Genomic DNA, 144,179 nt, shown 5'->3' on the forward strand with positions numbered 1-144,179 from the left:
AAATACATCTACATGTGGAACAACTCCTACAGAACACCTACTGAATGCTGGCAGAAGACCCCAGACTTCCCAAAAGCCGTGTGGCTGACAGGGTCTAAGTGCTCAAGCCAGGTGTCAGGCCTGTGCCTCTGAGGTGGGAGAGCCGAGCTTAGGACATTGGTCCATCAGAGACCTCCCAGCTCCAGGTAATATCAAATGGTGAAAGCTCTCCCAGAGATCTCCATCTCAACATTAACACCCAGCTCCACTCAACAGACAGCAAGCTACATTGCTGGACACCCTATGCCAAACAACTAGCAAGACAGGAACACAACCCCATCCATTAGCAGAGAGGCTGCCTAAAATCATAGAAAGGTCACAGACACCCCAAAACATACAACCGGACACAGCCCTGCCCACCAGAAAGACAATATACAGCCTCATTGACCACAACACAGGCACTAGTCCCCTCTACCAGGAAGCCTACACAACTCACTGAACCAACCTTAGCCACTGGGGGCAGACACCAAAAACAATGGGAACTACAAACCTGCAGCCTGCGATAAGGAGGCCCCAAACACAGTAAGTTAAGTAAAATGAGAAGACAGAGAAACACACAGCAGATGAAGGAGCAAGGTAAAAACCCACCAGACCAAACAAATGAAGAGGAAATAGGCAGTCTACCTAAAAAAGAGTTCAGAGTAATGATAGTAAAGATGATCCAAAATCTTGGAAATAGAATAGAGAAAATACAAGAAACATTTAACAAGGACGTAGAAGAACTAAAGAGCAAACAAACAATGATGAACAACACAATAAATAAAATTTAAAATTCTCTAGAAGGAATCAATAACAGAATAATTGAGGCAGAAGAATGGATAAGTGACCTGGAAGATAAAATAGTAGAAATACTACCACAGACCGGAATAAGGAAAAAAGAATGAAAAGAATTGAGGACAGTCTTAGAGACCTCTGGGACAATATTAAACACACCAACATTCGAATTATAGGGGTCCCAGAAGAAGAAGTCTAAAAGAAAGGGACTGAGAAAATATTTGAAGAAATTATAGTTGAAAACTTCCCTAATATGGGAAAAGAAATAGTCAAGTCCAGGAAGTGCAGAGAGTCCCATACAGGATAAATCCAAGGAGAAAATGCCAAGACACATATTAATCAAACTATCAAAAATTAAATACAAAGAAAAAATATTAAAAGCAGCAAGGGAAAAACAAAAAATAACATACAAGGGAATCCCCATAAGGTTAACAGCTGACCTTTCAGCAGAAACTCTGCAAGTCAGAAGGGAGTGGCAGGGCATATTTAAAGTGACAAAAGGGAAAAACCTACAACCAACATTACTCTACCCAGCAAGGATCTCATTCAGATTCAACGGAGAAATTAAAACCTTTACAGACAAGCAAAAACTAAGAGAATTCAGCACCACTAAACCAGCTATACAACAAAAGCTAAAGGAACTTCTCTAGGCAGGAAATACAAGAGAAGGAAAAGACCTACAATAACAAACCTCCCAAAATTAAGAAAATGGTAATAGGAACATATATATCGATAAGTACCTTAAATGTAAATGGATTAAATGCTCCAACCAAAAGACATCGACTGGCTGAATGGATATAAAAACAATACCCGTGTATATGCTGTCTACAAGAGACCCATTTCAGACCTAGGGACACATACAGACTGAAAATGAGGGGATGGAAAAAGATATTCCATGCAAGTGTAAATCAAAAGAAAGCTGGAGTAGCAATACTCATATCAGACAAAATAGACTTTTAAAAAAGGACTATTACAAGAGACAAAGAAGGACACTACATAATGATCAAGGGATCAATCCAAGAAGAATATATACCAATTGTAAATATTTATGCACCCAACATAGGAGCACCACAATACATAAGGTAAATGCTAACAGCCATAAAAAGGGAAATTGACAGTAACACAATCATAGTAGGGGACTTTAACACTGCACTTTCACCAATGGGCAGATCATCCAAAATGAAAACAAATAAGGAAACACAAGCTTTAAATGATACATTAAACAATATGTACTTAATTGATATATATAGGACATTCCATCCAAAAAAAATAGAATACACTTTCTTCTCAAGTGCTCATGGAATATTCTCCAGGATAGATCATATCTTGGGTCACAAATCAAGCCTTGGTAAATTTAAGAAAATTGAAATCATATCAAGTATCTTTTCCAACCACAATGCTATGAGACTAGATATCGATTACAGGGTAAAAACTGTAAAAAATACAAACACATGGAGGCTAAACAATACGTTACTAAATAACCAAGAGACCACTGAATAAATCAAAAAATATCTAGAAGCAAATGACAGTGAAAACACAATGACCCGAATGTGTTTGGGTGAGATGGAGAGATATACTATGTTCTTGTATTGGAAGAATCAACATTGTGAAAATGACTACATTACCCAAAGCAATCTACAGATTCAATGCAATCCCTATCAAATCACCAATGGCATTTTTCACAGAACTAGAACAAAAACCTATGGGATGCAGCAAAAGCAGTTCTAAGAGGGAAGTTTACAGCAATGGAATCCTACCTCAAGAAACAAGAAACATCAAATCAACAACCTAACCTTACACCTAAAGCAGTTAGGGAGAGAAGAACCAAAAAACCTCAAAGTTAGCAGAAGGAAAGAAATCATAATGATCAGATTGGAAATAAATGTAAAAGAAATGAAGGAAATGATAGCAAAGATCAATAAAACTAAAAGTTGGTTCTTTGAGAAGATAAAAAATATTGATAAACCGTGAGCCAGACTCATCAAGGAAAAAAGAGAGAAGACTCAAATCAACAGAAATAGAAATGAAAAAGGAGAAGTAACAACTGACACTGAAGAAATACAAAGGATCATGAGAGATTATTACAAATAACTATATGCCAATACAATGGAAAACCTGGAAGAAATGGACAAATTCTTAGAAAAGCACAACCTTTGGCGACTGAACCAGGAAGAAACAGAAAATATAAACAGACCAATCACAAGTACTGAAATTGAAACTGTGATTTAAAATTTTCCAACAAACAAAAGCCCAGGACCAGATGGCTTCACAGGCAAATTCTATCAAACATGTAGAGAACAGCTAAGACCTATCCTTCTCAAACTCTTCCAAAATATAGCAGAGGGAGGAACACTCCCCAAACTTATTCGACGAGGCCACCATCACCCTGATACCAAAACCAGACAAAGATGTCACAAAAAAAGAAAACTACAGGCCAATATCACTGATGAACATAGATGCAAAAATCCTCAACAAAATACTAGCAAACAGAATCCAGCAGCACATTAAAAGGAGCATACACCATGATCAAGTGGCTTTTATCCCAGGAATGAAAGGATTCTTCAATATACGCAAATCAAACAAGGTGAAACACCATATTAACAAATTAAACGAGAGAAACCATATGATCGTTGCAATAGATGCAGAAAAAGCTTTTGACAAAATTCAACACCCATTTCTGATAAAAACTCTCCAGAAAGTAGGTATAGAGGGAACCTACCTCAACATAATAAAGGCCATATATGACAAACACACAGCCAACATTGTTCTCAGGAACAAGAAAATGTTCCCCACTCTGACCACTATTATTCAACATAGTTTTGGACCTCTTAGCCACAGCAATCAGAGAAGGAAAAGAAATAAAAGGAATCCAAATCAGAAAAGAGGAAGTAAAACTGTCACTGTTTGCAGATGACATGATACTATTCATAGAGAATCCTAAAGATGCTACCAGAAAACTACTAGAGCTAATCAAATAATTTGGTAGAGTAGAAGGATACAAAATTAATTCACAGAAATCTCTTGCATTTCTATACACTAATGATAAAAAATCTGAAAGAGAAATTAAGGAAACACTCCCATTTGCCATTGCAACAAAAAGCATAAAATACCTAGGAATAAACTACCTAAGGAGACAAAAGACCTGTATGCAGAAAACTGTAAGATACTAATGAAAGAAATTAAAGATGATACAAACAGATGGAGAGATATACTATGTTCTTGTATTGGAAGAATCAACATTGTGAAAATGACTATATTACCCAAAGCAATCTACAGATTCAATGCAATCCCTATCAAATCACCAATGGCATTTTTCACAGAACTAGAACAAAAAATTTCACAATTTGTATGGAAACACAAAAGACCCCAAATAGCTAAAGCAATCTTGAAAAAGAAATACGGAGCTGGAGGAATCAGGCTCCCTGACTTCAGACTATACTACAAAGCTATAGTAATCAAGACAGTATGGTACTGGCACCAAAACAGAAATATAGATCAGTGGAAGAGGATAGAAAGCCCAGAGATAAACCCACGGACTTATGGTTACCTTATCTTTGATAAAGGAGGCAAGAATATACAATGGAGAAAAGACAGTCTCTTCAATAAGTAGTACTGGGAAAACTGGACAGCTACATGTAAAAGAATAAAATTAGAACACTCCCTAACACCATACACAAAAATAAACTCAAAATGGATTAAAGACCTAAATATAAGGCCAGACACTATAAAACTCTTAGAGGAAAACATAGGCAGAACACTGTTTGACATAAATGACAGCAAGATCTTTTTTGATCCACCTCCTAGAGTAATGGAAATAAAAACAAAAATAAACAAATGGGACCTAATGAAACTTAAAAGCTTTTGCACAGCAAAGGAAACCATAAACAAGATGAAAAGACAACCCTCAGAATGGGAGAAAATATTTGCAAATGAAGCAACTGACAAAGGATTAATCTCCAAATATACAAGCAGCTCATGCAGCTCAATAACAAAAAAACAAACAACCGAATCCAAAAATAGGCAGAAGACCTAAATAGACATTTCTCCAAAGAAGATATACAGATTGCCAGCAGACACATGAAAGAATGCTCAACATCACTAATCATTAGAGAAATGCAAATCAAAACTACAATGAGGTATCACCTCACACTGGTGAGAATGGCCATCATCAAAAATCTACAAACAATAAATGCTGGAGAGGGTGTGGAGAAAAGGGAACCCTCTTGCATTGTTGGTGGAATGTAAATTGATATAGCCACTATAGAGAACAGTATGGATGTTCCTTAAAAAACTCAAAGTAGAACTACCATATGACCCAGCAATCCCACTACTGCGTGTATACCCTGAGAAAACCATAATTCAAAAAGAGACATGGACCACAGTGTTCATTGCAGCACTATTTACAATAGCCAGGACATGGAAGCAATCTCAGTGTCCATCGACAGATGAATGGATAAAGAAGATGTGGCACATATATACAATGGAATATTACTCAGCAATAAAAAGAAACGAAATTGAGTTATTTGGAGTGAGGTGGATGAACCCAGTGTCTGTCATACAGTGTAAAGTAAGTCAGAAAGAGAAAAACAAATACCATATGCTAACACATATATATGGAATCTAAAAAAAAAAAAAAGTTTTGATGAACCTAGGGGCAGGTTAGGAATAAAGGCACAGAGAATGGATTTGAGGACACGGAGAGAGGGAAGGGTAAGCTGGGACGAAGTGAGAGAGTAGCATTGACATATATACACTACCAAATGTAAAACACATAGCTGGTGGGAAGTAGCTGCATGGCACAGGGAGATCAGCTCAGTGCTTTGTGACCACCTAGAGGGGTGGGATAAGGAGGGTGGGAGGGAGACACAAGATGGAGAGGATATGGGGACATACGTATGCATATAGCTGATTCACTTTGTTATACAGTAGAACTAACACAACACTGTACAGCAAGTATACTCCAATAAAGATGTTTAAAAATAAATAAATACATACATACATACATGTCAGTGCCCCTAATTTTTTAAATGATACTCGTCCATAAAATCCAAAAATCTGGAAATCACTGTAGCAGGCTACAAAGACAGGGAAGGTTTTCAGTAAGGAACTCACTGATGAGCTTTGTTTTCTAGATGTCAACTAAAATGTCAGCCTTATGAATTATGAAATCTCCTATCTATAACCCTGTCAAAAAAGGGCAGGAGATCAGTACTAGTTGGCAAGACTGTAAAAAATATTTACCATGGTAGGAACAGCAAAGTACAATTTAAAAAAATATTCCTAGGTCAAATGTGATTTTCTTCATCAAGATTATTTAGAAGTCTATTAATTTTTAACACATTTTAAAAGAGGTAATTAACATTCATCTATTTCATCAACAATGAATCCCTGTATTTACCAGATAGTTATAACTTATTCTAAAAACTACACAGAAACCATGATTTGACCATTATTCTCAGTTAACCATTCAAAAAATACTCATTGAGTCAGGAACTTGGGGGTCAAAGAAGTATACAAAGGTGAAAAATACATAAAACCTGCCTTCAAAAATCTCAGTCAGTCTAATTAATAAAGCATTTACTCAAGAAATACTTATAATACAACATTTTAAGTGTCATAATAGAGCATTTTACAATGTGTGAGGGAAAAAGTCCTAATAGTGAGATTCCAGGAGTTATTTTAATGAATTTCTGAGCTACATTCAACAAATTCTAGCATACCACAGATAATATGCAAGACCAAAACTCCAGTTTGATCATAAAGTATTCCAGATAAGTAGGACTTCTCAAATAGGCCTGGGACTTCCCACCAGCCTGATCAAAACTCTTTTAGAACTGTGATGTATCCTAAGACTTCACAGATACCAGACCTGCATCATGGTCTGAAGGCTCTCCCTACCTACTCCACTCCCTCCCCCTTTATTCTTCCTAACTCTAGGAAGGATACCTAAGAATAAATCTCTTGCATGTGTAATCTAAAAAAAAACCAAACTCACAGAAAAAGAGATCAGATTTGTGGTTGCCAGAGGCAGTGAGTAGGGAGTGTGGGAATTGGGTGAAGGTGGTCAAAAGGTACAAACTCCCAATTATAAGATAAATAAGTGCTGGGGATGTAATGTACAACATGATGACTATAGTTAACAATGCTGTATGGTATAGTTGAAAGTTGCTAACAGAGTAGATCCTAAAGTTCTCATCACAAAGAAAAAAATTTTTCATAACTAAATGAGGCGATGGACGTCAACTTATTGTGGTAATCATTTCACAATATATACGTATGTCAAGTGATTATGCTGTACATCTTAAATTTATACAATGTTGTATGTCAATCATATAATACTGAAATCATATAATACTTTCAATAATACTGAAAGAAAATAAATCTCTGGCATGTCTAATCCTCTCTTAGCATCTGCTCTTTGGAGGACCCAAAGTAACACAAGCGGTGTTCTGTTTATCTATCATTGCATTTAAAACTGCCCTAAACCGTCACTTAAAACAACAATTATTTTATTAAATCTCATGATTTTGTGGGTCAGGAATGCGGGCAAGGCTCCACGGGGTAATTCTTTTGTTTCATCAGGCAGATGGGCTGGTTTGGAGGGTCCAAAATGGGTGCACTCATATGTCTGCCACTTTGGTATAAATAGCTAGAAATCTGGGCTCAGCTGGGACTGTCAACCATATGGCCCACATGTGCCCTCTCCAGCATGGAGATCTTAAGGTGGTCAGACTTCACACATGTGGCTCAGGGCTCCGAGAGCAAGTGTTCCCACAAACAAAGAGAAGCTGTAGAGCCTTTTAGACACATAGCATCACTTCTGCTATACCCTACTAGTCAAAGTAATCACAGGCCACCCAGAGTAAAGATGAGGGGGAACACCTCCCACTTTGATACAAGTGCCAAAGAATTTGCAGTCATGTTTTAAAACTGCCACATGGGGTCACCCTTCCTCTTACAAAACCATCTATCATTTAAACCAGGGGAGATTAATTCTAACTGAAAGTATACTTGCTACAATAAAAATGCTGTATGTATCAGCAGAATTAAGTTTTAGTTTGCACCCTCGTTTGCCATCACAGCCCAGATGTCAATACCTCGATGAACAAAAAGGGAATTCAGAGTGCTTTACTGTTCAGGTGTAGACCTGTAGACCATGACCCTGGTGACCACAACTGTTTCTTTGGGGGTAATTTTTTTACTTTCTGCATGTATTGAAGGCTGTCATGCAACATGACCCCTACCCACTTATTCAGTGATCATGCTAAGTGTGTGAAAGAGTTATTCCCATTACAACGAGCATAAGGAGGATGGTGAATTGCCCTTTGGCTTGACTCCAGCTAAACGACAGCTGTGAGCTACTACTGCAACTTTAATTGGTGAGAAAGCAGCATGGTGGTGTGATTACCAAAGGATAATGGGTTAAATTTTAAGGAACAACAGTCTTTCATCCCTGCTTTTTTTTTTTTTTTTTTTGCGGTACGCGGGCCTCTTCCTGTTGTGGCCTCTCCCGCTGCTGAGCACAGGATCCGGACACGCAGGCTCAGCGGCCATGGCTCACGGGCCCAGCTGCTCCGCGGCATGTGGGATCCTCCCGGACCGGGGCACGAACCCGTTTCCGCTGCATCAGCAGGCGGACTCTCAACCACTGCGCCACCAGGGAAGCCCAATCCCTGATTTCTTTTGCTGAAGCATTTTCCTGAGGATTATAGACTTTAGGGCCAAGAACCAATGATTCTCCTTGGATATAAAGTACCCAAGTAAGGCTGGACTTGCTTTCCTAGACTTTAATAGTAATGATTGTCGTTTGTTTTATGTGCATGTGTATGGACTAAACATTCACATGGAAGAAGCCTTGAGAACTACCTCAGCATCAGAGCAAATACATTCGACAGGCTTCTTTTTCTTGCCTCTCAAATTAGCAAATACACCTAGCCCTGAATAAAAACAAACAACTATGTAGAAAATTTTGGGAAACTTAAATAACGAATTGGACTTCTATTCAAACTTAATACCTAATATACTTTTTTGGTTATCTGTAATTAGATCATATTCAGGGATGAATCTACCTCAAAGTAAGTAGATTACAACCTCTATCTAAGGAATCATTCTGGTATAAAAACATGATTAATCTAATATATTTTAAAACTTCTTCTCCCCATGACATTGATAAGAAAAGTGTAGTTTTGACAGAAAAGGCAGAGTCTATGAGTTAATTGTTCTGAATTAGAAGCCTAAGGATTAGCACCATCACTGGCACATAAAGGTTGTCTGATAAATTTATTTGTTGAATGGTTGAATGATTGAATGAATACAGTATTTGAATTAACTTGCTCAATTAAAATTTTCATTTTAGACATCTTCTAAAAGATGATGGTATAAATCAAGAATGGTGAGGTGGAGGCTAATTTAAATTTGAAATACTTTAATGGTTTCTATTCAGCTTATTAAGGATTAATACTTAGAAGATGTTAATTATAACTTACCTAGGACAAATTTCCTTTGAACCTCATTTCTTATATGTTCATATCAGATAATTAGTCCTTTCTAGCTAAACCCTAATATTCTGGTTATATCAATATCACAAACAAAGACTAGAGGATATCATCTTAATTACTTTCAGGCAGGGAATTTAGCTGCTTTGTTAGTACCCAGAAGAGTATGTGACAAAGAGTAGGGCACCCATTTAATATTTTCTGAATGAAGGAATTAATTAATGTATATATTAGTGGCCTGGAAAAGCATTGGCTAGAAATTGACTTTTTCCTGAATGATTCCTCCATGTGCTGGGCTTACCGGAATAATAATTGCTAACATGTAAATGCTTAGAAGAATTACTTGGAATACTGTTCCAAGCATTCTGGTGGTTGTTGAATATATTCTTTGGGTTGTCTATTGCTACATAGCAAATAAACCCCAAACTTAGTGTCTTGAAACTACTACAGCCATTTTCTAATACACAATTCTGTGGCTTGACTAGGTAGTTCTGCTAGTTTTGTTTGGGGTCTCTCATAAGTCTTCAGGCAGATGGTGGTGGGGCTAGAATATCCAAGATGGCTTCATTCACATGTCTGATGCCTTAGCAGGATGGCTGGAGAGCTGGGACCTCTCTCCCCACAAATGGTCTCTTCTGTATGCAGTGACTGAATCCCCGGACCTACTGCTTCCAAGGAGGAAGAAGTAGAAGTATCACTTCTTCCAAGTGCTACTGGTTAAAGCAGCCACAGTGACAGTCAGCCCAGATTCAAAGAGAAGGAAAATAAACTCCATTTCTCAATGGGAGAACACAACAAAAAATTTGTAACCATCTTCAATCCACCCTACATACTTACATTCTAATCATTAGAGCAACCCTGAAAAGTAGGTATTATTTTCTGCATTTCATAAAAGAGGAAATTCTCACAGCCAATAATGGCACTTGGATTTGAAGCTATGTTTGTATATTTCCAGCCTTTTTTTACTGCCTCTCCAAGAAGATAACACTAAGGATACATACAAAATAAAAACAAACAAAATTACTGTATATCTAATTCTGTGTCTGGACTTGGTCACTTGTTTTATTCTTGTCCCGGCAATTGAATCATCAATCAGAGCCTCATATTGCTTTTTGCCTCCAAAGTCTGCCCCTTCAGGTTTTCCCACCATTGTTGCCGACCAAAAAAAAACAATCATTCTTTATTCAGCCTGGCATTCCTTTCTTTTCACAACACAGACAATTGTTCAGCCACCAGCGCATCACCAGTCCTGGTTCTTTGATTGAGCCTATGCTCACCTGAGTTTACCATGAAGATTTCAGCTCCAGGGTAACTTGTCCTAATAACACAATCAATTTCTCTGGTGACGTGTCCTCCGAGAATGCAAAGTAGTTTAATACTGGCCTAACAATCATAATTCTTCCCTACCCCAAAGTCCTAAAGATAGTTGATATTTTCTTCTAGCAATTTTAATCTTTCATATTTAGCACCTTACTTTTATATTCTGGAGTTTATTTTTATATTTTGCCTGAGGTAGGAATCGTTTAATTTTTTTCACATAGCGAACCAAATTTTCCTACAAAATATTTAAATAACCCAAACTCCCATGTGCATCTTTCTGAGTTCTATTCTGTTCCACAGTGCATTTGTATGTTTCTATACCAGTACCACATTGTTTACCTAGGATGGCTGGGTAATATGTCTAAATATCTAGTAGAATGAATCTGTCTTTTCTTTGCTTTTCTTTTTCATGATTGTCTTAATCAGGGATCAGGGAACTGCAGCCCATGAGCAAAACCTTGCCCGCTATTTTAGTAAATAAAGCATTATTAGGACACAACTACATGCATTTGCTTACATACCATCTATGTCTGCTTTTGAGCACTACAACAGCAGAGTGGAGTAGCTGCATCCTGCCACCAAAGCCTAAGATATTTAGTATCTAGCTTTTTTACAGAAAAAGTTTGCTAACCCCTGGTCTAGGCTACTCACTGACTTGAATTCTTCTACATAAATTACAGAATCATTTTGGCAAGTTTCCCAGTTCCAAGTTCTTGATTGCAAGCAACAGAAACTCATTCTGTCTAGTTTAATGCAAAATAAATTTATTGGAGAAGATATCAGTGAGTTCACAGAAGTTCTCAGGAAGGAGGCTACAGAAGAAGCCTCAAAAATGGGCAAGAACTAAGGGAGGCCTGGCAGTAGCATGACAGACAAGGCTACAATGCAAGGGACACCTGGTTAAGATGCCACCATGCCACCACAATGAAAAGCCTTCTGAACTCTCCCTGCACTACTGTAACACTCACTCAAGATTCAGAGTCCTGGGAAGGAGAATTTTATGTCCAAGCTGGGATCACATACTCATGTGCTAGCTTCCAAAGAGTGAGAAGGAGTGTCTGACCCTTCTACTTCCATAGACGGAGGTAGAGTCCTGCCTTCCATCACGAGTCATTTGATGGTTCATTCAAAATATGAAAGGAGCAGCATCTCCCCAAAGGCAGCTATGACTTTGCTTGGAACTGCATTACATTTGGGGAAACTTGTTATGTCTAAATACTGCATTCTCATTCATGAAGATAATTCACCTCACTATTAATTCAACTCTTTCTTTAGGCCTTTTTGTAGAGTTTTTAAATGTTCTTCTGTAATGGTCTTGTGAGTTTTTATCCAGTAAGTCCTTGAAATTTTCCAGTTTTGATGTTGTTGTTTTGGATGATATCTTACTATCTACTATCTTCTTGATATTAATATTGCTGGTATTGAGGAAAGCTACTGATTTTGGTATACTGATCTTATAATCAGCAAACTTACTGAACTCTCTTATTACTTCTAAGAGTCTGTTGATTTTCTTTAGTCTTTTATGTAAATGATCATGACACTTGAAAATGACAATTTTCTCTCTTCCCATCCAATCTTGTATTTCTTAGTGTTATTTCCTATCTTATAACATTGGCTGGAACCTCCAGCATTATGCAGAACATTGTGATAGCATATATCCTTGCATTGTTCCTAATCTTAAGGCAAATGCTTTTCAAGTTTCTCCAGGTAAAAGGATAAATACCTTTCTATCACATTAAGGAAGTTCCTTTCTACATCTATTTTAAATCATAAATAAGTATAAAACTTTAAACAATACTTTTTCTGCATCTGCTGAAATGTATTTCCTTCTTTAATTTGTTAGTATGGGAAATTATATTAATAGATTCTTTTCACATACAATTTTCTCCTTGCATTCCTAAAAATTAACCATAATTGGTCACAATATATTACATACTTTTTTAATTTTATTTTTAATACAGCAGGTTCTTATTAGTCATCAATTTTATACACATCAGTGTATACATGTCAATTTCAATCGCCCAATTCAGCACACGACCATCCCCACCCACCCACAGTTTTCCCCCCTTGGTATCCATACGTTTGTTCTCTACATCTGTGTCTCAACTTCTGCCCTGCAAACCGGTTCATCTGTACCATTCTTCTAGGTTCCACATACATGCGTTAATATATGATATCTGTTTTTCTCTTTCTCATTTACTTCACTCTGTATGACAGTTTCTAGATCCATCCATGTCTCAACAAAGGACTCAATTTCGTTCCTTTTTCTGGCTGAGTAATATTCCATTGTATATATGTGCCACATCTTCTTTACCCATTCGTCTGTCGATGGGCATTTAGGTTGCTTCCATGACCTGGCTATTGTAAACAGTGCTGCAATGAACATTGGGGTTGCATGTGTCTTTTTGAATTATGCTTTTCTCTTGGTATATGCCCAGTAGTGGGATTGCTGGATCATATGGTAATTCAATTTTAGATTTTTAAGGAACATCCATACCGTCCTCCATAGTGGCTGTATCAATTTATATTCCCACCAACAGTGCAAGAGGGTTCCCTTTTCTCCACACCCTCTCCAGCATTTGCTGTTTGGAGATTTTCTGATGATACCCATTCTAACTGGTGTGAGGTAATACCTCATTGTAGTTCTGACTTGCATTTCTCTAATGATCAGTGATGTTGAGCATATTTTCAGGTGCTTCTTGGCCATCTGTATGTCTTCTTTGGAGAAATGTTTATTTAGATCTTCTGCCCATTTTTGGATTGGGTTGTTTGTTTCTTTAATATTGAGCTGCATGAGCTGTTTATATATTGTGGAGATTAATCCTCTGTCTGTTTGTTCGTTTACAAATCTTTTCTCCCATTCTGAGGGATGTCTTTTTGTCGTGCTTATGGTTTCCTTTGCTGTGCAAGAGCACTGAAGTTTCATTGGGTGCCATTTGTTTATTTTTGTTTTTATTTCCATTACTCTAGGAGGTGGATCAAAAAAGATCTTCTTGTCATTTATGTCAAAGAGTGTTCTTCCTATGATTTCCTCTAAGAGTTTTATAGTGTCCAGTCTCACATTTAGGTCACGAATCAATTTTGAGTTTACTTTTGTGCATGGTGTCACCGAGTGTTCTAATTTCATTCTTTTACATGTAGCTGTCCAGTTTTCCCAGCACCACTGATTGAAGAGACTGTCTTTTCTCCATTGTATATCCTTGCCTCCTTTTTCATAGATTAGTTGACCATAGGTGCGTGGGTTTATCTCTGGGCCTTCTATCTTGTTCCATTGATCTATGTTTCTGTTTTTGTGCCAGTACCATATTGTCCTGATTACTGTAGCTTTGTAGTATAGTCTGAAGTCAGGGATTCTGATTCCTCCAGCTCCGTTTTTTTCCCTCAAGACTGCTTTGGCTATTAGGGGTCTTCTGTGTCTCCATACAAATTTAAAACCTTTTTGTTCTAGTTCTGTAAAAAATGCCATTGGTGGGCTTCCCTAGTGGCGCAGTGGTTGAGAGTCCGCCTGTCGATGCAGGGGACACGGGTTCATACCCCGGTCCGGGAAGATCCCACATGCCATGGAGCAGCTGGGCCCGTAAGCCATGGCCGCTGGGCCTGCGCGTCCGGAGCCTGTGCTCCACAACGGGAGAGGCCACAACAGTGAGAGGCCCGCGTACCGCAAAAAAAAAAAAAAAAAAAATGCCATTGGTAATTTGATAGGGATTGCATTGAATCTGTAGATTGCTTTGGGTAGTATAGTCATTTTCACAATATAGATTCTTCCATTCCAAGAACATAGTATATCTCTCCATCTCTTGGTATCATCCTTAATTTCTTTCATCAGTGTCTTATAGTTTTCTGCATACAGGTCTTTTGTCTCCCTAGGTAGGTTTATTCCTAGGTATTTTATTCTTTTTGTTGCAATGGTAAATGGGAGAGTTTCCTTAATTTCTCTTCTGTATTTTTCATCATTAGTGTATAGGAAGGCAAGAGATTTGTGTACATTAATTTTGTATCCTGCAACTTTACCAAATTCATTGATTAGCTCTAGTAGTTTTCTGGTGGCATTTTTAGGATTCTCTATGTATATTATCATGTCATCTGCAAAGAGTGACAGTTTAACTTCTTCTTTTCCAATTTGTATTTTCTTTTTTCTTTTTTTTTACGGTACGCGGGCCTCTCACTGTTGTGGCCTCTCCCATTGCGGAGCACAGGCTCTGGACGCACAGGTTCAGCGGCCATATCTCACGGGCCCAGCCGCTCCGCGGCATGTGGGATCTTCCCGGACCAGGGCATGAACCCGTGTTCCCTGCATTGGCAGGCGGACTCTCAGCCACTGCGCCACCAGGGAAGCCCTGTATTCTTTTATTCCTTTTTCTTCTCTGCTTGCCATGGCTAGAACTTCCAAAACTATGTTGAATAATAGTGGTGAGAGTGGACATCCTTGTCTTGTTCCTGACCTTAGAGGAAATGCTTTCAGTTTTTCACCATTGAGAATGATGTTTGCTGTGGGTTTGTCGTATATGGCCTTTATTATGTTGAGGTAGGTACACTCTATGCCCACTTTCTGGAGAGTTTTTATGATAAATGTGTGTTGAATTTTGTCAAAACCTTTTTCTGCACCTATTGAGATGATCGTATGGTTTTTATTCTTCAGTTTGTTAATATGGTATATCACACTGATTGATTTGCATACATTGAAGAATCCTTGCATCCCTGGGATAAATCCCACTTGATCGTGGTGTATGATACTTTTAATGTGTTGTTGGATTCTGTTTGCTAGTATTTTGCTGAGAATTTTTGCATCTATATTCATCAGTGATATTGGTCTGTAATTTTCTTCTTTTGTAGTATCTTTGTGTGGTTTGGTATCAGGGTGATGGTGCCCTTGTAGAAAGAGTTTGGGAGTGTTCCTTCCTCTGCAATTTTTTGGAAGAGTTTGAGAAGGATAGGTGTTACCTCTTCTCTAAATGTTTGATAGAATTCACCTGTGAAGCCATCGGTCCTGGGCTTTTGTTTGTTGAAAGATTTTGAATCACAGTTTCAATTTCATTACTTGTGATTGGTCTGTTCATATTTTCTATTTCTTTGTGGTTCAGTCTTGGAAGATTATACTTTTTTAAGAATTTTCTGTTTCTTCCAGGTTGTCCATTATATTGGCACAGAGTTGCTTGTAGTAGTCTCTTAGGATGCTTTGTATTTCTGTGGTGTCTGTTGTAACTTCTCCTTATTCATTTCTAATTTTATTTATTTATCTAATTTCTAATTTTATTTTATTTATTTTATTTATTCTCTCTCTTTTTCTTTATGAGTCCGGCTAATGGTTTATCAATTTTGTTTATCTTCTCAAAGAACCAGCTTTTAGTTTTATTGATCTTTGCTGTTGTTTCCTTTGTCTCTATTTCATTTATTTCTGCTCTTTATGATTTCATTCCTTCTGTTAACTTTGGGTTTTGTTTGTTCTTCTTTCTCTAGCTGCTTTAGGTGTAAGGTTAGATTTTTTATTTGAAATTTTTCTTGTTTCTTGAGATAGGCTTGTATGGCTATAAACTTCCCTCTTAGAACTACTTTTGCTACATCCCATAGGTCTTGGATCATTGTGTTTTCATTGTCATTTGTCTCTAGGTATTTTTTGATTTCCTCTTTGATTTCTTCAGTGATCTCTTGGTTATTTAGTAATGTATTGTTTAGCCTCGATGTGTTTGTTTTTTATGTTTTTTTCCCTGTAATTCATTTTTAATCTCATAGCATTGTGGTCAGAAAAGATGCTTGATATGGTTTCAATTTTCTAAAATTTACTGAGGGTTGATTTGTGACCCAAGATGTGATCTAACCTGGAGAATGTTTCATGAGCACTTGAGAAGAAAGTGTAATCTGCTGTTTTGGGATGGAATGTCCTATAAATATCAATTAAATCTATCGGGTCTATTGTGTCATTTAAAGCTTGTTTCCTTATTTATTTTTATTTTGGATGATCTTTCCATTGGTGTAAGTGAGGTGTTAAAGTCCCCCACTATTATTGTGTTACCGTCAATTTCTTCTTTTATAGCTGTTAGCAGTTGCCGTATGTATTGAGGTGCTCCTGTGTTGGGTGCGTATATATTTATAATTGTTATATCTTCTTCTTGGGTTGATCCCTTGATCATTATGTAGTGTCCTTCCTTGTCTCTTGTAACATTCTTTATTTTAAAATCTATTTTATCTGACATGAGTATAACTACTCCAGTTTTCTTTTGATTTCCATTTGCATAGAATATCTTTTCCCATCCCCTCAGTTTCAGTCTGTATGTGTCCCTAGGTCTGAAGTGGGTCTCTTTTAGACAGCATATATATGGGTCTTGTTTTTGTATCCATTCAGCGAGCCTGTGTCTTTTGGTTGGAGCATTTAATCCATTCACATTTAAGGTAATTATCAATATGTATGTTCCTATGAGCATTTTCTTAATTGTTTTGGGTTTGTTTTTGTAGGTCCTTTTCTTCTCCTGTGTTTCCCACTTAGAGAAGTTCCTTTAGCATTTGTTGTAGAGCTGGTTTGGTGGTGCTGAATTCCCTTAGCTTTTGCTTGTAGTAAAGCTTTTGATTTCTCCTTCAAATCTGAATGAGATCCTTGCTGGGTAGAGTAATCTTGGTTGTAGGTTCTTCCCTTTCATCACTTTAAGTATATCATGACACTCCCTTCTGGCTTGTAGGGTTTCTGCTGAGAAATCAGCTGTTAACCTTATGGTAGTTCTCCTGTATGTTGTTATTTTTCCCTTGCTGCTTTCAGTAATTTTTCTTTGTCTTTAATATTTGCAAATTTGATTACTACGTGTCTCGGTGTGTTTCTCCTTGGGTTTATCCTGTATGGGACTCGCTGCGCTTCCTGGACTTGGGTGGCTATTTCCTTTCCCATATTAGGGAAGTTTTCTACTATAATCTCTTCAAATATTTTCACTGGTCCTTTCTCTTTCTCTTCTCCTTCTGGGACCCCTATAATGGGAATGTTGTTGCGTTTAATGCTGTCCCAGAGGTCTCTTAGGCTGTCTTCATTTCTTTTCATTCTTTTTTCTTTATTCTGCTCCACAGAAGTGAATTCCATCTTTCTGTCTTCCAGGTCACTTATCCGTCCTTCTGCCTCAGTTATTCTGCTACTGATTCCTTCTAGTGTAGTTTTCATTTCAGTATTGTATTGTTCATCTCTGTTTGTTTGTTCTTTAATTTGTCTAGGTCTTTGTTAAACATTTCTTGCATCTTCTCGATCTTTGCCTCCATTCTTTTTCCGAGGTCCTGGATCATCTTCACTATCATTATTCTAAATTCTTTTCCTGGAAGGTTGCCTATCTCCACTTCATTTAGTTGTTTTTCTGGGGTTTTATCTTGTTCCTTCATCTGGTACATAGCCCTCTGCCTTTTCATCTTGTCTATCTTTCTGTGAATGTGGTTTTTGTTCCACAGGCTGCATGAATGTAGTTCTTCTTGCTTCTGCTGTCTGCCCTCTGGTGGATGAGGCTATCTAAGAGGCTTGTTTATGTTTCTATATTTCATTGTTTAATCATTACTGAATTTAGTTAGCCAGTACATATTAGGATTCTTGCACCTTTGTTCACAAGTGAGACTGGACTGTAATCTATGTTTATTGTACAGCTTTTATTAAGTTTTGAGGTTAGGGTTAAACTGGCTTCATAAAAGGTGGTGGCAATCATATCTTTCTTAAAGGAAGGAAATAATAAAACTGTTACAAATCTGTAAGGTAGGGAATTTTTTAAAGTAGAAATGCTTACCAAAATTACAATTCGTTCTTTAAAAAAGTTAATAAAAATAGAAAAATAACCAGTTGCCCACACATCTCAATCTGCTAAAGAGAACTCCATTGTACACCTAGTGTGCTGGCATAATTATTAAGAGCAGCCCCTTTCATTCTGAAAATATTGCTGTTGGGCAATAAATCATCCATAGGTTGAACCTACAACTGACAAGTGTGTAGGCCACACATTAGCTGTGTTACTGTGATAAATTCACCTGGCCTCTCTGAGCTTCAGGTTTCCCATCAGCAGAATGGAAATTGTAAAATTTACCACCTTGGGTGGTTTAAAGAGATAACTGAATAAAGCAAGTAAATGCTTAACTTCTAAACAAAAGTTAGCTGATTCCAGCACCAGCCATTCCCAGCAATCCACAGATTAGAGCAATGATCCCGGCACCCAGATACAACCCAACAGAATTCCAAAGCCATCTTGACTAGAGGTAGGAAAGTATGTATGAGGCTATACCACTGTTAAATAATAGACAAAATATATATTGGTCTCTGCCCCCACTTCATGCCACAGAGATCCCAAAACTCTTGTGATTTCCGAAGTGATAACAGAACCAAGAACATATTTTTTTCTCATATTTGGTCTTTGACCCCAGTTCCTTACACAGGATTCCTGAACCCTTTGTAATTTCCTGAGTGATATAAACTTTTGTTCTCCTAAGGCAAGTCTGGGTGGGCTCCTGGATGAGGGCTGGTCACCAGAAAAACCAAACCATGATTAGAAGCTTGGAATTTTCAGCCCCTTTCCCAACCACACCCCATTCTCTTGAGGAGGGAGAAGGAATGAGTTAATCATCAATCATGCCTACGTGATGAAGTCTCCATAAAAAACCCCAAAGTAAGGGGTTTGGAGAGCTTTCAGGTTGGTGAACACATCCATGTTAGTGTACCCCAACTCCATGGGGACAGAAGCTCAGGACCCTCCAGACTTCTTGCCCCATGTATCTCTTTTTCGGGCTATTCATCTGTATCCTTTATCACATCCTTTAATAAAGTGGTAAACAAACATACGTATTTCCTTGAGCTCTGTGAGCCATTCTAGCAAATAACTGACTTTAGAAGGGATTTCTTTGGAACCTCCGATTTGTAGCCACGTTGGAAAGAAGTTGTGGGTAACCTAGGACCTATTACTCATGATTGGCATCTGAAGTGTGTGTGTGGGTTGGGGGAGGGGGAATCTCCTGGGATCTGAGGCTATCTCCAGGTAGACAGTGTCAGAATTGAATTAAATTATAGGACATCCACCTGGTGTTGCTCGTTGTTGGGGAAAATCTCCACACATCTGGTGTCAGAAGTGTTGTTAGTGTGGCAATGTAGAAGTCAAGGAGAAACACAGGAGGAAGACTGGGTATTTTTCCTATACAGGCAACAGTGCCCAGTGCTCCCCCCTCCCCACCCCACCACCACCTGCAACCCTGTTTACTAGATAACTGGGGATATTCAAGGCTTGATCTATGACCCCTGAGTGCAGGCTCCCTGCAATGCTCCATTCTAAAAATCAGGGAAGCCTAAGTCCAAAGATGTGACCTTCAGCTACTCTTCGTCCCCATCTCTTGTCCCACCTCATTCATAAAGCCCTTTAGAGGCCTGGGTTCTTCCTTGCACTTGCCAATCTCCTCTCTACCAATATGTGCCAGGATACAAATACTCACACTGTTCCAATGCATAATCTTATCTGGTTTTGTTTTTCTTCTTTTTCTTTGATGCACTGGAAAGTGAAATGCAAATATTTTTCCTCATCTTTGGTGAAGAAAGCCCTCCCTTCCCTGGAGCAAAGAAGAACATGTTTCTCAAGTTACAGATTTAATGAACTTAAAGTGTTTGGTGACGGAGCAAGAGGGAGGAACTTCCACCCATACTAGAGATTACTTGGCAATGGTGGGGAGAAGAGGTCCATAGGTCTAGAAGCAGTAGGAAGCCAGGCTCTGCTCCAAGTCATTACCCCAGGAAGCAGCAAGACTCCAGAAGGAGGTACGTGGTTTACCTAGGGAAGCAGAGGCCTAGGCACTGGGTTTCAGAGCTTTGACAAATATTCTAGTATGCTAAATGTGTCAGGGAAACTGCCAAAAGCTGCCCGACCTGACAGGATTGTGCAGACAGAGACAACGGGCAGACCAGCAGTAACTTGGGTGGGAGACATGACTCATGAGTAAGAAAGGCCTCCGGAAGCTTGGTGAAACGAGGGAGCACAGTTGAGGCGGCAATGCAAGGCTGCTGGAATAAGTTGTGTACACCTTCCTACCAGCCCAGTGGAGTGGCACCTTGGAGTCAAAACTAGGTTGATTCAGGGATCACAAAGAAATGTGATATTTCTTGCACACCAGAAGGTCTTAGATTCAGACCTGTTACAATATAGTAGATTCCTACTTGGGGTGTAAATCCAGTAGCTGAGGGACTAACCCCAGGAGGAGAGATCTCTGTTGACCATTCCTTGGTCACCCTTCCAGACTCATTTTTGCCACACCAACCATGCCTCAGCCTCTGGCATGACACTGCTCACCAGCCTCAGCATTCATCCTCAGTCCTGCCAGGTGTCCAGGGCAAGCCTTCTGTATCTTCTCTCCCACCTTGTCTTGATGTGGTTTATCTCAAGAAAGAGATATTTGTAGGATGGAGAAGTTTCTCTTCCTCAATTTTACTTTCCAAATGTTCACCATCTATCCCCTGGTGACTCTCAAGTCTGTATCTCCAGCCCTGTCCTGACTATAGAATAACAGTTCATATATGTGACATCCCCTTGGTACCCTACCTAGAACTCAAGTTCCAGATGCTAAAACTAGAACTCATTAGCTTGTGCCACCCTGCCCTTAGATGTCCCTATCTCAGTAATTAGAACCACCAACCAGTTGCCTTAATCAGAAACCCAAAGTCACCAACTCTTTTTAAATGTTCTTTATTCTCCATCTTCTCAGGTCCCATTACTTCTGATTTCATTCAGGACTTCATCATCTCCTTCCTGGATTGTTACAACAGCCTCCTAACCCATCAAACTCCAGTATACTTTCCACAAAGCCAGATCAATGTTTCCAAAACACAAAGTGACTGTCACTCCCCTTTTTAGCATCCTTCAGTGGTACCTCACTATTCTGCTGTCCCATGTCATACAAACTGCGGACCCTGGCCAAATCCAGCCTGTACCCTCTTTTGGTATAGCCCTCAAGATAAGAATGGATTTCACATTTTTAAGTGTTTTAACCAAAAAAAAAAAAAAGAAGAATACCAAACAATTGCCATATATGACCTACAAAGCCTAACATATTACGATCTAGCCTTTACAGAAAAAGTTTACTGCCCCTCTTAAGTTTAAAGGACTCCATTCTGGCCCTCCTCCAACCACTCCCCTCCCCACTCAGGGCCAGGAGTCCCCATCTATCCAAAGGGTGGTCCCACTGAGAGCCTGTGTCCTCCTCCCTTCCAGACAACAGTCCTGGAATTCCCAACCCAAACAGCCTGATCCCACTGCTAGGGCTCACTCTTAGGCCTTAGAAGTGGCCAAAGGCAGATATTTTCAGGGAGATGGGACAGAGCCTGGACATGCAAGCTGGGTTGTTCACACATGTGTGTGAGGTGAATTACAGGAGAGAGGGTAAGATGAGAAGGGGACCAGCCAGGAAACTGTACTTGTGTTTTTGGCCTGGGCCCCACAAGTATAAGGATATTTTAGAATTCCCTAGGTCTGCTCAGGATACTTTTAGAATTCCCTAGCGTGATAAGGAAAACTTTTCATGATGTGGTACCCTGCATTCCACACTCAAGACAAGCACTAACAAGACTGACTCTTAGTGCACCCTGCTGTTTTACCAAGTTCCCATGGACTTGCCTCCCTTTTGCTGTCCATTCTCCTGGTAGAATCCTCTCAATTTCAAGACTCAACTCCAAGGTCAGCTCCTCAATGAAGCTTTTCCTGGTCTCTCTTCTCTCATGTCTCATCATTTCTCATTTAGTTTTTAGGGCCTCAAATGCCCTACACAAATGTCTACCACAGTACTTCTGACACTTTATTCTACCTCATTTCTATGTCTGTTTCCTTCCTGTAGACTGGACCCTCCTTGAGGACAAAGACTTGGTCTAATTTTTTTCTGTAACCCAATCAGTGTAATGGAGTATCTAATGCATAATACGTACTCAATGATTTTTGAAAGAATGCATGAATAAGTCAATATATATGATCAGTTTACCTTACCAAATCTTGGGATCCACCCTCAAAGGGCATAGATACTTGTATAATCCTAAGTCACTATGGTCTCCATCCCATTTTTATCCATGGGGAATTAAAATAAAAACTAGGATCCTATAACTATCTGCAGTTTTCTACATGCACCATATGTTTATGGCCTCTATGACCTTGTTTTGAGGTCTGGTGAAGTCCTCAACACTTAACACTTACCTCAGGTGTCCCCTCTTTCAGAACACCTTCAAGCTGAGTTTGTCTTCCCCATTGGCATACTCTTGTTCCATTGCCTATTTCTCATACCAAACTTTTACATTGTTTATGTCTTTCTCCCCAACAAGATTGAGAGCTCCTTGAAGGCAAGATCTGTCTATGCATTTTTGCATTTCCAGCGCCCAGGGCTACACCTGACACTTAGAAGTTGTTTAATAAATGTGTGTTGACTGATTAATGTTCACACACACAGAGACTTTAGAGACTGTGGAAGTTATCCAGTCCAAAGAAGGAATCCCAGCCACTGTATTCTCTCTGATCAGCCCATCTTTGTTTGAAAACCTCCAGTGACTGTCACATAAGACTACCCTAACAGAACGTACGCCTCACTGGGACAAGAGTTTTTGTGTGTTTTTCACTGGCAAATCCCCAGAACCTAGACCAGTGCCTGGCACATAGTAGACGTTCAACAAATATTTAGTAATGTTTGAATGAATAGTTGAAAAGTTTTTCCTGACACTGAACCCAAATTTGTTTCCTTGTAATTTCTACCCTTTGACCTTGGAATATATGTTTTTCTTCTTCACATGACAAGTTCCACATATTTTTCAGGGAGATCTCATATCTCCCCCACCATGAACCTCTTCTTCTCCAAGCTCAACAACCTCAGTTCCTTCAACTCTTCCTAATCTGTTCCCAGTCTCTTTGCCATCTCCATGCATGCCCTTACCATCAACATCCTTTTGATACTGAAAAAATAATTAAGAGGAGCTGTGAAAGAGAGGGGTATAATGTAATTAAAACCCACAGCCCTAGGCCTAGTATAACAACTTGAACATTAAAGAGTTCAGAGAATTCCTAGGGGTTAACTAGTTTAAGCTCCTCATTTCACAAATGAAGAAATTGAAGTTAAATTACTCATCAGAGCAAGACCTGCTCCTGGTCCAGTAGCTAATCAGGCGTAGACCCATCTCAACCCCAAGATTAATCATCTTATTCTACTTGAATTCTTAGTTGGATGTTAAACTGAAAAAGCTTAGATTTGCAGAATCTAGCTCTCTGCCAAAGACTATTCTCTCTAGAGATGTGATGAAATTATTTTAAAAAGAAGGCCAAGTTTCCTAATTCTATAAGCAATAATTTACACTTGTTGAAGCTGTTTTTCATGAATCACCAGATTCTTGGTAGCCTTTTAAAGAGAGAGTTAATAAAATGGTTTATAACTTGTTATAAGAGCTATAAAAATCATTTTATTAAGTTCTTATACAGATTCTTTGCATGATACTTAATTTTTTTTAGTTCAAGAACTAACTGAATCTCAATGTACATTATATGACAGAGGCAACCCAGCTGAACCACAAGAGGTCCATGCCACTTTTTTCTTTTACCCCATATCAGGCAAATATAGAGGAAATTAAATTAAAACCAATTTTTTGGAACAAGAAGGGATCACCCATTCCCACCCCGATTTACCATTCCTCTTTTCTATTTACCACTTTTTCTTATCCCAGAAAAGAATGAACAAAATTAAGTAAACAAAGTCAAATTTTTCGGAAAGACATTTAAATATTTCAAAGGCATGGGCAGTTACATACCTTTTAAGGAATTCTGTCTTAAAATTGATGGAGTAGAATAATTAACAGAGGGTTGCTTTTAGTAGGTACAACGTCTATTTGCAAATAAGCCAATTTGCAGATAATCCAGTTGAAGAGCTCGTTTTCTAACCCATTTTTCTAAAATGGATCTGCCTATTTGTAATTGGAAACTTCCTGGAAAATGGATAATAAACACATAAATTTTACTTTCACGTTAAGTACAAACTTTAGTAGTCAACAATTTGCACAAATTATTTTTGGAGAGAATTTTCCTCTGTGAACTTCCCCCTCAAAGATTTGTAATTTAAAACAGGAAAATGCACAGTGCAGTCCAGTGTCAGAATTGCATCAGAGTATTACCAGGACAAAGTGGTAGATTTTTATCTTGGGAATTGCAGCTAACTACAATAGGTCTTTTCTTTCCCTGTAATCATCCTCACCTTTGATACTTCCATCTTCTTCAGTGGTTTTCAAAGTGTGGTCTGGCTGCATCAGCAACACCTGGGAACTGATTAGAAATGCAAATTATCAAGTCCTACCCCAGACCTACTGAATCAGAAACTCTGGGGGGTGAGGCCCAACATTTTGTGTCTTAACTAGTCTGCCAGGTGACTCTGATGCACGTTAAAGTTTGAGGATTGACACTGTATTGTAATAGCAGTTCACCACATCCTTTCCTTTACATTTCAAATGCAATGTTCTTACCCTTAGACAGGCCCTTGTCACCTTACAGAGGTGAGAAACAGAAAAGTAGTCACTGACATCTGGGAGCTGATCTGGCACTCACGGCTTAGGTCTTGGTGTAGAACATATTCAATTTCACAGAACATCATCAGATCAGGCCACTCTGTGATCAAGACAAAAACAAACCCAGTCCAAAATCACATCTGAACACACACAAAAACAGGAACATGTCCAAACCACAAAAATAACCAAAATATTTTCCATCCTAGCTAATATAAGCGGCCACTGCCTCTTTGCCAATTAAAGTTTAGGCTCTTTTTATTCCTGCCCCTTTCCAATAAGACTTATAAGATACCCAATCATAGAATTGCCCCCACTTCCTGACAGCATCCAATCCCAGACAAAGCCCCATCTCTCAATATTACCTGACACAAGCCCAAATCCTAAAATAAGTCCTTTCTAATTACATAAGCCCCCACTTATCTGCAGTTTCACTTTAGTGGTTTCAGTTACCTGTGGTCGACCTCAGTCTAAAAATATCAAATGGAAAATTTCAAAAATAAACAATTCATAAGTTTTAAATTGTGTGTGGTTCTGAGTAGCATAATGAAATCTCACACTGTCTGCTCCATCCCACCCACGACATGAATCCTTCCTTTGTCCAGCTATCCTGCCCCTTAGTCACTTAGTACCCAACTTAGTTACCAGATCGACTGGTCACGGTATCAGTGTTTGTATTCAAGTTACCCTTACTTAACAGTGGTCCCCAAGTTCAAGAGTAATGATGCTGGCAATTCAGATCTGCCCAAGAGTAGAGGCAAAGTGCTTCCTTTAAGTGAAAAGGTGAAAGTTTTCGACATAAGAAATAGTATGCTGAGGTTGCTAAGATCTACAGTAAGAACAAGTCTTCTATCCATGAAATTGTGAAAAAGGAAAAAGAAATTCATGCCAGTTTTGCTGCTGCACCTCAAACTGAAGAAGTTATAAACACAGTGCATGATAAGTGCTTAGTTAAGATGGAAAAGGCATCTTAAATTTGTACAATAAGATATTTTGAGACAGAGACCACATTCACATAACTTTTATTATAGTATATTGTTATAAGTATTCTATTTTATTATTAGTTACTGTTGTTAATCTCTTACTAGGCCTAACTTATAAATTAAACTTTATCATAGGTATGTATGTATTTTTTTAAAAATGCAGTATGTATATGGTTTAGTACTATCCACAGTTTCAGGCATCCACTGGGAGTCTTGGATCGTATCCCCCGAGGATGGGGGGGATATTACTGTTCTTACTAAGATGTTGCAGGGTGTGTAACTCATCTTGCTACAACAAGTAATAACCACCTTTCTCAGGAACAGATGTGTTCCTGTGGTCTTTGACTGGACGGCATTGACATAAGACTTATTGCACAACCTCCTAGTCAGTGGGGACCAGTACCCTTCCATGAACAGTTTGTTCCCAGACCAATGCAAGGTAAAAATTAGGATTTGTTGTTTAGAAACATTGACAACCATTTGAGACAGTAATTTTATGTCTGTTGAATCTAAAAATAGAAGATTGCTTGTATTTTGTATACCAGTTGTTTAAATTTTATTTTTCTAGTAATTTGTAATTATATCTTACAAATGATCTGCAATAGATTTAAAAAAGAAAAAAAGAAACTGATACTCCATTACAAATTGTTTGAGACGCATCGTCCTCCAGGACTTTTCTAATACTTTTCTTTTTCAATGCTGCTATCACATTAATCTTTAGAAAAGTCTGCTTTCAATATATTGTGCTCTTTCTCAAGCATCTCCAACATTACAATCTCCTCTGTTTTCCAGTTGAAGAGAGAGGAAACTAACATATTTTGAGTGTCTACCATATGTTATTAATTGTGCACATTTAAATACACCCAATTCCCAGGAAACAATTCTAAATAAATATTAGCATCTATTTCAAAACCTATTCCACAAAAAGTACAAGGACTTTTATGCGTGATTTTTTTTTAATTCAAGGAACATATATATCGAATGTTATTTAGACAAGAATAAAACAGGACAGGCTTTCCAATTAATTTTTTAGAAGCCATCATAGTAGAACAAACCTGATCAATATAGCATTTGAAAACTCTAGTGCAATGTCATTAGTAAATATTGATGCAAAGGTGCTGTACTACGCACTTGTGAGAATTTGTTCTTCACTTAACATTTATCAGGTACTTACTAAATGTTGGCACCATTCATGGTCCCTTTGGCAGCCACATTTGTGCCATTTCCCCTCCTTTTGATAATAGGCTTTGTCATCCTTGGCTACAGAAGCTGGTAAGCGACATAAGAGCCAATCAAAATACCTCACCCTTCTGGCCTCAGTGATGGATCCAGTGGTGTGTTCATTACCCATGTAGAATAAATCAGTTTTCCCCAGAATTGTTCTAACTATAGGTAGCAGGGAAGTTGCTCTTTTTCCTTTGTTGTGAGTCATTAGGACATGGTATAGATTACCAGTAGCGTATTCCCCAGTACATGGAGAAAAAAAATTTTTCCCCAGTACATGGGGAAAAAAATAAATTCAAAATTCAGAGAGACATAGAGATAGAACAAGAATGAGAACAAGAGTGCAAAGGAGAGACTCCCAAAACTGTGGGATTCCCTGGGCGAGGTCATCCCTGAAGCCAGCACGTTCTCTTCCCTGTCTCGGGCTTGGTTTCATAAAACAAAAAAATTCCTTTTTGGTTTAAGGTAGTTTGAGTTCCTTTTCTGTCACTTGCAACCCAAAAGCCTTCATTAACACAAACCTTCAATAAGTAGCCTGTGTGGTAGAAAGAGAAAGGGCTAAAGATTGAGACAAATATAGTTTTTCCACTCAATAATTATGTGACTATTAGCCTCTCTGAGCTTCATTTGCCTTGTTTGCTATCTGGGAATAAAAAGAGCCCACTCCTAGAGTCAGACTGTAAGCTTTGGAAGGACAGAAAATATGTCTACCTTTCTTGTTATGTCTCTCTCACATGAGGGTCTCATGACCTGCTTAATGCGGGAAGGGCCAGGGGAAGGTCAGAGAGACCCTCCTGCTTCTGCCATTTTCTCAGACTCCTTCAACTTAAAATATTCAATATACCAAGATGTCATGTTTTAGGATAGCATGTCCTAAACCCTATCACTTGAAAACCAGAGCTTGGTTTGGCAAATGTTCCCACAGTTAAAGCCAATTTATTGACCTTTTTGTGTTTCTGCTTTCACTTACTTTTTAGCCTCTAAAATTCCTAACTTCCTCATCCATTTATTGTTTTCTAAATGTCCTTTTATCCTTTATCCAGCATTTTTATTGTGAGAGTCAACCAAGATATCTAGACTGCCATTTTGCCAGAAACACAAGTCTCTGACTGGTAGTTTTATTTACTATTCTTACGGACTTCCACTGTTTTCATTCAAAAATCTTTCCTTTATTTAGCGTCTTCTATCTTTATTATTGTAGAATATTTTAATGTCTTAGTCTATATGATTTTCCTTCTCATATTTCATGATTAATTTGTCTAAGTTTTCCCAGGTGTCTTACAATTTTCTAACCTTTGACTAAAGCAAGTAAGTGGTCAGGAGTATGAGCAATTTTCATAAAATAATCAGTAGAGCAGAGTAGTTAAGAGCATGAGTTCTGGACCCAAACTTCCTGTGCTCAAACACTCATTGCCACTGAGCTGGGAGACCTGTATCTTGAACTTCCTCATGTGTAAAATGCAGGTGATAATAATAGTACCCTCCTGTTAGTATTAAAGAGAAAACCACAGGCCCAAAATGGCATCACTTCTGCTAAAGACCATGATGCCAAACACAGATTTAATACCTAACGGAACTGCAGTTTCAACCTTCCCCAGAAATGTAATCTTATTCATCCAGTCTGGAATTTCCTGGTCAGTATCAAGGAGGTAATCTGCCACAGTGGGCCCTCTCCATTCTCCCCCATCCCCAGAGGAATAAGAGGCAATTTACATGATAAAACCCTTGCCCTTCTCTCTCCTCCCCCCAAAAAGATATCCTTCTTTTCTTTTGCTAATAGCTTCCTCATCCCACACTTCTTCCTATAAAAACCTACCATTTAGTACAACCCCTCAGAGTGCCTTTCTGTTTTCTAGACAGGATGCTGCCTGATTCATGAATCATTCATTAAGGCCAATTAGATCTTCAAACTTACTGGGCTGAATTTTTTAACATTAGGGACTGAATTAGTTAATATATGTAATGCTCTTAGAACATAGCTTGCCACATAGTGTTATATTTTTTATACCATTAAAACTGTAATATGATTAAATTATTAAAATTAGTGTAACTACCTGGCACCTGTCAGTGACAACATTTATAAATTAGTAACTTTTTTTCACATAATCCTAGAGGCCTGTGCTTCATTGGCTCAAAAGCCATATAAAAGCCATACCCATACGAACCTTAGAGAAACCAGACCTAAGTGTTTTATATAAAAGAATTAACACTGAACACTTACTGTGCCAGGCATAACAGTAAGGACTTTCTATGAATTATCTTTTTTTTCTAACGTCACTGTAACACAGGTAGTATTATTATTCTCATATTACAGTTTAAGGAATGGAAGTTCTGAGAAGCTAAGTATATGATTGGGCCACCCAACATGGCTGTATCTTGCTTTCTGTACACCCCCTGGTCAACCAGTTCCTGCTTCACCTACACCCTACTCATCTAACTGACTTTCCCTCTTAATTATAGATCCTAATCAGTAAATGCCTACATACTTGCACCTGGTCCCAGCTAGTGATAGTTCAAAACTTTAGATCAAAACATCTCCACTATGATAGCTTATCAAAGGAGCAATGAGGAGAGTGCTCCTCTGCTGGTTTCCCTGGTAACCAGTGAGCCCACCTGACATCAATTCCCCCTTTGACCGGTAACCTTCTTCTCTCCCCTGAAGCGAAGACTGCTGCCATGTCCTGCCGGCCATCGGCTGCACACGGTAGGGTGTCACTCCAGGACCTTATTTCAGACATGTAAGATCCCCCATCCATTAAACCACTGATGTCTCTGTTGCTGACTCTGGTCTCTTCCTTCGGTCTTGAGGCTGGGCAAGTACAGTGCTTGCAGGCCTGCGGGGTGCAGCCCAGCGTAAGGGGACTTACTTAGGCTTGTGATGGAGGAAGGCCCAGATTCAAAGTCAGGCTGTCAGACCTCACAGTGAGTATGTTTAACCAAGAAGATGGGCAGCACATCTCTGGGGCCAGCTCACGCTTTCATCCCTTGAATTCATGGGTTTGGTTCCATGTTGCTGTTGTTTTGGCCGCTGGATAGGACATTAAAGACTCCTTTGTCAAATGAATCCTCTCCCTTTTACCTAGGAGGAAATTGGGGCTGTAAGTTTGTGACTTGGGCTCCACAATTAGAAGTGGCAGAAGTGAGGCCTTCTAACACAACACTCTAACACTTATTCATTTACTTCCTTAATCCTGAAGCCAAAGTTTTATTTATTCACACCATCTGAATTCACACCACCTGAGTTATTTGATATGTAAATTATAAATGTAACAATAATAAACTTAGGTGAAAACGTTTTGAACTTGCTGGATTTCTATATTAATAAAACAAACAATAAAACAAATAATACAAAACCAAGCAATTTGAGCAAAAGTATCTTCAAAGGAGAAATAGGTTTAACTAGATTGGATTATAATGCCGCCATCATTAGTGCCACACCATCTTTCTAATATGCTAGAGGGTCATGTGAACCACCTGGTTAGCAAGAAAAAAAATGTTTCAAGCCTCAGTAAAACTTCCTCCTTCCACTGAAGCATACTCATCTTCTGTGAACAGATATAGCAAAATACAATAGAAATAAAACTAAGGCTGTCCTGAATGAGAATGGGAATTACCACCTCCCAGACTCAGCTCATCTCACTAGTCCCTTGAGTCTCAGGTACCAGCAGGCCACTTGGCAGCCCCTCTCAGCGAAGTTAGTCCTCATTAACAAGAGTGAAGATCAGGAGATCCTCAAATTGATTCAGGTCTGGACATGCTATCTCTGAGACTGGGATGCTCATGGTGTTCTAGCTAGCTAAGTGTTTAAGGGCTTCACTTATTCCAGCCTGAAACTTCCACAGGGAAGGGAATTTGCCATGTTCATCTTTGTCTCCCCAGCACCTAGCATGGTCCTAATGCTTAGCGGGTGGGCCATACCTGTCTTTGGAATGTTGTAAAGGTTAGACAAATGAAGGAGTCAATGAGTTAACGGATGTGAGTGAGACTGAAGGTCAGGGACAGGATGGTTCAGTTATGGCATCTTCCTTCTGTGGTCACAGACAAGGTCTGTGTGAAAACAGCAGATGATTTAAGTTTCTCTCAAACTCTTCTCTCAAGAGTATGATACTCAAAGAAAAGTTAGTAAGGGATTCTTCACTCCTACGGTCACTTCCCAAGCATTCCAAATGCCATGCTCAAATCCAAAGGAAACTGATCTTTCTTTCCAAGATAGACTCTCACCCTTTTGTCCTGTTTCTTCACATGGTTTTCTTCCACCCATAAAAATCCTTTCCATCTCATCTTTCATTTCTCCGTCATCCTTCTTGGAATACTCTGCTGTTCCACAATCCCAAGCCCCATGCTCCCAACTTATCTCTATATCCCCCAAACTGCTATTACAGTGTTATGGTACTTACCTTTTTTAATCTAATATTTTCACTACTTATGTTCTTGTCTTCTTTATCAGAAGAATCTAAACTGTAAAGCACTGATCAAAGGCAAGGAATTTTCATTTTTATTGTTGTACTTGCCTCCATGTACATTTCACATCCATTAGATTATGATCTTCTAAAGGCCAGTAAGAGACTCATTTATTTTTTTTAATTTCTCTTTAAGTTACACACTGTACCTAGCTAGTTGTTCTGGGCAAAAAACAAATGTTGTTTGTCTGATGGTTGACTGAGGTATAACTACAAGCCACAACAAGAGGAAGCTAACACACTAGCAAGGAACAAGAGCACACATACACTGCAAGCCAGGAGCCAGGTTTTGAAACCTTTCTTAGTATGCAGACATACAGATCTATTTCCCGATTACATACTTTCATGTACATAGATCAAACAAGAGTTAAGCAACTAAGGACAAAAACAGATAGTTCACAGAAAAGGAAATACAAATGGCTAATGAAATAGACAATGATGTGCCATCTTAGTTAATAAAGAGGGAAATGCAAATGGAACAAAATGAGACACCATCATCTGCCTACCACACTGGCAAAAGGCAGAGACAGATAATATTCAGTGTCAGCAATGGTGGGAATGTAAATTTTAAAAGGTACTTTACAATACTGATCAAAATTTTTAAAACACACATTCCTTACTAAATAAGCCCACTTCTAAGAATCTACTCTTCAGAATAACTTTTTCCATATTGCCAGGATATTGGCTGAAGAATGTTCACAGTGCCATTAAATTTATATTAGTAGAAATCAGAGATAACCTAAATATGTCAAAAGTGAGATGTTTAAATAAATTATATTCATACTCTGATGCTACATAGCCATCACAAAGAATGAACCATATCTATATGTGTAGGTATGGGAAAATGATCACAATATATTGTCAAAAAAAAGCAAGTTGCAAAGCAGTAAATGTAGTATAATTTCTTTTTTGTGGGGAAAAAAGACGTGTTCCATGTTTCTGTGTTCATATAAATACACAAATTTCTACATAAGTCTAGGTGCAAAAACAAAAATAAAAACAAACATACGGGCTTCCCTGGTGGTGCAGTGGTTGAGAGTCCGCCTGCCGATGCAGGGGACACCGGTTCGTGCCCCGGTCCGGGAAGATCCCACATGCCGCGGAGCGGCTGGGCCCGTGAGCCATGGCCGCTGAGCCTGCGCGTCCGGAGCTCCGCAATGGGAGAGGCCACAACAGTGAGAGGCCCGCGTACCGCAAAAAAAAAAAAAAAAAACAAAAACCGAACATACAAACAAAAACAAAGGTCTGGAAAGAAAAACACCCAACTGCTAAATGCGGTTTCCCCTAGGGAGGTAAAGCAGGAAGGGCTTTTCCTGTTGTGTATTTCTATGCATTGTTTAAATTTTCTTGCAACATCAACGTAATACTTTTGACTTTTCTGAAATAAAAAATAAACCTAATTAAAGTAGTTATAAAATGTTTGAAGATTCACAAAAGCAGTGATCAAACTTTCAGGAACTGCATGCATGAATTATCTCTTTAAGTATTCTTTAGAACTCTATGCTCACAAAATTATTCACACGTATTTGTGTCAGTTACCAAAACCTGAAACCTTATGTGGTAGCATAATACAGTCATGCCATGTTTTAGAAGAAGTAAGAAAGGAAAAAAGAAATTCCTTTAACACTGTGTACGAAGAATGTCACCTGTTATCAGTAAACAAAGGATGCTGAAGCCATCAACTGCAGACACCTCCAAGTGTACACCCTGAGGGAACTCAAGATGGGAAAGAACAGGATACTGGCCCTAAACAGTTAAGGTGCATATCAAAGGAATGATTTGAATGAGCCCAGGCTCTTGCACCTTCCCATACTGTAAAGCGGGGCTAAATTCATTAACTTGAGATGTCTGGTTTTCTTTAATTAACAGTAATCTTTTGATGTTCCAACTACCTGTATATTGCAAAAACTCATATATCCTGGCTACTCCTGTACCTCTTTGGAACAGCTAGCTCCTCAGAGCTATCTAAGAGTGTGTTTCCCAGGCTTAAGTCCTCAGTAAGTCCACCGAATAAAACATAATTTTCAACTTTTAGGTTGTGTATTTTTTTTTTTTTTTAGTTGACAACACTTTTTTTTAAAGAAATTGACAAACCAAGCAGAGGGCTCTCAGAAATAATTCACCTGATCATTGATTTATGCTAGGGGCCACAAATACAAATGCCAGAGGAGACTGGAAAGTAACAGATTAATGAGGCCAGCTGGGAATAAGACAGCAAGGACCAGAGGGACTATTTGGAGAGTGTGTACTGCTTAAAGGGAGCAGCTACTTCAAAACTCCAGCTAAGTGAGAAGATGGATCTGGTGTTATCAGATCTTTTAATATTTCAAAGGAAATCAGAAACCAGAATTTTTTTTTTTTAAAGATGTTGGGGGTAGGAGTTTATTAATTAATTAATTTTTGCTGTGTTGCGTCTTCGTTTCTGTGCGAGGGCTTTCTCTAGTTGTGGCAAGCAGGGACCACTCTTCATCGTGGTGCGCGGGCCTCTCACTATCACAGCCTCTCTTGTTGCAGAGCACAGGCTCCAGACGCGCAGGCTCAGTAGTTGTGGCTCACGGGCCTAGTTGCTCTGTGGCATGTGGGATCCTCCAAGACCAGGGCTCGAACCTGTGTCCCCTGCATTAGCAGGCAGATTCTCAACCACTGCACCACCAGGGAAGCCCATAAACCAGAATTTTTAATAGCAATACACCTAGGTTTTACATTTTAACAACCGATTTCTTAAAATCTTAAATTTCATGTTGGAGGACTTCCCTGGTGGCACAGTGGATAAGACCCTGCACTCCCAATGCAGGGGGCCTGGTTTCGATCCCTGGTCAGGGAACTAGATCCCATATGCATGCTGCAACTAAGAGTTCACATGCTACAACTAAGGAGCCCAAGTGCCACAACTAAGACCTGGTGCAACAAAATAAATAAATAAATAAATATTAAAAAAATAAATAAATAACTGCTACGTTGGTAAACATTGCACAAGCCAAACAAAACACATCTCCTAGCTGGATGTGGCCTGCAGCCTCCCATTTGCCATTTTTGGGTTTCACTGTCTCCACAGAGTTCTAGTGGACTAATTCTGACAGACACGTCCTTCATCACCCAGATCAGTTCCCTCTTCTTCCATTAGCACTTTGGCCATGGTATTATAGAACATTAGAGTTCAAACATATTTTTTTAAATCTCATTAAAATATCAATTTTTTATGGTAACAAAATACATATAACATAAAATTTGCCATTTTAGCCATTTTTATGTGTACAGTTTGGTGACCTTAATTATATTCACAATGCTATGCAAATGAAGCAGGAGGGAAGGGGGCAGGGCACAAGCTTTAAAAAAAATGACATAGCCATAGGACATGACAAGGACTGGTTAGAATCAACTCGGTCCAAGATGGCAGAAGATTCGACTTCCAGTAGACCTTGAGCCTCACTATATGCTCATTGTAATACATTAATAAGATAAATGACACACCCACCAGTGCCATGACAATTCTGAGGCCAACCATAAACGGTCAAAAAGTGAGCGGTGGGAGATTGGGATTGACATATATACACTAATATGTATAAAATAGATAGCTAATAAGAACCTGCTATATAAAAAATAAAATAAAATAAAATCCAAAATTTCAAAAAAATATAAGAAAAGTGAGTGGTGGCCCAATTCCTGGAAATTACTGCCCCTTCCCTGAAATAACTGGAATAATCCTCCCATTCATTAGCCTATGAAATTACCCAGTCCATAAAAACTAACCATGCCATATTTTGGGGCCTGTTGCCTTCTGAGATGTCCACTTTGTCTGTGGAGTATTTTACTCTCTAAATAAATCCACTTCTTATCTAACACTTTGTCTCTCACTGAATTCTTTTTGCAATGAGACATCAAGAACCTGAGCTTCATTAAGTCCTGAGACCAGGTGTGTGATCTCAATTAAAGGACGTGGGTTCAAGTCTCAATCTGGGTTTTGGCTGGGTTCGAGTCCTGGGACATGGGTTCAAGTCCCAGTCTGAGTTGCACAGTTTCATTACCATCACCACCAGCTCTTTCCAAAATTTTTTCATCACCCCAAACAGAAACTCTGTACCCATTAAACAATAACTCCCCACCCCACCCTCCCCCAGTCCCTGGTAACCTCTTATCTATTTTCTGTCTATGAATTTACCTATTCAGGGTACCTCACATAAATGGAATCATATAATATTTGTCCTTTTGTGTCTGCCTTATTTCACTTAGCTAAATATTTTTAAGGTTCATCCACAGCACAGCATGTATCAGAACTTCATTCCTTTTTACAACTGTGTAATATTTCATTGTATATTGTGATTCATATTAGGAAACATGTATTTGGTCTTTGTTCCCATTACTAGCACAAAAGCTTCTAAAACACTTGGAATTTTCTAAGTGGTGTGAGAAATAAAGGCTTCTTTTGTTATGTTAATGAGGTGATTTTTGGAATGCCCCTAGGTCACCTAAGAATGGATGCTGGTTGCCAGGGGAACCAACCCTGTGACTGGAGGTTTGGAACTTTCAGCTCCATCCCCCTGACCTCCAGAGAGGGGAGAGGGGCTAGATGTTGAATCATCACCAATGTCTATTGATTTAATCAACTGTGAGTATTTAAGGAAGCCTCTGTAAAAACCCAAAAGGACATCGTTTGAAGAGTTTCCACCTTGGTGAACATGTGATTTGAGAGAGAGTGATGCACCTGGAGAGGGCATGAAAGCTCAGTATGTTTTCCCCATACCTTGCCCTATGCAGCTCTTCTGTCTAGTTGTTCCTGGGTTATATCCTTTTATAATAAACCCATAATCTAGTAAATAAATTGGTTTCCTGAGTTCTGGGAGCCACTCTAGCAAATTGAACCCAAAGAGGGGGTCATGGGAACCTCTGATTTACAGCCAGTTGGTCAGAAGCACAGGTAACAACCTGGACTTCCGATTGGCATGTGAAGTACAGGGTAGCCTTGTAGAACTGAGCCCCTGACCTGTGGAATCTGATGCTATCTCCTGGTAGGAAGTATCAAAATTGAGTTAAATTGCAGGATACCTAACTGGTGTGAAAGCATTGTTTGTTGGGAAAACCCCCTCTGCTGCCACTATGGAACTGTCTTCAGAACCATTTGTATGTTTGAGTCCATTTTTTTATTCTTTTGGGTATATACCTAAGAGTAGAACTTCTGGGTAATATGGTAATTCTGTATTTAACTTTTTGAGGAACTGACAACCTGTTTTCTACATCAGCCACACCATTTTACATTCCTACCGACAATGCATGTAAATCCCTCATTTTTAAGATGAAGAAAGCAAGGGTAAAACTTGTTAGATAGCTTGACCATATACACAGAAAGTCAACTGCAGAGCTGACATCAGAAACCAAGTATCTTGACTCCCAATACAGTCCTCTTTCAAAGGTTAACTCCACGAGGATTTAACTCAGATGACTAGGCAAATTGCAGTATTGTCTACACAAAGAGTGGGTCATTGGAAATAGATAAATTGATATATTGGAAGAAAGAATTTGAATTAAGTTCTGGATTTTGCTCTCCAAAATGGAGAGAATTTTGTTTTTCTTCTTCAGGTCTAAGCTCTAAGAGAAGATTAAGTCATACTTGTCTAAGCCTAGTACCTAATTGTAGAATAATCATAGAAACATTTTTGTATCATTATTAGTCTTAACATTCTGAACTAAGGGCTTTTTTAAAAAAAATTCCTTGAAATACAATAAAGACTTATTTTAGAGGAGTTGGAAAATTCAGAAAAGTGGAAAGGAAAAAGAAAGGGTCACCTAGAGAACTGTCAACCTGAAAAATATTCACTTTTTAGTACTTTTTTCCAAGCTAGTTGTCCTAAACATGGTGTTTTTGTTTGGTATACATGGTCGAAATGATAGAATCTTAAAGCTTAAGAAAATTATTACAATTTGGGGAGTAAGCTTAAAAAACAGAATAAGGAAAAGTAGATATCAAAGTCTAGGAAAGCACCCAACATAGAGTTAGCACTCCTTCCTACCAAGTCTCAGCCCTCGCAGTCTTATGACATCCCTTTCGGTGGTATGTTCTTACTTACCTGTCCATATGGACATGGCCACACGATGCACTATTTTGTTTCTCCCTCTGTCCCTCGTACAGTGCTACAAATACAGTTGGTATTCAGTAAAGAACTTCTGAATGATTATTACTGATTTCATACCATCTTCAAGGTTAACACCCCTCAGAGTCTCCATAAGGGGTAACCCAATTCAGGCACTGCAGGACCCAGTCTCGGCAGGGCTTCACACTCCACAGAATTTGGTTCCATAATCAAAGATAATTTAAAAGTCATTTGAATCTTTACTTCCATTACTTGAATACTATAGGTAATTCAACTTGTAACCCACAGTAGCACTTTTTTTTTTTTCTTTTTTGCGGTACGCGGGCCTCTCACTGTTGTGGCCTCTCCCGTTGCGGAGCACAGGCTCCGGACGCGCAGGCTCAGCGGCCATGGCTCACGGGCCTAGCCGCTCCGCGGCATGTGGGATCTTCTCGGACCGGGGCACGAACCTGTGTCCCCTGCATCGGCAGGCGGACTCTCAACCACTGCGCCACCAGGGAAGCCCAGTAGCACTTCTTAAAACCTCCTTGGCCCCATTCTTTTCACTTCAGTACATTTCAAGTCCACAGCTGACTTAAAGGCCCAGTCTCAAAATCTTCACCAAAAATTCTCTCTCAGCTTCATCCCTGTGGTTCTTGGTTTTGCTTTTCATCCCCTTTATCTTCTATTTCTTCTTCCTTTCAGCCAAAAAATTACAGCCATTTGTATCATCTTGGCATTCATTCTTACTTCTTCAGCTCAGCCCCTCTCTCCTCAGTCTCTGATTCTCTTTCAGGAAAGTTCAGGAATAGAGCAGGCACACTCAGCCCCTCTCTTGGAAGGAGACCCAGGAGTTAGAACTGGGGGAGAAGAAGGCGGAGGAAGTGGGAGAAATCACAGATGCTTATAATGTACTGTCCTTTCTTTTATTCTCATCACGCAATGAAATTCTCATATATTATTTATTTGGGGTGGGCTACATGAAAGTTCTTTGGAAAAAAATGTGACAAGTTGTAAAGGTAAAATGATGAAATTTTCTTTGAGGATGGAGGTCACGGCCTACCCACCCTCTCCTCTTTGGGGTGTCACCTTGAGGGCATATAATAGGCTGATAAAAATGGTCTGATCTTTTGATCTTACAAAGCAGAGTCACAGGCCTTCTGACCCTTGAAACTGTAAACATTTACTCTGGAATTAGCTCAGAGGTCTCTCATGGGTATAATGAGACAATTACAAGGTACATCATCTTGTCTCTCACAGAGATAAGTTTTCATTTTTCTCTCTTCTACTTTCTGCATAAATCTGTGTGGAAATTTCTCCAAATTTTGTATTCACTTTTGTGATACCTTATATGCATGTTATCACTGATAATGCTTACCTAATAGTAAAATTACATTCTCTCTCTCTTCTATATTGGTACAGAGGGGTCTTTTGTTGGAGTCTTTGTTTTCTTTCCCCAACACTATGATATGGTCCTCCAAACGACAGTTACATCTGTTTAACTATATTTCTTATTTCATCTCTTCCCCCAGTCCAGTAATATCCAAAGTGCACTACTCCTAGGTGACAGCAGACTTAAGTAACACTTACTACTACTTGACATGGGTCGAGTAAGTACCAACAGATAATCACTGAAACTTTTTGTTCTCCCTGGCTATCTCTGTATGCAGAGACTCAGAAGGACAGAAGGACAGTGGGACGGAGCTCAGAAAGTGTGACTGAATATTCCAGGATAAGGGATGTAGAGCTACCACTCATCCAGTTCTCAAGCCACAAACTTAGGATTTTGCCTTAATTTCTCTTTCCCTGAAACACCACATCCAATTGACTCCACACTCAATCCACATCCCAAATCCATTCAGTTCTTCCATTTTCACTACTTCTACCCTAGTTCAAGCCCACGATGCATCACCCTCTAACTGCACTTCCTGTTTCTACTCTTGTTCCTCTCTATAGTAGCTAGTGTAATCTTTTATAAAAATATAAATCATAAAATGTCACTGCCTACTCTTTAATGGCTTTTCATCATACTTAAATTAACACCCAACTAACCTGAAAAGGCCCAAACCTCATTTTATACTTCCTGCTTCAGCCACACTTGCTTTCTTTCTGTTTCCCCGACACATCAAGTTTGGTTAAAATGTACTTTCCCCTGGTTTTCACATGGCTCCTTTTAAGGACTCAGTTTAACTTTTACCTACTTAGAGAGGACTTACCTATTTATTCTAAAGTAACCACCTAGTTGTTCTCCATCACATTGCTGTGTTTTATCAGCATGACATATTTCTAGTTGTTCTCCATCACATTGCTGTGTTTTATCAGCATGACACATTTCTAGTTGTTTCTTGTGTGTATGTATGTTTTCAATTGCTCAAACTTTTGTTGAATGGATGGTAAGCCTTACTCTTCCATCTCCTATATGCGAGATAGGAAATACTGAGCAGGGATCAAAAGTCTAAGAACTTGGGGCTTCCCTGGTGGCGCAGTGGTTGAGAGTCTGCGTACCAATGCAGGGGACACGGGTTCGAGCCCTGGTCTGGGAGGATCCCACATGCCGTGGAGCAACTAGGCCTGTGAGCCACAGCTACTGAGCCTGCGCGTCTGGAGCCTGTGCTCCGCAACGAGAGGCCGCGACAATGAGAGGCCCGCACACCGCGATGAAGAGTGGCCCCCGCTTGCCGCAACTGGAGAAAGCCCTCGCACAGAAACAAAGACCTAAAACACAGCCAAAAATAAATAAATTAATTAATTAAAAGGTAATGTGAAGTTCTTTAAAAATCAAAATGTCTAAGAACTTTATTTCAGATTTTTCTTTAACTTCCTCACAATAGCTATTTTATCTATTGTCAGTTTTCTCCATCGTGATTAGTTCTTACTATAGAATGGCATGGGGACTTGCAACTAACTCCATATGAAGGCTTGAAGAAATAAGAACACCAAAGAATGGGGTAGGTGGCAGTGACTTCAAACAGGAAAGGAAAGTATGCTGAATCCCTATAGCCTCCTATAGAGAAGAAACAAAAAGAGTCAAAGTAGGAGCTGATAAATAACCTGGGACTAACAACGGAAAGGCCCATGGGACTTCCTAGTGCCTGCCACTGAAATCTCTGAACTCAGATCTCACCTTCCTACTGTACTCATAGCACAACATAATCCTGCCAGATCCGTACTGAAAACTCACCGTCACCACCTCTCTCTCAACAAGACCTCTCAGATTCAGACACAACTCTCCAATTCCTTTTTGAGAAGTCATTCCTTAAAACTTTAGTCCACCCAGAACTCTCTTCTCTGACCTCCTTGTTTCAAAAGTAAAATCCAATTGTGGAGCTCATTGGTCTTTCTTTGTTTGTTTATCTTTACCATTACTTGTTTTTTTTTTTTTTTTTGCTTGTTTTATTTTTATTTTTGCTCTTGTCTTAAACTTAGAATCCTATGTAGCACTGAACACAAGATACCCAGTAAAGTTTTCGGGGGGGTTTTTTTTGGATTAATTGAACAGATTCACACTCTGGCTGAAGTTTGTACCCTCAGGGACAAAAAAAAAGAAGGAAAAACTAAAAGGAGAGGGAAGAAGAAGGTGTGAGAAAAACAGGGACTCTAATACACAGGGAAAGGAAGCAGGGGTGCAGAAGAGGGAAAGGACCCAAAAAATCAGCTTTCATTGTGAAGACTTAATCACAGTTTATAACATGTTGTCAATCTGCTAAAATGGAAGTTGACAGAAAATTGGCAGAGACAGGGAGATGGCCACAGGCCAAGTTATACTCTTGTGTTAAATCTTTCCACTGCCTTGCCTTATTTGCAGCTACCTCACGGTCTCAAAGCTAGGTAGATTCTGATTTGTTCCTCATGCAAGTATGGATTTATCAACAGACTGATTTATACATAGCTAGAAAGTAATAATCATCTGTGGACATCAAACCGGATGAGCCTTCCTCTATCACCTCTTTCTTTTTACAACTAAAAACTTACTGTGGGATATAAGTAAGTTTCAGTGGAATAACATGAAATCTCAATATCTCTTGTACAGTCATAACAGAAGCGGTTTCTGCCATTCCTATCCAGAAACTAACTCACTTTGAAACCACTCACTTGGTCTATCAGGTAGATCAGTGTTATTCACTGCTATTTCCTAGCACCTAGAATAGCGCCTGGTACATGTCATGTGTGCAATAAATTTTTGGATACTGACTGATTGGATTAATGAATAAATGATGGTTCCAATCTCTGGCGCACCCTTAGGTGACCTTAAGCCAAAGATACAGACATATGGGAAATACAGGATGGATTTTTAAAAAGGACATAATTGAGGGAGAAGATTACCAGAGTTTTGCTGCTTTGTTTATCTCCACCTAAAATTCATTCCACGAATAGAAACTGAATGCCTTCTATGCCTTCTATGTGACAGGAAGTGTGTTATACCCTCAAGTACAAATATAAAGATACAGACCCTGGATCCAATGTGTGCTTTTCCATGACTACATCATAGCCTCTAATCACACTCTGTTCCCGTTACTAGACTGTAACTGTCAATGTATCTGTCTTGCCACTATATTGTAAGCTCTATTAGGACACTGCCCATCACACAGTAAGCACTCAGTAAATAGCTGGTAAAGCATCTGCTTAAAGATGCCTTACCAGCTATTACCAATTTACCAATGGAAATTGTAGCCTACTAGGGGGAAAAGACATAATGAACCGTATAAAGTCAGGATTCTTAGTTTTGAGAAAGAAGAGCTAACTCTTGCTGATATAGCAGAAAAGGAGCATGTTGAAGATATTGGGTGGCTCTCAGAATTCCTGGAGGGTAAAGAGAATCATGGCAGACGCTAGGCCTCCAGGAATAATGCACAAAATCACTGCAGAACTAGTCCAGTGAGGAAACTGTCTCTATTGCAGTTCCCCACCCATGCACTTCTGCATCGGAAACTCAATCTTGCAACCACTGAGAAACTGCTGTTGCTGCCAGTGCTGCCAACAAAGTCAGCCACCTCTGCTGCTACTCCTGTCAAATGCCAAAGAACCAGAGAGCACCCTTGTTCATTGGTAGCTGAACCAAGGTTGGAAAGACAGGTTGAGCCTGGATTGTGAAATGCCTGAACAAAGGTATAGGCAGTCACCAGAACAATTTATTCCTAAACCAGATTCCCCAATCAAATGGAGTAACCAAAAGCTAAATGTGCAGTGCTTGCTTTTTGCCCATGGTGGATGCCAACGAGTATTTGCAAGTTTGGTTGAAACAACAGATGGGGGTCTGCAAATTTAGGACAGACTGCCCCACTTAATCCCTATGATTAATCATGTCTATACTGATAGCCTTACCTGAGATCAGAAAGTACTATCTCTCATAACATATTTTTGGGAATACAACTATGATATCGTGGTCCTTATGTCATGAATCTGGGTCAGGTACCAAGAGAATCAACAACATTTAGATCTGCAACATTTAGAGTGTTGGGAAGGGGGGTGGATTCACCAGGATTTTAAGTGCTCTGGATCATTTTCAACTGAAGGTTTCCCACCCAAATGAGGACTCAATCTTTGTCGTTCTCTTGCATCAGCCACGGGTTGCTACAGGTCACTTCGGAGTTTCTTAGCAAAAACAAAATGCAGTCTGTAGGAGCACTGCAAGTCAAGACAGGTGAGTAGAATTGGCTCCAAGGGCTGAAGAGGAACTTAGCCAAAAACTATTCAAAACAGGTTAATCCATCTGAACTGGGACAGCAGACACCAAGGAGAAAAGGGACTAGGTTAGACGTGTGCAGCCTCGGCCTTGCTGGCTATACTTGCCTATGAACAGCTACCAATTCTTCCAAATCCCCCCGCCACCATCCCCCCGCGTCCACTCGGATAATCTCTTTAGGCACGTTAGCTAGCCAGAGAAGCAGGGAACCTGTGGAAGAGGATGAAGTGTTATTTGGGGTATAGAGATCATGGATGTTTTACGTATGCACTTAATGAATTTGTCGAGCCCCTCACCCCCGCCCCATCTTAGGCTGGGTCACTCGGAGGAAAAAACCCTCTTTCCTGTACCTCCCTTTATGCTGTCCTCGCCTGCTACTTCTCCCTCTCACTCTGAGCCGCACGCAGCCTCCGTGCCTCACCTAAAAACTACTCTTCAAAGACTTCCTTCCGGGCCCAGCAAAGCCCGGCGTACTCGGTATCTGGAGAGGCAGAGGTACTCGCTTCTATCCAAAAAAACAAAACTACCCTTTCCGGAAAAAAAAGAAAACTGCTCGAGCATTCCGAGGCTCGCATGCGCGCGTCACACGGGGAAGCTGCTAGGAGGGTCCGGGTGCTTCAAATCGCAAACCCCGCCCCCGCGTGTCGGCCCCGCCCCGCCGCCTCAGCCCCGCCCCGTCCCGCCGCCGGGGCAGGCACGCGACGCCCTCTCCAGGCCAGGCTCCCGCGCCCTATTTGGTCTTTGAGGGGCAGGCGGTGGGAGGTGAGGCGTGCGTGGCGGAAGGGGACGCGGGGCGGGCTCGGGTGCGCCAAGGCACAGCTCTAACCAGCGCAGCCGCCACCTCTTCGGGAACCCACGCGGCCTCTGCGTCCTGCCTCGGAACAATGGGACTCGGCTCGCGAGGTATCTTGGCTGTGCTGGCCCTGGGGGTCGTGGTGGGGGTAGCGCTGCTGAAGATCATCGCCGACAGCACAGACCCGGAGGGTAAGTGGCTGCGGGGGTCGCCAGCCCCGGCTCCGGGAGGAGTCGCGCTGCCCATCGGGAGTTTCCAAGTTGGATCTGGTTGTGCAGAAAGTTCTGCAAGTCTTAGGCCGAACGCACGGGGCAGTCCTGGAGGTGACCTGATGGCCCCATCAGAGGGAAAACTGAGACTTGGGCCAGTCCCCCACCTGTCCCAAGGCCGCCTGCTTAAGAAATGGTCCAGTCCTTCCCCTCAGTTTTTCTGCAAGCAGCGGACGCAGGCCTGGAGGAGTGCGTATAACCTGTTGAGTTACCGAAGGATGGGCCTTCAGCAGGGGTTCAACTCAGTTGTTACAGTCTTTCCCCGAAGTTAATGTTTTCCTGGGAGGTTAGAGATTATCTAAGCCTTCCTTTTGTAAACGATTAGATGGATTGAAAAATATGTCTACCGATTCCTGAGCAAATATGTCTACCAGTTAGTTGCGGAACCTTTAGGCGTTTTCCGGCGTTTCATCGCCTAATTGTGTAATATCAAACCAATTATTTATAGTCTTAAGGACCCCAGACGCTTTGGGGTAGTGTAGCTGGTTGGGAGCTTTTGGGGTGCGGACAGCGCTCCCGGGCGCAGGTGATGCTTGTGCTTCTGTGGATGGGAGCTACCAGCCCCTCGTGTACCGTAAACACCGGCCGAGGCGGGCCGAGGCGCGTATCAGCTGTGCAGCCTTACGATCACAGCTGCGCTATTGTTAGGAGTCCACGACGTCGTCAGTAAAATCATAACAAAATGATTTTGACATTTATCTTCTGGGGAAAGTGGAGGTGTCCCTTTAGGCCCTTGGCCCTTTGGGGACTTTTTGGATAAAGTCCTGAAAACTGATTTGCTGTGTAAATTCTGTTTTCTCTTTGTCAGCTCTTATAGAGGTCAGGTCACTGATTAATGGTCAGTAAACTAGAATAAGTTAGTTTAAATGACCCAAGTTTTTCCTGGTTTTAAATTCTATCCACTGTATATTACATTAGTTTTATCCAGCAGTTTGTAAAACCAGAGGGTTCAGGCACAACACCTGCTTTTGCTAGAATAATCTGGGTGAGTTAGACAATAACAGTTTTTGTTTGTTTTGCTGAATTTTTTTGTTTGCTGAATTGCACATGTGACAGACTGGCTTTGTAGAGCTAATTTTGAGATCATTTCAGGAAAGAATGATCAGTAAAATCATGTCCGTCATAGTTTCAATATTATGAGGTATTTTATTGTAAAAGTGGACTATCTGGAATTAAACAGTATATTTTGCTGATAATTTTATGCCAATATTTATGTGAGTTGCTTTCCATTTTTTTATTTGTTACTTTGTGAAAGTATACCTGCTTATTGTTTCTCTAAAGAATTACTGAGTAGAGAAACTGAGTGTGCTTGCTTTTCTTTTGCCCTCATAACAGATTTTTTTTGCCCTGTTTTAATACTCACTGTTTGTTCTATTTGTTACTTGATGTCTCACTAGACGTTAATGCTATTTGGAAAACTTGGAATGCTCTACTATATGAAAGCCTTGATTTCATAAACTAGTATAACCAATGTGAGCTGGAATCCATTTCTGCAGACTATACAGTCCACCTTGAAACTAGAGTAAAGGAAGGTTCTGTAGAGGATGTCTCAAAAGAGCAAGTAAAGGTTGTCCTAGTCTTTATATGCAGTGTGTAATCTGTATAAAGTGTCATTATGAAGTACAGTGATTTTTGTCATACTAGAGCTTATATAGCTAATTTTTACTAGACACTTTTCCTGTGCTTCTCACACTATGCTAATTGAGGTCCATACTTACTCCCATTGGATCCTCACAGTATTATCCCCATTTTATAAATGAGGAAACTGAGGCTTAGAAGTTACCTAATTTATTCAAAGTGAAGCAACTAATACATGTTTGATTTCAGAGGCCAGAATCTAAACTCTCAATTAACCATTTTGCCACTAAGCTACAGTAGGTGATGTTGGCTCTTCAAGTAGATAATACTTTTATCCACAATACTGACATTGCCCAGAATATTGTGGGAGAAGATAAAAACATTATTGAAATTCTTCTTTTAAAATATCCTTCACAGTCTGCTGCATAGTTTCATAAATATCTTCAGTTGAAGGAGGAGGGATACTATGAGCAAGTTAGCAAGCCAGCAGACAGGATAGATTGTGGTAGTTCAATGAAAGACGTAAGGGTGGGGGAGGCTATTAATCAGGACTTTTGGTGGCAAGTGACAGAAACCCACCTTAAACAGCCTTAGGGGAAAGGAAGAACTTTATTGACCCTTAAATGGAAAAGTCCAAGGATTAAGGTGGCTTCAGAAATGCTGCATTGAAGAGTTCAAATAGGTTGCTAAGAGATGGCCATTTCCGCTAAGAGATGGCCATTTCCGACTCTCTAGATTACATCTATCAAACCATAGGCAAGCCCTAGTTAAAGTGTTCTTAGCCTGCAGGGGGAATGCAAAAAACAGGGACTTTCTAAAGTGATTCCCAGGCTTCAAAAGCCACCATAATGGGTAGCCAATTAGGATATGAAATTAATCTTTAATGAGCCTATGCCACTTCATGAACTTAACTTTCTTTTCTTCTATTTAGTGCAATATTCTATTTTAATACTTGGTCATTTTGTCAGGTAAAGCATCAGCCTCCTTGTTCTTAGATTGTCCGTGACATTCTTTATCTCTTAGGACACAGAAACAGTGCCTGCCCATAGTAGGTACTTCATAAGTATTTTTTGAAAAGAGGAGAAAAGGTCCTAAAGCTAGAAAGAGCTTAGAAAGAACACTGCTTCTGCCTTCTTCCTCACGCAAAAAAAAAAAAAAAAAAATGGGTTGCCAGGAAATCATCCCTCATAGGAGTGACAACAGCAGGTAGACAAAAACAGGAGGCTCTCGTAGCAGTCTAGGCAAAAGATGAAAGCACGTGGTAATGGAGATAAGTAGATAGAGTCTAGATCTTTTTGGGGGGTAGAACTGAAATCATTTGCTAATGGATTGCATGGTGGAGTGAGGAAGAAGGAAGAATCAAAAGATGACCTCTTGGTTTTAGGATTGAACAACTGGTAATGCAACAACTGGGAACACTGGGGCAGAAGCAGGTTTATAGCAGAAAATCAACGGTTCCATTTTGGCATTCACAAGTACAGGCTTTGGAATCAAACAGCCTGGTCCAAATCCAGACTCTGCCACTTACTAGCTGGGTGGCCTCCTCTGGGTCTCTGTTCTGTCACTGCACAACAGTGTTCCTGTCACAGAATTGTTGTGAGGGTTAGATGAGCTAATGCAAGTTACATGCTCCCCATGAGGCCTGGCATGTAGTAAGCCCTTAATAATGTTGGCAGTTATTTGCTACCTGCTGCTAAATACATCTGTACAGTCTACTGACCTTGATCTTTTTCAAGTTTAATCTTCACACTATATTCTTTTGTGATAAATGGATTATGGTTCCAGCAAGAGGAAGAAACGCACAGTAGAAATAGCTCCTTCAAAGTTGTTATTGCTTACTTTCTTTGTACTTTGAAGGTTTTTTGGGTAGGGGAAAACTATCTTTGTGAAAAGTACACAGTAATAAACTTACTTGCCTCCCATGTAGTATATGTGTTAATCTTGCATTATACAAAGACCAAAGATGAATAACCCACTCTGAAAAGTTGCTTAACTGGGGCATAGAATTCTTCCAAACTTTTTCCAAATTTAAGGTACTAGCTAAAAATTCAAAGAATTATACTGAGAAGGCTTGCAATTTTAAATGAAAATCCTAACCCACTTCATCTTCTCTCCATTGTATGCAGTTAGGCATATTGGTGGTACAAGACCTAGGAGCACCCATTAATAGTAAGGGCCCCTCCCAGGATGGTCCAGTCTACTCAGAAGAGCAGAGTTGTCAGTAGCAAAAATTCCTCACCAACCACTGTGTCCTCATGTGGGTGAATGAACTTTGGCAAACTATTGTATCATTGGCTGGCACATAGTAAGAACTATATAAGTGTTACATTAGCCATATGTTTTCTGTCTTGAAAAATCCAATAATACAGTCCCAGATTTACTGACAGTTTCAAGGTATATTTCATAGCAACAGTGGCAAAAGTAGAACTTCCTGTGGAATAATCTACCCTTCCCCCACACCACCACCACCCCAGAGACAGAAAGAAACATATTGCCAGTGTTCTTAGTTAAATATTAAATGTCCTTTCATCACAGGATATTTCTTTGTTTTTATAGGATCTCCAGGTAAGAAGAATCCTATGTCTGTGGAAGACTCCAATGATAACCCAATAGGTGAGTTTAAAAAGGTCAGGAAACAGATTATCTGTCTAGGATACATAAAGTAATATCAGCTAGTCAAGTACATGTAAGCTGGTACACTGACCTGTCTTAACCATGATTTGTTCATTCGTGAATCCCTAAAGCCTACCATCAAGGGCTGCCCTTAGTGGACATCAGTAAATGATAGTTCACTGGATTAATAGTCTTTCTCAGTTTAGCAAAGATGTGAATAAATTCTGAAACTAAAAGCATACTGGAATTTATTACTGAGTTCTGAAGCACATTTTTAGGTATGACATTTTGCACTCTGCCTATAGATATGAACTATGAATATGTAAGTCTGCTGATCTTGCCGGTAGAACAAGTCACGCTAAGCTGGTCAGCCACAGTAGCCTTAATTTGCCTTGGTGGACTCCAGGGAGACCCTACTTATATTTCACCCATCAGTTAGATTTCAACCCACCCTCTTGCTTCCCTATTGAAACAATAGACGAGGCCCTTTTTGTTTGTGTTTTTGTTTTTTGGCTGCACTGGGTCTTCTTTGCACCTCACGGGCTCCTGTCTAGTTGCAGCACATGGGTTGCCTCACAGCATGTGGGATCTTAGTTCCCTAGCCAGGGATCGAACCCGCGTTCCCTGCATTGGAAGGCGGATTCTTAACCACTGGACCACCAGGGACGTCCCAAAAAGATGCTCAGGCACTTTTCTTGTGCTTTTAGTTTGGGACAAATGGATTTCTTTCTTGATTTTCTGAGTTCATTAGCATGGAAAGATAGGAACCAGGCTGATGTTATAAATAGTGAACCATCAAGGCATGTTTCTTGTAAGCAGTATTTAGTTTATCTTCTTACTGTCCTTGTTATTAAGAGTTGACAGAGGTAGAAACTAGAAAAAGGTACACAAATCCTATCACTGGACCCATTTTCTCTACTTTTATTCAACAAATATTTATTGAGTGCCTCTAATGTAAGGACACATTACAAAATGGACCAAGCCCTTACTTCTTGGAGTTTTTGTTTGTTTTTTATTTTATTTCATTGTAGAAAAATACACATAACATAAAATTCACAATGTTAGCCATTTTTAAGTGTACAGCCCAGTGGCATTAAGTACATTCACATTGTTGTGCAATGTCATGGAGTTTTTTATTAATTAATTTTTTTAGTGAAATATAGTTGATTTACAATGTTCTGTGAATTTCTGCTGTACAGCAGAGTGATTCAGTTATACATATATATACATTCTTTTTTATATTCTTTTCCATTATGGTTTATTCCAGAATATTGAATATAGTTCCCTGTACTATATAGTAGGGCCTTGTTGCTTATCCATTCTGTATGTAATAGTTTGCATCTGCTATGAACATAGGGATGCATGTGTCTTTTTGAATTATACTTTTGTCCAGATATATGCCCAGGAGTGGGATTGCTGGATCACATGGTAATTCTATTTTTAGTTTTCTGAGGAACCTCCATACAGTTTTCCATAGTGGCTGCACCAACTTACATTCCTACCAACAGTGTAGGAGGGTTCCCTTTTCTCCACACCCTCTCCAGAATTTGTTATTTGTAGACTGTTTAATGATGGCCATTCTGACTGGTGTGAGGTGGTACCTCATTGTAGCTTTGATTTGCATTTTTCTAATAATTAGAGATGTTGAGCATCTTTTCATGTGCTGTTGTCCATCTGTATGTCTTCTTTGGAGAAATGCCTCTTTAGGTCTTCAACTGGGTTGTCTGCTTTTTTGTTGTTGGGTTTTATGAGCTGTTTGTATATTTTGGAAATTAAGCCGTTGTCGGTCGCATCTTTTGCAAATATTTTCTCCCGTTCTCTATATTGTTTTTTTCATTTTTTTATGGTTTCCTTTGCAGTGAAAAAGCTTGTAAATTTGATTTGGTCCCATTTTTTTATTTTTGTTTTTATTTCTATTGCCTTGGGAGACTAACCTAAGAAAACATTGGTATGATTTATGTCAGAAATGTTTTGCCTATGATCTCTTCTAGGAGTTTTATGGTGTCATGTCTTATATATATCTAAGTCTTTAAGCCATTTTGAGTTTACTTTTGTGCATGGCGTGAGGGTGTGTTTTAACTTCATTGATTTACATGCAGCTGTCCAACTTTCCCAGCAACACTTGCTGAAAAGACTTTCTCCCATTTTATATTCTTGCCTCCTTTGTTGAAGATTAATTGACTGTAAGGGTGTGGATTTATTTCTGGGCTCTCTATTTTGTTCCGTTGATCCCTATGTCTGTTTTTGTGCCAATACCATGCTGTTTTGATTACTGTACCCTTGTAGTATTGTCTGGGAGGGTTGTGCCTCCTGCTTTGTTCTTTTTTCTCAGGATTGCTTTGGCAATTCTGGGTCTTTTATGTTCTGTATAAATTTTAAGATTATTTATTCTAGTTCTGTGAAAAATGTCATGGGTAATTTGATAGGGATCGCATTAAATCTGTAGATTGCTTTGGGTAGTAGAGCATGGGATATCTTTCCATTTCTTTGAATCATCTTTAATTTCCTTTATTAATGTTTTATAGTTCTCAGCATATAGGTCTTTCAGCTCCTTGGTCAGGTTTATTCCTAAGTTTTGGGGGGATTTTTGGTGTGATTTTAAAAAGTAATTTTTTTTACATTCCCTTTCTGCTATTTCATTGTTAGTGTAAAGAAATGCAAGTGATTTCTGTATGTTAATCTTGTATCCTGCTACCTTGCTGAATTTATTTATCAGTTCCAATAGTTTTTGTGTGGCGTCATCAGGGTTTTCTATATATAGTATCATGTCATCTGTATATAATGACAATTTTACCTCTTCCCTTCCAATTTGGATACCTTTTATTTCTTTTTCTTGTCTGATTGCTGTGGCTAGAACTTTTAGTACTATTTTGAATAGAAGTGGTGAGAGTGGGCATCCTTGTCTTGTTCAAGAATTTAGCAGGGCTTTCAGCTTTTCACCATTAAGTATTATATTGGCTGTGGGTTTGTCAAAAGTGGCTTTTATTATATTGAGATATGTTCCCTCTATACCCATTTTGGTAGAGTTTTTATCATGAATGAATGTTGAATTTTGTCAAATGCTTTTTCTGTGTCTATTGAGACTATCATGTGGTTTTTGTATTTTCTTTTGTTGATGTGGTGTATCACATTGATAGATTTCCGTGTGTTGAACCTTCCTTGTGAACCTAGGATGTATCCCACTTGGTCACAGTATACGATCTTTTTTATGTGTTGTTAGATTCAGTTTGCTAGTATTTTGTTGAGAACTTTTGCATCTATGTTCGTCAAAGATATTGGCCTGTACTTTTCTTTTTTAGTGGTATCTTTGTCTGGTTTTAGTATCAGCGTGATGCTGGCTTCGTAGAATGTCTTTGGGAGTGTTGCCTCAACAGTCTTTTGGAAGAGTTTGAGAAGGATCAGTAAAATTTCTTCTATGTATGTTTGGTAGAATTCGCCTGTGAAGCCATCTGGTCCTGGACTTTTGTTTGTAGGGAGTTCTTTTTTTTATTACAGGTTCTATTTCACTTCTAGTGGTTGCTCTGTTCAAATTATCTATTTCTTTTTGATTCATTTGTGGTGGGCTGTATGCTTCTAGAAAGTTGTCTGTTTCTTCTAGTTTGTCAAATTTGTTGTCATATAATTGTTCATAGTATTCTCTTATGGTTTTTTACATGTCTGTGGTATCAGTTGATATTTATCCTTTTTCATTTCTTATTTTATTTGGGTTCTGTCTTTTCTTCTAGGTCCTGGTTTTATTGATTTTTTCTATTTTTTTAAATCTCAATTTTATTTATTTCCTCTCTGAGCTTTATTATTTCCTTCCTTCTGCTGACTTTAGGTTTTGTTTGTTCTTCTTTTTTTTGATTCTTTTAGGTGATAGGTTAGGTTATTTTTTGAGATATTTTTCTTGTTTCTTGAGGAAGGCCTGTATTGCTATGAAATTCCCTCTTAAGAACTGCTTTTGCTGCATCCCATAGATTCTGTATGGTTGTGTTTTCATTGTCACTTGTCTTAAAGTATTTTTTAATTTCCTTTTGATTTCCACATTGACCCATTGGTTTCTTAGAGGCATTTTGTTTAGTTTCCATGTAATCGTTTTTTTTTCATATATCTTTTCTTGTGGTTGATTTCTAGTTTCATGTTGTTGTGGTCAGAGAAGATGCTTGAAATAATTTCTATACTGTTAATTTGTTGACGTTTGTTTTGTGCTCTAGTATGTGGTCAATCCTAGAGAATGTTCCATGTGAACTTGAAAACAATGTGTATTCTGGGTTTTTTGGATGTAATGTCCTGAAAATATCAATTAAGTCTAACCGTTCTATTGTATCCTTTGGATCTTTGTTGCCTTATTGATTTTGTCTAGAAGATCTGTCCATTGATGTGAGTAGGGTGTTAAAATCTCCTACTATATTGTATTTCCATCTGTTTCTCCCTTTATGTCTGTTAGTATTTGTTTCATGTATTTGGGTGCTCCTATTTTAGGTACATATATGTTGACGAGTGTAAAAATCCTCTTCTTGTATTTGTCATGGATTTTTATTGTTGTGGGTTTCCTAATGCTCCATGTAGTTCATATTCTCAGTTGCCTCTGGGCTTGCTTTTTATTATTTCTGCTGTACATAGTCAGAATATACTTTTATTCTAGTTACAGTAATTCTACAGAAAAATTTTCAATTGGAAAAAAATGACTAGATAGATTACCCTAAATGTACTTGTGATTATTATTGGGCAGTTGTGGGAATGGTTTTTTGTTTTTAAATACTTTACTCAGTTGTTCAGTCTTTTCCTATTGGACTTTTTTTCTCATTTTTAAAAATTCAATTTATTTAAACAGACTAAAAATAAAGCACAGTTCACCCTTTACTCTCATGCCCCCATCCTCAGTCTCTGGCAGCCACTGATTTGTTCTCTGTATCTATGGGCTTGTTTTGTTTATTTTTTGAATTCCACATATAAGCGATATTATACAGTATTTGTCTTTCTCTGTCTGACTTATTTCACTTAGCATAATACTCTCACAGTCCATCCATATTTGTCACAAATGGCAAGATTTTCCTTCTTTTATATGGCTGAATAATAATCCATTGTGTGTATATACCACAATTTCTTTATCCATTCACCTATCGATAGACACTTAGATTGTTTCATATCTTGGCTATTGTAAGTAATGTGAAATGAACATGGGGGTTTGCATATCTATTTGAGTTATTGTTTCTGTTTACGTCAGATAAATACTGAGAAGTGGTAACTGAATCATACGATAGTTCTATTTTTAATTTTTTGAGGAATCTCCATCCATAGTGGTTGCATCAATTTATGTTGCCACCAACAGTGCATAAGGGTTCCCTTTTGTCCATATCCTTCACAACAGTAGTTATTTCTCATCTTTTTGATAATAGCCGTTCTAACAGGTATGATGCAATATCTCATTATGGTTTTGACTTGCATTTCCCTGATGATTAATGAAGTAGAGTATCTTTCCATGTACCTGTAGGCCATCTTTATGTCTTCCTTGAGAAAATGTTTATTTAGATCTTCTGCCAATTTTTAATTTGATTGTTTTTTGATGTTGAGTTGTATGAGCTCTTTATATATTTTGGACATTAACCCCTTATTGAATATATCATTTGCAAATATTTCCTCCCGTTCAATAGGTTGCCTTTTCATTTTGCTGATGGTTTCCTTTGCTATGCAGAAGCTTTTTAGTTTGATGCAGTCCTATTTCTTTATTTTTGCTTTTGTTGCTTTCTGTGTCAGATTCAAAAAAAGTCATTACCGGGCTTCCCTGGTGGCGCAGTGGTTGAGAGTCCACCTGCCGATGCAGGGGACACGGGTTCGTGCCCCGGTCTGGGAGGATCCCACATGCTGCGGAGCGGCTAGGCCCGTGAGCCATGGCTGCTGAGCCTGCACGTCTGGAGCCTGTGCTCCACAATGGGAGAGGCCACAACAGTGAGAGGCCCGCGTACCGCAAAAAAAAAAAAAAAAGTCATTACCATGCCAACATCACTGTCAAGGAGCTTACCACCTATGTTTTGTTCTAGTAGTTTTATGGTTTCAGGTCTTTTGTTCAAGTCTTTACCATTTTGAATTTATTTTTGTGTATGGTGTGTCAACCTTAAAAACTAAATAGCCAGTTATTTTACCAGCAAAATGAGTTCATTTGGGAACAGCAGACTAATTGTAATTCAGGACAAGCAAAATATGGTGAATCATAGGCAAGTCTGGAGAACAAAGGAGAGAAGCATGCTTTTATAGAGGAAGGGAGGAAGTTGGGGGGGGCCTGCTTCAAACAGAAGTTCACTGGAGCAGAGCAGGAGTGCAGGGTAATAGCAGCTTCTCATTGGCTGAATGTGGTAGTTTCTCATGGGCTGGGCTGTTGCTGGGCAAGGAGAAAATCTTTCTTCCTTCTTCTATGGCATGTAAAGTAAGCTTCTTCCTGCTGGGTCTGCAACTGGCAGTGAGAGGTAGTGTATGAGAGCTCTCCCTTCAGGAATTCTCAACTCCATTTTTAAGTAAGAGTTCCTTTATTTATTTTCACATTTCCCCCTGTTGATTAGTATCTTTCCTTAGAAGCATCACTGATCAAGAGTCAGGTTTTGGTGATTCTGTTCCTTGGTTTGAGAAAGGTCCTTTCCTGGTTGTCATATCCCACGTTGGAGGGAAAATGCACAAATTGGAAACTGTTGAAGCTACATTTGAGTAACAGGGAAAGGTAGGAGGGAGAACTCTCAGACACTTCTCATCTAAAGTTTATATCTTATCAAGGTCATAGCATTTGGAGATCATCTCAGAGTACTGAGTTAGCATTTCCTCTATTTGATGCAAAACCTCTGCAGAGATTTGACAGGCAACCGGTACAAAGTAGAAAAATAATTATGCAAAACAAAAGTAACAGGACAAATCCAAGTTATTTGATGATTCTAAACCATAACCCTAGACCCAAAGGTAGCCAGCTGAACAAATCAAAGGACCATGGAGAGAGTCAGGTGAAATTCCTTGTAACCAGTACACTTGCTCCCTGATCTTGTACAGTTGAATTTCTGTCTTCCGATCTTGTACAGTTGAATTTCTGTCTTCCCAGAGACATTAATCCATATGTGACAGGGGGTATTTGCTATTACACAAATGCCTCCTTGCTCAGCAAGTAGATAAACAAAGGCTATATGATTGTCCAAAACTACCTTAGCCAGTGAGTCATGTAATTATCGTTAGGCAGCTACTGCCTTGGCTGTGGAGTTGGCTAGCTCTTCTAATGTTAGGGAAAGATTTTTGAGTATGCATTCCCTGGTTCTTACCCTAACCCATGGGAGAAGGGCTCTCCCTGTGGAGGCAAACCCAGAGTCATGTGTGCTTCCTGGAAGTTCCTGTTTAAGGCAGCCATGGAGGTTTAATGGGGAGAACAAATGGGAGGCTTCTGATTTGTTACAAATGTTGACAGTTAAATGTCCCAATAAGCATTGGCCTCCAGTTCACCATCTATCTAAACATGCATACACCCATGAGAAATGTCATCCACTGCAGAAAAAGATAAAACCAGGTGGAGCAGAGAACTTCATCTAAGGTCTGGTTCTTCATTAGCTAGAATTTCCTGATTGACCTTTTCAAGTCAAGGGTCAGAGGAATTGGGATGACATTCTGTAAGGTACTATCCTAGCCCAAAGGGGTCTATTCTAAAAGCCTTGCAAAGAGAAGTTTGCCCGCTTGTACTTCCCTTGGGTGTAGGAAAACAGATGGTATTTTGATAAGGAAAAGGGTGTGGGAGAGTTAAGGTCATACAGTTGGTGGAGGTTTTTTATTGAGCTAGTATTGTTATGGTTGGAGAAAGATTGAAACAAGGCACGGGAACACTTGCATGTAACAGCCTAACCAAATAGGTAACACCTGTAGGCTTGTAGGTGTAATTGACAGTGGCATTTGGGACTAATGACAAATTAGTTACAGGTAAAAATGATGGATCTCCAACATCATGAACAGGTTGGAGTATCTAGGGACAGATCCAGCAGTCAGAGAGGTTTCCCCTTTTGCAATACATTGGGAAATGCAGATAAGAGAATTGTCTTTTCAAGAAAGAAGGGGAGAAAAAGGTGTATACCTGTACAGGCCTGGTTCAGTCATCTTGGAAGAGCTGTCTCCTTCAGGTGTCATCTGCTTCAATTCCTGTAAATCTTTATTTTCAGGTCACCAGTTGGTGTACCGGTCCAGTTAGTGTTTGATGCTTTCTTGAGATGTGATGTGTTAAATCCAAGAGTCTATATTTTTGAAGTTTGGCAACACAAGGGTTGGTTAACAGTACCTGATAGAGGCCTTTCTAGTGGGGTTGAAAAGAGTCTTTCTAGAGATGTCTTTTCCAATAGATGAAATCTCCAGGCTGCAGTGTGTGTTGTTTGAGGCCTTCATCTCCCAGGAGTGCACGATGAAAAGATTGCTCTACTAAAGTATGGTTATTTTTGTGACACACATTTTAGGATGCTAACTAGAATTATGACTGATAACATCATACCTGGACGTATCAGAATTTTATACAATTTCTAGAACATTTATGTTAATAACATTCACCCATGCAATATAACTTAAAAAGGTTTATTATCGTTTATTTGACAATGCTTCCCATGTAATTTAACATACCAAATAAGCCTAATTAGTTTAATATCTCTTTGTAAAGAGAGAGAACAAATCTTTTGAGATGTTGTCGGAGCTCTGGAAATGCCCAGGGTTACTTTCAGATCAAAAAGACATTATTTAGAATTTGATTTTTGGGAAGTTTGTCAAAATTATCAAAAGGTTTTGGACACTTGACTAAATGAAATCACAGATTATTATAAAGCAATACTTTATTATCTAAAAAGTTTACATAGTTCTGAGCAAAACTTAGTTCTTTTAAAATTGAGAAGACTCTGTTTTCCCAAGTAATCAAAGACCTGATTAAGATAACATGAAGCACAGGAAATAATTTTGATAAAACACAAAATCTTTGCTTTCTAGGCAGGTTACTTAAAAGATAAGAATAAACCTTTCACAGACTCTTATCAGGAGCAGATCAATAGTCCAAGCAAACTTTGTTCTTTTAGTAGATGAAAGAAAATTAAGTTCCAGTTTTACATAAGTACACCATTGATATTAAAGGTTATTTTTTTAAACTCTCAGAACAAATTTGTTCAATCTTATCCAGCTTGATCACACATAATACTTCTTTCCCAAGATTCTCTTTCCACAGACCTCCTACAACTTTCTTAATATCCCTTCAGATTGTGTTCTGTGTTTTTTCCTCTTTCCCTTTCTGAAATAACAAGCCTCACTTTAGGACAAATTACTTTCTTTTCTCTCAACAAAAACACATCTCTCATACCTTCTTTTACCAAAAACGCACATCCTAGTTTTCTTGCATATGGAGATGTTTCCCTTATTATTTCTAGTAGCTTTAATTATGTTGAAGCATTAAAATTCTTAACACTAAGTAACCTTAATTTCTAGTGAAAGTAAGAAAAAGAACTGTGAACTGTTAGACCAGCATTCTTTAGATTGGTCAGTTTATGAATATATTTCATAATTTCTAGAAACATATGCTTTCTCATAGTACAGTTTTTTAGCATGGCACAAAACGTGTTTAGTGAGAGAACTTAATATCTTTAGTGACTCTATAAAAGAAAGCCCAAAGTGGATAAACCTGGGTTCAGTATTTAGTGTTTCAGTGTTGTATCTTATTTGGAAATGATTCAGGTATTCAATGAATTTAACTTAACTCATTATTTAACTGAACTTAGCAAAACTTTAAGGTTCCAGATTACCAAAAGATTTGGGGGAACTATTTTAAAAGTTTACCCAAAAACTTTGTATTCTGTGTACATCTATTTACTTGCTTTTAACAATTATATTGAGATTAATTATGACAATCTGATCCTACTAAGTTATTTTTCTTGCTGAATGATCATTAAAGATCAATTCAGTACTTTGAGAACAGCTTCAGAGTCAGTGAGATGATTTCAAATACCCCTTCTAGCACAGGGAAATTTATTCTGAGGGGAAAAAAAGCATCGCCTCAAAATATTTTTCTGAAGAGACCAGATAATACAAATATTATAAAAATGTTTTGTTCATTGTGTAACATTTTCCATAACTGTTTTATTCCTTTTATATCCTCTATTTTCTCTTTTGTAGTAACACACTTCTAATCGTTGAAAGGTTGTCTTTTGGACGTACTGTTTGCCAATTTATTGGATGCAATTTAGCACAGTTTATTTGGCACCAGTCCCAAAAGGAGAACAACGTCTTTGGGGAATCCTGTATGATGTGTATTCCAGGAATGTGCTGTTGGGAAAAGTGGAGACAGCCAGCAATACTACAGCATTGGTGCCTATCACTTTTGTAGGACTCACCACATTGGATTCAACAAATCCAATTTTTCTCTATTTTGTTTGTTTTTTTGGTCTCTGTCTAAGTTCTATGAGTGATATCTATGATTTATTCATCCTGACACGTAACACTATGCCTGGTACATATAGTAGGTATGCACACATGTTGGTTGAACTGAACTGTGGAACCAAGTACATATTTTGTAGTTGCTGATTTACCTTATCAAAGAACCATTATATATGTTTTTCAGACAAGACTGGTCCATGCCCCAGTCTTATCCATTATCGTAGCTGGATTTTTTTTTTTTTGTTTATAGAGTAAGGTAGATACTGGAGGTCAAAGAAACAGGAATTAAGGTTACTTTCTAACTGTACCACCGAATTATATGTAACAGTTCTGTTTTTTTAATATGCTCTAATCATTATTTGAAGACAGACATACTTTTGACATTCTTTTGTGCAGGGACTTGTTTGATGATTTATAAGCTTATAGAGAAAATAATTTCCCCCATTTCATGTACAGTCAGGGGCTTATAATTTAGGGTCTGTGGATGGATGGGTTTATTCTTCATGGTGCAAGGAAGGCACATGTCCAGATTATTTTTCATAAAAGGGGTTTGGGCAAGGATACAAGGAGATGTAACATGGTCTAGAATGGACAGTAGGTCTCAGAACAACAGCTCAGTATCATTCAGGATACAGCCTTCTCCTCAATCAGTTAGCATCAGTGCTTTCCCCAAAAGGGGAATCTCAGAGGTTAAGGGTATCACTGTCCAGTCAGAAGCGCTTTTCTTGGGCATAATTTTACAAAACCAGATTCAAAGCAGTTGATCTTCCTTAACGTTCTATCCATACACAATTGCCTTTGGCTTGGTAACCCATCCTTGGTACAGTCACTTGGGCTGCTCTAGTAGGGTTGGCTTTATCCACAGACCTGGCAGGACCATAGCAATTTTGAACAGATGGACCTGATTTGGAGGTTAGATTTCTGCAGAAGAGGGCAGCGGAAATTTGGGAACCGCTTACTCAAGTAATTATTCCAATTTTTACCGCCAATGGAAACACTAAAAGTCTTACTGAAGTGGAAAGAATTTTACTTCAGATATATAATCCCATATTCCTTACTACCTTCTTTTATTCACTTTGGGTAAAATGTTTTATGTGTGAAAGAAACATTAGATGGAAACTTCCTGTTAGGTTGTAAGCTGCTCTAAGACAGGAGCCAGTTGGCCCGACAGGTTGCTTCAGATGCAAATGGTGTTAGATAGACAGACAGACAGACAGACGTGTAGGTATAGATATTGATACTTGTTTCTAACTAGAGAGTTGATGTAGGAAAGAATTTCCTGACCACTCTGAAGGATTAATTTGTACTTAAGGAACTGCTTCTACTCCTCAAAGACTGTTTATTGTGTTCAACTCATGTTTTTGAGATTGCATTTGAAAATTGCTGGTAATTTTTAACAGCATCAGGTTTTGTCTCAAGGAATGTAGAATGGGAAATCATGCAATATTATGTTCAGTTATATAGTGAACAGATGTTTGTTTTGACTGCCCACTTTACTATTCACTGTTTTAGGCACAAGGCATACAGTGATAAATAAGACAGATTAGTCCCTGCTCTCAAAAACTTTATAATCAGGTGGGGAGATACAGACTATAAGGAGATAAACAACTAAAGAAGAGGATTTCAGATCGTGATTTTTAGAAATAAACAAGGTGGTATAAATATGTAAATACATAAACAGGGTAATGCGGTAGAGAATGACTGAGGAAGGGCTGCTTCAGACTGGGTGGTCAGGGAGGACCTCTCTGAGATGGGGTCATCTGAGCTGAGCCCTGACTAACAGGGAGGAGCCAGCCCTGCATATACCAGGGAGAGAGCACTGCAGGCAGAAGGAATAAATGGTGCAGGTGTGAAACAGGAGTGAGCCTCTTGTGTCCAAGGAGCACAGGCAGGTCATGTGGCTGCCTGCAGGTCGTGTGGCTGCCTGCAGGTCGTGTGGCATGCAGCCATGGGTGTACACTGCAGTTATGTTATCACATATAGGAAATTCTGAAGTGGAAATACAGTATTTAAGATGTAAGAGTTATATTTTGAAACGTCAAAAGCAAAGCAGGCTCCAGAAGAGGAGGCCGAGGGATGTGGATTCTGCCAACTTCATTAATTTTTCTGGGTCTTTTTTTTTTTTTTTTTTGGTGGGAGGTGGGTGTTATTTCTTCAAGCATTAAAATGCTACAGTGATTCTAAACCACTATGCACCTTCATACTCTGCACTCAAGACAGCAGGTGTAATAATAACTTGGAATTGTTCTGGTGTTTTCTTTCCTGAAGCGTGCCTCTATCCTGAAGTTACAATTAGGAGCCAAATGAAATGCTTCCAATTCAGATCAAGAACTGCTGCTTGCACTTTATTGTGATGTGAACATCTAAGGGAATATCTAACGTTTAAATCATTTTAAGGGTTAGAGATAACGGGGCTGAGTAACCAGCCTGCTGTATGAGTTCTGGGAAAACCCAGGAAATTGTGAACGTTAGCTTCAGTTCGTGGGGGCAGCGGGAGGGGGGAAGGTCATGATGAACGGAGGTTAGGAGAGATAAACAGTGCTGATGCACATGCACTGAGAAAAGTTTGAGCAATTTTTTATGCTTTTGTTCCTTTTGAAAAGCCAGAAAAACAAAAGCTGGTGTAGAAGATAAATATAGGTCCTCCCTCCCCGCAAAAGTAGGCCTAGGGCAGAAAAGCCAACCATCAGACCCTCGGTTCCTGTTGTCTTTCAGTTTGCCCATGAAGGGGCTGCCACACATTGAGTGCCCCATGGGTCCTTGTTGAATGTGAATTCTAGTTTGAATAGGAAAATGGACTCAACTGGGATTGAATACACAACACTTCTTCTTTATCTTTCTTTTTCATGGAAATCTGGTAGGCTTGCTCTGGACTCTCGTGACTTCTTTCAGACTGAGATTAGTGACTTACCTACCCAATTATGTGCAGTAATACATAGAGATTTCTCAAGAATAACTTCCCCAGATGCATAACGTTCCAAGGAAGAGACTTCGATGTACTGATTATAGAGTTAAGCAGTAGTTGGTATCAGGCATTCATCTTTTTGCTTGTAGTATCTTCTTTTTTTCCTTCATATTTTAATTTTGTTTACAACTTATTATACAATAGGAGTAATGTGTGTACATAATTTAAAAGTTCAAACAGTACTTGAAAATATGAAATACATAATACCAATCTTCTTTTCTCTACGGAGTCCCACTCAGTCCTTTTCCCAAATGTACTTCAACAGTCAAAAGCCAGATTCATTATCCACCCAAAGATCTGCTTTTGTATTTCGTATCTCACTTGAGGGACCAACCATTCATTATCTAAAGTGAGAAGTAGTTACCAGTTTTACATGTATCATTCCAAAAAACAATTTAAGCATAATGCAAATCTAGCATATGTGTTTTTTATGAACATAAATGGATACTGCTAAGCAGCACACTGTTCTCTACTCAGCTGGTCTCACTTATCCTCATCCTTCCTAATGGCTATGTGGACTCCACGGTACAGATGCAGCATAAGTCGTTCACCCAGGCCCCCACTGATGGATATTTAGGTTGTTTGCAGTCTCTGCTAACTTAAGCAGTGCTGCAGTGAGCATCCTTCCTATTCCATGCTGGTATACCCCTGCTAGGGCACCTGTGGTGTTCTTTTCTAGTGGTGGGATTGCTGAGTCAAATCATGCATGTATTTTAATTGGTGATATATTGCTAAATTTTCTTCCAAGAAAATTACACTAGTTTACTCCCACTGGCAGTAAAAGGTGCCTGCTTTCCACGCCTCGACAGCACTGGGTAATAGCAAACATTTTAATATTTGCCAGTCTGATACGTGATTAATAAAAAATCTTATCGTTTGGAGTTAGAGTCCTTTAAGTTTAGAATATTTTCATATTGGTTTTGGGGGGTTTTTTGGTTCTTTTTTTAAAAACAGCTTTACTGAGATATAATTCAGCCATTGCAGGTGTATAATTCAGTGGTTTTTAGTATATTCAGATAAGTGCAGCCATCACCACAGTTAATTTGAGAATATTTTCATCATCTCAGAAAAGAAATTCTGTGCCCTCTAGCCATCATCCCCTTATCCCCCCTCTCACCCCAACCCCCAGCCCCAAACAATCACTAATCTACTTCCTCTATAGATTTCCTTATTCTGGACTTTCATATGAATGGAATCATTGTAGTATGTGGTCTTTTGTGATTGGCTTCTTTCACTTAACATAATTTGTTCGAGATACATCCAAGTTGTAGCCCTTTTATGGCTGAATAATATTCCACTGTATGGATATACCATATGATGTTTATACATTCATCCATTGATGGACATTTAGGTTGTTTCCACCTTTGAACTACTATGAATAATGCTGCTGTAAACAGTTGTGTACACATTTTTGTGTGGATATATGTTCTTAGGAGCAGAATTGCTGGGTCATGTGGTAACACCATGCGCAATGAACTGCCAGGTTGTTTTCCAAAATGGCTGTACCATTTTACATTCCCACTAGCAGTGTATCCTGATTCTGATTTCTCCACACCCTTTCCAGCACTTTTAAACTTTTGATTCTAGCCATCCTAGTGGGTATGAAATAGTATCTCATTGATTTGCACTTCTTTGTTGACTAATGATGTTGAGCATCTTTCATGTATTTATGGGTTATTTGCATATCTTGCTTTGAGAAATAGCTATTTACATATTTTTTAATTGAAGTATAGTTGATTTACAATGTGTTAACTACTCTTTATTAGTTTACTGTACAGCAAAGTGATTTAGTTATACATATATATATTAATATTCTTTTCCATTATGGTTTATCGTAGAATAATGAATACAGTTCTCTGTGCTATAGAGTAGGACCTTGTTGTTTATCTGTTCTGTGTATAAAAAGCTTACATCTGCTAACCCCAACCTCCCACTCCAAAATATTTAAGTATTTTGCCCATGTTTAAATTAGGTTATTTGTTTTTTGTCTTTTTTTTTTTCCTTATCAGTTATCCATTTTATACGTATTAGTGTATATATGTCAGTCCCAATCTCCCAATTCATCACACCACCACCCCCCGCAAGGGACTTTCCCCCCTTGGTGTCCATACGTTTGTTCTCTACATCTGTGTCTCTATTTCTGCCCTGCACACCAGTTCATCTATAGCATTTTTCTAGGTTCCACATATATGCATTAATATACGATATTTGTTTTTCTCTTTCTGACTTAGCTCACTCAGTATCACTAGATGCATCCACATCTCCACAAATGACCCAATTTTGTTCCTTTTTATGGCTGAGTAATACTCCATTGTGTATATGTACCACATCTTCTTTATCCTTTAATCTGTTGATGGACATTTAGGTTGCTTCCATCTCCTGGCTATCGTAAATAGTGCTGCAATGAACATAGTGGTGCATGTGTCTTTTTGAATTATGGTTTTCTCTAGATATATTCCCAGTAGAGGGATCGCTGGGTCATATGGTAATTCTATTTTTAGTTTTTTAAGGAACCTCCATACTATTCTCCATAGTGGCTGTATCAATTTACATTTCCACCAACAGTGCAAGAGGGTTCCCTTTTCTCCACACCCTCTCCAGCGTTTGTTGTTTGTAGATTTTCTGATGATACCCATTCTAACTGGTGTGAGGTGATATCTCATTGTAGTTGTGATTTGCATTTCTCTAATAATTAGTGATGTTCAGCAGGTTTTCAGGTGCTTCTTGGCCATCTGTATGTCTTCTTTGGAGACATGTCTATTTAGGTCTTCTGCCCATTTTTTCATTGATTGTTTTTTTAATATTGAGCTACATGAGCTGTTTATATATTTGGGAGATTAATCCTTTGTCCGTTGATTCATTTGCCAATATTTTCTCCCATTCTGAGGGTTGTCTTTTTGTCCTGTTTATGGTTTCCTTTGCTGTGCAAAAGATTTTAAGTTTCATTACGTCCCATTTGTTTATTTTTGTTTTTATTTTCTCTAGAAGATGGATCAAAAAAGATCTTGCTGTGATTTATGTCAAAGAGTGTTCTTCCTATGTTTTCCTCTAAGAGTTTTATAGTGTCTGGCCTTACATTTAGGTCTCGAATCCATTTTGAGTTTATTTTTGTGTATGGTGTTAGGGAGTGTTCTAATTTCATTCTTTTACATGTAGCTGTCCAGTTTTCCAGCAGCACTTATTGAAGAGACTGTCTTTTCTCCATTGTATATCCTTGCCTCCTTTGTCATAGATTAGTTGACCATAGGTGCGTGAGTTTATCTCTGGGCTTTCTGTCCTGTTCCATTGAGCTGTATTTCTGTTTTTGTGCCAGGACCATATTGTCTTGATTACTGTAGCTTTGTAGTATAGTGTGAAGTCTGGGAGCCTCATTCCTCCAGCTCCGTTTTTATCCCTCAAGACTGCTTGGGCTATTTAGGATCTTTTGTGTCTCCAAACAAGTTTTAAGATTTTTTTGTTCTAGTTCTGTAAAAAATGCCATTGGTAATTTGATAGGGATTGCATTGAATCTGTAGATTGCTTTGGGTAGCATATTCATTTTCAAAATACTGATTCTTCCAATCCAAGAACATGATATATCTCTCCATCTGTTGGTATCATCTTTAATTTCTCTTTATTTTGCGGTATGCGGGCCTCTCACTGTTGTGGCCTCTCCCGTTGTGGAGCACAGGCTCCGGACGTGCAGGTTCAGCGGCCATGGCTCACAGGCCCAGCCGCTCTGCGGCATGTGGGATCTTCCCAGACCGGGGCACAAACCCACGTCCCCTGCCTCATCAGGCGGACGCCCAACCACTGCACCACCAGGGAAGCACCATCTTTAATTTCTTTCATCAGTGTCTTATAGTGTTCTGCATACAGGTCTTTTGTCTCCCTAGGTAGGTTTATTCCTAGGTATTTTATGCTTTTCATTGCAGTGGTAAATGGGAGTGTTTCCTTAATTGCTCTTTCAGATTTTTCATCATTAGTGTATAGGAATGCAAGAGATTTTTTGGCATTAATTTTGTATCCTGCAACTTTACCATATTCATTGATTAGCTCTAGTAATTTTCTGGTGGCATCTTTAGGATTCTCTATGTATAGTATCATGTCATCTGCAAACAGTGACAGTTTCACTTCTTCTTTTCCAATTTGTATTCCTTTTATTTCTTTTTCTTCCCTGATTGTTATGGCTAGGACTTCCAAAACTATGTTGAATAATAGTGGTGAGAGTGGACATCCTTGTCTTGTTCCTGACCTTAGAGGAAATGCTTTCAGTTTTTCACCATTGAGAATGATGTTTGCTGTAGGTTAGTCGTATATGGCCTTTATTATGTTGAGGTAGGATCCCTCTATCCCAACTTTCTGGAGAGGTTTTATCATAAGTGGGTGTCGAATTTTGTCGAAAGCTTTTTCTGTATCTACTGAGGTGACTGTATGGTTTTTATTTTTCAGTTTATTAATATGATGTATCACAATGATTGATTTGCATATATTGAAGAATTCTTGCATCCCTGGGATAAATCCCACTTGATCATGGTGTATGATCCTTTTAATGTGTTGTTGGTTTCTAATTGCTAGTATTTTGTTGAGGATTTTTGCATCTATATTCATCAGTGATATTGGTCTGTAATTTTCTTTTTTTTGTAGGATCTTTGTCTGGTTTTGGTATCAGGGTAATAGTGTCCTCCTAGAATGAGTTTGGGAGTGTTCCTTCCTCTGCAATTTTTTGGAAGACTTTGAGAAGAATGGGTGTTAGCTCTTCTCTAAATGTTTGATAGAATTCATCTGTGAAGCCATCTGGTCCTGGACTTTTGTTTGTTGGAAGATTTTTAATCACAGTTTCAATTTGATTACTTGTGATTGGTCTGTTCATATTTTGTGTTTCTTCCTGGTTCAATCTTGGAAGGTTATACCTTTCTAAGAATTTGTCCATTTCTTCCAGGTAGTCCATTTTATTGGCATAGAGCTGCTTGTAGTAGTCTCTTAGGATGCTTTGTATTTCTGCAATGTCTCGTGTAACTTCTCCTTTTTCATTTCTAATTTTATTGCTTTGAGTACTCTCCCTCTTTTTCTTGATGAGTCTGGCTAATGGTTTATCAATTTTGTTTATCTTCTCAAAGAACCAGCTTTTAGTTTTATTGATCTTTGCTATTGTTTTCTTTGTTTCCATTTCATTTATTTCTGCTCTGATCTTTAGATTTCTTTCCTTCTACTAACTTTGGGTTTTGTTTGTTCTTATTTCTCTAGTTCCTTTAGGTGTGAGGTTAGATTGTTTATTTGAAATTTTTCTTGTTTCTTGAGATAGGCTTGTATTGCTGTAAACTTCCCTCTTAGAACTGCTTTTGCTGCATCCCATAGGTTTTGGATCATCGTGTTTTCGTTGTCATTTGCCTCTACGTATTTTTTGATTTCCTCTTTGATTTCTTCAGTGATCTCTTGGTTAGTTAGTAACGTATTGTGTAGCCTCCATGTGTTTGTATTTGTTACAGATTTTTTCCTGTAATTGATATCTAGTCTCATAGTGTTGTGGTTGGAAAAGATGCTTGATATGATTTCAATTTTCTTAAATTTACTGAGGCTTGATTTGTGACCCAAGATGTGATCTATCCTAAAGAATGTTCCATGTGCACTTGGGAAGAAAGTGTAATCTTCTTTTTTGGATGGGATGTCCTATAAATATCAATTAAATCTGTCTGGTCTATTGTGTCATTTAAAGCTTCTGTTTCCTTATTAACTTTCTGTTTGGATGATCTGTCCATTGGTGTAAGTGAGTTCTTAAAGTCCCCCACTATTATTGTGTTACTGTCGTTTTCCTCTTTTGTAGCTGTTAGCAGTTTCCCTGTATATTGAGGTGCTCCTGTGTTGGGTGCATATATATTTATAATTGTTATATCTTCTTCTTGGATTGATCCCTTGATCATTATGTAGTGTTCTTGTCTCTTGTAACCTTCTTTATTTTAAAGTCTATTTTATCCGATATAAGTATTGCTACTCCAGCTTTCTTTTAATTTCCATTTGCATGGAATACCTTTTTCCATCCCCTCACTTTTAGTCTGTATGTGTCCCTAGGTCTGAAGTGGGTCTCTTTTAGACAGCATATATACAGGTTCTGTTTTTGTATCCATTCAGTGAACCTATGTCTTTTGGTTGGAGCATTTAATCCTTTCACGTTTAAGGTTATTATATGTATGTTCCTATGACCATTTTCTTAATTGTTTTGTGTTTGTTTTTGTAGGTCCTTTTCTTCTCTTGTGTTTCCCACTTAGAGAAGTTCCTTTAGTATTTGTTGTAGAGCTGGTTTGGTGGTGCTGAATTCTCTTAGCTTTTGCTTGTCTGTAAAGCTTTTGATTTCTCCATCAAATCTGAATGAGATCCTTACTGGGTAGAGGAATCTTGGTTGTACGTTCTTCCCTTTCATCACTTTAAGTATATCATGCCACTCCTTTCTGGCTTGTAGAGTTTCTGCTGACAAATCGGCCGTTAACCTTACGGGTATTCCCTTGTATATTGTCATTTTTCCCTTGTTGCTTTCAGTTATTTTTCTGTGTCTTTAATTTTTGTCAATTTGATTACTATGTGTCTCGGCGTGTTTCTCCTTGGGTTTATCCTGTATGGGACTCTCTGTGCTTCCTGGACTTGGGTGGCCATTTCCTTTCCCATGTTAGGGAAGTTTTCGACTATAATCTCTTCAAATATTTTCTCGAGTCCTTTCTCTCTCTCTTCTCCTTCTCAGACCCCATAACGTGAATGGTGGTATGTTTAATGTTGTCCCAGAGGTCTCCTTGGCTGTCTTAATTTTTTTCATTCTTTTTTGTTTATTCTGTTCTGCAGCAGTGAATTCCACCATTCTGTTTTCCAGGTCACTTATCCATTCTTCTGCCTCAGTTATTCTGCTATTGATTCCTTCTAGTGTATTTTTCATTTCAGTTATTGTATTTTTCATCTCTGTTTGTTTGTTCTTTAATTCTTCTAGGTGTTTGTTAAACATTTTTTGCGTCTTCTCAATCTTTTCCTCCATTCTTTGCTGAGGTCCTGGATCATCTTCACTATCATATTCTGAATTCTTTTTCTGGAAGGTTGCCCATCTCCACTTAATTTCGTTGTTTTTCTGGTGTTTTATCTTGTTCCTTCATCTGGTACATAGCCCTCTGCCTTTTATTCTTGTCTCTCTTTCTGTGAATGTGGTTTTTGTTTCACAGGTTGCAGGACTGTAGTTGTTCTTGCTTCTGCTGTCTGCCATCTGGTGGATGAGGCTAAGAGCCTTCTGCCAGTTTCCTGTTGGAAAGGACTGGTGGTGGGTAGAGCTGGCTGTTGCTCTGGTGGGCAGAGCTCAGTAAAACTTTAATCAGCTTGCCTGGTGATGCACGGGACTGGGTTCCATCCCTGTTGGTTGTTTGGCCTGAAGTGACCCAACACTGGCGCCTACCCAGGCTTTTTGTGCGGCTAATGGTGGGCTCTAGGAGGACTCACACCAAGGAGTACTTCCCAGAACTTCTGCTGCCAGTGTCCTTGTCCTCACGGTGGGCCACAGCCACCCCCGGCCTCTGCAGGACACCCTCCAACACTAGCAGGTAGGTCTGGTTCAGTCTCCTGTGGGGTCACTGCTCCTTCCCCTGGGTTCCAATGCACACACTACTTTGTGTGTGCCCTCCAAGAGTGGAGTCTCTATTTCCCCTATCCTGTCAAAGTCCTGCAATCACATCTCACCAGCCTTCTACGTCTGATTCTCTAGGAATTCCTCCTCCCATTGCTGGACCCCCAGGTTGGGAAGCCTGACGTGTGCCTCGAGACCTTCACTCCAGTGGGTGGACTTTTTTATAAGTGTTCTCCCGTTTGTGAGTCACCCACCCAACAGTTATGGGATTTGATTTTATTGCAAGTGTGCCCCTCCTACCATCTCACTGTGGCTTCTCCTTTGTCTTTGGGTGTGGGGTATCTTTTTTGGTGAGTTCCATTGTCTTCCTGTTGATGAATGTTCAGTAGTTGTGATTCTGGTGCTCTCACAAGAGGGAGTGTTTTGTGTCCTTTTATTAATTTTTTTCTGATTATAAAATAGTATGTAGTTCCTGTCGAAATTTTGGAAACTGGAGCAAGTATTTTTTAATTATTCAGATTATTCCCACTAAGTGGTTTTAGGTTTTTTTAAACTCAAACTTAATATATAGGCACAGTTTCTTAAAATGGAAACTAATCCTCTTCTACAAAACATTTTATTATGGTTACAACTTATGACATGAAAACAACCAGTTGAAAAGTGACAATTTTAGTCTATTACCTGACTGTTCAGTAAGAACTGGTTTGACAACTTTTTTCACTCTGCAATGAATTTGATTCACTAGTTTTAGTGTTTTTCACCCAGTGTGTGTGTGCCCTGTTGTATTTTGGGGAAAATACAAAGAGAAAAATAATTGCTTTGCTGTTAAGTGAACTTGGGCAAGTTGTGTAACCCCTCTGTGCCTCATTTCCTTTTGTAAAAACTAGAACTGATAAAATAATATAGCTGTCTCATGGGATAAATAACAGGTAAAGCACCTGGCTTTAAAACAGCACCTGACACAGACTAAAAAGTAAATAAATGTGTTCCTCTTTGCTCTCCAGCCACAATGGTCCTTTTTTTTTCATTGAAATATAGTTAACTTAAAATAGTATATTAGTTTCAGGTTTATAGCACAGTAATGTGGTATTCTTAAACATTAAGAAATGTTCGCCACAATAAGTCTAGTTACCATCTGTCACTATACAAAGTGTCTACAATATTATTGATCATATTCCCTATACTGTACATTATCTTTTCATGACTTAGACTTATAAATAACTAGAAGTCTGTACCTGTTAATCACCCTATTTTGCTTGTTCCTCCACCCCCTTCCCTTTGGCAACCACCCGTTTATTCTCTGTACCTGTGAGAATGAGCCTTTTTTTTAATTCCTCCCATCTGTGCTCTCTTTGCCACAGAGCCTTTGCATATGCTGTTCTGTTTCCCTGAAGAACTCTTCCCTCCCATCTTTGCCTTTGCCTGGTTAACACCCATTCAGCCTTCAGATCTCTGTGCCAGCTTCAGTTCCTCAGGGAATAGACCTGTGGTTACAGGCCTTCAGAGGACCATATATGTTTGTGTGATGCTTTAGCTAAGACTGCCTTCCCGACCAGAAAGTCATCTTCAAGAGCAATGCTGATTTCACTCAGCACCACATCGCTGGTGCTCAGCTCACACCTGACCCATTTTTTTGAAACATAGGATAAATGAATGCTCTGGGAGGAGGAAACCAGTTTTTGCGCTTGCTGCCCCAGGCTTACCTGCGAGGTTATTTGGGAGCTCCTTGGTCAAAATAAATCACCACCTGCTCTCTGCCTGACGTTTAACCAGACCCAGGCTTTTCACTTTACAAATTCTATTACTGCGTCTCTGGACAACTCTTTTCTTTCTCTTTGTTCACATAAAGCCCCTCCAACAAGGCCCTGATGCAATGAGGCGTGTGGGGAAACGGCGGGACAGGGCCATTCAGATCCAAGAGGACAGAGAGGACCTTGCCAGGCTCACCAGGGCTGTGCTGTGGTCAGTCTTCCTGCTGAGTAGGAGATACCCAGGTTGTTCAGCCCTGGTGACCTTCTGGCAAGACATCTGTACTCTGCACGACGTAAGAGAGTCATAAAGGTGATGCAGGGAAGAGGTGTTGCGAGGCTTTACTGATGTTGGGGGAGGGGAAGGGGTTGCTGAAGTTCCTTAGGGAGTATGGATTTGATAATAATGCAGTGGGAAGCCATTGCAGGATTTTAAACAAATTAGTTTAAATGGATGATGGGCCAGGTGGCTAGTGGTGGAGATGAAGATAGATTCTGCTGATGGATTGGGTATGCCAGGTAAGAGGAAGGGATGGCTGGTGGCTGGGTATTTGAGTTTGAGCTCAAATGTTTTATTGGCCCAGTCAAACCCAGACACCTGGCCACCACGTATCTGGGCAGCTATTACAGGGGAGAAGTTAAGAATGAGAACAGCTGAGAGATCATGGCAGGCTGGAGGAGAAGAGTGGGCAGTATCCAAAGAGGGAAAGCCTCATGATGAAAGACAGAGGAAAAGAGTAAGGACAAAGTTGGGGGTTACATAAAGTGAAGGGTGAAGAGAATCCCACTTTATTACACTTCCTTGCCTTTGAGAAAGATGGGAGGTAGGGGTTACAATGTGAAAATTAGGCAGTTTTAACTTCCTGTATGAGCCAGTTATTAGGGGTTTCTTGCAGGATAAATCTTAGAAACTGTCATTTAGTAGTTATATTGTCCCATTTTATTTCTTTAACATTTCTTATAAGGCAGGTCCAGTGGTGATGAACTCCCACAGCTTTTGTTTTTTCAGTAAATCTTTATCTCTTCTTTATTTCTGAAGGACACCTTTGCCAGGTATAGAATTCTTGATTGACAGCTTTTTTCTTTCAATATTTTGAATATATAATTCCATTCTCTCCTGGCGTGAAATGTTTCTATTTAGAAATCCACCACTAGTCTTATGGGGTTTCACTGTGTGTAAGTACTCTTTTCTCTTGTTATTTTCAAAAAAAATCTTTGTCTTTGACTTTAGACAATTTAATTATAGTGTATCTCAGTGTAGTTCTATTTGGATTCTACCTATTTGGGGTCCTTTAGTCGTTGTGGATCTGGAAATCCATTTCTCTCCTCAAGTTTCAGATGTTTTCAGCCATTATTGCTTTATTTTTTTTCTTTTATTAAAGTATAGTTAATTTACAATGTTGTGTTAGTTTCAGGTGTACAGCAAAGTGATTCAGTTATACATATTTTTTTTCCTTTTTCAGATTCTTTTCCCTTATAGGTTATTAAAAGATACTGAGTATAGTTCCCTGTGCTATACAGTAGGTCCTTGTTGTTTATGTGTTTAATATATAGCAGTATGTATGTGCTAATCCCAAACTCCTAACTTTATCTCTCCCCCCTCACTCTGCTCTCCCCTTTGGTAACCATAAGATTTTTTTTCTATGTCTGTGAATCTATTTCTGTTTTGTAAATAAGTTCATTTGTGTCATTTTTTTAGACTCCACATATAAGTGATATCATATATTTGTCTTTCTCTCTCTGACTTAACTTCACTTAGTATGATAACCTCTGGGTCCATCCATGTTGCTGCAAATGGCATAATTTCATTCTTTTTTATGGCCGAGTAATATTCCATTGTGTATACATGCATACATCTTTATCTGTTCATCTATCAACAGACATTTAGGTTGTTTCCATGTCTTGTAAATAGTGGTGCTGTGAACGTTGCATTATTGCTTTAAATATACTTTCTGTTTTCTTCTGGAATTCCCATAATGCAGATATTGTTTGTTTTGATTATGTCCTATAAGTCCCATAGTCTTCCTTCACTCTTTTTTCTTTCTTCTGTTTGCTCTTCAGACTGGATAATTTCAAATGTTCTGTCTTATAGGTCACTGATTCTTCTGCATGGTCAAGTCTGCTTTTGAGTTGTCTATTGAATTCTTTAGTGCAGTCATTGTATTTTTTAGCTCTAGGATTTGTGGGGTTTTTTTTAATTGTTTATATTTCTTTGTTGAACTTTCTGTTTTGATCATACATTGTTTTCCTAATTTCATTTAGTTGCCTGTGTGTTTCTGCAGTTCACTAAAATTCTTTAATTATTCTGAATTCTTTGACAATTCATAGATCTCCATTTCTTTAGGTTCAGTTTTTGGAGCTTTATTAGTTTCCTTTGGTTGTGTCATGCTCAACAAATTTTTCGTGATCCTTCATTCCTTATATTGGTATCTGCACATTTGAGTAAGTGGCCTTTGCTTCCAGTCTTTACAGGTCTGGTTTGGCAGAGACAGCTCTTTACCAGTCAGCTCAGTTTGGGTCTGTGCATATGTCTGCTGGTAACATCCTTGGGCAGGTGGGGCTTGCTATCAGGGTATATTTTGAGTGAGGCCACTGCCTGGGCTTTAAGGTCAGGGGTAAGGGGGTGGTACCACTAACCAAGAGCAGGTAGATAGGATTGCTGACTTTGTCCCCTGCTCCACAACTGCCTGGATTCTCTGGTCAATCCTAGTAGACAGTCCAGACTGGGTACTACATTCAGAAGTAGATGGGGCTATGAGTTAGCTTCTCTCCCCTGGTGTGGTAGCAAAATGGGTCCCAGGGCCTACAGAGCTTGTTGTTTAGGAACCTGAATCAGGCAAGACTGTACACTGAATTCTCTGGCCAGATAGAGCCACTGGCTCTTTATTCAGGTGTCACTGTAAGCACGTGACAAGGAACAGTAAGCAAGGCTGTTGGATGGGCCACGCAGCCACCCATGTGCTCTGCTGAGATGGGCTGAAGGCTGTATTCAGCAACAGTCAGGGCTACAAATTAGTTTTCCTACCCAGGCACAGGGGGAGAACCAGCTCCAAGGCTGGTAAGGCTGTTTGTGGTCTTGACTCAAGCCACCTGTTCCCCAAGCTTCCTGGCCAAACGGCGCCACTTGCTTTGCTCTGCAGACTACCAGCTCTGACTGCCAGCTCTGACTGCTCAGCTATTTCCAGGCATTCTTGTCAGAAGCTCCTGGGTAGGGCTGGGAGCTTCACTCTTCAGTGGCCAGGACTATGACTCAGCTCTCTTGCCTGGGTATGGTGGGAGGGCAAACACCTGCAGGTTTTCCCTGTCAGGCTTTCTGGTCTGGAGGGGCCAGGAGCTGCACTCAGCTGTAGACCTGGTATGATTCAGCTCCCCTGCCTGGGAGTGGATGGAGACCAGGCTCCAGGGCCAGCAAATCTCTTCATTTGAGGCATGCAGACTTGCATGCCACTGAGTTCACTAGTCAGACTGCCCCGACTTGGTTCTGCAGATGAGCAAAGCTGCTAGTTGGGATTACTAGTTGGGTGCGCAGGCAGGGACTTGGTCTGCCAAGATCCTAGTGCCGCTTACTGCAAGCCCCTAGCCCCCTCCTTCATCACAGTCAGGTGCTCCGTGGTCAAGCCCCACAGATTCTCCTGCAGTCCCCAGGGGACAAGACTGGAGTGGGGGCTCCCGAGAAGCTACCCACAAAATGTGGGAGCTGGATGTCCACGCTGGGCTCTCTTCACCCCTAAAGGAACTGTAGGCGCAGGGGGACCTCCTGGCATGGTGCTGTGCTGTCCAGGGGAGGGGCAGTACCCTTCTAATGCAGGCTGTCTTGGTCTCTGTGGTGCGGCGGAGGCGGGGGTGCTTTAGCCTCACCCTCGTATTCTTGGATTCTCAGTGGTGTCTTGTCAGTGAACAGTCATCGTTAGTTCTTCTCGTGAAGGGGAGTGAAGTCAGGAATGTTCTATGTTGCCATCTTGGTGATGTCACTCTGAAGAGTTTCTTAGTATATGCAAATATGCAGTCACTGCTGTTTGAATTGTTTTTCATCAACATGTACTACTTTCAGCATTTCAGGAAGAGGAAGAATACAAATACTTCTAAGCAAAGGGAGGGGTGAATTTTAAAATTTTCAAAATGTGGATCTTATGATCTGCTTCCTTTCATAGATGAGAAGCTGTCATTTTTTTTTTTTTTTTTTTTTTTTGTGGTACACGGGCCTCTCACTGTTGTGGCCTCTCCCGTTGCGGAGCACAGGCTCCGGACGCGCGGGCTTAGCGGCCATGGCTCACGGGCCCAGCCGCTCCGCGGCATGTGGGATCTTCCTGGACTGGGGCACGAACCCGTGTCCCCCGCATCGGCAAGCGGACTCTCAACCACTGTGCCACCAGGGAAGCCCGAGAAGCTGTCTTTTTACATCTAGTAAACAATTAATGTGTGGCTCCCAAGTCCCAGGAACACTGCTAGACTCAGTATACAACAGTGAAAGAAGGGAATCCTTGCTCTTGTCAAGATCATGCTCTATGGTCATGAATGAGAGTGACCAGCACCATGTGATGTGTGTTCTCAAGACCCAGTGAGGAAACAAGAAGTCACCAGCTTTGCCAGACCCGTAGGAGCTCACCAGGAGAAGAACAGGACACTCCAGATTGAGGCAACAGAAAGTCCAAGGACAGAGGTGAAAAATGAAAGTCTCTGTGGAATCTCCCTCCGAAGGAAAGTCAACTGTCCAACTTCTCAGGGGTTTATCATGGAGAAACCATAGGATTTAGAAGATGTCAGCAGGAAACATCACTTGTCTTTCCCTTAGTTGTATGATTTTTTTTCTTTTGCTTATTTAACCTATTTATGCTGGTAGCTATGCTAATGCTTAATTATATGTGAAAATTATAAACCAAAAAGTACTATCTAGTTCCTCAGTGAATGCCTAAACTTACCAGAGAGGAGAAAGTATTCAGTTCCTAATTTTTTCAATTGAGTTTAATTGTCCTAGGTATTAAATTTTCTTGTAAGAGTTGTTATGTAATCCAAGTTTTGCCGTGACTTCTTTCTTTTTATTCAAAAAGCTTCTGTTTCACAAAGTAGCCTTGAGATGAAGCAATCCGTAGTAATTCTGACACACCAAGGATAATACATGCTTAGTTGCATTGCATAGTTGTATTGATGAGACTTGGCATCACATGTACAACGTACGTGTTGCCATCTCTGTAAAGAGGTTAATCTCTCTTCATGTTAGGTTTGATTGAGAATGATTCTGTTTATAACTAAGCTCTAGATCATGCTGACCCAGAATAAAATCTTTAGACTAAGTGCTTTATATGATGCTAAGTCCCTGTAAATTCGGTGAGTCTAGCTGCATCTGAAATACATACTAGCTTACCAATTAAAGGTGCTTACCAATTAAAGGTAAAACATCTTCTTAGTTGAGTGCTATGATTATAACAGTTTACAATCAAGACATGATCCAGTTGGCTTGGCATAAATATAGTAGCATTACAGCACACAGACACAGGCATTCATGTTTTCGTGTTTGTTAGCTTAGAGTCAAAGGTTCATAGAGGGGTATCAAAGTCCATTTCAAAGAGAAAAGTCTAATTTTAGAAGCTTGCAGTTTACACACCAGAGCTTGCCTTTCAATAAATAGCTTGTGTAATCTTCCTGCTGGCACAAGTTGAAAAGTACATTGTTGGAAGGAAAAAGAAAAAACTGAAGAGAAATGATAAACTTGTTTATGAAGAACAGGAAGAATAAAGTAGACATCGTCACAGATTTAGTTTTCATATTGTTGAAAGTATTTGGTTGCAAGCAACAGAAACCAACTCTAGCTAACTTAGGCAAATAAGAAATTGTTGGACACCAATGGGGTCACTCACAAAATCAAAGAGAAAGAATTGAACAACTAGACCTAGTCCTAGGGATTTCAAGGGCAGGAGTGAACAGGAGATATCTTTAGGGAGTTGCCATTAAAATGACTGTCAACTGTTTTCCGTCCTAGTGTACACTGCTCGAGTTTCAGATTCCTGGGAGAGTCTGATTGGCCTAATTTGAATCACTTGCCCACCCATTGACAGTCCCTCCAAACTACATGGAATGTGAGGGATGCATCTCTAAGGAAGAGTGGAAACTGTGACAGAAACTGAGGATCACGGGCTTCCCTGGTGGCGCAGTGTTTGGGAGTCCGCCTGCAGATGCAGGGGACACGGGTTTGTGCCTCAGTCCGGGAAGATCCCACATGCCACGGAGCGGCTGGGCCCGTGAGCCATGGCCACTGAGCCTGCGTGTCCGGAGCCTGTGCTCCGCAACGGGAGAGGCCACAACAGTGAGAGGCCCGCGTACCGCAAAAAAAAAAAAAAAAAAAATGAGCATCAGGAGCTGGACAGGGAAAAAACAGTGGATGTTCACTACACCACATAGCCACAATCAGTAGTAATGATTTTGCCCGACCAGAGTACATGGCCAATAGTTATTGGTATTTCTCTTCAGAAACATCTCTTGTCAGCTTTGTATTCATATGTGAGCTGTGGGAAAAATATTATGCCACTTTGATGGAGAGGGACCATTTCTCATGAATTTCAGAGTATCATTTTCATTTATCTTTGTAAATTGTCCAGATGGCCAGGAACTTCTGATATGGAGTAAAAATATTCTAGAATCACTTTTCTTGTTTGCTTTTCATTTTTTTTTCAGGAAGCTCTTACACTAGAAGTATGTCTTGCCAGAAAGTTATCATGATAATTCTCAAAAGGTGTATGTATATTCTTCTTTTCTACATCTCAACATAGAGAAAATATTCTTTGTCTCCCTGAATGGACTGACAGATTGTTTACATTTAAAGTCTGTTTCCTTAGAACTTATACCCACCCTATTCCTTCTCTACCACTTCTACCCTTCCCCTTGTTCCTCATAGTTCTTGGGCGTGTACTACTTCAGCAGGGACCTGGGGTGGCTTTCGTGAAACTAAATACAATCAAAAAGCCCAGGGAACAAGAATTAATTTAAATGTGTTCATTTAATTCAACCTTCTGCTGCAGCAGCCATTGAAAAGCAGTGGTCATTACTCTGTGCCGTGGCCACGGACCTCAGCAAGGACCACAAGGTGGCCAAGCACACTCGGTTCGTGCTGGACTAATCCCAGAGGTATATGGTTTCGCTCTGTGTGAGTCGTGTACACGTGGGACTGTCAAGGTTTCCAAGGACAAGTGGGCCCTCAAGTTCATGAGGAAAAGGGTGGGGACACACATCCGTGCCTAGAGGAAGAGGGAGGGGTTGAGCAGCTTTAAGGAAAACAGCTGCCAAGAAGTTCTGAGCCTCCTTCCCTGAGGTACATAATCCAACCTTTACAGGGAAAAAGCATATACTGTTTGGGACATTAAGCCAACTGTGAATACTAGTGTTTTTCAGCCCACTAGCTAGATATAGAGGGTGGATAAGATACATGTAGTGTGTTCCACCCACAGACTAAAGGTTGTGCAAAGAGAACTTGCAAGAAGCCAAAACCCTGCAACTTGATTCTGCAACTTAAATTGTCCCACAGTAGACAGTAATACATTCACAATTAGAAAACTTCTATTTGGTTTAGTGATATCCCAACTACCATAGAATAGCAAATAACTGCTGCATGTGCCCAGACACAAAACTTTTTATCCACAGCTTGCTGTTCAGTTAATACAAAGTTTTGTGAATGGGCATATACATCAGTTATTTGCTGTTCTATGGTAGTTGGGATATCACTAAATCAAATAGAAGTTTTCTAATTGTGAATGTATTAGCCAGCCATGGATTTTGATCAATAAGTGGGAAATGAAGCAGCCTTTGTAAACATTAAGCCACATGCTCATTCAATCTTTATCTTCATATCCTAGTAAGTAAATTTGCTTTCCGTGTTAAACAACAGCAACAAAAGGCATACCAAAATCCTTGTATACCTTTGGGTGTAAACTTTTCTGGGGTTTTACATTATTATGAAGTCAAAGACAAATTTATAACTTCCTTGAGATAGCTAAAACTTGCATAGCAACCTCTTTAAGTAGGGATAAATTATTATAAAGAAATTGATCCTGCATTATTTTCTACTCAGGACAGGGTTTTGGTTAAATACATTTTTGTTCTGTTTTAAAATCTCTTATACGTGCTTTGTCCATCTACTAGTTAGCTGCAAAGCAGCTGACCTCAGGCAAAGTTAAGTCCCTTGGGAAGTCCAGTACCTAGAGATAGGGAGACAATTTTGCTTGACATTGACACTATTTAGTTAGAAGTAACTATAAGTGTTTCGGTAGATCAGTGGAAATTGATTTTGGATGTTAGATAGTAGAAACTTCTTTTACCTTGAGGAGAACATAAATATTATCAATAATATCCATTAAAATATGCATAGGGGAAGAATGGAAAATAAGGCATAGAACTAATTCCAACCCACAGGGGTTTTATGAAGATTGGCTGAGGTAAACTGAGGAGTGTTACAATACATAATAAATTCTCTTTGGCCATTATAGCTTTTTTAAATTGTTGGCTCTTATTTTTACCAATCTGAGTTTTCATTGGCCTTTGTTTTTCTTACACAGTTAGAGGGAAAGGAATTATGATATGACCTTAAAAATCTCTGTGCCTCAGTTTTCTTCTAGTACTTCTTTATAGGGTTGCTGTGAGGATTAAGTGAGTTAATACATGTAAGGCACTTAGAACAGTGCCTGGCACATAATAAACACTATTTATATGTTAACTATTATTATTGTTAAGAACGATCCAAATACAGTGCTCAAGAGTGGAGAAGTCAGAATTCTAATAGGTTGCTATAGTAACTTAGACTCAAAGCTATAAAAATTTAGCTGACCTTCCTATCAAAGTTCAGTGATAATTCTGCTACATAAGCCTCTGGTATTCTTTTGTTATATCCACTCAGCAAATGTTCATTCTGAACCTAATGTGTCGGGCAGTGTGCCAGGTTTTGTGAGAGCTATGGAGCCCAAATGGATATAGACACTGCCCTCATGATACTTAAATAAGAACAAAAATAGCTATAATAAAAAAAATATGCTAAGTATAGTAGGAACTTGCACTCAGAAGAGGGAGAGATTTACTTTCAGTTAGGAAAATCTTGAAGGAAATAGCACTTGAACTAGATCTGAGTGGATGTGACGTTCAGAGATGGAATGAGGAAGAAACAGATTTGTCATTGGAGGACACGATGTGAGGAAAGGAGTGGGTCTGTGCTGGAAAGGTGGTCCAGGCTGTCTTTAGTTGTACCTTCCCTGTTGTAAAATGAGGGTGGAGGTGCTAAAAATGGTAGATACTGGTTGAACATAATACTGCTGCCAAGCATTTTGCAGGTATTTCACGTTTGTTACTGAATTCCACACAATAACCAGATGAGCTAAGTATTATTTTCCCTATTTTAGAGGTGAAGAAAAGTTGTATACTTAGAAAGTAACTGCACAACCATTTAAGCACAGGAGTGGTTGATGGCAAAAGCCTGGGTTTCTTTCTAACATACCTGGCTGCCTCTTCAAAATCGCAAGCGATTGGTTGACAGATAATTAAACACATTCTACCATCTTGAGAATACTAATTGATACCAATTAGAATTTTCTTCATTACCACTACTACAGTTTCAGCAAACAGATTTTCTGCCTCCGGCGTTTCCCAGAAACCCCTGATAAGAAGGTATGTCTTTCCCCAAGACTGTTTCTGAAAAGGTTGCTGGTGAGCATGCAGTCCGTGCAGAGTTGGATGGTCATTCTGGCTGTAGTGACTTGGGGTCCCACATCTACAGGCTGGACCCTCTCCTTTTTCAGTATCAGATAAATAGCGTTATCTGTGTGATCAAGTTCAAACTCAGAATGGAATTCAGGGACTCTGTGCCTTGGCTCCATTCACTTCCTGGCTTTGTTTCCAGATCTATAAAATAGCAGTAAAAATACTTTTATATGCTTCAAGGTTTATTGTGGGATAAGATAAAATTTAGTACATGGAATACTTCATAAACTATTCACTGCCTTATAAATATTGTTTCTATAATCATAGGCTTGTGAAACAGTTACATCCTCAGAGGATACATAGGGGTCTTTGTTCCTACACTTGAGTGGCTTCAGATGGCTTATTTTAGCTTCTCCTTTTTTCTAACAGACTCAACTGTCATGTCTTTGTATTGTCATTATGCTTCCCTCCAACAGCCCACTCCTCTCTCAATTTGCTTTTAATCAGCAGTCAACTAGGAAACCACATAATAGAACTTGCTGGCACTATGTCTAAAATTAAAGAAATTTTGTTCTTCTCTTTAACAAGGGGTGAGAGGAAATTTTTTTTAAATCTCAATTGGCTTAAAATTTCATGTTAATTTTTTAAATCTTATAAGTTTTTAAGCATTTTTAGAAATTAATAATGCATGCACTTAATCTTTCAAACAATGCAAAAGCATATAAAATAAAAAAGATCTGATCCCATCCTCCCTTTCCTTCCCAACAACTCCCTAGAAATAATCACTATTTACTGGTATGAATATATGAGATAAGCACATAATGGTCTGCAACTTACTTTTTGACCAAACTGTTGAGCTTTTAGTGTCAGTACATTATTGGTTATTGCTACGTAATAGAACCCCAGAACTTAGTGGTTTGACTATATTTATTACCTGAGTTCCTGTGAGTCAGGAGTTCAGTAGCGGCTTAACTGGGCACTTAGCTGGAGGTAGATTGAGGTTGCAGTACTGGAGGCTTGAGTGGGGCTGAAGGCTTTACTTCTAAGGTGAAAAAACTCACAGACAGGCTGTTGGCAGGAGGCCTCAGTTCCTCTCTCTATAGGGTTGCTTGAGGATCTTCACAACATGGTAGCAGGCTTCCCCAAGAATGAGCCATCTTAGAGATTCACTAGATCCTAGAGAGAGCCAAGTAGAAGCAATCCTTTTTCTGACCTAGCCTCCGAAGTTACATCATTTTGCCATATTCTTCGCTGGAAGCAAGTTTCTAAGTTAGGTCCACATACAAGGGAAGTGAAATTAGACTTCACCTTTTGAAGGGAGGCATATCAAAGAATTTGTGGATATGTTTTAAACCACCAGAGTATGTATAGCTCTCTCATTCATTTTCATGTTTGTGTTACGTTCCATAGTATGGAGGTACCATAATTTCTTTAACCATGCCCCCATTAGTAGATACTGTTACTCATCTAAACAGTGCTTCAGTGAATACGCACATACACCTTTACCAACTTGAGCTAGAATTTAGCCAGATACGTAAAAGTAGTTGTTGGGTTCTGAAGGTGGGCCAAAGGGGATGGATCCCTTAAAACTAAAGAGCTGGAATGCATGAAGGCATGTTTTGCCTTTCAGCTGTGTTCTGGCTAGATGGTTCAGAAAGATATTGGAGTTAGTCATTTCATGTAATCAGACTCATACAAACAGAAAACATCTCAACATATTCTTGGTATTAAAAACAAGTTTAATACTATGAGAAATGTGTGAATTAGGGGTATAGATGTCAACATGAGTGAAATTTATTAATGTAATATTGAGTAAAAAAAACAAGAACAGAAAAATATATAGCATGATGCTAGTTATATAAAATTTAAATGTGAAAAACAGTATTTTGTTGCTTAGAAATAGTGTACAGTAAAAATACAAAGAAATCTATGATAAATTCAGGGTAGTGGTTACTTGGAATGGACTGCAGTTGAGGAGGTACACACATTTAGGGGGTTTCTTAATTGGCAGTTTTATTTCTTTATCAGAATAATGAGGACACAGATGTTGGTATTATTCTTTGTACTTTTTTGGTACATCTACAGTTATCACAATGAAAATTATGAGAGGCTCTTGATTTTTAAATTCTGAGCTCTTATTTTAGCTTCAACTTTTGGTATTAAGTATATACATTTGTTTATTGATGGTGATTTTAGTGCAGTGAAGATAGTCAAAAATTAATTAATTTTTAGGTAAAGTTAATATCTAAAGTAAATACAGTAGGCTCTGGGATTCAGGTGGATTTTCATCAGGAGACAATGAGCAAATCAATGAAAAGATTACCAGGCTCGGAGGAGTCCAACGACCTGTGTTATGGTCTGTTCACCACCATGTCTGACAGCGATTTGGAGCATTTAGTTAACTTGAGTCACAGTTTTCTCATCTGTAAATTGCAGGGAGCAAACCCACTTCTTGGTGCTATTATACAGATCACATGAAATTTTTTAAAAATTAAAAATATGAAAAGCACCTAGTCCAGTTACTGGTGCAGCAGATGTTCATTATTTTCTTCCTACTCCCACAGATTACTGCCATCATGATTCTGGTACCATGTCTAGCATTTAAGCAAGTATGTATTTTTGGTAATTATGTAAAGTTTGCATTTTTCTTTTGTCATGTAAGAAAAAATGTTCAGTATTAAATATTCGAATGCCTTTATACAATGAGTTAAAATTATTTAATAGTGGATTATAAACTGTACAGTTGTCATCTCTAGGGATTTCTTTTTGCTGACATTTGAGCAGACAGTTTTTTTGCTGACTGAATATCTCTTTGTTGTGTTGCTTTGAGCTCGTTAACGACCAAATTCTTATGTGGCAGCTGCACATTACACATGCTTATTCTCCGTGTTCAGACCATAAATCTTCTGTGACTGAGTGACAACACCACCTGCAGAGTCTTTTGATGTTGCAGATATAGCACTAATAATGTTATTTCAGACCTGTTTTCTCATACATTTTAGCGCTACTGGGACAATGAAATGATATTTCAGGATATGAGAAGTTATTGTTATTGTTTTTTGTGTATTTTACAATGGAGACAGACTGGTAATATTTGCTATATGTAGGATTGTAGAACATGGAACAGCAAGAGTATTCGGTATATACCCAGCTGAGGTTTGTTAAATACTTAGAGTAACTCTGAGTATGTTATCATTTTTTCTCCCTAAAATCTATTTTCTAGCTTATTCTTATCTAACAACATGTTGAAGGTCAACACTGGGGCAATGACACACTCACCCATCCCAACCAAAGCTTTTTGTTTTGGTGGCACTACTTTTTGTGACTGGCAACAGAACACAGTGCTTGAAAGCAGAGGCTCAGTTCACGTCCTGGCTCCTCCCCTTACTAGTTTGTTCTCAAGTCACTGAACCTCTCTGTACCTCAGTTTCATCTGTAAAATGGGGATGACCATAACATCTGCCTCTCGGGGTAATTATGAAGATTGCTAATATTTACAATATATTAGAGCAGTGTCTGGCTCAGAATGAGGACTGTTTAAAGATTCATTAAATAAACACATCAAATAAATATAGCAGACAGACAGCTGTAGAGCATAGAGCACACAGGACTGGGCTTGGCTCTGTGGGCTCATCCCAGATTGGATCTGTCCCCAAACAGTAAAAGACACTGTCCTTTCAGTCAAATTAGTTATACAAGCTAATAAGGATAAGGAGGAATATAAAGTATCAGCAGATGATGCCTTCCCTTTGGCTTAACCAAACCAGAAGCCTAGGGGTTAAGGGAACCTATGTCATTTTTTAGGGCAGAGGGCTGGTGGGACAAGGGTAGGGAGGGATCTAGAGGGACAAACAGAAAATATCCATCACAGTTTCTAAGACAAAGTGCATATTTATATATAGTGCATATATGATATGTAGATATGTGCATATTTCTATATAAATTTTCCATTATCTTCCAATATATTTTCTAAGTTTCTACAGAAAGAAGTGTGATCTCGGCATGTAACTGGAATGAAAAAGTCTCACAGTCACTTAAAGTGTATTTCCAGCATTACTACTTCCTGGCTTAAACAAAGGAGGAACACAGTTCATTTTCCACTTAATTCAGAAAAGCCATTCCAAGCATGGTAGGAAATGTTAAAGAGCTGATAGAATTGATACTACTACCTCCGAGGTAGAAGTGCTGGCAAAACTATCCCCCAGTCTTTATGCCATATGCTTCTAATCTGCACCAATAATTCCTGTTCATAAATAGATATATTGAATTCTCTTTTTAGAGTAATAAATCTATGCCTAAACCAGTTTTTTCATTTTTCTTCTACTAGAGTACCATTGTGCTCACTCTGATGTTCACGTCTTCAATGGGAGGTAAAGCTGATATGGAATTTTCTGAATAAGAAAAGTGGTTAAAAGAACACTTCAAAATAAACCATTGTCTAACAGACTGGACACACATTGTCCTGGGGAGTTGAGGTAGCTGAGAGATGATGAATGAACAGGCTTTAATTCTCTTGGTGATTTGTTGCTAGAGGACCATTTTAAATTTCTTCCCTGGAGCCTTGAGAAGGTAGCTCACTTGCCTCACAGCATTGGGTTAATTCTGTGTTCAGGTACACAAGGGACCTGATTAACCCTGGTTTGACAATTAGTTGTTGGTAGCTAATAACTAATTATTCAGGACATGAGGACATGAGGTTACATTTTTGTAACCTTCCCTCCCCCTCCAAAAACAATATATTCAATAAATTCACATAGGGGAACTTTAGCCTGCCTATGGTTGGGAGCCAATTTTGTTTGCCCGACTTTTGAACCTTTGAATTTAATGAGGGGTTGCTGACACTTTCTCCCATTCAACAGCTAGGAATTTAGTTTTCCCAGATTTGCAATCAGGATCAACTTTACCCAAAACACTGTGTGGGAGGTGGAATTCTAAGATGACCCCCCCAGTGACCCTCACCCTTTGTCTTATTCCCTCACCTGTGAATATGAGACATCATTCCTGTGATTATGTTATCTTACCTGGCAGAGGGGTTTTTGCAGATGTACTTAAGGTTAGTAATCAGTTGATCTTAAGATAAACTATTGAGTGGGCCTAGCATAATCATATGAGCCCTTTAAAAGCAAAGAGTTTTCTCTGGCTGGTGGCAGAACTGGAAGTCGGAGAGATTTGAAGCGTGAGAAGGACATGCTGCTGTTGGCTTTGAAGACAGAGGGGCCACATGAATACAGGTGGCCTTTAAGAGCATGGAGCGGCCCCAGCTGACAGACAGTAAGAAAATGGGACCCTCATGCAAGGACCTGGATACTATCAGCCGCCTAAATGATCTTGGAAGCAGGTTTTTTCCCAGAGCCTCCAGATAAGAGCCAAGCGTAGCCACACCTTGATTTCAGCCTTCATGAGACCCTGAGCAGAGACCCAGCTGAGCCGTCCATTCGTACTTATGACCTCCACAACTGGAAGCTTATAAATGGTGTTTTAAGTGACTACATGTGTGGCCTAGAAATATATTTTGCGACTAGTTTATCTTGAAAGGAATACCGGGGAGTTATACTGCTCTAAGCTATAAGTGCTATGGGTACTTTCCCGAGAAAAAAGTTGATGGCCAGGGTGAGTGTTTGCTTAGGATACAGCTACTTCAGTAATGGTGTGAAAAACCACACATTCTTCTGTTAGGGAACAGTCTGCTGCTGGTATGTAATTTTTATGTGTTTGATTCTTACAGGAAGGAGCTTTTACAAACCATTAACATTTATTAAACAAACCCACAACCTGTGACAGAAATCAGTGAACTTTTTCTGTGAAGGGCCACATGGTAAATACTTGTGGCTTTGGGGCCCATATGGTCTCCATCGCAACTATAATCAATTCTGTCCTGGCATCACAGCAGACACAGACAATATTTGAGTGAATGAGTGTAGCTGTGTGCCAGGAAAACTTTATTTATGGTCATAATTTGGCTTGTGTTATCAGTGTCTTATCTCTGGGTTTTTTTCTTTTTACTCATGGCTGGTAGGTACTAGTTATTCCTTTAATTTATCACAACTGATTTCTGCCCTCATTCGTAGCTTTTCCTGACTTGAATTTACAAGAAACCTCCCCCACCAAAAAAAGTCTCTTTACTGAATTATCTTATAATCTTGAGCATGTTTTTTGTTTTTTGTTTTGCGGTACGCGGGCCTCCTACTGCTGTGGCCTCTCCCGTTGCGGAGCACAGGCTCCGGACACGCAGGCTCAGCGGCCATGGCTCACGGGCCGAGCCACTCCGCGGCATGTGGGATCTTCCCGGACCGGGGCACGAACCCGTGTCCCCTGCATCGGCAGGTGGACTCTCAACCACTGCGCCACAGGGAAGCCCTTGAGCATGTTTTTAAGTGACAAAATTGGTAGGAGAAGGACTATGGAATCTGTTTTATTACATAAGCATAGTGTATAAAACTTAATTTTAAAAGAGGCAAAGGTCATTCCTTTTATTTATTGAGGTATAATTGATGTGAAACTTTATATTAGTTTCAGGCATACAGCATAATGATTTGATAATCGTGTATACTGCCAAAATGATAAGCCTAGTTAACATCCAACACTACACATAGTTACAAATTGTTTTTCTTTCTTGTGATGAGAACTTTTAAGATTTATTCTGTTAGTAACTTTTTTTTTTTTAAACGGGAGTCACTGAGCTTTATGGTTTCATTTGGCCCCAAAAATACACTTTTAGGGGGCCTCAAATTACTAGACATGTGAATTTGAATGTTCCCCACCGCCAGGTCCCTTCCACCCTTCGGTTCCTCCCAGGAGCTCCAAAGCCAAAGTTGAGTCTGTCCCACTCGGGTCGTTCCACAGCGGCTCTGCTTCCTGGGGGCTGCAGTTGCGATGTGAATGACGGTGACGTTCCAGCTCAGGGGCCTCTGCCAGCTGCTGTCACATGATTGCACGGCACGAGTTTTGTTTCCAGGCCGTTTTATAGAAGGCTTTAGACTGTATTCCCAGCACTTCGGATTTGGACACCAGGTCATCTAGCTTCTCGCCTCGCTCTAACAAAGACTCCGCGGTGTTGTGCAGGATGATTTTGGTCTCATCTAGTTCAGCCTGCACTTTAGTCATTGGGTCAACTTCTCGGAGGTTCTGGTATCTACTGAGGTGACCGTCCAGGCCTGCATACTGGATGGTATTGGGGGATCCAACTGGCCAGTCTGGCCTTTCGACCTGCTTGGAGAATTCGTCTAGTACCTTCTCCAGCAAGGTAAACGCCACCCAGGATGGGTATTCACTGTCAGCAATGACCACTCCCACCAGACTGTCGCTTCTCACTTAGACATGGCACAGATATTCTTGTTCTTTGACAGAAGCTCTGCTGCCTTTTGAAGAGCGCTCCACAGTCAGTTGACTTGTGAAGGTCATGAATTCCTGAACGCTGGACCTCTGGAAGAAGCTGAAGGAGGACACGTCGTACGCAGCTTTGAGCGGCACCGCCTTGGCATCGCCTTTGTACGGGACACTGAGGCTGTACAGCTTCATGGCGCCGTGCCCTCGGGCCAGCTTCCCGCCTGGCCGCGGGACCAGCTTGCAGGGAGCAGCATGGCACTGCCCCTCGAGACCGCCATCAGCTGCTGACGGGTCGGCCACTCTCTTAGTAACTTAAATATGCAGTACAGTATTAACTATAGTCGCCAGTCTGTACATTACATCCCCTGACTTACTTATTGTATAACTGAAAGTTTGTACCTTTTGTCCTCTTCATCCTTTTCACCCACCACCCCTGCCCCGCCACGCCCTAGCTTCTCCACATTTGACAGCCGCCTATCTGTGAGCTCAGTTTTTTCTTTTGATTCCACATAAAAGTGACATCGTACAGTATTTTTCTTCCTCTGACTTATTTCACTTAGCATAATGCACTCAAGGTCCATTCCTGTTGTCACAAATGGCAAGATTCCTTTTTTTTTTAATGGCTGAGCAATATTCCACTGTGTGCGCGTGCGCGTGTGCGTGTGTGTCTGTGTCACATCTTTATCCATTCACTCATCAAAGGCCACTTAGGTTACATATCTTGGCTGTTGTACATAATGCTGGACTGAACATGGCAGTGTATATATATATATATATATATATATATATACACACACACATATCTTTTCAACTTAGTGTTTTCATTTGGGGGGGGGGCGCTGGAATAAATACCCAGGGGTGGATTGCTGTATCATACAGTAGGTCTATCTTGAGGAACCTCCAAACTGTTTTCCATAGTGGCTGCACCAATTTACATTCTCACCCAGAGAGCACAAGGATTCTCTTTTCTTCATATCTTTCCTAAGACTTGTTATTTTTTGTCTTTTTGATAATAGCCATTCTAACAGTTAGGAGGTGATATCTCATTGTCTCTCTGATTTGCATTTTCCTGATGATTAGTGATGTTGAACACTTTTCATATGTCTGTTGTATGTCTTCTTTGGGAAAATGTCTATTCAGATTCTGTGCCTATTTTTTAAATGAAATTACTGGTTTTCTTGCTATTGAGTTATATGACTTCTTTATATAATTTGGATACTAACCCCTTAACAGATACATGATTTACAGATATTTTCTCCCATTCAATAGGTTGCCTTTTCATTTTGTTGATGGTTTCGTTTGCTGTGCAGAAGCATCTTAGTTTGATGTAGTCCCACTTGTTTATTTTTGCTTTTGTTGTCTCTGCTTTTGGTGTCAATCCCAAAAGTCATAGCCAAGACTTAAGGACTTTACCACCTATTTTTTTTTAGATGTTTTATGGTTTCAGGTCTTACATTAGGTACTATTAAGTCCTTACCCCATTTGGAATTAATGCTTTGTGTGTGGTGTAAGATAGCGGTTCAGTTTCATTCTGTTGCATATGGCTGTCTGGTTTTCCCATCTCCATTTATTGAAGAGATTGTTCTTTCCCCCATTGTATATTCTTGGCTTCTTTGTCATAAATTAATTGACCATACATGTGTGGTTTCTGGGCTCTCTGTTCTGTTCTGTTGATATATATGTCTGTTTTTATGCCAATACCATACTGTTTTGATTACTATAGCTCTGTAATTATAGCTTAAATTTAGAAAGTGTGATGCCTCCATCTTCGTTTTTATTTCTCAAGATTGCTTTGGCTACTCAGGGACTTTTGTGATTCCATACAAATTTTAGGATCATTTGTTCAATTTCTATGAAAAATACCATTGGAATTTTTATAGAGATTGCATGGACTCTGTAGATTGCTTTGGATGGTGTGGATATTTTAACAATGTTCTTCTAATTCATGATCACAGAATATTTTTCCATTTATTTGTGTCTTCTTTAATTCCTTACGTCAATGTCTTATAGTTTTCAGTATACAGGTCCATTACCTACTCAGTTAAATTTTTTCCTAGGTATTTTATTCTCTTTCATGCAGTTGTAAATGGGATTGGTTTCTTAATTTCTCTTTGTGATAGTTTGTTATTAGTGTATAGAAACGCAGTAGATTTTTGTATATTGATTTTGTATCCTGAAACTTTATTGAATTTGTTTATTAGTTCTAACACTTTCTTTGTGGAGTCTTTAGGGTTTTCTATTTATAATACCATGTTATTTGCAAATACTGACAATTTTACTTCTTTCTCTCTAATTTGGATGCCTTTTATTTCTTTTTTTTTTTTAGAAGATGTTGGGGGTAGGAGTTTATTAATTTATTTATTTTTGCTCTGTTGGGTCTTCGTTTCTGTGTGAGAGCTTTCTCTAGTTGTGGCAAGTGGGGGCCACTCTTCATCGTGGTGCGTGAGCTTCTCACTGTCGTGGCCTCTCTTGTTGCAGAGCACAGGCTCCAGACGCGCAGGCTCAGTAGTTGTGGCTCACGGGCCTAGTTGCTCCGCGGAATGTGGGATCCTCCCAGACCAGGGCTCAAACCCGTGTCCCCTGCATTAGCAGGCAGATTCTCAACCACTGCGCCACCAGTGGAAGCCCCTATTTCTTTTTCTTGCCTAATTGTTTGGGCTAGGACTTCCAATACTGTGTTGAATAAAAGTGGTGAGAATGGGCATACTTGTCTTGTTCCTGATTTTACAGGAAAAGCTTTCAGCTTTTCACCATTGAGTATGATGTTAGCTGTGGGCTTATCATATATGGCCTCTATTATGTTGAGGTACATTCCTTCGGTACCCACTTTGCAGAGAATTTTTATCATAAATGTTGAATTTTCCTAAATGCTTTTCCTGCATCTAATGAGATAATCATATGGTTTTTATCCTTCATTTTGTTAATGTGGTATATAACATTGATTTGCAGATGTTGAACCATCCTTGCATCACTGGAATAAATCCCACTGGATTATGGTGTATGATTCTTTTCATGTATTGATGAATCCAGTTTGCTAATATTTTGTTGAGGATTTTTGCATCCATATTCATCAGGGGTATTGGCCTGTAATTTTCTTTTGTTGTGGCATCCTTGTCTGATTTTGGTATCAAGGTAATGCTGACCTCTTAAAATTACTTTTGAAGTCTTATCTCTTCTGTTTTTTTGGAAGAGTTTTGAGAAGGATTGGTATTAATTCTTGAATATTTGGCAGAATTGACCAGTGAAGCTGTCTTATCCTGGACTTCTGTTTGCTAGGAGGTTTTTCTTTTGTTTTGTTTTTAGGTTTGTTTTTTTTTTTTTCTATTTTGTTTTATTTATTTTTTTATACAGCAGGTTCTTATTAGTCATCAGTTTTATACACATCAGTGTATACATGTCAATCCCAATTGCCCAATTCAGCACACCACCATCCCCAGCCCCCCACGGCTTTCTCCACTTGGTGTCCATACATTTGTTCTCTACATCTGTGTCTCAACTTCTGCCCTGCAAACCAGTTCAACTGTACCATTTTTCTAGGTTCCATATACATGCCTTAATATGCGATATTTGTTTTTCTCTTTCTGACTTACTTCACTCTGTATGACAGTCTCTAGATCCATCCATGTCTCAACAAAGGACTCAATTTCGTTCCTTTTTCTGGCTGAGTAATATTCCATTGTATATATGTGCCACATCTTCTTTATCCATTCATCTGTTGTTGGGGATTTAGATTGCTTCCATGACCTGGCTGTTGTAAATAGTGCTGCAATGAACATTGGGGTTGCATGTGTCTTTTTCAATTACGGTTTTCTCTTGGTATATGCCCAGTAGTGGGATTGCTGGATCATATGGTAATTCTATTTTTAGTTTTTTAAGGAACCTCCATACTCTTCTCCATAGTGGGTGTATCAATTTACATTCCCACCAACAGTGCAAGAGAGTTCCCTTTTCTCCACACCCTCTCCAGCATTTGTTGTTTGTACATTTTCTGATGATGCCCATTCTAACTGGTGTGAGGTGAAACCTCACTGTAGTTTTGATTTGCATTTCTCTAATAATTAGTGATATTGACCAGCTTTTCATGTGCTTCTTGGCCATCTGTATGTCTTCTTTGGAGAAATGTCTATTTAGGTCTTCTGCCCATTTTTGGATTGGGTTGTTTCTTTAATATTGAGCTGCATGAGCTGTTTATATATTTTGGAGATTAATCCTTTGTCCGTTGATTCATTTGCAAATATTTTCTCGCATTCTGAGGGTTGTCTTTAAGTCTTGTTTATGGTTTCCTTTGCTGTGCAAAAGCTTTTAAGTTTCATTAGGTCCCCTTTGTTTATTTTTGTTTTTATTTCCATTACTCTAGGAGGTGGATCAAAAAAGATCTTGCTGTCATTTATGTCAAAGAGTGTTCTTCCTATGTTTTCCTCTAAGAGTTTTATAGTGTCCGGTCGTACATTTAGGTCTCGAATCCATTTTGAGTTTATTTTTGTGTATGGTGTTAGGGAGTGTTCTAATTTCATTCTTTTACATGTAGCTGCCCAGTTTTCCCAGCACCACTTATTGAAGAGACTGTCTTTTCTCCATTGTATATCCTTGCCTCCTTTGTCATAGATTAGTTGACCATAGGTGTGTGGGTTTATCTCTGGGCTTTCTATCTTGTTCCACTGATGTATGTTTCTGTTTTTGTGCCAGTACCTTATTGTCTTGATTACTGTAGCTTTGTGGTACAGTGTGAAGTCAGGGAGTCTGATTCCTCCAGCTCCGTTTTTTCCCTCAAGACTGCTTTGGCTCTTCGGGGTCTTTTGTGTCTCCATACAAATTTTAAGATTTTTTGTTCTAGTTCTGTAAAAAATGCCATTGGTAATTTGATAGGGATTGCATTGAATCTGTAGATTGCTTTGGGTAGTACAGTCATTTTCACAATATTGATTCTTCCAATCCAAGAACATGGTATATCTCTCCATCTGTTGGTATCATCTTTAATTTCTTTCATCAGTGTCTTATAGTGTTCTGCATACAGGTCTTTTGTCTCCCTAGGTAGGTTTATTCCTAGGTATTTTATTCTTTTTGTTGCAGTGGTAAATGGGAGTGTTTCCTTAATTTCTCTTTCAGATTTTTCATCATTAGTGTGTAGGAATGCAAGAGATTTCTTGGCATTAATTTTGTATCCTGCAACTTTACCAATTGATTAGCTCTAGTAGTTTACTGGTGGCATTTTCAGGATTCTCTATGTATAGTATCGTGTCATCTGCAAACAGTGACCAATTTGTAATCCTTTTATTTCTTTTTCTTCCCTGATTGCCGTGGCTAGGACTTCCAAAACTATGTTGAATAATAGTGGGGAGAGTGGATATCCTTGTCTTGTTCCTGACCTTAGAGGAAATGCTTTCAGTTTTTCACCTTTGAGAATGATGTTTGCTGTGGCTTTGTTGTATATGGCCTTTATTATGTTGAGGTAGGTTCCCTCTATGCCCACTTTCTGGAGAGTTTTTATCATAAATGGGTGTCGAATTTTGTCAAAAGCTTTTTCTGCATCTACTGAGATGATCATATGGTTTTTATTCTTCAATTTGTTAATGTGGTGTATCACATTGATTGATTTGCCTATATTGAGGAATCCTTGCATCCCTGGGATAAATCCCTCTTGACCGTGGTGTATGATCCTTTTAATGTGTTGTTGGATTCTGTTTGCTAGTATTTTGTAGAGGATTTTTGCATCTATATTCATCAGTGATATTCTGTAATTTTCTTTTTTTGTAGTACCTTTGTATGGTTTTGGTATCAGGATGATGGTGGCCTCATACAATGAGTTTGGGAGTGTTCCTTCCTCTGCAATTTTTTGGAACAGTTTGAGAAGGACGGGTATTAGCTCTTCTCTAAATATTTGATAGCATTCACCTGTGAAGCCATCTGGTCCTGGACTTTCGTTTGTTGGAAGATTTTTAATCACAGTTTCAGTTTCATTACTTGTGATTAGTCTGTGTATATTTTCTATTTCTTCGTGGTTCAGTCTTGGAAGGTTATACCTTTCTAAGAATTTGTCCATTTCTTCCAGGTTGTCCATTTTATTGACCTGGAGTTGCTTGTAGTAGTCTCTTAGGATGCTTTGTATTTCTGCGGTGTCTGTTGTAACTTCTCCTTTTTCATTTCTAATTTTATTGATTTCAGTCCTCTCCCTCTTTTTCTTCATGAGTCTAACTAATGGTTTATCAATTTGTTTATCTTCTCAAAGAACCAGCTTTTAGTTTTATTGATCTTTGCTATTGTTTTCTTTGTTTCTATTTCATTTATTTCTTCTCTGATCTTCATTATTTCTTTCCTTCTGCTAACTTTGGGTTTTGTTTGTTCTTCTTTCTCTAGTTCCTTTAGGTGTAAGGTTAGATTGTTGATTTGAGATTTTTCTTGTTTCTTGAGGTAGGCTTGTATAGCTATAAACTTTTCTCTTAGAACTGCTTTTCCTGCATCCCATAGGTTTTGGATCGTCGTGTTTTCATTGTCATTTGTCTCTAGGTATTTTTTGATTTCCTCTTTGATTTCTTCAGTGATCTCTTGGTTATTTAGTAACGTATTGTTTAGCCTCCAAATGTTCGTGTTTTTTACAATTTTTTCCCTGTAATTCATTTCTAATCTCACAGCGTTGTGGTCAGAAAAGATGCTTGATATGATTTCAATTTTCTTAAATTTACTGAGGCTTGATTTGCGACCCAATATGTGAGCTATTCTGGAGAATGTCCCTTGTGCACTTGAGAAGAAAGTGTAACCTGCTGTTTTTGGATGGAATGTCCTATAAATATCAATTAAATCTATCTGGTCTGTTGTGTCATTTAAAGCTTGTGTTTCCTTATTTTTTTTCATTTTGGATGATCTGTCCATTGGATGATCTGTCCATTGGTTAAAGTCCCCCACTGTTATTTTGTTACTGTCTATTTCCTGTTTTATAGCTGTTAGCAATTGCCTTATGTATTGAGGTGGTCCAAGTTGGGTGCATATATATTTATAATTGTTATATCTTCTTCTTGGATTGATCCCTTGATCATTATGTAGTGTCCTTCCTTGTCTCTTGTAACATTCTTTATTTTAAATTCTATTTATCTGATATGAGTATTGCTACTCCAGCTTTCTTTTGGTTTCCATTAACATGGAATATCTCTTTCCATCCCCTCACTTTCAGTCTGTATGTGTCCCTAGGTCTGAAGTGGGTCTCTTATAGACAGTATATATATTGGCTGCAGCATTTAATTCAGTCACATTTAAGGTAATTATTGATATGTATTTTTCTATGACCATTTTCTTAATTGTTTTGGGTTTGTTTTTGTAGGTCTTTTTCTTCTCTTGTGTTTCCCACTTAGAGAAGTTCCTTTAGCATTTGTTGTAGAGCTGGTTTGGTGGTGCTGAATTCCCTTATCTTTTGCTTGTCTGTAAAGCTTTTGATTTCTCCTTCAAATCTGAATGAGATCCTTGCTGGGTAGAGTAATCTTGGTTGTAGGTTCTTTACTTTCATCACTTTAAGTATATCATGCCACTCCCTTCTGGCTTGTAGAGTTTCTACTGAGAAATCAGCTGTTAACCTTAAGGGAGTTCCCTTGTATGTTATTTGTCATTTTTCCCTTGCTGCTTTCAATAATTTTTATTTGTCTTTAATTTTTGCCAATTTGATTACTATGTGTCTCGGTGTGTTCCTCCTTGGGTTTATCCTGTATGGGACTCTCTGAGTTTCCTGGACTTGGGTGCCTATTTCCTTTCCCATGTTAGGAACGTTTTCAACTATAATCTCTTCAAATATTTTCTCGGGTCCTTTCTCTCTTCTCCTTCTGGGACCCCTATAATGCGAATGTTCTTGCGTTTACTGTTGTCCCAGAGGTCTCTTAGGCTGTCTTCATTTCTTTTCATTCTTTTTTCTTTATTCTGTTCCGCAGCAGTGAATTCCACCATTCTTTCTTCCAGGTAACTTATCCATTCTTCTGCCTCCGTTATTCTGCTCTTGATTCCTTCTAGTATAGTTTTCATTTCAGTTATTTTATTGTTCATCTCAGTTTGTTTGTTCTTTATTCTTCTAGGTCTTTGTTAAACATTTCTTGCATCTTCTCTATCTTTGCCTCCATTCTTTTTCCGAGGTCCTGGATCATCTTCACTATCATTATTCTGAATTCTTTTTCTGGAAGGTTGCCTCTCTCCACTTCATTTCGTTGTTTTTCTGAGGTTTAATCTGTTTCACTATCATTATTTTCAATTCTTTTTCTGGAAGGTTGCCTATCTCCAACTTCATTTAGTTGTTTTTCTGGGGTTTTATCTTGTTTCTTCATCTGGTACATAACCCTCTGCCTTTTCATCTTGTCTATCTTTCTGTGAATGTGTTTTTTTTTCCCCACAGGCTGCAGGAATGTAGTTCTTCTTGCTTCTGCTGTCTGCCTTCTGGTGGATGAGGCTATCTTTAGGAGGTTTTGATTACTGATTCAACCTCCCTATTGGTCTGTTCAGATTTTCTATTTCTTCATGATTCAGTCTTGGAAGGTTTTATGTTTCAAAGAATTTATCTATTTCTCCTAGGTTGTCCAATTTTTTGGCATATAATTGTTCATAGTAGTGTCTGAACATTCTTTGTATTTCTGTGGTATCTATTTTGATGTCACCTCTTTCGATTCTGACTTTAGCTGAAAGTTTGTCCATTTGTTGTTTATCTTCTCAAAATGGCAGCTCTTGATTTCATTGATGTTTTCTATTGTCATTTTAGTCTCTATTTCATTTTTCTACTCTGACCTTTGTTATTTTAATTCTTCTACTAACTTTGAGTCTCAATTTGTTTTTTTTTTCTAGTTTCTTTAGTGTAAAGTTACGTTGTTTATGTGAGATTTTTCTTGTTTCCTGACGTCAGCATTTATAGCTATGCACTTCCCTGTTAGAATTACTTTTGCTGCATCCCATAAGTTTTGGTATGCTGTATTTACATTTTCATTAGTCTTAAGGTATTTTTTGTTTCCTCTTTGATTTCTTCTTTGACCCATTTGTTCAGTAGCATGTTGTTTAATTTCCACATATTTGTGCATTTTCCAGTTTTCTTCTTGTAATTGAATTCTAGTTTCCTACCATTGTGGTTGGAAAAGATGCTTGATATTATTTTAGTCTTCTTAACTTTGTTAAGACTTGTCTTCTGGCCTCATATATTATCTATCCTGGAGAATACTCCATGTGCACTTGAGAAGATTGTGCATTCTGTTGCTTCTTGGATGAAATGTTCTGTATATATCTGTTAAGTCTCTATGTTCTAACATGTCATTTAAGGCCAGTGTTTCCTTATTGATTTTCTGTCTGGATGATCTATCCATTGATGTAAGTGGGGTATTAAAGTCCCTCATTGTTATTGTATTGCTGTCTTTTTCTCCCCGTAGGTCTGTTAATATTTGCTTTATATATTTAGGTGCTCCTATGTTGGGTGCATAAATATTTACAAATATTTTCTTATTTGTTTAACACCTTTATGTGATGCCCTTCTTTGTCTCTTATTAATATCTTTGTTTTAAAGTTTATTTTGTCTGATGTAAGTATAGCTACCCCAGCTTTCTTTTTGTTTCCGTTTGCAGGGAATATATTTCTCTATCCCCTCTCTTTCAGTCTCTGTGTCCTTGTATCTGAAGTGAGTCTCCTGTAGGCAACATATAGATGGGTGGGTTTTTTTAATCCACTCTGTATCTTTCAATGGGAAAATTTAGCCCATTGACATTTAAAGTAATTGTTGATAGGTATGGACTTACTTCCATTTTGTTAATTGTTTTCTGGCTGTTTTGCAGGTCCTGTATTCCTTTCTTCTTCTCTTGTTGTCGTCTTTTGTGGTTTGATGACATACTTTAGTGGTATGCTTAGATTCCTTTATGTTTTGTGTATCTACTAGAGGTGTTTTTCTTTGTGGTTACCTTGAAGCTTACATATAAGAACTTATTTATAACAGTCTGTGTTAAGCTGGTAACAACTTAAATTTAAATAGGTTCTAAAGCTCTACAGTTTTGCTCTCCCCACCCCCACGTTTTATGTTTTTGATGTCACATTTACATCTTTTTATCCTGTGTATTCTTCAACTAATCATTATAATTATAGTTATTTTTATTAGTTTTGTGTTTTAATCTCCATACTAGCTCTATAAGTGATTAATCTACCACCTTTACATTAGATTATTCTGAATTTTACCTTTACCAGTGATACTTATTCTTTAATATGTTCTCTGTTACTGATTAGCACCTTCTTGTTTCAGCTTAAAGAAGTCCCTTTAACATTCCTTATAAGGCCAGTTTAGTGGTGAACTCCTTTAGCTTTTGCTTTTCTGGAAAAACTCTTTATCTCTCCTTCAATTCTGAATGATAACTTTGCCAGATTGAGTATTCTTGGTTGACAGTTTTTCCTCTAAGCACTTTGAATATATTGTGCCACTCCCTTCTGGCCTGCAAAGTTTCTGCTGAAAAATCTGTTGTTTTTATGAGGATTCCCTTATATGGAATAGGTTGGGGGGTTTTCTTGCTGCTTTTAAGACTTTCTCCTTGTCTTTATCTTTTGACACATTAATTATAATGTGTCTTTGTGTGGGTCTCTCTGGGTTTATCTTATTTGGAACTCTCTGGATTTCCTGGATCTGGATATCAGTCCCTCCCCAGGTTGGGGAACTTCTCAGCCATTATTTTCTTTCAATAAATTTTCTGCCCCTTTCTCTCTTATTTTCCTGGCACCCCTATAATGCAAATGTTGGTCTGCTTGATGTTGTCTTGTAAGTCCCTCAAAGTATCTTCACTTTTTTTTCCACTCTGTTTCCTTTTTGCTGCTTTGATTGGGAGAGTTCCACTGTCCTGTCCTTGAGTTCACTGATCCTTTCTCCTGCTTTATCTAGTCTACTCTTGAGCCCCTTTAGTGTATTTTTCAGTTATTGTATTCTTCAGCTCTGTGACTTCTTTTGTTACTTTCTTATATTTTCCCTTTGTTGAAGTTCTGACTGTATTCATCCATTCTTCTCCCAAATTCAGTGAGAATCTTTATGACAGTTATTTTGAACTCTTTATCAGGTAAATTACTTATCTTTGTTTCATTAAAGTCTTTTTTTGTTGTTTTATCTTGTTCTTTCCTGTGGAACATATTTCTCTGTTTCTTCATTTTCCTTGATTCTCTACATTGGTTTCTATGCATTAGATGAAACAGCCACCTTGCCCAGACTTGAAGGAGTGAGTCCATGTAGGAGATGAACCTTATTGTTCAATCCTGCCCTAGCTCTTGGTTGTCTCTCAAACTTTTTTGATTGTTAAGTAGTCTATTTTGTTTTTAATGGATGCTAGTAGCTGAGAGTATGCCAAGACCTGTCAGTGTAGGAGAGGATCTCAGTCAGCACCTAGACTAAACCTGATTGGAAGCTAAACCCTCAGGTAACAGCTTTCAAAGTATGCAAATATATACAGTTCTCTGGGACCACAAACATAAGTCCCACTGGCAGCTAGAGCCAGGTGATCTGGAGGTGTCCCCTGGGCAGCATCACAAAATTGGTGCCTCAGAAAAATGGACAGCCTCCTTTCCAGAAGATCCCAGAGACCTGGAATGAGGCAAAGAGAGAGTGCAAAGATGGTGTCCCCTGGCCTCCATTCCCGAGAGCGCCTTTGTAGGCCTCTAAAAGTGTGCCAAACCCTAAGCCTGCCCCTCAGGCCAAAGCTCCTGGACAAGCAAGAAGGCCTCTCTCTCAGAAAGATCTGCTATCTGCACGGTTCTCTGGGGGTGGCAGCCAGCCAGGAACTACCTTTGCATTTGTTACAGTCCCATGGGACCTAGGAACACAAGCCCCCCCTGGCCTCCAGAGCCAGGCAATCAAGTGCATCCCCTGGTGGTGTGGGGGGGGGAGGGGCAGCCACAAAAAACAGGGCACCAGACACATATACAAGTCCACTCCAGGATACACTGGTGCTCTGGAGTGTGGCAGAGGGAGAACATGAAGATAGCACCCACCCCCCAGGTCTCTGGAAAGGATTGTGGTCAGCCCTTAGATGTGTGTTTAATTAGAAGCCTGCCCCTCAGGCCTAGCTGATAAGATAATAGGCCTCTTTCACAGAAAGGCTGAGCTCCTGGGTCTGTTGCCTCTTGCTGTGTCCTGGGGAGTGGTAGCTGGTTGAGAGCTCTTTCTCTGTTGGTTACAGTCCTGTGGAACTTGTGAGCATATACCCTGCTGACCAGAGCCAGTCATTCTAAAGGTCTCCCCTGGCAGCAACCACAAAAGTTGGGGCACCAGAGATGGGCATAGGCTCCTTTCTGGGAGATCCTGGTGAGCTGGAGTGAGGGAGAGCAAAAAGATGGTGCCCACCAGCCTCTGTCCCTAGAGGGTACCCCAATAGGCCCTTAGACATGTGTTAGATTAGATTCCTTCTGCTCATACCAAACTTTCAGATTAGGAAATGAGCCTCTTTCACATAAAGTCTGGGTGCCTCTCAATTGACTGCCTCTGAGCTGGTCCTTGGGGTGGGGTGAGTCTGAAGATGAGTGCCCTTTAAGAGCCATTTCTCAGTTGGCTATGGCCTTGGGGGTCTCAAGGACATGGCCCCATTGGTTTTCAAAGCTTAGAGGGCTCACCTCTCAGGTGCAGGTCTTAAAAGTCGGGTGCCTGATGTGGGGTTCAAACCTTTCACTCCTCAGGGAGAAGCTACGGGTTTTGAGTTCCCTTCTGATTGTGTGTCACTGCAGCAGGTTGAGGGCAGGAGCGGGTTGCAGAGTTTATGGCGAGATTGTGTCAGCCTCTCCTACCTGCCTCAGTGTTGGTTTTTTTCTCATTTGCCCAATGTGTAGGAGTCACTCAGCCAGTTTTGGGGTGTCTTTTTTCCCAGAGGAAATTGTTGTGTAATTGGCTGTAGATTCAGTGTGTCTATGGGAAGAGGTGAGTTTAGGATCTTCCCATGTCACCGTCATGAACCAGTACCACTCATCACCTTTTCTCTGATTAGTAATTGTATAGTATATTTCTTTCCTATACCTTCACTTTCAATACCTTTCAGCTTTTTGGAATCTTAGTTTTAAGATATATTGCTTATGAACAGTTCATAGTTTTGCTATCCAGTTGATAATCTTTGTCTTTTACGTGGCCTGTTTTGTACATTTAATATAACTTCAGTGTAATTTCTGAGCTGGGCCAGGAGCAGTAATAGGGTTTCACCAGGTAAAGAATGGGTGGGAAGCATCCCAGGCAGAGGAAGTAATATAACAAAGCAACAGAAATAAATAAACTGCATAGGGAAAGCTCAGTAAATCTTCTGGAGCAGAAAAGAGTAGCAGAAGATTAGGCAGCAGAGGAGACCATGGCCTTGTCATCATGGTGAAGAGATAGCTTTTGGCCTTCCCTCCTTGCATAGTGTGGAGCACATGCTAGAAGTGATCGAGTTCTTCTAAAACTGTGCCTGGCACTTATGTAGAGTAAAATGAAAATGCAAGATGTAGTTCTTGCAATTAATAACCAACTAATTCCATTTAAAAGGTAAGATAATACAATTAAGAGTCCAGAAAAATGCAAAATAAGAAGATAAATAATAAAATAAAGTTAAAAATAAAGGAGTACCTGAGAAGGATCGCATCTTTCTTGTTTCTGCAGAGCCTCCTAGCATTGTTCTTGGCACTGAGTAGGTATTGGGTTGGCCAAAAAGTTCATTCCAGTTTTTCTGTGACGTCTTAGGGGAAAACCTGAATGAATTTTTGGCCAGCCCAATAATACTCAGTGCTGGGAGGAGTGAGAAGCCAGGCTGACTGGAATGTGTTGGGGAAGAATAGCAGATAGAGTGAATTCTATTCTGTGGAGAGTGAAGATTGCCAGGATGAGAGGCTGGGAAGGTTTGGAGCAGGAACAGAGGAAAAATAATATCAGCTTGCCTGATGCCCTTGTGAATGTGATTCTTGCCTTATTTATTTATTTATTTTTAATTAGCTAGGGTTACAAATTGTGGGCTGGGTCTGTGGTAATGAAATAGAATGGGCAAGACCTATGGCAATATCATAACAAAGCCTGGATATTGTCTACACAGCCCCGGCCAGCTCAGCCTTGGCTGAGTTGGGTTCTGACTGCCTTGAAAAGCCAAGTTTCTTTTCTGACCCTCTCTTGCTCATCTGCTTTCTGTACAGCTCTGGGAATGCACAGGATCGCCCTTCGGAATGAATTTCCTTAAACAAACCTGGACTGTGTCACAATTGTTAGTTCTCACTGTCCATAAGGCAGATAATTGCCTTGACTGAAAATGCCTCTTTCAGCTCCTGCCAGAGTTTATATTAAAAGATTTAGGTAGAGTGATGATAGTGTAACAAAATGTGGGAACAGAATTTATTACAGATGTACTATAACTTATTTAAAACACCCCAGTTGTTATTTTTCTGTGTTCATATATATATATAGAGAGGTTTTTTTTCCTTTTTGGAATTTTAATTTTTGAATTTAGAAGTTTAGGAAAATATATTTGATTTTCAGAAAATGGACAGCTCTTTATGATGATATATTTTTTAAAGCCCAATTTTCTCTTAGATTGCTTTAAATCTAGATTTTTCTTGATTTTTTTAAAAGATAACTTTTTAAGTTTTTTTTCTAATCTATATTTTTCAGTTCTGTGGATTTTTGGTCCTCAGGTAATTTGAATTCAAGGAGAATTTTCATAATGAATCTATTGACTTTGTACAATGAGGAAAGGCCCCTTTGCTTTCTAAATAATGAGTACTTCTGGGATTACACTGATACTTAGATTCTCTATAGCAGGGGTCCCCAACCCCCAGGCCACAGACCAGTATCAGTCTGTGGCCTGTTAGGAACTGGGCCGCACAGCAGGAGGTGAGCGGCGGGCGAGTGACGGAAGCTTCATCTGTATTTACAGCCGCTCCCCATTGCTTGCATTATCACCTGAGCTCCGCCTCCTGTCAGGTCAGCGGCGGCATTCGATTCTCATAGGAGCTCGAACCCTACTGTGAACTGTGCACGCGAGGGATCTAGGCTGCGCACTCCTTATGAGACTCTAATGCCTGATGATCTGGCTGGGGAGTGGCTGCAGATACAGATTATCATTAGCAGAGAGGTTTGACTGCACAGAGATCATAATAAATCATTTGCTTGCAGAGTCATATCAAAACCTTATCAGCAGACTTCCCTGGTGGTTCAGTGGTTAAGAATCTGCCTGCCAATGCAGGGGACGTGAGTTTGATCCCTAGTCTGGGAAGTTCCCACATGCCGTGGAGCAACTGAGCCCATGCACCACAACTGCTGAAGCCCGCGCACCTAGAGCCCGTGCTCTGCAACAAAGAGAGGCTACCACAATGAGAAACCCGCACACCACAACGAAAAGTAGCCCCCGCTTGCCGCAACTAGAGAAAGCCCACGCACAGCAATGAGGACCCAATGCAGCCAAAAAATAAATAAAATTTTAAAAAGCCCTATCAGTGAGTGGCAAATGAAAACAAGCTCAGGGCTCCCACAGATTCTGCATTATGGTGAATTGTATAATTATTTCATTATATATTACAATGTAGTAATAGAAATAAAGTGCACAATAAATGAAATGTGCTTGAATCATCATGAAACCATCCCCACCCCCATCCGTGGAAATCTATGGGAAAGAGGTTCTCAGTGTTTAAAAATATTCCAAGAGACACACACAAGACTAGTACTAGCTGCAGTCTGTACTTAGAATCATAGAACCCTCAAAATGACTCTGTGGCACCAGAAATTTATGATCCATGATCTTAAATAGCTCTGTATTTTTGACAGCTATAATAGGAAATGAAAAACTACTACTATCCCGTTTTAAAATAACTGAGATTTTTTTTTAAAATGAATGTGAATTTTCAACTCTGGTTTAAGTGTGTATCTGATACCCCAAAGAAAACAAATTGTCACTCTTAACTTTGAAATATTTAGGTTAAAGGACAAAAATGGCACTTAGATAGTTTGGGGCTCAAGGTTATAGGAGTAAAGAAAGTTATTTCAACACAACACAGTTATACAAAGATACTTGGAATAAATCCAGACTTTGAAGAGGATGAGTACTTTTACTTGGTACTAGGAAAAAACAGGCTGCTTCATCGTGTCCTTGGTCTTGCTGTAATAAGAAGGTGGCCGGCTGGTGTTAATAGAAAAAGGCCTGGAACATCACTTTTTTCTTCTTGGATATTTATATCAATGAACTGAAAATACCTTTAAGAGCATCCTCTTCGATGTGCTGTTATTCAAATGGCAGTGGTGATAATCATGGAAGTAGATCTGACTGACTACTACTCAGCCTCCTATAAGGGAACTGTGTAGTGCAGCTCCGTAGGAGAGGTATATTCTGTAAAACAAATGCTGAGATATAGAGTAACCATTCATTGAGCAGGTCCTCCGTAGGAGGCACTGTGCTAAGTGCTCAATACAAATTATGTCAGTTATTTCTCCCAAACCCCTGTGATATCCCTTTTTATAGATGAGGAAGGAGACTGAATCTCAGAGAGGTTAAGTAACTTGTCTAAGGTAACCCAGCAAGTAAGTGGCTGAGCTGATCCAGAGCTTGAGCTCGTTCCCACCATGCCTGAAAAATATCACTAGCACTTGGTAAAGAGAAGAGCTCAGTACATGGAAGTGCGAATTCCGTCATAGAAAAATTGTGCTCCAGGGATAGTTCTCTTATTACAGAACAGGAACGGAGTGCTGATTGGACTGTCTTGAGTATTTTTTCAGCAGTGACAAAACATCAACTCATCCCCGTTTGTACTTTCTCTGTCTTGTCCCTTTTGCGCCTGAACATGGCAGTTGCTGGGACGGAGGGTGCATGGGTGCTCTTACTACAGCCCTTCACTTTGTTTTCCTGTGATTATGTTAGTTAAAACCAAGAATTAGGGTCAAGAAATTTTTATAGCTCTGAAATCTATAGGTGATCTTAGGTTTCATTTAAGAAGTTTTGAGAGTAGTTTGACAAGTACCGAATGACTTAATTCATCTCACAGTGATTAGTTGCAAGGATCTGTGAAAGGAACAAGCTCAGCACAGCCACTGGCGAGTGCTGTGGCACAGCTGCCTGAAGACACGTTTTGTTAGCAGTGAAAGAACTGTGGTCCTGAGTGCATTAGTTTGCTAGGGCTGCCACACAAAGGACCACTAACTAGGTAGTGTAAACAGCAGAGATGTATCGTCAGATTGTCGACAGGGTTGCTGCCCCCTGAGAGAGGATCTTTCCTGTGCCTTTCGCCTCGTTTCTGGTGTTGTGCTGGCAATCTTTGGCTTTCCTTGGCCTGTTGGCAGCATCACCGTGATCTGTGCCTTCATCTTCACATGGTGTTCCTCCCGTATGTCTGTCTGCCTCCAAATTTCCCATTTTATAAGGACACCAGGTATTTAAGGCTCATCTTAATAATCTCATTTTAACTTCATTATAATCCTCTGTAAAGACCCTGTCTCCAAAAAAGGTCACATCCTAAACTACTGGGGGTTAGGGCTTCAACATATGAATTTTAGGGGGACACATAACACTAAATAAGTGTTAACAACTGTGTGCCACATACACCCCTTCCCGCAGCTCCACTTACATTAGCTGAGGTGTTATCCATAGTACGTAGGTCCAGTTTATTGAATCAGTTGTATTTAGTAAGGTGTCTCTCGTTTTCAGAATAATACCAAAATAAATAAAAGTCTACAATGATTGGAATTTCTCCCTCTGCCAGCCTGGGCCTGCTTCACGTTTGGAACCGACAGTGGGGAATTTGACGCTGTCGGCTTCCTTCCTTGCTCTGCCTTTCTCCCCCTCACTTCTCCTGGTTTTTACCCTTCCAGGATCAGGCCTAAAGGGGCTTAAGGGGAAAAGCCAGCTGGGATGTTCTCATCTGACGAAGGTGCCCCCTAGGTGGCGGATGTGGTTCTCTTTGGTAGATTCTGGGGAGACCCTACAGCTGGGGCTTCCCCCTTCAGCTCCCCTGATGCAGTAGGGCCTCCCCTCCAGCTGACCCCCTCACTACACACCCTTGGCCCCTAGCTTTTGGTGTTCCACTTCTCTGCTGGTTATCTTCATCCCTCTGCGCAGAACTCTCTGGGGAGGCTATCTTTTAAGGCAGCCCCATGCTGGCTGTGTTTCACGGGGCCTGGTTTGGTTCTTGGGAAACACGCACCTTTGCTGTCAGTGGAAATAAGAGTCTACTCCCAGCGCAGCCTTTTAAACTCTGCTGACAGGTAGAGACAGCTCAGCCATAGCCTCTCGCCTTTAGAGTTACTTTTCAGGCTTGAGTCAAATCTTAGTCTTTGTCGCTTCAGGTCCAGGAGATACTGAGCCTGCTCTTCAGGTGACTCCCTCGGCTTAGTTTGAGGCGAGGGGCTGCGTTCTCCTCTTTTCCTCCGTGGGCAGAGGTGGCGGTGGACACAGAGCACACTTGACACTCTCCAGTAACGTACCCTCTTTGGGCCTTTATAACTTGTTTTGTTTTGATTTGATGTTTCTGTACTGTTTTTGATTGAGATATAATTGACGTATAACATTATATTAGTTTTAGGTGTACAACATAATGATTTATATATTGCAAAATGATCACAATAAGTAACATCTATCATAATATATAATAATGTATACAACATAGAACACCTATTTCATCATATTTAGTTACAAAATTTTATTTCTTGCGATGAGAACTTTCAAGATCTATTCTCTTAAAAACTTTCAAATATACAATATAGTAGTATTAACTGTAGTCACCATGTGCTGTACATTACCTCCCCATGACTTATTTATTTTATAACTAGAAGTTTGTACCTTTTGACCACCTTCACTCATGTCACCCACCCTCCACGCCTTTACAACTTCTGCTTCTCAGAGGCAGGGGGAGACTGGCTAAAACAGCAAAGTCAGATAGGGCTAAACCCTTTCCAAGCCCTGCATGGATGCTCTGTTCTTCTGACATCTCTGCAGGTACTCACTGAACCACGCCCTGGAGGGCACTGGTCAGTAGCTGAACAGTTAAGGGAGAAGGAAGACACCCAGATGTCCGTGGTGGGATGTTCTCTTTTGCAGAGGAGCACAAATGACTGTTTACTTATATTACAGACAAGGGGGTTGAGTCATGGAATGTGAGTTCTGACCTTGAAGAGAGCATCCTTGCATTGCAGTTATCCCATTTAAACATCGTGAAATACACCTTAACATAAAAATTATTGGCCTGTTTTGTCAATTTATAGAAAACTTTAGCTGCTTAGTGGTTTCTGTAACACATTTGGATTTTCTTAGTGAAGAACTAACCTGTTACAGCTCCCTGTTTTTGCCCATGTTACTTCATACAGTATCTCTGAAGAATATCTTATTATGGCAGGGAGAAGAGAGTAGGCTGTGTGTGTGTGTGGAATCCAAAAGCAGAATTGTGTTCATTGTTTTACTCTGCAAAGATCATTCTGTTCTAAAGATATTATATAAATGATGGTTCTTTGCTGTATTTAATTTCATTATAATAGAATTCATTCTCTACATTAAAATAATAGGTGATTATTTCAACGCTAAATTATATGTTTATAGAGCATTCAGAATTGAATAATAGAAGATTAGTCCAAGTTCATAGCATTCTACTTGAATAATTATGATTTATTCACCTATATAATACAAAAGTACTGATTCCTTTGGTCTTTTTTTAAAAATTAGGTAATACTCAGTGGAAGAGATCACACAGTAAAGACCCAAAGTTCACAAAATGTGATAGGAATTTAAAGAGTAAAAGCAGATGGGCAGATAAGCACTATTAAAACCAGCCTGTAAAATTGAAAATAAATATTTGAATTCTTTGAATAAAAAGTCCAGAATAGGGGCTTCCCTGGTGGCGCAGTGGTTGAGAGTCTGCCTGCCAAGGCAGGGGATGCGGGTTCATGCCCCAGTCCGGGAAGATCCCACATGCCGCGGAGCAGCTGGGCCCGTGAGCCATGGCCGCTGAGCCTGCGCGTCTGGAGCCTGTGCTCCGCACGGGAGAGGCCACAACAGTGAGAGAGGCCTGCATACCGCAAAAAAAGAAAAAAAAAAAGAAAAAAAAAGTCCAGAATAATTGTGAAAGGGTGATAATGCATGAAGTAATCACTTTTGGTATGTGACAGCAGCAGTGGTACAGAGAACCTGAAGGCCTTGTGCTGCTGTCACTGGGGGAAAGGAGAAGGCAAGCCCGGTGGGTAATTCTTTCCACTTTAGTTCTTGGCCATAAAGAGTAAAATGGGAGTATATAGGCAACATAACAAACCACTAAACCTGCAAGTAAACTTTGAGACTAGGAAACAAACACAGAAATAAATTACATCCTATTAATAGGGCAAAGAGATTTTTCATTCCTGAAATAGTATATACTAAATTATAATAACTAAAGTATCTTTAGTTGTAAATATCAGTTAGGTTGTGATGTTACAATGAAGATAGAGTATGAAAGAATATTGTTAAGACAGAAAGGTTTGCTTTTGGTCATAGGGCATTTTGTACATATATAGATATTTAGTATTTATTTTTGGTCATAGCGCTTATTTATTTATTTCCAATTGTTTATTTTAAATTAACACCAATGATTCTCCTTTACAAAATTGGCTTTTGCTTTTTTTTTTTTTGCGGTGCGCGGGCCTCTCACTGTTGTGGCCTCTGCCGTTGCGGAGCAACAGGCTCCGGATGCGCAGGCTCAGTGGCCATGGCTCACGGGCACAGCCGCTCCGCGGCATGTGGGATCCTCCCGGACCGGGGCACGAACCCGTGTCCCCTGCATCGGCAGGCGGACTCTCAACCACTGCGCCACCAGGGAAGCCCGGCTTTTGCATTTTTAAAGGTTTCAGAAATAATTTTAGAAATACCTTCCCAATGACAGAAAATTATCACGAGTGTGAGATTTCCAACTAGCCACGTTCTGTGATGTTGTTTCACTTCCTAATGCACCATGGGAAGCTGGTTTTACTCTTAGGAAGAGTATCTCGCTCATGCTCACATCCTACTGGGGGGTTAGAAGCATGCAGCTACTGTTTGTCCTCAAAGCTTTTTGGAAGAATGTGGCAGAGAAACCTTAAACTTTAAAAACCCTTTTTATATCCATTGGTTTCATAATCCATTCAACTAATATTTGTGACATGAAGCATGGAATATTCAGACACAGAGATGGTTAAGACACTGTCCCTGTATCGAAAGAACTCAGTCTTCTGGGTTGTTTCTTTTTTTCCCATACGTTCACAAAAATTTCTTACTTTACGTAAATCCAGGCTTGGTTCCTGTTGAATATTTTACTATACGTTTTATGGCTTCTTGCTGTGTAGTGCAAAGTATTAATAAGCTAAGTATCTTTCATGATGCTGTGTTTGTTAGACCTTTTTCTTTATGTATGACCACGAAAGTCAGTGAAGTGGGAGTTAATTATCTACGTCATAGCTCTGGCTTTAATGTTTCTTCATATTCTTGCAGCCCCACAGGTACTTTTCAGCCATACAAGTGAATCTTCCAACTTCAATGTGAAACCATCAAAAACTCCAGTTTCCCCAGTCTCAAAGATGATAGCTACCACCTCAAAACCCATAGCAAAACCATCAACAACTGCAGCTGCCTCAGTCTCAAATAATGGGACCACCACTACCTTGAAAACAGCAAAACCATCAACAATTCTAGTTGCTTCAGTCTCAAATAACGGGACAGCCACCACCTCAAAACGCATAGCAACATCTAAAATGATAACACCAGAGGTCTCAACAAATATGACTTCCACCACCTTAAGGTCTACACTCAAAATCACAAGTGTTTCACAAAATATATCCCAGATATCAACATCCACAATGACCACAACCCACAATAGTTCGGTGACGTCTGTTTCTTCATCAGTAACAAGTATGTATAAAAATGGACCTATTTTTCCTATGCTGAAAAAATAGTTGTTAAAATGCCACATTTACATCATTCCATTCTGTAAAAATGTAGAAATTTAGACAATTATTTCTCATTTCCTAAATAAATTAGTTGTAGAGATCAGGAAGAGTCAGTTGACTTAGTAACTATCTTGTCCCTTTAAAAAAATTAGCTTCCAACTTAACCGTGCCAAATCATGACTGTATGAGATCCATCCGTAAATAAATAATTTATCCTAACATGGGATTTTATTTTGCATGGTTTGAAAACTTGTCATACCTTTAACTCTTTGAACCTCATTCTAGAAAGGAATTAGGCAGGCTCAGTCTCCATGATTTCTAAACCTAAATCATGGAGAACTTTGGTTTTAATTTGTGCCATAAAAATATTTTTAATGGTATTATATATAGTCACATATGTAGTATTAGTCTCAGCACTCTTTATTTTTTTGCATTTGTTTAAAATATAATGCCTGTGAAACCATGAATTCAAAAACCTTAAGATTCTCTTTTAAGTTATCCAAAGTTGAAGTTCTGTTTAAAAGCTAGTGATTACATTTATCATAATAGCAGACTTCATGGTTTCTTTTGTGTGTTTTTATATACTTCTATTCCAAATAGTTAATTTTTTTATTACTACAATTTATGTATTGAAATCAACTTTAATGTCTCAGGGGCTCTTGACTCCATAAAATTAAAATAGTTAAAATTCGCAATTTATTCAAAAGGAGAAATTTCAATTAGAAACATTTACTCAAATTGGATCCAGTTTCAAGATTTCAGCTGTTACCCAGACCTGTTTTGTTTAAGGCATGAACTCTTAAGAAAATTCGTAAAAGAATTAACCAAATCTTGCTGCCTCTGAGGTTTTGGTAGACCATCCAAGCCCAGTCTCACCTAAAGATCTTGGGGTTGTAGGCACTGGGGATTTAAGGGATGTGTTGGATCAAGTGAAGAAAACTAGAACCAGGCAGTCATTAGACACAAAATCATCTGGAGAGCACCTTGATGTGCTTATGATTCCCCTTTGTCCCCAGATCAGCATTCTTACATAGAAATTCAGAATGTTTTAGCTTATTACAATATGTTTAAAAAGCACTAAAGCCTTATCTTTTTGTTTCCTTTTGTTTTTTTCTAGTCACAGCAACTATTATTTCTAAGGAAAATAAAGGATCAAAATTTGATACTGGCAGCTTTGTTGGTGGTATTGTATTAACACTGGGAGTTTTATCTTTTCTTTACATTGGATGCAAAATGTATTATTCAAGAAGAGGCATTCGGTATAGAACCATGTAAGTTTTGATTGGCCAGGACTTTTTTATTATTATTAATTCTGTATTTAAATATCATGACAAAATATCAGAGTAGAGCGAGTGTTCATCTCAGGGATTAATAATTTATAGATTTATGAGTTATATTCCCATTAATCCTCTATGCCCAAAGCAAATTGTTTGTGTGCAAGCTTGTGATTATAATTATTTGCAAATGCAAATGGATATACCTATAAAAATGATTGTATTTTATTAGTGTCATACTTTTTTTTTTTTTTTTTACCAGAGACCCAAGTTTAGCTAGTCCTTTTCACTTGCTTATACCTCTAATTGCAAGAAATACCATTATCAGGTCTCCTGAGGCTGTTGACCTAGTGTTACTGACAAACACAAGACATACTAAAATAACATCCTTGATAAAAACGTGATTTTTGCTTTCTGTGACAAAGAAAATAAAGAAATTCTTCTGACAGCCTCATTTTCCCTGATATTGAGTTGTTAGTATAATATACATTATCAGTTAATCTGTAGCAAAACTGTCTTTTCAGGTGAGCGTTATCAACAAGTCCCCAACAACAAACTATGTCATTCTAAAGATCTGATGGTTTTTGGAGGTATCACCTCCCAATTTTTGTTATTCCAACAAAGTCCTTTCGGTTTTTTCTTTTGAGCCTTATATGTACAAGAGCAAATCCATTCTTTTGATTGTTAATGTATGTATAAAATAAAGACCATAGAATAGATGACCATTATCCAAGATTTGTTTAAGTTGTCATATGCATATGTGTCTCACACAGGGTTTCCATGTCAGAAACACTTGGGAACTACTAATTGAGCAAAGTAAAATAGAATAGGTTACTTTACTATAAGAATACTGTAAGCCTTTGATATGTTGATGTACATTATGAATTTTTAGGAGGAGAATAGAGTATGAAAATATGTCTCAAATTTTTCATTGAACTAAGAAAACCAGACTTTAAAAAAAGTATATTTAAATTAGAAGTTACCTTCCACATACAGTATCCATCATATCGAACTTACTTTAAAAGCGCATCAAGGTGGTGTTTTGTCAGATTAAAAGCACATTCAGAAACATTCATTCTTTTCTCTTTTAGATCAACCCATAAAAGAAAAAAATACATGAAGGAAACTGACTAAACAGAGTTGACTCTAAAAATGCTTTAAAATTTGAAATATTTTTTAAAACCACTGTGTTTCTAGAAATACTTATCATCTGTTTTCTTGGTAAATTTCACCAGTTAAACAGAAGGCACATTTTGATTATAGTAAATTTAATGAAACTCCTTTTTTATAATATCAATATTTATTGATATACTTGAGGCTATAAAATATTGAAGGAATTAAATTTAAATGTGTTGTTTTCATTTTAAAGTGCCTTAACTACAAAGTATATAATTTTAGCTTTATGGACTTTTTCCTCACGTATACATGACCACATAATGCTGCATGCCCTGTGGAGGACATCAGAGTCCAGAATCCCCATAAATGTAAGACCAGAGCTGTGTGGCATGTAAGGAAGGCAGTGTGACTCTAACAGGAGTCTTATTCATATCAGAACCAGTAGATGGTGAAAACACCATATTTAGTTGAGTCTAAGTACACATTTTTGTTTTTGTGTATTTCCACATTTTAACACCTCTGAGATGGATGTATCTTACAGTCTATGGGATGAGAAAGCATTGTGTTGTAGTTTAATAGGCCATGTTTTTCTTAGTGCTACATTTTTTAAAGAGTGCATTTTAAAGCCAGTAGTTTCTTTGAAGTTATAAATAATGACATTCCATAAGTAAGGACTTAATATTTGTCCCATTAAGGAACCTGAGACCTTCTATACCTAGTAATTATTAGCATTTCTAGTTTTCATTTATTGGATAATAACACTGATTAAAACACTGATTATAGTGTTAACTCCTGTGTTTCTTAGAGTTGCATGGAGAGACAGTGGAGTGAAGTGGTAAGAGATGGGGTTTGGGGCAGACAGACTTAATTCTGATTCTGGTTCTACTGTTGACTAGCAGGGTGCCTACCCACGTTTATATAAATGATGTAGTACAGTGTACAGTGGTCAAGACGAGAGTTCACATGCTTGCTTAGCTTCTGATCTTCTGCGAAATGGAATTGATTGATTAAATAAATAAATAACATTATATATATATATATATATATTTTTTTTTTAAAGTGCCCTCTCTCTGCTTAGGGGTACTGTGATGATTAAATGAGATACGGTTGTAAAGTCTGTAGCGTAACACCTGGCACATAGAAGATGCTCAAGAAATGATCGCTGTTTTGGTTGTTTTCTTTTTTAAAGAGGGTTATAATAGCTAATTGATGAAAAGTCACACAGGCACTGCAGAGATTTGAGCATAGGTCCATTTCGCAACCTGAATACACTGCTTGAATCCTTAACCAATACGGTATACCAGGTACTTTTTCTTAAGAAACTTTACACAAAGCAATGACAGTTTTGATTCTGAAATTTATTTATTACTTAAAATTATGAACTATAAGTAGTTTGATACAAATACAAAACATAAAGTAACTTTAACTTTTGATGTATTACAGCGATGAACATGATGCCATCATTTAAGGGACTCCAAGGATCAATGGAAAGAAGATTGATACAACCCTATCAATTAATTTTGATTTATTATTACTTTAGAACAGTATTCTCTTCTTGAAAATAGCATAAACAGGCCATGAATATAATATACAATGTATTATATAAATATGTAAAGATTCCTCATGATTGCTAAAGGTAAAAAGGGTTTGATTTGGGTTTTTTAATGAACATATGTAGCATACGGTTAATGCAATGGTTAGAAAATATATAGTAAGACAAGTCTTGTCCCATTTTTTTGTGTCATTGGTCACATAGGGCCAGTAATTGGAAAACATCATCAGTGAAGGGTATGATGCCATGTGTTCATACAAATAAGGAGCTTGTCTCAGCACTCAGGATTTTGCTGTCTTTGTTGGTCACACAAAGAACCTCAGTGCTGTTAAGAGCTGGATATATCCTAATTACCATTGCCATATAGCAGAAATTATATGAATAAGCCAAGTCTTAAGTATAATTTTAGTTGAAGTGTCTCTTCAGAAAGCATATTTCATATGTTTAAAGCTTAGTTATTTGGTTTAAAAACAAAATGCATGCCCTCCCCCACCAAAAAAAAAAAGTCAAATAAAACTAGAAACAATATGTGGGCTTATCCCTGTTAGAGAGCCATTGGAGAGCCTGTATTTTTAATAACTTCTTTGGCGCTTTCAATGGCAGTTGATGTAATTGCCTTTTTTTTCCTCTGTAATTTCAGTAAATTGCAATGTTTAACATAATAATGTTTTAAAGACTTAGTTATTAGTGTTAAATAATAAGTTAGATTATTTGCTACTGTGAGAATACTGTCACCACTGGAAATTGCTTTACTTCATGTTCAGCTGTTAATTTTATATTTAGTGAACATTTTTAACAGATGTAGACCTGCTTTCAATATCTAGAAATGGTTAACGTAATGTAAACACACCTAGCCTTAAAAAAAGAGACTCTTATATGATTTCCAAAGCAACATTTAGAACTCTCTTTAGTCCAAACGATAGATGAATGCTGTTTATCAGGCCAGGGATTGTGGGGCTCCCCTCAGGCTACTAAACCTATAGGATGAGAATGCCGCATTTTTGTGCACTGTCAATGTTACTCAAAGATTTGGGGAAACAGCATTTTTATACTAAGACACCAGTGTACTTTGGAATAAATTCCTGCGGAGTATTTAAGACAGAAAAGTTCCTGCTTCCTTATTTGGGTCCTCTTCCTCCCGTGCTGACGAGGGGAGGCACGTTCAGATGTACCATGTTAATGGAGAGGAAGCACGCAATATTGAGGGACACCATTATCAGCCAGCATATTTTGGAGTGTTTTCAGCTTTACAGTTTATATTCCAGCACTCAAAACTCAGGGTCAAGTTTTGACAAAAGAGGTATTTAGTCATACTGTGTACTAAGATATTGTTTCTTCTATCTTAGATGGTCACAGTAAATCACACCAATGTCTGACAGTCCAAAAATGAGCTAAGAAGTCCTAAAAAATATGTACATACATTTAATAGGAATTAAATGTAACTTTTGTGATCAGCTTTTGGTTTGCAGAGAATCAAGAATTCTGATATAAAAGGATCATTTCTACTCACTGTGTATTATGGCCAATTGATGTGATGAAAATGAATAATAAAAATTATCCAGAATATGGATATGACAGGATGGATGGATGTGACACATGGAATGTGGAAGAAATATTATGAAACACATGTGTTTGCATTAGTTTGAAAAAAGAGATGTGGGCTGATAAGTTGTATGTTACTAACTTAACCATAACTGGTCTTTTAAACACTGCTTCATTTCTTTGCAAAATATACTAAAGATACGTTTTATAGTAATGGGGGCTTTCTGAATTTGATTTGTCTCCTGCATTCTTGATATTTCAGTACTTTAAGTCAGTCAGAACTTTGTAGACAGGACTGAACTTTTCTTGAATACTTGTTTCTTAGCACTTTGAAAAATATAAAACCACTTTTTAAGTACTAAATGTCATTATTTGCCTTTAAAGTTTCCTGTGCTTCAGGTTCGAAATATTTTAGTTATGTCTTTTTTCTGTATATAAGTTGTATAATTTGTTACTTTCAAATATCAGTACTTCAATGCAATCAGGTGTTGGGGGTTTTTGCTTTGTTGTTTTGTTTTTGTTTTTTGGTTATCTGCAGAAATTGAGGGAAACAGCTATATAAACCAGTATTTCCCTTTGGAGCACATTTCCTAAGCGTAAATTTATCTTCCTTATTATGTTTACTTCAGCAAATGTTCAGTTTTATTTGCATTCTTTGATAATGTATTTACTTGAAGATAAAAGCAATTCAGATGTATGTCTAAATATTAGGTAGAATTCAACCTATGATTTTAAAATTTCCTTGGATAATCCATAGAATGAATAATTCAAATACAGATAATGAGAGCTGGCAGTATATTACAGTGATAATTTTGTATTTTTCAGAAAAAAATGTAAAGCAAATTTCTGTTACTTTTTTCTTTTTATTACAATGACCAACTTTTGGCATTTCATTGTTACTGAGATCTATTTTTAGAATAAAATTTTGTTAAGAGTAGTACATGGTTTTGCTTCATTTTATCAAACTCAAGAGAAATTAACAAATAGAAAATGCCCAAAGTAAAAAGGCAGATCGTGGGGGCTAATCTGACACTGTAAGTGTGGTTGCCTAGTTCAGCAGCAGCAGGAACATCACCTGGAAACTTGTTAAAAGTGCAAATTCTTGAGTCCCATCCCAAACCTACTGAATCACAAACTATGGGGTGGAGCCCAGCAGTGTTTTAGCAATCCTATCAGGTTATTCTGATGAACACCAGAGTATGAGAGGCACTGCTCAAAGGATTTTCATTTGAAGCCTCTTATTTGTTCTTCTGGGTAGAACTTTTTTTTTTTTTTTCCTTTTCTTTTTTTTTTTTGCGGTACGCGGGCCTCTCACCATTGTGGCCTCTCCCGTCGCGGAGCACAGGCTCCGGACGCGCAAGCTCAGCGGCCATAGCTCACGGGCCCAGCCGCTCCGTGGCATGTGGGATCCTCCCGGACCGGGGCACGAACCCGTGTCCCCTGCATCGGCAGGCGGACTCTCAACCACTGCGCCACCAGGGAAGCCCTGGGTAGAACTTTTAAAACAGGTATATTCAGGACTTCCCTGGTGGCACAGTGGTTAAGAATCCGCCTGCCAACACAGGGGACACAGGTTCATGCTCTGGTCCGGGAAGATCCCACATGCCGGTGGAACAACTAAGCCCGTGTGTCACAACTACTGAGCCTGCACTCTAGAGCCCCCAAGCCACAACTACTGAGCCCACATGCCACAACTACTGAAGCCCATGCACCTAGAGCCCGTGCTCTGCAACAAGAGAAGCCACAGCAATGAGAAGCCCATGCACCACAATGAAGAGTAGACCCCGTTTGCCGCAACTAGAGAAAGCCTGCACACAGCAATGAAGACCCAATGCAGCCAAAAATAAAATAAAATAAATAATAACTTTATTTAAAAAAAAAACAGGTATATTCGTGGTAGAAATTTAAAAATTACCATTCCTTATGTAACTCAGCTGCAAATGCATTAACGTATAGTGTGGTATTTTCAACACTTCTTTTCCTTTACAACTGGAAATAATTTAACTATATCTAAGGATAACTTATATGTTATTATAAGGTAACCAAGGGGAAAAGGTGCAGTCTTCAGAAAATTTATATAACAAAAGGTACTCTTACAGCAATATTTGTACACAATTCTTCCTCCCCATCATTACTTCAGCTTCACTCTGGGCAAAGTTACTCCCCCAGCAACTTCAGGCTTGAATGTGTGTCTTGTTTGGGTCAACCATGGTATGAGTGTAGATATAATAAACATCACATGTGTCCAGAAAAAAATACCCTTTTAAGTTTCAGCTAATTATTGAAGTATGTTATACATACAAAAAAAAATGCAGATTGTCTTCACCAAGATGGCAACAGAAGCACAGCTAATAACTATTCATGCACTGAGAAAATCCTGGAATGCAGGAGTGAGGGTGAAACACCCCCTTGCACCACAGAAATGAAGAGAGACCACATTAAAAAGGTAAGAGGAGGGACTTCCCTGGTGGCACAGTGGTTAAGAATCTGCCTGCCAATGCAGGGGACACGGGTTTGAGCCCTGGTCCAGGAAGATCTCACATGCCGCGGAGCAGCTAAGCCCGTGTGCCACAACTGCTGAGCCTGTTCTCTAGAGCCCGTGAGCCACAACTACTGAACCCGAGTGCCACAACTACTGAAGCCCATGTGCCTAGAGCCTGTGCTCTGCAACAAGAGAAGCCACCACGATAAGAAGCCTGTGCACCGCAACCAAGAGTAGCCCCCACTTGCCACAACTAGAGAAAGCCCAAGCACAGCAAAGAAGACCCAATGCAGCCAAAAATAAATAAATAAAATAAATTAAAAAAAAAAAAGGTAAGAGGAGTGGCTACATGGTGACTGCACTGCCCCTCCCCCCAGCCTGGCACAACACCATGCCAAGAGGTCTCCCTTGAACCTCTGGTTACCCCATTTGGAAAAGAGCCCAGAGTGGACATCTAGCTCCCCCAGCATTGTGGTTCACTTCTTGGGAGCCCGCACGCCAGTCTCACCCCATGGGAATTGCAGGGAAGTCTGTGGGGCTTGACCACCAGGAATCTGACAGAGAAGAGGGGAAGGGCTTGCAATAACCAACACTCAGAATGTGGCAGACCAAGTTCCAACCTGCAGCATGCAGGTGTAGTCCCAGCCAGCAGCTTGGCTCATCTGCAGAATCAAGTTGGTGGCACAGTCTAACCAGGGAACTCAGTGGGGTGCAGGTCTGCCTGATTTGGGTCCTCAAACAAAGAGACTTAGCAGCCCTGGAGCCTGGTCTACCCCCATCCCAGAAAGCTGAGTCATATCCTGGCCCACTGCTGAAATGGAAAAAATAGAAACATACAAACTGCCTAACTGAATTCAGAAGAAATAGGAAATCTGCACAGACCAATTATTAATAAGGAGACTGAAACAGTAATCAAAAATTTTCCAACACAAAAAGACCAGGACCAGATAGCATCACTGGAGAATTATACAAAACATTGAAAGAAGAATTAATGGCAATCCTTCTCAAACGCTTCCAAAAAAATCAAAGAGGAAGGAACACTCCCAAACTCATTTTATGAGGCCAGCATTACCCTAATACCAAAGCCAGAAAAGGACACTACCAGAAAAGAAAACCAGAGGCCAATATCCCTGATGAATATAGATGCAAAAATTCTCAATAGAATATTAGCAAACTGAATTTAGCAACACACAAAAAGGATCATTCACCAAAATCCCTGGGATTTTTATCTTGGTGATGCAAGGATTATTTAACATATGCAAATAAGTCAGTCTGATACATCACATTAATAGAATGAATGAAAAAATATCGTCTCAATGACACAGAAAAAGCATTTGAAAAATTCAACATCCCTTCGTGATTAAAAAAACTTAACATTTTATGTATTAAGGAATGTACCTCAACATAATAAAAGTCATATATGACAAGCCCACAGCTAACATAGTCATTAGTGAAAGGGTTGAAAGTTTATCCTGCAAGATCAAGAACAAGACAAGAGTTCACTCTCACCACTCCTATTCAACACTCCTATTCAACATAGTACTGGAAGTCCTAGCCAGAGCAATCAGGCAAGAAAAAGAAAAGGCATCAGAATTGGAAAGGAAGAAGTAAAATCGTCCCTATTTGCAGACGACATGATTTTATATATAAAAAAGTCCTAAAGATGCCACCAAAAAACTTTAGGTCTATTCAACAAACTCAGTAAAGTTGCAGTATACAAAATTAACATTCAAAAACAGTAGCATTTCTATACACTAACAATGAATTATCTGAAAAAGAAATAAAGAAAATGGTCCCATTTACAATAGCATCAAAAACAATAAAATACTTAGTAATAAACTTAACCAAGGAGATGAAAGATCTCTACTCTGAAATTATAAAACACTGATGAAAGAAATTGAAGAAGACACAAATAAATGGAAATGTATCCTGTGTTCCTGGATTGGAAGAGTTAATATTGTTAAAATATCAACACTACCGAAAGCCATCTAGAGATTCAATGCAATCCCTATCAAGATTCAAATGGCATTTTTTTTACAGAAGTAGAACAAAAATCCAAACATTTAGATGGAACCACAAGGACCCCAAAGAGTCAAAGCAATCCTGAGAGAGAAGAAAGCAGGAGGCATCATACTTCCTGATTTCAAGCTATATTATAAAGCTATAGTAATCAGGGCAGTATGGTACTGACACATAAAAACAGACACATAGAACAATGGAGCAGAATCCAGGTCCCAAAAATAAACCCCTGCATATATGGTCAAGTAATATTTGACAAGGGAGCCAAAAATTCTCAATGGAGAAAAAGTCTTTTCGATAAGTGGTGCTAGGAAATTTGGATATTCACATGTAAAAGAGTGAAATTAGACCCCTATCTTACACTCCTCACAAAAATTAACTCAAATGGATTAAAGACTTACATGTAAAAACCATAAAACTCCTAGAAGAAAACATAGGAACAAAGCTCCTTGACATGGGTCTTGGCAAATGGTTTTTGGATATGACACAAAGCAAAAGCAACAGAATCAAAAATAAACAAGTGGGACCACATCAAACTAAAAAGCTTCTGCATAGCAAAAGAAATGATCAACAAAATGAAAAGGCAACCAATGGAAAGGGTAAAAATATTTGCAAACCATATATCTAATAAGGGGTTAATATCCAAAGTGTATAATGAACTCATGCAACAATAGCAAAAAAAAAAATTTAAGGGGGAAAGGAACTGAATAGACATTTAGACATTTTTCCAAAGAAGATACAAATGGCAAACAAGCATATGAAAAGATGCTCAACATCACTCATTATTAGGAAATGCAAATCAAAACCACAATGAAATATTAGCTCACATCAGTTAAAATGGGTATCATCCCCCAAAAAACAAGATATAACAGATGCTGGTGAGGATGTGGAGAAAAAGGAACACCTGTGAACTGTTGGTGGGATTGTAGACTGGTACAACCACTATGGAAAACAGTATGGAGGTTCCTCAAAACATTAAAAATAGAACTATCATATGACTTAGGAATTTCACTTCTGGGAATGTAACCAAAGGAAATAAAAACACTATGTTGAAGAGATATCTGCACCCCCATGTTCATTAGCAGCATTGTTTACAGTAGCCAAGACATGGAAGCAACCTAAGTGACCACTAATGGGTGAATGGATAAAAAGTTGTGGTGCATATATATACAATGGAATATTATTCAGCCATAAAAAGGAAATCCTGCCATTTTTAACAGCATAGATGGACTTTGAGGACATTATGCTAAGTGAAATACGTGGACAGAGAAAGACAAATAGTAAATATCTCACTTATATGTAGAATCTAAAAAACAAACAAACCTAAACTCATAGAAAAAGAGAGATTTGTTTCCCAGAAGTGGGGTGTAGGGGGAGGGGACAATTGGATAAAGGGAGTCAAAATGTACAAACTTCCAGTTATAAGATAAATATATACTGGAGATATAACGTACAACATGATGACTAACAGTTAATACTGCTGTATGATATGTAAGAAAGTTAAGAGTAAATCCTAAGAATTCTCATTACAAGGAAAAATTTTTTTTTCTTTTGTATCTATATGAGATGGTGGATGTTAACTAAACTTATTGTGGTAATCATTTCACAGTGTATGTAAGTCAAATCATTATGCTGTAAACCTTAAACTTATACAGTGTCAAATGTCAATTATATCTCAATAAAATTAAAAATGCATAAATCATAAATATACAGCACAATGAATTATCCCAAAGTGAACAAATGTTTATCACAAAGTGAGAAAACCTCTTTAACCCCCACCCAGGTCAAAGACTAGAATATTACCAACACTTTAGAAGTCCCTCTCTGCCCCCTCCCAACCACACTTCTCTCCTTCTCCTCTGAGGTTAACAACTGCTTGACTTTTTTTTTTTTTTTTCCTGGTACGCGGGCCTCTCACTGTTGTGGCCTCTGCCGTTGCAGAGCACAGGCCCCGGACGCGCAGGCTCAGCGGCCATAGCTCACGTGCCTAGCTGCTCTGCGGCAGGTGGGATCTTCCCGAACCGGGACACGAACCTGTGTCCCCTGCATTGGCAGGCGAACTCTCAACCACTGCGCCACCAGGGAAGCCCATTGACTTTTAAGGTCATAGATTAGTATTGCCTGTTTTAGAATTTCATGTGATGGAATCATGCTACTTTTGCATCTAGGTTTCTTCAGTCAACGTCTGTGAGATTCATTCACATTATTGTAAGCAGTCACTAATTTATAGTCATTGCTGTTTAGTATTCCATTATGAGCATATCGATGTTTATCTCCTGCACATTTGGGTCTCCAGAGTTTGGTTTACACAAATAACATGGGTATGAACTAATTATACATGGCCATCGATGCAAATCTGTAAGCATTTCTTTTGGGTATATACCTAGGACAGGAATTGCTGGGTCAGATAATTTGTGAGTATAGCTGCAGTAGAAAATGCTAAACAATAAGAACCTGCTGTATAAAAAATAAAATTAAAATTTTTTTTTAAAAAGAACATAAAAAAAAAAGCTAAACAGTTTTTCAAAGTGATTCAATCAGTCTGCACCCCCATGGTAGCCTGAGAGTTCTAATTGTCTCATATCCTAATCTGCACTTGATTTATCTGTCCTGAATTTTAGTCATTCTGGCAGATGTGTGGTGGTATCCCACTGTGGGTGTACTTTGCATTTCTCTGATAACTCTTTATACAAGGTTACACACATTTTCATTTGTTTGTTGGCCATTTGGCTATACTCTTGGGAAGTGCCTGTTTGAATCTCTTGCCCATTTTTCTGATAGGTTTTCTGTCTTTTTGTTGATTTGTAATTTTCTGTATATCCTTGATGTAAGTTTTCATCAGTAATATGTGTACAAATATATCTCTCCAAATCCATAGCTTACATTTAATAAATATAGGAAAATTAATTTTTGTTCTATGCAAGGAACTAAGAGTGTAATTTAAATAGCATATGGTATATTTTCATTAAATATGTTTCTGGCAAAAGAAATGTTTGTTATTATCCCTGCAAGTATTTTGTGTAAGAGTGCAGTGACTGACAATTTCCTAAGAAGTAATGCATAATAAAAAGAAACATTTAATAAGTATGAACATTTTATATTTACTCTGCTGTTGTGTGATTGCAGATTCACAGATTCATTAGTGAGTTTGTAGTAAAGGGGAGAACACAATTTAATACATATCTCTGGATATAAATAGCTGATAACTAAGAAAAACTAGTTGGAGATCTGTAATTAAGTCCTAGAAAATTTCTACTGTGAATAGAAAGTACTCAGCTTCCTACCCTTTTCCTGCAGTAGCACCACCACACCTATCTTCCCCCTACACACATCCATCCATCCTAACCCTCTTCCATTCCATTTCAGGAAGAGATAGATTTCTGCCCCAAAATGTCTAGTTTTATCACCTCCCGACTACTCAAAAGCCTTGCTTATTTTTATTAATAAAATACCATAATCATTAATAATTTCTTAAGAACCAGTTAAAGTGCCACCTCTTTTATGTATAACTCTTCTCATGCCCCTGCTCTTCTTCAAGCCTGCTCTTTTTCTTCTGTTCTGTGTTTTCTGCTATTGCTGCTGCTTCAAAGTGTTGACAGGAGGGCATATAGCAAAAGGATTCTCAAAACGTCCTGTCCTGCTGCTTTTGCTGTGGGATCAGGAAGGAAGTTTCTAGGAACTTCAAATGCTCTGCACCAAAGGATATTAAAAAAAAAAAAATCAGCTGAGATGGAACACTTCCTAACTCATTCTGTGAAGTTAGCTAGCATTACCCTGATACCAGAGCCAGACAAACACACCACAAGATAACGACAAACCAATATCCCTTACGAATATAAACGCAAAAATCTTCAACAAAATATTAGCAATCTGAATCCAACAACATATTAAAAATATTATACACCCTGATCAAATGGGATTTATCCCAGGAATGCTGGGCGTTTCAACACAACAAAATCAATCAATGCAATATACCACATTAATAAACAAACGTGGAGGGGAATCATATGATCATTTCAATGGAGAAAAAGTATTTGACAATAGCCAACATCTTTCATGATAACACTCAGAAAACTAGAAATGGAAGTGACTTCATCAACCTGACAAATGGCATTTATTAAAAAACAAAACAAAACAAAAACCACTAACGTCCTCAATGGTAAAAGACTAAAAACTTTCCCACTAAGGAAGCCCACTTTCATCACTGATGTTCAACATTGTGCTGAAAATTCTAGCCAAAGCAATTAGGTGAGAGAAAAATCTTCAAAACTGGAAAAAAAGTAAAACTATCTCTATTTGTAGATGTCATGATTCTAGACATAAAAATTCCCAATAAAACAACAAGGAATATAGAGCTAATAAATTCACAAAGTTGCAGGCTACAAGATCAACACACAAAAATCAGTTGTGTCTCTATACACTAGCAATGAACAGTCCAAAAGGACATTAAGAAAACAACATTCAAAAGAATAAAACACCTAGGAGGAAATTTAACCAAGAAAGTGCAAGTCTTGTACACTGAAAACTACAAAACATTGCTGATATTAAAGACTTAAATAATGGAAAAAATCCCCATGTTCATGGATGGGAAGATTTAATATTGTAAAGATGGCACTACTACCCAAGGCAATCCACAGATTCAATGCAGTCCCTATTGAAAGTCCATCAGCTTTTTCCTCAAATTCATATGGAATTACAAGGGACCCCCAAATAGCAGAAACAATCTTGAAAAATAAGAACTATGTTGGAGGATCACAGTTCCCAATTTAAAAAGTTACTACAAGCCTACAGTAATTAAAACAGTGTGATACTAGCACAGGATAGACATATAGACCAATGGAATTGAACTGAACATCAGGAATAAACCCATAATCTATGGCCAATTAAGGTGTGTGTGTGTGTGCTGTACACTTGAGAGCAAGTGCCCATTTTTTAAAATTTTATATTTTAAATAAAAAATATATTTACCATGTGATATTTTTGTGATGAGAACGCCTGATTCTATTCTCTTAGCAAATTTCCATTATTCAGCACAATATTATTAACTATAATAACAATAGTCATTATGCTGTACATTAGATCTCTATATGTATGCATCCAATATAACTGCAATTTTGTGCTCTTTGACAAATATCTCCCCATTTCCCCCACTTTCTTCTTCCCAGCATCCACAATTCTACTCTCTACTTCTAAATTTGACTTTTTTAGATTTGACATACAAGTGAGATCATGTTTTCATTTCTTTCTGTGTCTGGCTTATTTCACTTAGTCTAATGTCACCCAGGTTCATTCATGTTGTTGCAAATGGCAGGATCTCTTTCTTTTTCAAGGCTGGAATATATATATTATATATATAAAATCTCTCAATTTTTTAATCCATTCTTTGTTGAATGGGCACTTAGGTTGTTTCCACATCTTACCTATTGTGAATAATGCCGCAATAAACATGAGAGAGCAGATATCTCTTCAAGGTACTGATTTCATTTTCTTTGTTTATATGCTCAGAAGAGGGATTGCAGGGTCATGATAGTTTTATTTGTAGTTTTTTGAGGAAACTCCATAGTGAGTATACAATTTACAATCCCTCCAAGTGTGTACAAGGTTCCTTTTTCTCCACTTTCTAACCAGCACTTATCTCATCTTTTTGATAGTAGCCATCCTAACAGGTGTTTGTTGCTATCTCATTGTGGCTTTGATTTGCATTTCCCTGATGATTAGTCACATTAGCACCTTTTCATTTACCTATTGGTCACTTGTATGTCTTCTTTGGAAAAATGTCTATTCAGTTCCTCTGTCCAATTTTTAAATTGAGTTGTTTTTTTGCTATTGAGTTGTACAAGTTGCTTACATATTTTGGACATTATCAGATATATGGTTTGCAAATATTTTTCCCTTTTAATTTTGTTGATTGTTTCCTTTGCTGTGCAGAAGCATTTTAGTTTGATGTAGTCCCACTTGTTTATTTTTGCTTTTGTTGTCTGAATTTTAGATGTCATATACAAAAAATTATAGCCAAGAGTAATGTCAAGGAGCTTTTTCCCTATTTTTTTTTCCTTCAGAAGTTTTATAGTTTCAGGTATTATGTTTAAGTCTTTGATCCATTTTGAGTTATTTTTGTGTATGGTGTATGATATGGGTCCAGTTTTATTCCTTTGCATGTGGATATCATTTTCCCTATACATTTTATTGAAGAGACTACCCTTTTCCTGTTGTGTATTCTTCACACCCTTGTCAAAAATTAGCTGACCATATATGCTTGCGTTTATTTCTAGGCCCTCTATTCTGTTCCATTGGTCTATGTGTCTGTTTTAATGCCAGTATCATACTCTTTTGATTACTATAGCTTTGCAACATAATTTGAAATCAGGAAGTGTGATGCCCCCAACTCTATTCTTCTTTCTCAAGATGGCTCTAGCAAGTCAGAGGTTTGGGGGTTTTGTTTGTGTGTGCAGTTCCATACAAATTTTAGATTTTTTTTCTATTTCTGTGGAAAATGCCACTGGAATTTTGATAGGGATGCATTGAATCTGTATATTGTTTTGGGTGGTATGGACATTTTAACAATATTAATTCTTCCAATTCATGTATACAAGGTATCTTTTCATTTATTTTTTTCTTTAAGTTTTTCCTTCAATGTTCAATTGATTTTTTGACAAGGGTTCCAAGGCCATTCAATGGGAAAAGAATAGTCTCTTCAACGAATATCCTGTTGTCCCTGTTCAAAAATGCAAAAGAATGGAATTGGACCCTTACCTCACACCATATAGAAAAATTAATTCAAAATGGATCAACAATTTAAATATAAAAGCCAAACTATAAAACTCTTAAAATGGGTAAATCTTCATGACCCTGAATTTGGCAATGGATTCTTAAATATAACACCAAAATCATGAGCAACCAAAGAAAAACTAGATATATCAAACTTCATCAAAATTAAAAACCAAACTTTTGCATCAAGAACATTATCAAGAAAGTAAAAAGATAACCTACAGAATTCAAGAAAATATTTGCAATCATATTTTTAAGAAGGGTCTAATATACAGCATATATAAAGAACTACTACAACTCAACAACAAAAAGACAAGCAACCCAATTGAAAAGTGGACAAAGAGCTGGAATAGACATTTCTCCAAAAATATACAAATGGCCAAAAAGCACATGAAAAGATGCTCAACGTCATTAGCCATTAGGGAAATGCAAATGAAAGCGATAATGAGAAACAATTTCATATCCACTAGGACATGTATAAAAAAGAGAGAGCAAGAAAGAAAAAAATACAAAGTGTTGCAGGGAATGTGGAGAAATGGGATCCTTTGTGGATTGCTGTTTGGAATGTAAAATGAATGGTGCAGCTGTTGTTGAAAACAGTCTGGCAGTTCCTAAATAACCTCATTCCAGGTATATAACCAAAAGAACTGAAAACAGGTACCCAAACAAATACTTGTAGAAGACCATTCATAGCAGCACTAATCACAGTAGCCAAAAGGTAGAAACTACACAAGTCCACCAATGGATGAATGGATAAATAAAATGGTACATACATTCAATGGAATATTACTCATCCATAAAAAGGAATGAAGTACTTATACATGCTACAATGTGAAGAACCTCAAAAACATTATGCTAAGTGAAAAAAGCCAGACACAAAAAGCCACATATTGTTTGGCTCCATTTATATAAAATATCCAAATTAAATAAACCCACAGACAAAAAGCAAATTGTTTGCCAGGGGCAATGGGGAAGAGGGCATGGGGACTGACTGCTTAAAGGGTACTGGATTCTCTTTTGGCTTTAGTCATCTGCATAATCTACATCCCCTTCTCCCTTTTTTGGCACAAATGATGTTTTTCAGTATTATTTATGGTGTTTATGAATTGAGCTTCAAGTCCAACCAACTAGCCTTCCCAAACTCCTTTTATATAGAAATTCAATTCTGCCACTACATTATTCTTTATAACAGCTACAATCATATAACTCATCTACAGAAAAAATCAGTAGTTCTTCTTTACCTTTAGAATGATGTCTAGACAGCAAAGCCCATAATCTGTAGCCCTTTTAAATCTGGTTCCCATCCTAACTTTCTAACCTTGTTTCCCTAAATACTTTCATTGACCCTACAACTACTCACTTTTTCCAAAAACTACTTCATGCATTTTTCTCTTTCTTCATATTTTTCCTTCTACCTGGAAAATACTTCCCAATAACTCTGTTCTCCAACTTTGTATACTCTAATCCTATTTAATCCTCAATACCCAATTGATTACTACCTTAGTTAAAATTCTTCTTAATAATCCCCATAGCACTTTATCTGAACCTCTCTTACAGCAATTATTTTCTACTTTGAATTAAAATATATCTCTCAGAGCCTCAGTACCCCATCTTATTCTTTTGCACCTCTGTGCCTTTACACATGCCAAACCTATCACCAGTCTCTATACCTGCCCCCATGTTTTTTCACCTTTGACATCTGTAAAGCATATCCTAATTATTCCAAATTACATTGTTCTATGAATTACTTTAGCAATCACAATAGCTTCAAAATGGATATGGATAAGCTTCCTCAAGAGACAGTGAATTCTGGTGGAAACGGAGATTGTACATGCAATCATCTGAAATGTAATCATCTGAAATGCTATAGAGATTATATATACCAGATAAGAACAGAGAAAAATCTTTAGTTTCCTTGTAACTTTGAAACCAAGATTATGATTTCTATTTTCATAGAAAAATCATGGGGTATTTACATACTGACATGGAAAAGTAGAGTTCTTCAAGGCATACTGTTGAGTGAAAAAGCAACCTAAAGAACATTCATATTTTCTTTTAATATTTATTTATTCGGTTGCACTGGGTCTTAGTTGTGGCAGGCGGGCTGCTTAGTTGCAGCTTGCCAACTTCTTAGTTGTGGCATGCGAACTCTTAGCTGTGGCATGCATGTGGGATCTAGTTCCCTGACCAGGGATCGAGCCTGGGCCCCCTGCATTGGGAGTGTGGAGTCCTAATCACTGCACCACCAGGGAAGTCCCAAGAACATTCATATTTTCTATGCACATGTATGTATACACAATCACACACATTAAATACATAGCAAATTTAATGATTACCCCGGGGTGATTAAGCCCTGGGAATGAGATTGAAAGTAGCAGTGGGGAGAAATTAAGGAGGACTTAAACATTTACTTTATATATCAATACTCTGAATCTTTTACAACAAGTATCTATTCAAGTTTTACCTGGCCTTTAAAAAACAAAGCACAACAAAACAAAACAAAAACACTGAGTGGAACACAATGCTGTGACTCAGTTTATCCAGGTCTGACATCGAAGAAGATGCTTGCTACTTGGGGATGAGACCAATGACACTGTCATCAGCACTGCCCGCTAACAGAGAACACAGAAATTCTTATGTGCAGTCCCACATTAGACCCCACTATAATCTTATGAGGAATAAGTAAGGCAGAAATTGATCTGCAAAGAAAAGCTGAGGATCAAAGAGGGTTATAAAGGGCTTGCTAAAATCCTTATTAAATGGTAGAACTGAGCTTAGAGACAAAGTCTTTGGATTTGAAATTCTGGGCTCTTTTCACAATACCACAATACACAGTCACTTGGCTTACAAGCTAATTATACACTACCTTTTATTGCCAGAGCTGCAAAGGATTAAAAGTGCCAAGGATTCACTGGTTAAAACCTGTCTGGACACAATTATACCAGAAATGTAACAGGACCTCGCATAATTATCAATTGTTATCATGGTTTTTCTGCTTCCACTAAGCTAATCACGTATATCCCAACAGATCAACCAGGCAATACAATCTGTGGTGGGCTTGTGGGGCCCAATAAATAATACACCCCTCTTTTACCCGAGTGCAGAACCAATAAAGGGTAAAAGAAATGATCACACACATGGGACTTCCCTTGGTGGCACAGTGGTTAAGAATCCAACTGCCAGTGCAGGGGACGTGGGTTTGATCCCTGGTCTGGGAAGATCCCACATGCCGTGGAGCAACTAAGCCCGTGTGCCACAACTACTGAGCCTGCGCTCCAGAGCCCACAAGCCACAACTACTGAGCCTAGTGCCACATCTACTGAAGTCCATGTGCCCAGAGCCCATACTCCACAACAAGAGAAGCCACCGCAATGAGAAGCCTGCGCACCACAACGAAGAGTAGCCCCCGCCTGACGCAACTAGAAAAAGCCCGCGCGCAGCAACGAAGACCCAACGCAACCAAAAATAAGTAAATAAATATTTGAAAAAAAGAAATGATCACACATAGATTAAAATGGCATCTTTATTACTGATAAAGACTTTGAGGACAACACTTAGGTGTAGATTTCCTAATACTGAATCCCAAAATGAAACTTTTCTACTCAGTTACTGGAAATACTGAAAAACCAAAGCAGGCCGCTGTGTTGCCAAAAATCACAAAATCTGCAGGCAGTCTGGCTGGCTCCCAAAGAGGAAAAAGAGGGAAGATGAGATTGAGCTACTAGGCATACCCAAGTTTCTCTCCAAAAGGCACCAAGAAGGTAATTGCAGGGGCAAAGAGAGTTCCTTCTATGCCAAAGGAAACCTCAAAGAAGTAGACTAAATGCTCTCCCTTAATACAGTTTTTTCTGGATTAATTTTTGTAGCGAATAATATTTTATGGTTACCATACACCACTGGTTCTTAAAGGGTGGTTCATGGATCTCTGAGGGTTCCTGAAACTCTTTGGGGCTCTGGAAATTCAAAAACAATACTAAGATGTTATTTACCATTTTCACTGATGGTACAAATACAATGGTGGTAAAACTGTTGACCTTAGCATGAATCGAGGTAGTAGCAGCCAAGGTCTATTACTGCCACATATTCACAGTATAAAAAATTGCCAACTTGCATGTAAGAATATTTTCGATGAAGCAGTAAAATTATTTTTAAGTATGACTCAAGCAGACATCATTTTAATACTGATGAAATGGAAAAACACAAAGTCCTCATGCTACATACAAAAGTACAACAATTGTCTCAAGGAAAAGCATTTGTGTGGTTGAATTGCAAGCTGAACTAGTTGCTTTTTTCATGGGATAGCATTTTTATTTAAAAGAATGACTGAAAAAATACTGACAGTCTTAAGTATTTGACGAGTGAGTCTGAGAAAACAGCTGATAGTGTTGTAGCTAAATGATAAAAATCAAGCTTTTAAGCAAAAATTAAAATTTTAGAAAATTTGTATCTACCTCTGTGAGCTTGAGAGCTTCCCAATACTTAGATTTGCCCCGATATTGGTGGTACTGGTGAGACTAACAAACGTGATTTGAATACTGAATAATGAAATGTGTCAACATTTGGGAGATCTACATAATTCAGTAAACAAATATTTTCCAAATGCTGAATACAAGATGGTACATGATGGTAAAAGATCCATTCAAAATGCAAGAGTCACCAATAGATCTTATATAAGAGAAAACAAAAAGACAACTGAACACTGAAAAGATTAGTGGTTGCCAGGGGTTAGCTCAGAGGGAGGGATGAGTAGATGGAGCACAGAGATTTTAGGGCAGTTCCTATTGCGGAGCCTGACTGGGATCATAATGGAGATATGCCGCTCCGGTATAGGAAGTGTATGATAGGAAACATTATAGGAAGTTTATCTTAGAGGGTCTTCGAAAGGCAGTACCCAGGCAAAAGAGCTTAAACAAAATTCAGGAGATACACCAAAAACCCGTCAGAGTTTCTAGAAAGAATTTATCAAACTTATAGGTGGTAAACTGATGCAGACCCTGAGGTCCCCGAAAATATGAGAATGGTAAACATGACCTTCACTGGGCAAATTACCCCAGATAGAAGAAGAAAATTACAAAAGTTAGATGGTTCATTTGGAATGAACCCTTCTCAATTGGTAGATGTTGCTTTTAAAGCGTTCAACAACAGAAAACAGCGACAGAAAGGAATGCAAGACGCAACACAGCTTTTCTGGCAGCAGCACTGGATTCCCGGAAGGCAAGTAACCCGGAGAGGTAAGCCTCCATTGGGGAGAGAACAATGCGCTTACTGTAAAGAGGAAGGGCATTGGAAAAAAAGATTGCCCTGGACTAAAAAATAAGAAAGAAGACAATAAAAGAGACAGGAGCCTCTCATATCGTACAAAGAGAGCAACACTCTGATGATGAAGAGGCCCGGGCTCCCTTCGACTTGAGGCGTCCAATTCCAATTTCCCCAGGAGCCCCAGGTAACTCTGACAGTGGGGAACAAGTTGATTGACTTTCTGATAGATACAGGTGCAATATATTCTGTGGCAAACACCAAGGTGGCACAGAAAACATCTCAGTCCAACCCGGTCACGGGAGGTTCTGGAGAAGTACAAAATCGTTCTTTCTTACAATCTCTAAAATGCCAATTAGGGGACCTCACCCTGAAACACAGTTTCTTATATGTTCCAGCGTGTCCAATCCCTCTTTTGGGTTGAGATCTCCTTTGTATATTAAATGCTCAAGTAACTTTTTCGCCAGGACAGCTTGACATCAGGGCCCCACCAGAGCACACTGTAAGACTACAGATAGCACTCATGGACACCCCAGAAAAGGAGACACAGCCCTTTCCCCTCCGAGGTCTATGAAAAGGTAAGGCCAGAAGTGTTGGGCTGATGGCACCCCAGAGAAGGCCAATGCTAATCCCGTTAAAAAGGGGACACTGGGACACCTAATCTAGAACAATACCCTCTGAGGCAAGAGGCCCAAAAGGAATTCAGCCAATTCTTGAAAAGTTTTTGAAAACAGGACTGATTAAACCTTGCAGGTTCCCATATAACACCCCTATCCTCCTGGTCAAAAAGCCAAACTCAACAGAGTATCACTTTGTCCAAGACTTGAGGGCCATTAATGAAATAGGCCAAGATTTGCACCCTGTGGTACCTAATCCATACACTCTACTTAACAACTATTCCAGTAGAATACAGCTGGCTCTCAGTTTTGGACTTGAAGGATGCTTTTTCTGCTTTCCTATTGCAGAAAAATCACAGCAGCTGTTTGCTTTTGAATGGCAGGATCCAGAAACACAGGTAGTCCAACAGTTATTATTGGACAGTCCTACCTCAAGGATTTAAGAATTCCCCTACCTTGTTTGGGGAAACGTTGGCTAGGGACCTTAGAAACTTAATATTGGATGAAAGACTCTTACTCCAATACGTGGACGATTTGCTCATCGCAAGCCCTACATATGATAAGTGTCTACAAAATACCAATAAGAACCCTGAACTATCTGGTAATTGTGGATATAAGGTCTCCCAGAAAAAGGCCCAAGTATGTAAGCAACAAGTCACGTATCTGGATTTTGTCATTTCCCAAGGAGAGTGGGGTCTTTTGCCTGATAGAAAACAGGCAATTGCAGGCTTTGGAACACCCAAGACTTGCAGACAACTGAGGGGGTTTCTGGGAATGGTAGGGTTCTGTCGGATCTGGATCCCAAACTATGGGCTCATAGTAAAGCCCCTCTATGAGGCTTTAAAGGGACATGATTTTGAGCCCCTTACTTGGACTACGGAATGCACAACAGCCTTTGAAACAATAAAAACAAAGTTAGTCTCAGCTCTGGCTTTAGGACTACCAGACTTAGAAAAACCTTTCAAATTATATGTCTATGAGAGAAAAAGGCATAAGTCTTGGGGTGTAAATTCAAACTCTGGGAAATATCCCTCAACCCTTTGCCTACTTCTCAAAAATAACTAGAACAGACTGCTAAGGGATGGTCAACTTGCTTTCAAGTTGTAGCAGCTAATTGTGACATACTTCTGGAAGCTCGTAAGTTTACCTTGGGGCAACCCACCGCAGTGTATGTCCCTCACCATGTCCTTTCTTTACCGGAACAAAAAGGGGGCTATTGGCTAACTTCTGGGAGAGTGGGAAAGTACCAAGCCATTCTCTTAAACAATCCCAATATAAGGCTCCTGGTCTCTTCAACCCTAAATCCAGCCACATTGCTCCCAATTGATGCTGCATAATCCCCAGAGCACAACTGCCTACATGTCATCGAGCTAGTGTACTCTAGCAGACCGGATTTAACGGACCAGCCGTTGGCTGAGCCAGATATGGAACTGTTCACTGATGGAAGCAGCTTCATGGACCAAGGTAGGTGATGTGCTGGGTATTTGGTGGTAACCTTTAGAAAGATTGTTGAAGCAGAAGCTCTGCCCCCAGGGAGTTCAGCTCAGAAGGCAGAAATCATTGCTCTGACAAGAGCCTTACTACTCACTGAAGGCAAGTGAGTAAATATATACACAGACTCTCACTATGTATTCTCCATGGTGCATGCTCACAGGGCAATCTGGAAAGAAAGGGGACTCCTCACTTCAAAACATAAAGACATAAAACATGCTTCTGAAATCCCATCACTATTAGAAGCAGTCTATAAACCCTCCCAAGTGGCCGTAATGCACTGCCCAGGCCACCAAAAGGGCGAAACTCATAGAATAAAAGGCAACTGGTTAGCTAACCAAGCTGCAAAGAAAGCAGCAAAGGAAGGGGATTATCAAGTCAGGATAGGGTCACTTCTCCCACAGATTGACTTGTCAAAATACCAGCCAGTGTTTTCAGGAAAGGACAAGGAGAGGGCCAAAGAGTAGGGATTCCCTCTTGATCACAACTCATCTGGCTGGAAATGCAGTGCACAAGGAATTGTTTTGATTCCTGAGGCACTCTTGGACACTGCGCTGCAGCACATTCATAATAGTACCCATTACGGGAGAGATGCCACCTTATAATGGATTCAAAAATATATAATAGGTCCTAACTTACAAAAGGCCATCCAGTGAGTCACTCAAAATTGCATGCTTTGTGCTAAAAATAACCCAAAGACTGCTATCAGACTTCCCCAGATGGGGACTCATCACAGAGGAACCTACCTCACTGAGGACTGGCAAATAGACTTTACTCAAATGCCTCGAGCCACAGGAAATTTCAGACACCTGTATTTGTGGACACTTTCAGGATGGGTAGAGGCATATCCCACCAGGACAGAAAAAGCATCTGAAGTAGTTAGAGTTCTCCTTAAGGAAATTATCCCCCAATTTGGACTGCCTAACTCCCTTCAAAGTGATAATGGGCCTGCTTTTGTCTCTAGCATAACCTAACAAGTGTCTAAAGCACTGCAAATTAATTGGAAGCTACATTCATCCTGGAGACCACAATCAATGGGAAAAGCTGAGAAAATGAATTATACATCAAAAGGGAGCATTGCTAAAATAAGTCGAGTCTAATTTAACTTGGGATAAGGCTTTGCCAGTTGCCCTGCTATGGATCAGAGTGGCTCCCAGAAGAGACTTAAATTTAGCCCCTTTGAAATATTGTATGGTAGGCCATTCGGGTGTCTGCCCAGGTGGGAGAATCTATTGATATAAATGCTCTGAAAGATCTAGCAGTTGCCAATTCTGTTAAAACTCTGGGCACTATACTAACCTTTGTTCATGAGTTTGCTTCCAGCAGGTCTGGCTATCCAACTAAGGTAGCCTTATATCCTTTCTGGCCTACAGACTGAGTTCTCCTTAAAACCTGGAGAGAGCAAGGGCCTGAACACCAGCTGACTGCAAGGTGGACAGGACCACAAGTGATATTACTTACCACACACTCATCTGTCAAGTTAGCTGGAGTAAAGCCATGGATTCATCACACTTGGGTTAAAGCAGCACCACTGTCATCAGAAAATGACATAACTCCTGAGAGGCCTAGAGAGCAATGGGTTTGTGAACCCTTAGAAGGGTTAAGGTTGCTCTTCAAAAAGAATAAGTATTGAGGTGAAAATTTCATTGTAGAAGTAATTTCATCAGATTCAAATAGTTGTAGATAAAGAGAATTGTATTGGTTACTAAAAATTTTAAGGAGTATTCCCGACCCAAAGCTGATCAATTCCATTTCACAATCACTCCCTCATTGCCCCTGTTCAGTAGGAACTGGCCAGAAAGTTCATTGCCTCCTTTCCCACAAGATTGTGGAATGGACATTGACAGTGGGTAATAGTAATACTGGCGGGGCAGGCATGAGCTGTAGCAGCCCTGCTCAGTCATTGGTTGGTGCCACAGTGGGCCTCTCCCCGAAGTGAGCGACCATCAATGAGCCACTGGTAGCGGTCCCACTCAGCCACTGACAGGCACCACAGTGGGCCCCTCCCCCAAGCAAGCAACTGTCAACGAGCAACAGCTAGTGGTCCTGCTCAGCCATTGGTCAATGCCACAGTGGACCCTCCCCCTCCCCCTCTTCTGTATAAAAGGAGCCCTAATTCAGCCTGAGGTAAGATGGTTTTTTGAAGATGCTAGTCCGCCATCTTCTCAGTCTGCTAGCTTTCCAATCAAAATCATTATTCCTTGTTCCAACAACTTGTCTCCTGATTCATTGGCCTGCCATGTGTCGAGCAGAACGAGCTTGGGCCCAGTAACAACGGGAGTGAGGAGCTCCGCAACCGGGAATGCTCATGGAAGGAAGCCCAGAGCACCACAGAAGCAAAGTGCCATTGTTGAGTGACGTGCAAAGGGTGAGGCCGCCATTGCAGCCTTTCTCCCCATGCACCAGCCCCTGCCTCCACAGACACTAGGGAGGGCTCCCGCTGGAGTAGGCTCACACACCCCTGGCCATCACCTCCTCTACCCCCTCCCCACCTGGGCTGCCTGTTTCCCCCGATTGCTGCCCCAGCACCCTCCCACCTGATGGACTTGCATGCTCTGGCAGCCTTGGGAGCAGATGCAGAGGTGGGGCTGAAACCACAGTTGAACCCCAGGGACTGTGTGACTAAGGAAGAAGAGCTGAAATCTCTCCTCGCAGATGAGCAAACTGAGGAGTTACACCTCTGCTGACGGCTTCATAAATCCAGTGCCTGCGGAACACCCAGCCAAGTGCTCCGGTAGCTGAGATGGGTGTGGCTTTAGCAGTTGTGGGCTTTGTGGGCATGTACATGCAGGGGTTGGGCCAGTCCAGAGTCTGAGCTGCCTGCACAGCTCAGCTAAGAAACAGATCTGGGGGCCTCTACGCCAACAACTAGGGAGTAGGCCCCACCCCAGACAGGGCAGTGACAACCAAGAGCAAAGGGAAGGTCCCACTCAACGTCCAGTGCAGGCTCTGGTCACCACAACATCACTTACACCCCCTATCAAAGGGGTAATGGCCAGCATACACTGAGGAAGGAGGGTAAAAAAGTGAAGTGAAGTGAAGTGAAGTGGAGTGAAGTGAAGTAAAAAGTAAAGTAAAATGAAGTAAAATTAAATTTAAAAAAAAACCTACACAGGGGCATTTCCACATAAAAATAGCCCTCCAAAACAGTCTGAGGGTCTGGCATTGGGAGGAAGAACCCCCAGAGCATTTAGCCTTGAAGGCCAGTGGGGCTTGAGTGCAGGAACCGCACAGGGCTGCGAGAAACAGAGACTCCACTCTTGGAGGGCACACACAAGGTCTCACATGCACTGGGACCCAGCACAAAGCAGTCCCTCCATAGGAACCTAGGCTAGACCTACCAACAGGTCTTGGAGGGTCTCCTAGGGAGGTGGGGGTTGGTTGTAGCTCACTGTGGGGGTAAGAACACTGGTAGCAGAGGCCCCAGGGAATATTAATTGGCATGAGCTCTCCCAGAGGTCCCCATTTCAGCACCAAGACCCAGCCCCACCCAACAGCCTACAGGCTCCAGTGCTGGAACACCTCAAGCCAAACAACCAGCAATACAGAAACACACCCCCACCCATCAGCAGACAGGCTGCCTTAAGTTGTACTAAGCTCACAGTCCTTGATACGGCCCTGCCCACCAGAGGGACAAGACCCAGCTCCACCTACCAGAGGGCAGGCACCAGTCCCTCCCACCAGGAAGCCTGCTCAAGCAGCAGGACCAACCTCACCTACTAGGGGGCAGACATCAGAAGCAAGAGGAACTACAGTCTTGCAGCCTGTAGAAAGGAGACCACAAACACAGTAAGTCAGACAAAATGAGACAACAGAGAAGGAGCAAGATAAAAACTTACAAGAACAACTAAATGAAGAGGAGATAGGCAATCTACCTGAAAAAGAATTCAGAGTAATGATAGTAAAGATGATTCAAAATCTTGGGGAAAAAATGGAGGCATGGACCAAGAAGATACAAGAAATGTTTAACAAAGAGAGAAGATTTAAAGAACAAACAGAGATGAACAACACAATAACTGAAACAAAAATACACTAGAAGGAATCAATAGAATAACTGAGGCAGAAGAATGAATAAGTGAGCTGGAAAACAGGATGGTGGAAATCACTGCCACAGAATAGAATAAAGAAAAAAGAATGAAAAGAAATGAGGACAGTCTCAGAGACCTCTGGGACAGCATTAAACACACCAACATTCACATTATAGAGGTCCCAGAAGAAGAAGAGAAAGAGAAAGGGCCTGAGAAAAATATCTGAAGAGACTGTAGTCGAAAATTTCCCTAACATGGGAAAGAAAATAGTCACCCAAGTCCAGGAAGCACAGAGTCCCAGACAGATAAACCCAAGGAGGAACATGCTGAGACACATATCTCTGGCAACCTGCATCATTTCACTGAGCCTAAATTTCCACATTTACAAAAAAAGGGATAACGAGTCTCTTAAGGTATTAAGGATTAAATAAGGCAATAAATAAACCTAACAAAGATCTGACATTTCACCTATTTGTTCAACATAATAAATCCCATTATGACACTGATTATTATCATTAGAAGGGCAAAAAGGGACTTATCCAGCAAGAGGTTAAATCCTACTCTCTGATCTAGGTGCATATGAGGATTTGGCTAGTGGATAACATATTAATTACATTACCATTTACTTATACTTTATGCAGTATTTTTACTGAATGCGAAAATGTTTTTATACATTATTAAAACTGACTAGCTGGGGCTTCCCTGGTGGCGCAGTGGTTGAGAGTCCGCCTGCCGATGCAGGGGACACGGGTTCGTGCCCCGGTCTGGGAAGATCCCACATGCCACAGAGCAGCTGGGCCCATGAGCCATGGCCACTGAGCCTGCGCGTCCAGAGCCTGTGCTCCGCAATGGGAGAGGCCACAACAGTGAGAGGCCCGCGTACCGCAAAAAAAAAAAATAAAAAATAAAAAAACTGACTAGCTGAATAAAGCCAAACAAGATAAACTCTCAAACTCAAATAGAAAGTTAATTTTTATGCTGGATGGTAGCACATGAAATTTTCAAAAATATTAATACAGCTTAGTTGGACAATTTGCCTAAAAAGCACATGCTAAGGAGTCAAAGTAGACCCATGTTCAAACTTTATTTTGCAGTTGTTTAAAGGTGCATGGTCCAGCCCTCAAGATGGCTGTTCTCTTGCTCTCTGTACATCCCCTGCTCAACCAGTGCCTGCTTCACCTACACCCTACTCACCTTACTGACCTTACCTACTTGCACTATGTCCCAGCTAATGATTGTTCTGACTTTAGATCAGAACATCTCCACTAAGATAGCTTATCAAAGGGGCAGTGAGGGGCATGGCACCTCTGCTGGTTTCCCTGGTAACTGAAGAGCCAACCTGACATCAATTCGCCTTGTAACTGGTACCTGATGCCATGTCCCGCCCCCTTCTACCAGACAGTGAAATGTCACTCCAGGGGGACCTTACTTCAGACATGGAAAATCCCCCTATCCATTAAACCAGTGGTCCCCAACCTTTTTGGCACCAGGGACCAGTTTCATGGAAGACAATTTTTCCATGGACCGGGGGTGGGGGGAGGGACGGTTTTGGGATGATTCAAGCACATTTATTGTGTACTTTATTTCTATTACTATTACATTGTAACATATAATGAAATAATTATACAACTCACCATAATGCAGAATCAGTGGGATCCCTCAGCTTGTTTTCACTTGCCACTCACTGAGTTTTGATATGAGTCTGCAAGCAACTGATTTATTATGGTCTGTATGCAAAGCTCTCTGCTAATGATGATCTGCATCTGCAGCCACTCCCCAGCACTAGCATCACCACCTCAGATCATCAGGCATTAGATTATCACGTGGAGCACACAACCTAAATCCCTTGCATGCACAGTTCACAGTAGGGTTCATGCTCCTATGAGAATCTAGTGCTGCCACTGATCAGACAGGAGGTGGAGCTCAAGCAGTAATGCAAGCGATGGGGAGTGGCTGTAAATACAGATGAAGCTTCGGTCGCTCGCCCGCCGCTCACCTCCTGCTGTGTGGCCCAGTTCCTAATGGACCACAGAGCAGTACCAGTCTGTGGCCTGGGGGTTGGGGACCCCTGCATTAAACCGTTGATGTCTCTGTCACTGACTTTGGGCTTTTTCTTCGGTCTTTGTCTACAGGTGGGGCAAGTAAAGGGCTTGCAGGCCTGCAGGGTACAGCCAAACAAAAGGATTATAGCTAACGTGCTTTGAATTATTTAGCACCTTGTATTAGTTTGCTAGGGCTGCCATTCAAAGTACTAAGTCTGGGTGGCTTAAACGACAGAAATTTATTTTTTCAGAGTTCTGGAGGCTGGAAGTCTGAAATCAAGATGTTGGAAGACGTGGTTTCTTTTGAAGCTTTTTTACCTTGGCTTTTTTTTTTCCCAAGATTTTTTTAAAATTAATTAATTATTTTTATTTTTGGCTATGTTGGGTCTTCGTTGCTGTGTGCAGGCTTTCTCTAGTTGCCGCAAACGGGGGCCACTCTTCAATGCAGTGCATGGGCTTCTCGTGGTGGCTTCTCATTGCAGAGCACAGACGGCTCTAGGTGCGCGGGCTTCAGTAGTCGTGGCACGCAGGCTCAGTAGTCGGGGCTCGCTGGCTCTAGAGTGCAGGCTCAGTAGTTGTGGTGCACAGGCTTAGTTGCTCTGCAGCATGTGGGATGCTCCCAGACCAGGGATCGAACCCATATCCCCTGCATTAGCAGGCGGATTCTTAACCACTGTGCCACCAGGGAAGTCCTTACCTTGGCTTGCTGATGACCATCTTCCTCAGGTATCTTCACATGGTCCACTGCCTGGGTGTGTCTGTGCCCTAATCTCTTCTTATAAGGATACCAGTCATACAGTACTGGATTAGGGCTCACATGGTCTCATTTTACCTTAATTACCTCTTTAAATGCCCAATCTTGAAATACAGTCACATTTTGGGATACTCAGGATTAGGACTTTAACATACAAATTTGGGGGACACAATTCAGCTAACAACACACCTTAATTATTAAAAGAATCTAGTAGCCCTGTGCCTGGTACACAGTGAATCCTCAATATAGGTTTTATTAAATACCAGTGTCAAAAATGATTTGATTCCCTCTATGATGGCAGGGAGAAACTTTCTCTCACTGACATAAGGTCTTGCACCAAGACATATGCATTTGGACTTAAATAAATGCATCAACACATCAGGATGGAAACAAAGCAAGAGTCCAGCTGGTGGGCCCCAGACTCTCACAAGCACACCTGCTCCTGGCTTTGCCACACACACCCCCATCAGCCAGGACCTCTCCTGCATCATGGAAAACTTGCTGCAGCTCCCTAACAGACACAGAGCCTCAGACTTCTTATAAGGCCAGGCCTGGGCCCATGGAAGTTTCGTGGAGCCTGCAGGGCAGCTCTCTGCCCAGCAGAGGATTCGGGCTTTCTGGGGACCCAGGCCCAGGCCAAAAGTGGTGAGCGTCCCACAAGTCACAGAAGAAAGGGGCCATGCTGCGGCCAGGGTGGCACAGGACCCCCCCCCATGGCCCTTGGGATGCATGCCAGGGCCTTATGGATACTGTTTTCTATAGAACTCCTGCCTATTTTTATTTAACCGTCATTAAAGAGCACCTATGCTCTGTGGGGGGAAAAAAAAAAAAAAGGATAAATTTTCTTTCTTCCTACTATATTCTCTATTTAAAGGGATCTAAAGGAGTTTTAGGATAAGAAGAGTTTTTAATATTAGACCTCCTTTCCACCTGGCCTCAGATGTCTGCCATAGACCCAGACCTGGGAAAGGTCAAATATGACTGGACCCAAAAAAAGATACTTACCATTGCCTGTATTCCACCTCCTCATCCCACCAACACTTACTCAACAACAAAATGATTAAACTATTTTTTTAAATTCCAATGAAGATTTACATAATTCTATTTGTTAATAATTTTTGATATGGATTTTTAATTCAAATAATATCTATAATATACAAAGCAACTAGACAGATATTAACCATCTAAAGGAAATTCTCATAAATCCCATTACTATTAAAAAAACACTTCATGGTAATGTTTCATGAATTCAATTTTTTAACTTAATAACTAGCATCTGAAGTGCTTACAATGTGACAGATACTATGCTTATGTACATTATCTCATCCTTATATAACCCTGTGAAGGCTTACGGAAATTACTTTTTAAATCAGAGGAAAAAAATCGATGATGTAGTCTTTTTAAAGACCTTTATTAAGATGTTTCTCACAAATTAGGGAAAAGCTTTTTTACCTGTAAGAGAAAAATCCTTATTTTACAACACAACTGAAAAAACACCAATGAGAATTTGGCAATATAACTGTGATAAACTCCAGAGCTCCTGGTTTCCATTTCTTTCAACTACATTCTAAAGTAGTACTCAAAGCTTTCAGAAAGAATACCAAACCTAGTCACTCCTAAAATGATACATAATAGCATTAAGATTGCTCCTTTAACTCCTCCTGTGTTCATACATGTACAGTAATATAGCTCAAACATAAATCTTACCTTTCATATAAACAGAGGTTAAGATTAAATATTATATATGGTATTCTTTTGGAAACAAGATTACTAGTACCAAAGAAAGCAGAGTAGAACAAAAATGTTACTAATTAAAGAACGAATAATTCCTTTTTTACTTCAGATAGCTTCAAATGTTCAAACAGTATTTTAAATACTTTTATATGTAGGCAACATATAGCCTATTTTTCTTTTATGAGAGAAATGTACGAACAGTACCCTTAATTATACCCCTGCAAATAGGGCATTTTCTTAGAGAAGGGGCACATTCCTGGCATACTACCAGATGACCACAAGGAATGAATACAATAGAAACTTCTTTGTCCATACACACTTTACAAGTTCTTTCTTCTTGCAACCTTCTCAATTGTTCTTCCAGTGACAGACCTAGTAACAACAGAAACTTCCATTAAAAAAAATGAAAGGGTAATATTTCATGTTGGTCCTAAGTCTTAATTTTGTTTTACCTGAAACATCTTCTGTTGGAATATACTTCATATTCTTTTCCACTGAAGAAAGAAAAACATAACAAAAATATCACTCTAATAACTCATTAAAAATATTTTTTTAATAAAAAAATGAAATTTTATCATGTGCAACAACATGGATGGACCTGGAGTGTATTGTGCTTAGTGAAATAAGACAGAGAAAGACATATACTCTATTTTATCACTTGTATGTGGAATCTAAAAAATAAAACTAGTGAATATAACAAATAAGATAAAGACAAAGATATAAGGAACAAACTAGTGGTTACCAGTGGGGAGAGGGAAGTTGAGGGGAAGATAAGGATAGGGAGACTAAGGGGTTCAAACTACTATGTATAAAATAAACAAGCTACAAGGATTTATGGTACAGCACAGGGAATATAGCCAATATTTTATAATGACTATAAACAGAGTATAATCTACAAAAATTTTGAATCACTGTGCTGTACAACTGGAACTTATATAATATTGTAAATCAACTATATCTCAATTAAAAAAAAATTTTTTAAGGCATCACTCTACCAAATACAAGACTGCTTCATCTACTACCTATTATTTTTCACCTACTATATCCTGAACAACACAGATTCTAGCTATTTATCATCAGAAATTATTTAGCCATGCTACTTGGGTAATAAAAGACTTCACTTTTTAGAACAAGTTAAATGTATAGTTTGCTAATTGGATTCGTTTTGTTTGTCAAACACAAAGA

General features: G+C 39.2%; 2 protein-coding genes and 1 pseudogene across 3 annotated transcripts in view; 1 reads left to right on the plus strand and 2 right to left on the minus strand.

Moving 5' to 3' along the window:
• Positions 1-44,226: 44,226 nt before the first annotated feature.
• TMEM123 (transmembrane protein 123) lies at positions 44,227-116,732 on the plus strand. Its single transcript, XM_082660558.1, has 5 exons — positions 44,227-44,524; positions 48,737-48,793; positions 109,865-110,281; positions 111,437-111,590; positions 114,153-116,732. The coding sequence occupies exons 1-5, from the start codon at positions 44,425-44,427 to the stop codon at positions 114,175-114,177; spliced, it is 753 nt and encodes a 250-aa protein (XP_082516684.1). The 5' UTR covers positions 44,227-44,424; the 3' UTR covers positions 114,178-116,732.
• LOC309826553 (synaptobrevin homolog YKT6-like) lies at positions 88,048-88,799 on the minus strand (annotated as a pseudogene). Its single transcript has one exon. The product of its transcript is annotated as a synaptobrevin homolog YKT6-like (transcript).
• Positions 116,733-142,655: 25,923 nt separating the features above from the next.
• The window catches only part of BIRC2 (baculoviral IAP repeat containing 2), a 20,132-nt gene continuing 18,608 nt past the window's right edge, over positions 142,656-144,179 (minus strand). Inside the window, exons 8-9 of the mRNA XM_082659461.1 lie at positions 143,447-143,488; positions 142,656-143,366 (exon numbers count right to left, since the gene is read on the minus strand). Coding sequence (XP_082515587.1) covers positions 143,173-143,366; positions 143,447-143,488 — 236 coding nt within the window. The 3' untranslated portion in view covers positions 142,656-143,172. The remainder of the gene's footprint in view (positions 143,367-143,446; positions 143,489-144,179) is intronic.

This window comes from Grampus griseus (assembly GCF_964374135.1).
Source record: "Grampus griseus genome assembly, chromosome: 8".
Taxonomy (NCBI): domain Eukaryota; kingdom Metazoa; phylum Chordata; class Mammalia; order Artiodactyla; family Delphinidae; genus Grampus; species Grampus griseus.

What these genes read in the sequence shown, in the direction of transcription:
- TMEM123 (XM_082660558.1), top strand. Translation starts at nt 44,425, where the DNA reads ATGGGACTCGGCTCGCGAGGTATCTTGGCTGTGCTGGCCCTGGGGGTC. An exon ending in CGACAGCACAGACCCGGAGG is followed by an intron (nt 44,525 to 48,736) that starts GTAAGTGGCTGC and finishes TTGTTTTTATAG; the next exon opens with GATCTCCAGGTAAGAAGAAT. An exon ending in CTCCAATGATAACCCAATAG is followed by an intron (nt 48,794 to 109,864) that starts GTGAGTTTAAAA and finishes ATATTCTTGCAG; the next exon opens with CCCCACAGGTACTTTTCAGC.